At 35.8% G+C, this 144,179-nt stretch overlaps 4 protein-coding genes across 7 annotated transcripts in view; all 4 read right to left on the bottom strand.

Moving 5' to 3' along the window:
• The window catches only part of LOC130012473 (multiple epidermal growth factor-like domains protein 10), a gene marked incomplete at its 5' end in the record, with an annotated part of 12,242 nt that extends 10,166 nt beyond the window's left edge, over positions 1-2,076 (bottom strand). Inside the window, 2 exons of the mRNA XM_056100498.1 lie at positions 418-642; positions 1,842-2,076. Of these exons, the coding sequence (XP_055956473.1) occupies positions 418-642; positions 1,842-2,076 (460 nt within the window). The remainder of the gene's footprint in view (positions 1-417; positions 643-1,841) is intronic.
• Positions 2,077-37,388: 35,312 nt separating this feature from the next.
• Positions 37,389-47,718, bottom strand: LOC126819615 (receptor-type tyrosine-protein phosphatase kappa). Its single transcript, XM_056100497.1, has 16 exons — positions 46,968-47,718; positions 46,380-46,529; positions 46,091-46,181; positions 45,506-45,609; positions 44,683-44,873; positions 43,831-43,918; positions 43,096-43,172; positions 42,600-42,639; positions 41,641-41,738; positions 40,883-41,005; positions 40,512-40,663; positions 39,986-40,121; positions 39,051-39,200; positions 38,822-38,921; positions 37,987-38,054; positions 37,389-37,484 (listed from the first exon to the last, which is right to left on the bottom strand). The coding sequence occupies exons 1-16, from the start codon at positions 47,491-47,493 to the stop codon at positions 37,389-37,391; spliced, it is 2,190 nt and encodes a 729-aa protein (XP_055956472.1). The 5' UTR covers positions 47,494-47,718.
• A 22,211-nt stretch (positions 47,719-69,929) lies between these two features.
• On the bottom strand, positions 69,930-135,688 carry LOC126819618 (multiple epidermal growth factor-like domains protein 10). 3 transcript variants are annotated; one of them, XM_056100428.1, is made up of 8 exons: positions 90,576-90,641; positions 78,914-78,988; positions 78,293-78,409; positions 77,139-77,354; positions 75,786-76,013; positions 72,335-73,369; positions 71,411-71,525; positions 69,930-71,013 (listed from the first exon to the last, which is right to left on the bottom strand). In XM_056100428.1, exons 2-8 carry the CDS (start codon positions 78,972-78,974, stop codon positions 70,740-70,742), a joined length of 2,046 nt encoding a protein of 681 aa, XP_055956403.1. In that variant the 5' UTR covers positions 78,975-78,988; positions 90,576-90,641; the 3' UTR covers positions 69,930-70,739. The 3 variants fall into 3 exon arrangements, with proteins under 3 accessions (XP_055956403.1, XP_055956405.1, XP_055956404.1); XM_056100430.1 differs by having other exon boundaries at positions 72,995-73,369; XM_056100429.1 differs by lacking the exons at positions 77,139-77,354; positions 78,293-78,409; positions 78,914-78,988; positions 90,576-90,641 and adding exons at positions 134,777-135,010; positions 135,576-135,688.
• On the bottom strand, positions 102,673-117,593 carry LOC126819613 (receptor-type tyrosine-protein phosphatase mu). Of its 2 annotated transcripts, XM_056100426.1 has the most exons (20): positions 116,454-117,593; positions 115,891-116,040; positions 115,485-115,575; positions 114,900-115,003; positions 114,096-114,286; positions 113,191-113,278; positions 112,456-112,532; positions 111,941-111,980; positions 110,910-111,007; positions 110,145-110,267; positions 109,798-109,949; positions 109,264-109,399; positions 108,351-108,500; positions 108,122-108,221; positions 107,289-107,356; positions 106,390-106,521; positions 105,490-105,621; positions 104,939-105,093; positions 104,308-104,443; positions 102,673-103,390 (listed from the first exon to the last, which is right to left on the bottom strand). In XM_056100426.1, exons 1-20 carry the CDS (start codon positions 117,319-117,321, stop codon positions 103,316-103,318), a joined length of 3,066 nt encoding a protein of 1,021 aa, XP_055956401.1. In that variant the 5' UTR covers positions 117,322-117,593; the 3' UTR covers positions 102,673-103,315. The 2 variants fall into 2 exon arrangements, with proteins under 2 accessions (XP_055956401.1, XP_055956402.1); XM_056100427.1 differs by lacking the exon at positions 116,454-117,593 and having other exon boundaries at positions 102,682-103,390; positions 115,891-116,163.
• Positions 135,689-144,179: the final 8,491 nt, after the last annotated feature.

Genomic DNA, 144,179 nt, shown 5'->3' with positions numbered 1-144,179 from the left:
GCACGTAACCTTTCATTTTGGGTAAGCCGACGCATATCAAAATTTGTTTTCTGGTCACTAAAACAATTAAACTGATGTTTCCACCCTGGAATTCAATGCCACAATGACTGTAACATTCAAAGTCAGAGTCGTGCAAATATTGGGTTGGACCCCCATGATGATCCCAAGCATCACCTGCATTCCATGCGGTAGCTATTGGTGCGTTTGGGCGTCACATGTAACTGGAAATGTTTCTTCTGTTAGGTTCTATAGTGACTTTTTTCGTAGTCATTTGCATATTTTAGTATTATGCCCCCAAAATCAAATATCCCCTACTTGTTTTGAATAGTATATGTTATATTGTATATTTTACCAGTAAATATTGTTGATGATGTTATATGTTGTATTTTATCAGTGATGTTATATATCATATCTTACCAGAAAATATTTGAACTTCGCACAGCGTAACCACCTCATTATTAACACTGATAAAAACAGTTCTAGCTGATATAGATTGTTGTTGATCACAGCTTTCTATATTATATATAGACTGGGCTGTTGGTGATGTATCATTATGACATGATGTAGCTGAATTAAATCCTGACTCATTGCACTGATCACCAGAACTTATCTTTATCTCAAATCCACTCAATCTTTCTTGAACTGTAAAATATAAAATATTCTTTATAACCTCTGTTACCCTCTTCAAACCTATACCAAATCAAAACCATTGCTAAAACAATTATATAGGATGTTGTATAACAATTTACATTATTGCAATATCTTGTACATGTTAAACAACATAACAAATTGATCGTAGGGCCTATATTTGAGCGTCAATGAAACAAGCATACTTCTCGCAGCGTTCCATTTCAATAGATCTAATCCCATCCAACCACTGCCGCAATGAAAGCCAATTTCTGTTCCAAATTATGACTGGTCAATAGTCCGATTAACAACCAATGACTAACTGCGTAACAATGTCATTCGGGTTTAAACAGAGCTTCACACTTTTTACATAACGTTACGTCATGACTTAAGAAATTTTTACACATAATTAACCAGTGCATATCAGAATATTGCAAAAAAAAACCTAATTGCGTGAAAAACGAGACTATCAACGGTTACATTGTAAACAATACTACTATCACCGTTTTTAATACCTTAAATCACTGTCCGAAGTTTTAGGGAAGACCTCAGAATAAACGAAGGGTTGTCATGCTGCTGTATTGAAATATCATATATCATATAACTCAAATATCATAAGTCAATCCAGCAATGGAACAAACAGTTTTGAATTTTTTTTTAAAATCATTTTATGACTGTGGAGGACTAGTTTAAATTATCGTTTCAGTAAGAGAGCGGGTTTGGACACTTATCCTTCTTCGCGTTATTCCAGCATGAACTGATAAAAACTAAAATTGTCACGTCTTTATTAATGGGGCATTCCAGAAGACACTAATGCAGTAATCCGTTATGTTTGTTTCCAATTCATAAGGTAAATATTAACTGTATGAAATAATGATACAACGTTATTCAATAATTCCTAATAAAACTGACGATACAAGAACAAAGTAATGTGGTACAAAGAAGGACTCGCAAGCCAAATCCCCACTCAATCACCAGGATTCCACTCTCCACAGACACGACAAAGACGTTGCCCCATTACAGGGATCCTTTTAGTCGCCTCTTACGGCACGCAGGAAATACGAAGGATATATTCATATCATCCATTCCATCCCAGAGGGGTAATATTGTTTCACGGAAACAAGTTCTGAAAAATGCCCTTTTGTTAAAAGTTAATATTGCATAACAATCATGGGCTGTAGTTAGGTTGTTTCAGGATGTTTCTCTACACTTACATCTATCTCTGTTAAATAATTTGATGCTGTCAATATTATAAATCTGTTGTAGATCAACACACCACCAGTCACTACCAGTGTTATCGGCTGTATGTGTACAGTGTTCACCCTCCCAATGATTATCAGTATTACCATCTACAGCATGAGATGGTAAAGATCTAGTGTCCCCGCTAAATCCAACATAGGTTGAACTTTGGTTGGTTGGTTTATTATAAGCCACGTTAGTAACTGTAAATATATCATATTTATTATAATGAATATCTACGTGTCTTATTTTGAATAAAGCAATATATATTTACCAGTCAAATCAAAAGTGCAGCCAGTATTCTTCTTACAGTTTTATTATTATCAAACCTCCGTCTCCAAGCCACACAGTTAGTAAAACGCACAAATCCTATCTTAACTGGCTAGCCTATTTATATGCAAAATAGTTTCATACGGGTTTCGGTAATGCCGTGGGAATAGGGGGGGGGGGGCGCCAATAGCCCAAAATCAGACCAATGTGATACTTTTATCGCTGGAATCACAATTATATTACATAACGATCACCTGGACCCCCTAGTTTAAACAATACTTATAAGGTCGCTATTTAATTAATTAACTTTACTCTTAGAAGCCGAAATGTTGCAAAACCGGCGTTGACGTTGTAGTGCATTACCCGAAATGTCGGTTTTGTGGCCGTTTAGCGTTTGCCCCGGGTCTGTTGTAAATAACGACTTCCTTCTACTTCTTTACATTTCAATTTTGTCAAATATTTTGACGAATTGTGTGTTTTAGATGACTAGATGCAATGGATGCATTAGATCTTATGGCGAAGATATTTATGGGTCGAATTACGGCAATGGAAGCGATTTTGAAAGTGAATATGCCTTAGATTCAGACGAAAATAACAAAGAAAATTACGGGGATGATAACACTCGTACTTGCAATCAATCTGTAAAAATGTTGATCCACATGGTCGGTGATAAAAATATTGGAATAGGGCATGGTCGCGATATTAGCAGAGTTCAAAACTGTTGGTGTGATTGGCACTCCTACGTTATGGATCGAAGATAAACTAAATTAAATTTTCTGATTAAATATCTTTATTCCATCATTTCACACAATTATAATTAATTTATATAATATTAAATTCACACCTAACATTTCAATTAAAATGACGTCATTTTTGCAAAATATTGCTGTAAAGTCAGGGTAGGGTATGTGTCATCCAAAATATTTTCAGGGTTCAAAGGGTTAAAAATGGAGAAGCGAGGCTAAGTCTCGAATAACAAGTACCGTTGTTACGCTAATAAACAATCAATACACAAATCTTGCCAAAACTTCAAACGGCTATTATGTCGCTCTAAAGTAATTTTCATATTTTTAAATTATTATTATACAGAGAACTGCCAGCTCGTTATCTAAATCTTACATAAAGTATCTTTAAAGAAAACAAAAAATAATACCTGAACAAACACCACATGACCTCATACAGGTCTGTCTATTTGCATCATCTATAGGATAATTGGTGGTATCACATGATTGACAGTTGCTGTTGATTGCATCTCTACACACATCTAATGCTGTTAACAAAAGTGTGAATAAATTATGTAATTTTTTAGGGATGTATTAATATCTCTAGAATTTGTATTCAGCAGCCACCCAAGCGAATTTTGACTGCTTAATATGAGTCTCAGTGTTTGTCAGTGCTGATATCAAGGAAACTTTTACGCATCGATGTATCCTCAGCAAACATTTATGCAACGGTGGGGTAATTAATTGTTAATCACAGGATTCGCGAATGGGAAACTATGGGGTGATGTCAACAATGACCGATGAACAGGCGGTGCCTCGTTATATTATGACTAAAATGGTGACCGCTGCGCGAGTTAAAGGGGTTATCGTTTATGAAAGAGGTTAAACCAAAGAATTTCTTCTAGGAGAATTTATCGTGACCGCTTACAAGGAGATGTAGCGTTGAGTAGGAGTGGCTGCTCGTACAGATTCTACTGTATCTATCTAATGATGTAAACACTGTAATCAATGATAAATAAATGGTTGTTATTAACTTGGATTTTGATAAGACTTATATCAAACTATTATAGAGCCTATCTTTCAATACATATACTTACCTAATATAGTGATGCTATACATATACTTACCTAATACAATGATTCTATACATATACTTACCTAATATCGTGATGCTACATACTTACCTAATATAGTGTTGCAATACATATACTTACCTAATTTAGTGATGCTATACATATACTTACCTAATAATACGGTGATGCTATACATATACTTACCTAATATAGTGATGCTATACATATACTTACCTAATATAGTGATGCTATATATATATATACTTACCTAATATAGTGATGCTATACACATACTTACCTAATATAGTGATACTATACATATACTTACCTAATATAGTGTGTATTACAGTCGTTAAAATTATAACTTTGGACAAATGAGAGAAAATCATATTGCATCTTCAACCTAAAAAAAATTATAAATACGTTCAAATTGTGACGTCGATGCGCAGTTGTCCAAGGAACAAGCATGACAATGAAATGAAATGAAATGAAATGGAGTTTAACGTCCTACTGTTCTGCTCCTAACCTGGGCTAATGAAGACGAGCATGACAAGTTTTATGTCGATCGTACATGAATTGGTGGAGATACAGGGAAGCAATGGGCTACAACTGGACTGTATGATTAGAAATTGTGATGAATAGTACGATAATTCATTTATGACCAATCCACCCCAACAGACGAGATTTTCTAATAATTCTACATTTTATTACATATAAGATAATTTATCGTTCATTAATTGAGTATTTAGAAATAAAACATGGGAGAGAGAGAGAGAGGGGGGATTTACCGTCAACTCGACACAAACTATATCATTTTTGGACTAACAGATGGTTCAATTTTATTTCAATAATTCGCTGCCGCGTATGGGTCTTTATCAGTGGAAGGAAACTGGAGTACCCTGGGAAAATCAACAAGGCTGCACAGGCGATCCTACAAGCTGGGAATCGAAAACACGGCACTTGATTCAATGAAAGACCTTATGATAAAATGCGCACGCGTTAAACCTATCGACCAAATCCCCGAAACATACACTAACATCAACGTGAATACAGTTTTAATATACAGATCAAGCAAATGTTTTGTAGCCTTTTTTTAAACTGATTTTCATCATAAAGGTACTGTGGTTGCTACGCTGATTTAAAGAATGTCAACATATGAGGTAGTGGTTACAACATAGACAAACATCAGGGCCTTATTTTCTCCTCAGTCATATCGGCCGTTGTTATAGCGCGATCCATCAGCCCTTTATCTAAATCTTACATAATGCATCTTTAATTATTCGGATCTAGATATTCCCTTTGGGCTATTACAGCTTCTAGGATACTACATATACAGAGATTTTTTTCTTATGAAAAATTATTATACATCGTCTTCCTAATCACAAGGGGAAGGGTGGGGTGGGACCTATCATTAAGCCAACTGGTGTGGTTTCGATTCCCTGGTTGTACGTGACAAGGAGTAGGGTCGCCTGTCCAACCTCGTGGGTTTCCTCCGGGTCCTCCAACTGCTAAAGACCCATACGCGCAAGCGTATTACTGAAATAAAATTGATGCATATCTTAGTCCCGAATTCAAATGAATGAGTAGGGTCGCTTGTCTAACCTCGTGGGTTTTCTCCGGGTCCTCCGGTTTCATCCCACTACTATACTAAAGACCCCTACGCTCAAGCGAATTATTGAAATAAAATTGAACCATAAGTTAGTTTGTGTCGAGTGGACGTTAAACCCTATTTCTCGCTCTCTCTCTCTCTCTCTCTCTCTCTCCCCCCTAATCACAAGATGGCTTCAAATGAATTATTAAGAACGTTGAACGTATTGACATGAGTAAACGACACAATTTGATAATAACAGTAATTTAACCCACTGTTACATAATATAAAAAATTACTTAACCAAATAGAAGCCTTCATAATACAAAATATAAAGTAACTTTTAACGTGACTTGCATATTTCACTACTTAATATACACGCGCCAGTGATCTTAAACGTGCCGCTTTGATTTCAATAAGTGAACAAGAATATAGACTCAAATACTATACCTGTCTTCTCTAATATTATAAATTATACATGTTGACTAAATAGGATATCAAAGAAATTACTGAGCATTGTGTAAGGCTGTGAGAAACTCCCACAATTGATCTAAATTTTAAATCTGTAGGGTTTTCTATATATATAAATTAGAGCTGATCTGTTATTCTTTATTTCATTCTGTATTTGTAAAAAATATGCCGTTCTTGGCTCAAAGTTATTCAGATAATCTTGTTCGTTTTCGCTGAGACATGTACTTTGACTTTCGATAAATTTAGACATCAATTTCTTTATATTGCCTAAATAGGATTTCTTAGTAATTTTCAATAACTGGTAAGAGGCCCTTGAACCTGGGGAAGAAAATCGGAAACAAATGATTTTGGGTTTTTTTTGTGAGGTGGTATTTACATAGCATTCCAGGGAAAAGATCCACCGCAATCCACCTTGGCCAATTTTTTTTTAGCGCCGATTGAGTTTTGGTATCGGACCGCAATATGAATGGTGCTTGTAAAATGCATATTTAAGTTATTCTTAAATGCATTATCAAATTGTAAGAAACACCAAACTGAACACCATCATTTTTAATATATTTACTATATAGAAATGAAATAAAATGAAATTGGGTTTAACGTCCTACTGTTTTGCTCCAAACTGGGCATATGAAGACGGGCATACGCCATACAGTGTGCTATGAGGGAAGTTTTGCCCGGACAGCGGCATTACGGTCAAGGGATCTTTTACGTGCACGCCAATGTGTAAACGGGACCTCGTTTTTTCGTCTCATCCGAATGACTAGACTGCTGTACTGGCCAGGCCCTCCGTCCTGCATCACTGACAAGGGGAAACCAATAAACATTCCAGGAGCAACTGTAATTTTTGATCATACAATATGGGCATGACGTCAATCAATGAGTCCACAATAAAAATGATTCTTATTAACAAAAACAAATATTTTGAGTTCGACTACTCGGTGTCACCGTATAAGGACAAAAAGACACCTCTATTGCTACAAGATAGTCCTTCGCATCCACTACACGCCATACTCCTCGCAGTGTTTTGTTTTGATTAGACCTAATCACACTTAAAACTGCTGTAATGGAAGCAAATTTCTGTTCCATATTATGACTGGTGAATAGTCCGATTGCTAATAGCTAACTGCGTAACAATATCAATACGCTTTAAACAGAGTTCCAAATTTACCAAATAATATGTTTAAAAAACGTTACGCTCAATTAACCAGTGCATAGCAGAATATTGCAGAAAACCTAATTGTGTGACCAACGAGGCTATCAACACAGACACAATGTAAACAATATTCAATCTTAGAGGCAATCGGTACCATCACTTGGTATTTGTTATAGCGAAGACTCACGTAGGCCTAAGCTCATTAAACAAAAGTGGGCCTAAGCCTATAAAGAAAAAAGAAAAAAGAGAAAGAAAAAAGAAAAGAGAAAGAAAGGAGAGGGGGGGGGGAGGATAGTGCTCTTAGGTCATTCTGTTATCTAATTGTATCAGGAAATCCAAAATTTGCCTTCTTATGCTTTGGTCTGATATGCTTGGAACATGGGTTGGGGTTGTTAATTTTCACAATCCCCCCACCCCACCCCAGACGCTCGTGCGTCCTTGGACGCGCTCGTGACTCGCCTTCGGCGCGTACTTGTGTGGGCCCTGGTAACTATTGTAACACCTCACTGGTTTGCACGAATAAAATGAATAATCAGACCTTTTATGCTACTTAACGCCGTCACATGTGTAGAAATGAAATAGATATTTGAGTAACGTCCTTGTTAAAGTATGTCAGTATACATGTATAATATAAAGAAGACGATGTGTGAAATTGAATACGTATGTATAACATCAACGATAAATATCACGTGACTTTTAAATGTTTTGATGACCAAAAGCCTTTTTATGAAGGGTGTTTCACGTATCACGTGTCCTCTTACCAACATATCTAGACATATCAGATAAATTTATATATAAAATAGTCCCATGATGCACAGGCGTATGAGCTCGATAAATATATGAATATTTATCTGCCGCAAACGCATTTTCCTGCTATTCCAGCCCGTGAATACAGCAATTTCAGTGTAGTACAATGACCAATATGAACCCCAAACAACCAATCAATTTTCGCGAGGTATGGGGGAATCGCGCTCCCCGAGAGAATTTGGATAATTTAAGCGCCGCAAATCCTTTTTTCTGCTATTTTAGCCCGTGAATTAAGCAACTTCAAAGTTTCTAATCGGTTTGCAACCGAAAACCCACTCTATGCCAACCTGAATTCCAACCGTCGAACCAGACTGTTGCAGTTGCATTCACAAATAATAATCGATGCCCGAAAATGTTGCACAAAGTAGAGTGACTCCAGACAAAATGTTTTAATCCATAGTCAATTCAGAATAAATTCGTGGTATTCAATTAAAAGTACAGTAAAATTAGCGGTTTATTAGATTCCGGGCACTTTATTTTGCCATCTAGATAAAATAATACTTTTTGTTTTCACTTTACCCGTCTGGACGAAAAGTCAGATTGCCCGAAAGGTAGGTGACAGCCCCGCCCCCATTATGGCCCGTATGCCTATAATTATGATTTAGACTCATCAAAATTTTGTCTGGTTTTCCGCCATACAACATACTGAACAAATGTATTCCAGCAGCGCCAGCTTCGCCTTGAGTGGATTTATCTAATAATATAACATCTGCCAGTTTTTTTAATTTCATCGCACTTTGTCAAATATTTTAGAACAAATAACTAGCTCAGAGCAATGAGGGGGTGGGAAGTGTTCTCAGGGATGCTATAAAATCGCAATTTTTACCACATCGTTGTCTGCGTCCAAGTCACTATTGTGAACTGTATGCCCAAAAGATCACAACTGTGTTGAAAGAAAACCAATCAATTTTTGCTTGTTTGGAAGATTCCATAAAACAGAGTTCCTGTCTCTGTATAGTTCTTTATCGTGATCGATACTTATATTGGGTGCCATTTTGACACTTCTGCGCGTATGTTCGTGGTTTTTGTTTTTACAGAATTAACAGCGTGGTCATCTTAAACAAGCATTACCATATTTCGGATACATGAATTTGTTGTAACTCTCAACGAGATCTTGGTAGGATTCGCTTTTCCACCGCACTTGATGAAGGAGCCAGTCACCATCTACAACAAATATGCAGTTTTTTTCTGAATAGTTAAATATGTTTCCAAGTTTCTTTTCATGTATTGAGCTAAATCGGACTTCACAGACTTGCGCATAAAACCGCCCTAGAACAAACTGATCGGAACGGGTTTCATTTCATGGGCGAAGAATGGAAAAGCATCCACATTGTGTCGTTCGGCAAGGATTGTACAGCCAGGAAGCCATCTTTCTCCCGATCCTCGATCTTTCTCCCGGCGGGCTTTTCCCATTTCGGCATGTTGTAGGCTTGTGGAATAGTTGCCATCGCATCACGTATTGTCGCAAGTACATGCATGGCATACAACCATTTCAGTCAATCCTCTGCCATGGGTCAGTCCGGACCGGGTTTTTAGAGACCGCATCATAACTTGTTCAATCACAAGATCGGTTGAGAGACCTGTCCACAAACGGTGGCTACATCTGACTGCGTGCAAACTATTTACAAACTGTTCGTATAACCATGGGTGACTTCCTGGTAATTCACGCATCTGTTGGAAGTACAAGCGTGCAGTCTATGCATAATGGGTATGATTTACCGCTGCAAAGAGATTCAAAAGTTTACCCAATGCGTCATATGACCCTCCCAATCCGATTATCTTTTTCGCTGTTACAAAGATATTTATATATCCAACGTACTGTAAATATTGTATCCAATGTTTCGATGTTCTCGATTGGCGTGCGAGCGAGGTTTTGAGATGCCGACTGTTTCATTTCACCAATTTCTTCACCATTTAAACCCCCATTCGTAATTTCACGGGTAAAATTTCCGACCAGTTTAGTTAACAAACGGGATATCAATGCAGCTTCACTCAGAGTGATCGCCCGGTACCAAAAGATGTGAAGAAAAGTGTGAAGAGTGGATTTTAGAAGTCAAACTGGTACCAAAACTAGAACGTTTGTAACTGCTTTTGCCTTAGGCCGATTTTGGTGATATTTTTCCTGAAGTTGTTTGCAAGTATACCTTTCATAAAAAACAAGAATCATTTGTTTCGGAGTTTTTCCCCAGTTCACGTATTTTTTGATGTTCTTCTGCGAGCCTGATATGTAAGGGGTGACTTTCCTTGAAGTTTCTGTTCGAATGAAATTATCAAAGACAGTGAAGTTGACGGATGTCGAAGATTTTATGAATAATAGGAATAGAAGTTGTGACCACAAGCACGATTTTCCGATTGTGATCAATTAACCTCCAAAAACGAAATCTTAATATTTTATTACATTGAATCCGTTAATGTAATAATATCTAAAATTGCAACATAAACTTATAAGTATTTGTGTAAAAATTTAATGCAACTGAAATAGTTAATATATTTATTTTTTAAATGATTTTTCAAGTGATTTTTTTTAATTTCGGAAAGTATTGACATCAAACAAACTTAAAGATACATTAGTTACGAGTTTAATAAAGAGTTGTTCATTCTTGCTATAATAATTAAAAATAGATAATAAAAAAAGAAAATATTGAAAATTTCATTCAAATTACTTCATTCTCAGCCAAGTTATCATTGTTTTTTAGTTTTGACCAGATGTGTGCACAGTAGTAACCAGGGCACTGGTATAATCGGGACTTAGCCTCGCTTTCCCATTTTTAAATTAAATTTTTAAATTTTTAATCTAGTTACAATCTCGAGTATCCGATGCCATCGAGATTTGATTATGGTCTTGTTTTGTTAATAAATGTCTAATTAATAATCTATATAACATTTAAGACCTATAGAAAGACCTGCAATAAGCAGATTTAGCTCTTGCATAATGTATGTTTAAATTACATGCTGTGTTTGTAACATGTCCACCGACTATCTGGTTACTTAGATATAGCCTATTTAGAGAAGTGAATAGTTGATACGCAAACACCTGCGTCTTAGTTTTCTACTCAGTCATTTCAGCCATTGCTATATATGTTAGAATATGTCACCATCCGTTAATAATAGTGAATATCTTTTGACTAAAGTCACAATAACTCAATTAGACGAGCAATGAAATATAATATCCAATTAAAACTCCAAGCTTACAGTAGATAAAAACCTTTATCCTTGTGTTATATTACGTCGTCTTTTTGATTAATAACAAGGATCCTAGATGCATTCAACTGAATACTTGACAATGATATTATGTAGCTAGATTTATCTTCAGATCAATGAATAAAAGCGATAAACACTCGTTATCTAGTTAATAAGTAAATAAATCACACGATTTGGTATAGAATTTTAATTAAACTTTACAAAGTCAAAAATGAAACAAGATGGCTTGAACTTGTTTGGAATATCAATGAGACTAGTCAGAATATTCATACTCTGATCACAGTAGCTCGGCAAGGCAGGGTCGATACTCTCTTTAAGGTTTAGAAGGCATAAGGAAAAACAAATTCTTGGAATATCAATGGGACTAGTCAGAAGATTCATACTCTGGTCACAGTATCTCGACAAACCTTTGCCTACCTCAATCAGCTGCTGTATGTTAAACAATAAGATTATACATCAGAAAATAAAATACTATAATAGGTTGATATTGATTTCTTGAACGCATAATGAAATATACCAAAAACTAAGTCAAAGGTGTAGTAAATATTCAAGAATCATTCAACTTAGGCTTTTGTTTCCATGGAAACACAAAAATAATTAAATCGGCGAAATTTTTTTTATTAGCAAAGGGCACAACTTATATTATCACAGGTTGATGTTTGTAGAAAATGTCATAAAGGTATCATGAATGGTTTATGAGATATGCTTCGGAAACAAAATTGTACACCAAATATTAATTCAAATCTGTTTCCATGGAAACACAAACATTCTTAAATCCGAGAAATTCCAAATTAGCAAAGGCACAACTAATAAGGGCGTATAATAGGTTAATGTTTGTACAAAGTTTCAAAAAGATATCTTGAACGGTTTATGAGATCTGTTTGGGAAACAAAATTGTACACCAAAAACGAAGTCAAATTTGTTTCCTTGGAAACACAAGAAATATAAATCTAAGAAATTCCCAAATAGCAAAAGGCACAACTACGGTCATAGGTAGATGTGTGTGCAAAATTTCAAAAAGATATTTTGAAATGTTTATGAGATATGCTCTGGAAACCAAATATTGACGCACGGGCAGACGGACGCACGGACTGAGACCATTTAAATATCCCTCCCTAACTCTGTTCGGCGCCGTGTAATAACGTTGAATGTGACTTGCATAGTTCACGCCTTAACAGTTTTCCTTTATTACACGCGCCAGTGATCTCAATAATCGAACAATATTTATTTCATCAAGGGAAAGTGTATTCATAAACACTGTTATGGGGTTTAACGTCCACTCGACACAAACTAGGTCATTTCGGGACTAACATATGTTTTTTAAATTTTATTTTAAGAATTCGCTTGCGCGTAGGGGTCTTTAGCAGTGGGAGGAAACCGGAGGACCCGGAGAAAACCCACGAGATTGGACAGGCGAACCATCTCCTTGTCAAGTACAACCGGTTATTCGAAACCACGCCAGTTGACTCAATGACAGGCTTTATGATACAGCGCGCACGTGCTAACCATTCGACCATCCAACCCCCAATAATATTATAAATAAAACACCTTACAGGTATTACCTGTCTGTCTTTATATATCCTTGTTGACTTTACAGGATCTCTTCCTTCGTCATTGTATTAAACGAATATATCATTTCAAGGTACAAAAGACGACCGATTTAAGTTATAGTCTGCACGCAGTTAAAATCAGTATTTTTTATATTTTTTTATTTATTTTTTTTTTAAAATCTATTCGGGATTCAAATGTAAAGCGTTATATCAAATGAATATCTCATTTTCGGGGGGAAAAGGCTTTCAAGAGACTTTTGTACTTGAGACAATTGTGGGTTCTTTGCAAAATTGTTTCTTCACTCTGTCTATAGAGTCAAGTCTTACGTACTTAATGAACGAGAATATATAGTTATACACAAAAAAACAGTGATATTTTGGTTAAATCATAATCATTGTCAAAATATCCATTAAATTCTGGCTGTTTATTGACCTATGGTTGGTAGACCAAAATAGGTAATGTCTCCTCCTCTAGTCGTGTGAAATAAAAAGGTTTATTCCATATATAGGATGGAAATTAACGACAAGGTTATCGAAGACCTGCAGAAATTAGGTGGTATAAATTAGGTGGTATAAATTAGGGGGTACAAATTAGGGTGTAGTTGGATCAGAGCTCACCCAGAAATTTCTAGCAGCCATTATTATTGAGAACGAGGAACCTGCAAAGCCATTACAGCTTAGAAATAAAGTTGTAAAACTATTTTATGCTGTAGTCTTGTTAAGGAAATAAACACAAGAAGAAAGAAGTCCTATAATTGACTCAGACGAGCAGATAAAACCATATTTTTTTTATTTGTTTAAGGATTCAAATGTAAAGCAAACGTGAGTTAGCCATTTCCAGCCCGAAATTTGTGATATGAAAAAGTCCTCAAATTTGATGAAACAAAATCATCCACAGGTCATCGTAAACGGCAGCCAAGTTCATGTATAAGTTGTCCATGAACATGTACAGGAACAATTGGTGATCATTACATGCGTGATTTAAAGTTGATGACATACTGCACTTTATGGAACATTACAGATTCAACAAGAGGTCGTTAAATAATCCTTATAAGACATATAGAAATAGATTTCACTAAAAATAAACACAGTTATATGGATATATTACTTCTGAATTTTATGAACAACTTTCATCTTGTTAATTAATTTGTTGTTATTGTTTTATCTGCTAAATGGCTTCCAAAGTGTTCATTTATATATTGCACCACATGTTTGTTAACTATTTGCTTGATAACGATACCTGTATGTGCATTGAAACGTAGCATGTTAATAAAATTCAGAAGTAGTATATCCATATAAGTGTGTTTATTCACAAGTCGAAATCTTGTTGAAACGTCGCAGTGAAATAAACCACAGTAATTGTTATCCATAAATAGTGTGTTATTATGTTCCAATTACTAAATGCCATTTAAAGAATATTTATGAAACATCGCTGATGATTGTTCACAAACACTTACATTGAGTTGGACATTCATCCCAATACATCATTACATATCAAAAATGAATTCAAATTGCTTTTTAATTAATATGTTTATAAGGTAAGGGGGAGAAATGAGGTTTAACATCCACTGGACACAAACTAGGTCATTTCGGAACTAATGCATGGTTCAATTTTGTTTGATCATAAGGTCTGTCACTGAGTCAATTGGCGGGGTTTCGATTCCCCGGTTGTACTTGACAAGGAGTAGAGTCGCCTCGTGTGTTTTCTCCGGTTCCTCCGGTTTCCTCCCACTGCTAAAGGGGAATTAATAAAATAACCATGTTAGTCCCGAAATGACCTAGTCTCTCTCTCTCTCTCTCTCTCTCTCTCTCACCCCCCCCCCCCTTAAACAGGGCATCAACCAAGAAGTATAAATCTCTCGCATAGTTGGATGAAATCACATGTTTTATAACATTACTAATACAACATCACTTATAACATTCTCCTGTGGTCGATATTCGGTTAGGTGGTTTGGGTGCGTGGTCATGTTTTACATCCGAAAAGTGTTTCAAAAATCGGTGTCTCATTGGTGATTTTTATTGCATATCTGGACCAGAATTTAACATTCAATTTTATCCACCACTACATCACCACAAACCAACGAAACGAAAAGAGCAAATTTACAGACGTCATCGACACACCCGTCTTCATTAGCCCAGTCAGAGCAGAACAGTAGAACGTTAAACTGTCTTGTACTGTGTTTAAAAGCTAACAGTCTATGAAATGAAATGAAATGAAATGGGGTTTAACGTCCTACTGTTTTGCTCCGAACTGGGGTTTCCCCGGGTCCTCCGGTTCCTCCTACTGCTAAAGACACCTACGCGCAGGCGAATTATTCAAATAAAATTGAACCATGTGTTGGTCCCGAGGTGACCTAGTTTGTGTTGAGTGGACGTTAAACCCCATTTCTCTCTCTCCCTCATATGGGAAGCGCTGTAGCTGGATCCACCATAGGGATTCGTATTTTAATATTAATTTTATGAGATAGTAAACAATTACAGCAAGTTAACAACTCGTACCTCCTTGTCAAACACGATATATTATATAAACTTTGGCCCATACGTGCAGAGAGCCCCATATGGGAAGTGCTGTAGCTGGATTCGTCATAGGGATTATTTATGAGTTAGTAAACAATTACAGCAAGTTAACAACTTGTTCCTCCCTGTCAAACACGATATATTACTCTGGCCCATACGTGCGGAGAGTCCAAGGTGGGGTAAACGTCAATAGGCTTTACGGGTATCGGTGGCTGAATAATTGTTTTGCTAAATCTTGACGCTCGTCGTGATTTCGATTTATCGTTATATTAACTTATATGTCGATTTATTTTCGATATTCTCGCCATCTGTTAATTTCTTTATACCCCTTTATGAAATACTATAATATAATTTTACGACTTACCTGAGGTTTCAATTATCTATGTAACTATGCATCAAAATAATGGCCGTTAAATTAGACACATCCATGCGGGATCAGATTTTTACTAATAATAGAGAAAGCCTGTGATTTCATCTAATTATAATCTTAAAAGAGGAAGTATATTAAACTATATTGTAGAACGGCCTGGCTACAGATCATAAATAACTTATTACTCTAGGTATTGTTATCCGTATAGCCTGTCAAACACAAAAATAAAGTATTGTTGCCATGGTTTTGTTGATGCAACTCTGGATGTCGATATGGTTCATGTTCATGTTAATGATTCTTTGATGTTTTAAACAGTAAAATGACTGTAGAATTATTACAATAAACCGAAATACGGAAGAAGATAGAAAACTAAAAACATCTACAGGTTTGTCCACGGATTTATTTCAAACAAATGTTACTAATATTATTCAAAATACCAATATCAATTATCGAAGCCCTGGTTTTCAGAAGCAATTTCAGTTCAATATTTGAAGCCCTGGCTTTCAGAGTTTGAACTACATACACCAACAATTTGATTCAATATATGTATGGGGTTTAACGTCCACTGTAAACAAACTAGGTCATTTCTTCGAGACTAACACATAATGCAATTTTATTTCAATAAGGTTTCTTTAGCAGTGGGAGGAAACCGGAGGACCAAGAGAAAACCCACGAGGTTGGACAGTCGACCCTACTCTTTGTCACGTACAACCGGGGTTTAACCTCCACTCTAAACAAACCAAGTCATTTCGAGACTAACACGTGCAATTTTATTTCAGTAAAGGTTCTTTAGCAGTGTGGGGGGGGGGGCTTAGAAAAAACCCACGAGGTTGGACAGGCGACCCTACAATTTGTCACGTACAACCTGAGAATGGAAACCACACCAGTTGACTCAATGAGAGACCTTATGATGCAACGCGCATTCCACCCCCTCCCCCATACAATTTTTTAAAGATACATTATGTAAGATTCAGATAAAAAGCTGGTCGTTCTTCCATAATAGTTTAAATGCACACCGCCGGATTTTTTGTGTTATTAATTAAATCAGGGTATAGTACATACCAACCTTGAGATTTAACAATATGATTAGTTTCAAAATTATTGATTCTTGTTCTCTGCATTTTACCCAGGCTTTTGTGTCAGTGGAATATGTCCATATTAACCGAGGTAATATATGGGACTGGACGATAACAGTACCAGCTAGCTCCTCTTAAACCCACTGCAATGACGTTTAAAGCCAATGCGATGACGTTTTAAGCCAGTCCGATGTTTTAAGCTCTCATCTTAGAGCTGTCAGTGGTGTTTTACCCACATTATATGTGACTGACAGACAGACGAACGACGGGACACCAAATACAAGAAATGTATGCAATATAAAGAAATTTATTTTAAAACGTATACAATATGAAATGAAATGAGGTTTAACGTCCTGTTTTACCCACATTATGCGTAATTGACAGGCCGACGAACGACGGGACACAAAATACAAGAAATGTATGCAATATGAAATGAAATGAGGTTTAACGTCCTGCTGTTCTGCGATACAGTGTGCTATGGGGAAAATTTTGCCTGGACAGCCATACAATGGCCTACTCTTATATCGAATTCCAACTGCCAAGGAATCTTTTACGTGCACGGCAATGTATACATTTGACCTCGTTTTTTCGTCCCACCAGAAGGACTAGATAGCTGCCCTTGCAACGGTATACAATATGAATCAAGGGAAGGTATGCTACAGTTTTAATTAAGTAATGACACAGATACTGTGCAGTTAGTCAGATGTTTAAAGAATAGCCAACAGATAGTATTTCTGCCTATCAGTGACGAACATATTTCGACAGTTTATACAGTGTCCGGTATGATCAGGTTCATAGAGTGAAGTTAAGAGTGATATATAACAGTAGTTGTATTTTAAATAAACCAATAAAGTAAAAACTATAGAAAGGTATCTCAAATAGAAACGACTCAGATCGCCCGCTCTTCTCCTATTTTGATAAGCCAACAATGAGGTTGATGTCCCCCGACGCCATCCCAAAATAAAATATTAATTAAAGGGTCATTGGGTAAAATTAGATAAAGAACTGACAGTTCTCGCTATAATAGTTACAAAAATAGATTATGAAAACAGAATATGCTGAAAATTTCAAATTGCTTCACTCTGAGCCTCGATCGTTAGAATCAAAGTCATCTTGTCCCAAAGCATAGACAAAATGAAATTGCTTAGCTCTGCTTAACTTTACCGGAAAATGTTAATCATTGAACTCATGTCAGGACATATAACTAATGAACAAGTTTCAACATTCTACCGCAATTAGACTAAGCAGAAAATGCTCATCATCGACCTTAGTCAAGGTATTGATGTAATGACGAAGTTTGATCACTGTTACAAAATGGTTCATGAAAACAAAAAATTCTGGAAAATTTCAGTCAACTTGCTTTACTCTTAACAGCGATATCAGCGATTCAATTTTAGACCAGCCTCCATCGCCATTACTAACGTTGGTACGATAATAAACAAAGTTCGATTATCCAATTTTACTTCAAATTATGCAGCACAAAATGTATTCAAATGCATTAAATATCACAGGCTAACGATGGCACCGAGTGTGGTCTGGATAAATTAATTAATGTCTAATCTAATACTTTTTGAAAAGTATCGAGCCATCAAACTAAACTGATTAGCTATACTTATTCTAAGCAAAACAATTTCACGATCGAACTTCGTCAAGGTAAGTGAAACTCTACAGTCTGATCATACTCTATAAGTTATCTTGTTCCAAAACACCGATAAATATAATCTCAGCTTATCTCTGCTTAGCCTAAGCAAACAACGCCTATCATCGAACTTTGTCAAGGTATTGATGTAATCAATAATGAAATCATACACGAAGTTTCACCACTGTCACAGTTATCGAACTCAATAGTCGCGATCAATCAAGTTGCATATCACTCTGCTTACCCGGAGCAGAAAATGCTCATTATCGAACTTAGTCAAGGTATTGATGAAATGAAACAATAAACCATGTTTTAAAACTTAATTAGAACCAAAGTATTCACCTAATAAAAACCTACACCACTTAGTCACGGGAAATGTTAGTACTGGACAGTTTTACTATAACAAAGTGTCTAATGTATTGAAGCAGACAAAAACACTCCCTCGCTGTCCATGTGGAGAGAAAAGATTGTGTAATCTACTAAAAATTAAAGTTGAAGGGTTCAGTGAATTATCCTTTAATTCCAGGTTTAAAGTTATGGTAAAAACTAAACAAAATAGGAGACTAAACCAGCAAACCAGGAAAGTATATAACAGAAGACGTATGACACTATGGGGACAGGTGTGACTATCTAATCAGGAACTCCCTGATACTAGGATGACACTTATCTAATCAGGACTTTCACGCTGTGTATAAAACTATTTTCACTGATCAATTGACACCGAAACACTTTGTTGGTTAAATATATTTTGATATCTTAATAACTGAAGCACCATGGGTCGTCTGTCAGACGTGGAGAGCGGACAACCATACAAACCAGTCGCCACATCCGGCGTATAACCCATGCATCGTTTCTCACTACATATTCTGGAACAGTCCGTGATCGTCTAGTATTATCTCTGTCCGCATGTGTTTCTTATTTTCTTCTTGTGGGACTCCACTTTAAATATTGTGTATTTATTCTGCCATTCAGTTTATGGTAACAACAATACCACATTTCGTTTCTACATTTTATATTAAGCACTGCTACATATGGGTTACATCGTTACAAGTATTATAATAAAATCATTCTCTCTAACCCGCTCTCATGCAGACTCAGCAAGTCTGCTGATGGAAATTCCTACATCTTCCCCTCCCTAGTGCACATATTCTATAAATTATATACGCTCAGATTCACACCCATTAATTATTCTATTGGCTAATTATGATGTAATTAATCATGTGATTGGCCACTCATGCCAAATATGAAATGGTAACTTTCCAATCACGTCCTTTTAGACATATTCTATCCTTGAACATAGACTCCCTTCCCTGTTATTCTCACAATATTTCATAAACAATTTAATTTACGTTTTAAATAAATTCATACCATAACTAATATACTGACAATGGAGAATAGAAATATGACACAATTATTTATCAAATTATAACTCATGTCCTCTCGTGCACTTATATTATTCGTTTAATACAATTTCGCATAAATTATCAAATAGTATTACATACCACCCAAACTACAACGGCTATATACATTAATATTATTATACAACAAAAAGCGCACATTATTGTTATAATAATATAGTCTAATTCATAAGAAAATGAAATGAAAGATACACCAGATAAAAGCGCTATTAAATATATTTAACTTGCATACGCTTTTAAAAATCAGATTTTTTGTGCAGTGTAATTTAAATAAAAGGTGTCTAGCGTGACAAGTGTTTCGGGCATATGTTTCATAAGTGACATGTGATACGAGATATAGCTCTCCGAAACTTGCAATTTGTTTGGGGTAAGACGTTATCACTTTCCGCCCATGTGTAAACGCAATAATATTAATCTAATATATAAACCGCACAAATTTAACAGATACAAATAATGTACATGTTATTCCACAGGTAGACAGACATTGAAGGGGTCCGACTCCTTCGGGTATTTGCGCCCAATGAAATAATCATGTTGTTCTGATGCTCAACTAGTATCAAATATATATCGTGCCTGGGGTTTGTTACAAATCGTCTCGAGCATGTTCCACACATATCCAACTTAGATATATAATATCTACATTCAAGTTAAACGAACTGCATCTATTCATTTTAAGTCTTGCGTCGAGCTGAATAAAGTATATGATTTATTGCCATTAAAACATCTATGGGTGGTTAACAGTGTGTAACTAAAAACTATAATTGGATTTTTATTGCCAACATTTCAATGTAGCTAAAATTCTCTAGACCAAGTCTATTACATGTAGATGTTTAAAGCGCGTTAACAATATATTCATATTAGAACAACTATGTCATTTCGGGATTAACAAGCCAACAGTGAGGCTGATGTCCCCAACCGAAATCCTCAAATAAATAGATGACACATATTAATTAATAGTACATCTATTTTTTTTTCAAAAGTATTAAGCAATCAAACTGATTATCAACTATACACTAAGTTTCATCACTCTCTATCAGATAGAATCAAAGTTATCTTTCCCAAAGCATCGACCAAGGAAATTGCTTATCTCTGCTTAGCTTTAGCTCGATATGTTAATCATATCTTAGCCTGCTTAGCCTAAGCAGACAATGCTCATTATCGAACTTAGTCAAGGTAATGATGTAATGAAACTATACACCAAGTTTCATCACTCTCACTTAATTAGAACTAAAGTTATCCTGTCCAAAACCATCAACCAATCAAATTGCTTATCTCTGCTTACCCTAAGCAGAAAATGCTCATCTTCGAACTCCATCATGGCATTGACCTAATATACACCTACACCAAGTTTGAACATTCTAGGTCAATTAATAGTCCCCGGCGGGAGACAATATACTACATATTACAAGTCATACCCAACTGAAAGAAATGACGATTGATTAAAATTCCACCATTTTGGATTTCATTTTCCCGGCCAATTTGAATTTCTACCATCAAGAATTCTCGAAATTAAATTTTTGAGATTACCGCTGCCCTTTTATTACCAAATTAATGTTGTTTTTTTTCTTTTTTTCCCCATTTATTGATAGGTCTTTCAAACATTTTTCTAGGAGTCTGATGAAAAGTTAAACATAAAAGACAGGTTTTCGCGTTTCTAAGTTGTTACTACATGATGATCTAGGTCCAGATTTTGAGATTCTTCAGCATCAATAACTTGATACACACGAGTCGTGTATTCTATGGTTCGGGTGCCTTGTGTAATGAACAAGGAAATACATATCCGGCACGACAATGGTGAAGTCATAAGTAATGACTCATTCACAAACGACAAAATAAGGACTGATTCACAAATGACAAAATAATAACGTGGAGACTCAAGAAAGCGAAAACGACTCTCGTTCAATTTGGACTGTTCATGTATTTTACCGAACATAAATAATTAGAAATTGCAATATATTTTTGAAAAAAAATCTAAATGTAAATCACTTTGATATGTTCATATTGCAGTAATATTGGCTTTGAGACCTATTTCGTATATTTTAAGGTTTCGATGAATAGAGCCACACGCCCTTTAAGTTGTGAGGGCATGAGAGATATTACAAGAAAAGATCTCCCTTTCACTCCATTTTATAATGAATCATAATGTAGGTGACGATGTAATATAGAATTAGTTGTACACTTTCTACATATAAGTTATAGAAACGAACCCTTTCACGTGCTAGATATTTCATATAACCCGACAACCCTTCATATCATTTATTCTCTATTCCACACCATACAAACAGACTATATGACTGACAATAAAGAAAACTCTCTATACATTCCATGGGCTGCTTATATAATAGAACAATAACACAGCGATAGTAGGTCATTTCGGGACAAACATATGGTTCAATTTTATTTCAATATTTCGCTTGTGTGTAGGTGTCTTTAGTAGTGGGAGGAGGAAACCGGACGACCCGGAGAAAACCCACGGGGTTGGATGGCCACCTTAGTCCTTGTCACGTACAACTAGGGAATCGAAACCACACCAGTTGACAAATGACAGACCTTGTGATACAACGCGCACGTGCTTACCATTCGGCCATCCACCCCCCCCCCCCCTTCTGTGGACTGGTGAAATATGTAGCGGCCTTCACGAAACTGTATTCACAAGAAAAGTAGTAGAAGTTGAGGTGGTAGAGGGAGACAATTTGCCAACAGATACGGATTGTACGTTTGAAAATACCAGTATTAGGTCCATACTCCTCGCAGTGTTTCGTTTGATTAGAGCTAATCCCACTACTCACTACTGTAAAGAAGGCAAATTCTTGTTCTAAATTATGACCGGTCAATAGTCCGATTAACAACCAATAGCTAACTGCGTAACAATACCAAACAGAGCTCCTAACTGGACCAAATATGTTTACATAACGTTACGTCACGACTCACGATTTTATTATGCCCAGTTAACCAGTGCATAGCAGATTACTGCAGAAAAAATAATTGTGTGACAAACGAGGCTATCAGCACGGATATAATATAAACAATAATGCTTTGAGTCGAACAACACTTTCACCGTTTTTAATACCTCAAATCAATGTCCAAAGTTTTAGGGAAGGCCCCTGATTAAAAGGACTGTCATGTTGCTGTGCTTGGGGATAGATTTGATTAACAGGACGAATAGACACACTCCCTCAAAAGCGCAAGTATCAGAAGCTAATCAAGCAATGGCCAGAGAGGGATTTCTCGGGCCATTGCTTCGGGAATATGTATTAGGTCCAACTCTACGAAGGTAGGTGCAAGCAAAGAGAGCACAAATAATTCAACCTGCGATTAAACAGCATCTGGCGAGTGTGAGATTTACAATCTCGTTCGAGAATTCGATCAGTTGAAACGTCAACGCCAAATAGCCGAGTTTAAAAGACAGCTTGACACGGAATAAAGTCGTATTGACGAGTATAACGCCGCTTGCCCACAGGCCCTCGAAGCTAAAGTTTCATGTGCCCTTGGTTTGTCATTTCAAACTCCTGGTTCAAGCTTCGTACTGAGAAGAGAAACCCCCGTACATCCAGGGGCGTACATTACGATTTTGTTTGGGTGGGTGTTTAGCCAAAATGCGACCGACTGATGCCCATACCCCTAGTACGAGAGCCGAGCACCACAGGTGCGAGTTTTGTAGGGGCCATGTGCAGTAGCGGAAATAGATAGGGGTGGGGGGTCCAAATCTAGGGCGCCACCCCAGCCACAATCCCACCCCACAATGAATGTCAACAAAATACTGGCTATAACATTTAGCCTCCCGGTAGACCATAGATGGTATTGTATAATTATATAGTTGTTTGCCGATCGTTGTCTCGCTGGAAAGCAGTTTTATTTAAGTTAACATAAAGTTATGTCATATATGATTGTGCCTATAACACTGAGAAAATTTTGAAAAATTTAGTCAATATCTTGGCATTTGAGGTCATTGCTGGGAGTAATTCTTGTGGACGAGAGGAACAGAAATGTGAGTCAATTATACAAAATCTCGAGATCCGCCCCTGTCAATTCCGCCTGTTTTGCAAGAGTTGACAGAACTTTTGTATAGTCTGACGCCAGTGGTACTACTAACATAACTAGGCAGTTCAGTATAACCGTGAATATGATAGTGCTGAGACAGTATAAGACAACAGAGGAGTGGAAGAATGATGTTATAATTGAATGGAGCGCCGCAGACGCGAAAAAATTTCAGATGTGTAACCGAGCTTTTAATTTTTGGGACTGGGCCTGACAATTTTAGTCAATGTCATAGCAAATGGATCCAAATTCTCGTTAACGAGAGGATAAGAAATGGGACAGAATCTTCAGGCCTATCTGTCAATGTCGCCTGTTTTGTGAGAGTAGAACTAACAATTCTACAGTCTTTTGACCCACGACTCACTCACTAGTGGTACTACTAACTGGGCGATTCACTGTAACTATGAATATGATAGTGATGAGATAGTATAAGACAGAGAAGGAGTTGAAGAATGATGGCATAATGGAATTGAGCGCCGATATGTAACTGAGCTGAGGGCACTTTACCTCAATGGGGCGCTTACTTGGTCTCTGAAATGCCCTGGACTTTGGGGAGAGATTTTGCAGAATTCTGATGGTCAGAAAACACCCCATTAATTCATTTAGTCTGAGACCGACTGCGGTGAGCACTTTTTTTGAGACCGACTATTATTTTGCCATGGGGTGAAAAACATTTTTTTCAAACATGATAAGTCGACAAGCTTATTTTATACTAAAGTTTTGCGTGAGTAGAGTGACGTGTGCAGTGAGCACTTATTTTGATACCGACTGCTCATATCCTACGACCGACTGCACTGATTTTGCGACCGACTAGTATTTGGGATCTATTCTGGCATTTTTTGTTTACCTGATTAATTCATAATTTTGAGACCGACTGCAGTGACTGCACTTATTTTGAGACCGACTATTTTTCTCCCTGGAGGAAATTTTGTTCTTAGACCTACATACTCACAACAGAATAAGAGTGAAACACATCATTTTTCCAAACATGATAAGTTGACAAGGTTATTTTATACTAAAGTTTTGCGTGAGTAGCGTGACGTCTGCAGTTAGCACTTATTTTGATACCGACTGCTCTTATTTTGCGACCGACTGCACTGATTTTGCGACCGACTTTTTTTTCCTGGGTGGACCCCCCCCCCCCCAGATTTACGGAGGGTCTGAAACCTTGTTCATAATTGACGAAAAGTTCCAATGGCCATGCGTAACCGGTCGTTTAGATTTTTTGTGCGGTTGATTAACCAGTATCTTTAGCCAAGTCAAGTAAGAGTTGCGCCCCTTCCCGTAATAAATCTCATAATTCTTGCATTAATATAAACAAATATGAATTGTGACGACGAATTAGGATTAATTTATAAAAAACAAAGATATGGCCCATGAAGAGAGAAATTTTACAATAAAAAAAATTAAGATTGTTGGATATTGAACTGGCAATGCAATCTAATGGATTTTCTGAAATGACATGGGGAGAGGCTGGTCGAAAACCATGTTTTGGCCATAACTTTTTTAAAAATAAAGATAATCTAATGAAATTTGGAGGGATTATCAGGGCTGTTGCTAGAAGTATACACACCAAATTTCATTGAGATTGGTTAATAATATTATGAAAAATTTTGTTGAGAAAAAATTATGGGATGGTACCCCGCTTATAAAAAATCGTTTGAAGCCAATTTTAATTTTTTTTTGCCAAATTGATTTTTTTCTTGTTTGTTTATAACTAAGCTAGTGGAATAAGGAGTTTCTGTAAGAAAAATCGAACGAAAGGTTATTTTTTTGTTAAAAAACTAAAGATGACATTTTTCCCTTGACGGGGTCCTAATTCCAAAATCTCATGAACATTTTTTTATTATAGTACATCTAAAATACTTCTTATTCCACTAGATAAATACATATGGAACATTCCCTCTAAATTTCAAGCTTGTAGTTCTAATAGATTTAGAGAACGATTGTTTTTTCGTGCGACTGATCGGCGAAAAAATGACTTCTGAGAAAATTGATGATAAAGTTTGACTTCTCCTAACTTTTTTAAAAATAAAGATAATCTTATGAAATTTGGAGGGATTATTAGGGCTAATGAAAGAAGTATACACAGCAAATTCCCTATAAATTGCAGGTCTTTATCATGAACAGTTTTAGAGAACCATTTTCTGGAATATCACTAAGCGTAAGAAAAAATGGCAATAATCACGAAAATCAGATTTTGAATATTCATATGTTGTTTTGTTGGTTTACAATTGCCCAGAAGAATGTTTGATAATTGCATGTATTGTATAGCTGACATCTTCAGGAAAAATCCCTGCAAATTTCAGGTCATTATCATGAATAGTTTTAGAGAACCATTTTTTATAATGATGTGTATAAAAAGCAGTAAGAAAAAGTGTGAAGCTTATTAGATCAATATTATATGTACACATGTATAGCTTACACCTTCCAAAAATGATTCCTACAAATTTTAGGTTTTCATCATGATATTGAAATTGAAGGTAAAATAAATAAGCAAAATTGAGAATTGTTTTTAGGGTGGGGGGGGGCTATAAATCAGCCAGTTCTCAGTTATGTTTGAATTATTTGAGAACCAAAGCTCTTTTTTTGGTGGGGGGGGAAGTTGAAAAAGAAATTGGTGATCAAAATTGTCCGAAAGATTATGGACAATATTGAATATGGTACCGTAGCCGATGTACCTTCAATAATACCTATAATAAATCTGGATGTTTTATTACAAATCGTTTTAGAGAAGCATAATTTTCAATATGATTGACCTAATCCCATCCCCCCTCATTTCTTTTACCGAAAAATTCCATAATTGCCGTGAAGAATACGTAAATAACCTATTTTTAGTACGGAGCTATGAAAATAACGGTAAATTGTCTTTGAAGCATGTGAGTAGTCGGGATTATCGCAACATCATTCATAATAGTCAATTTTGGGACCTGACAACCGAAACTACTTAGTTACGTTCGGGTTGCTAGACGGCGGGCTTCGCGGAGTCAAAATTTGACATGCGCATGCGCCGTTGGAGTTCATTAGTTCACGACCCTACTCGACCCTCCCAATAAGGAAATTTCCGTAAAAAGTACCACTCGCTTTCAGCCGAAGGATGCCGATTTCTAACTGGAAGAATAACAATGAATTTATTTTAGTCTCGAAGTTGAGTGCATGCGCTTTCGAGCGATATGTACAAAATGGCCGTCACTTGAATGGTTCGGACGTTATTACGAGTAGAAAAAATGTATTTTTTCCGAATTTTCTGTCAAATATAACAGAAAAACAGCACCCCCACGACAAGTAATGATCTTATTCACAATAAAAATAAGTTATTTGACAAAAAATATATATTTCCTCGGATAAAGGACACAATAAAGAAGCCAAAAAAACATAATTCTCAAAATCGATTTTTTTTACATTTTTTAATCACTTCGACCCGGGTCTCCCCTTAATATAATTTCATGGGCTAATTTCTTGTTTTAGGACTAGTTACCTCCCTTAGACCTTGTTTATGATAATGTAAAAGACCGGATAATTTAGCCCATGACCTATTATTCTCAAATGTTTATAACGCATCCAGACTAATATTCGTAGAATATTTGTATGGATGATAGAGACTATGGCCCATGCGAAGCCTGGTATCCTGCCAGTTAGTTGATATAATTGAAAAAGAGTGATAAAGTTTCACTACGCCATATCGCGACTAAGGTCATAGTCATTTTCAGATGCAATTAATATGTGTCATCTACTTATTGTGGGACGGAGCGAGGGGGGGGGGGCATTAGTCTCACTGTTGGCTTGTTTGTTCAGCAACTCTAACTGTAGAACGTTATGATGGAAGAGTAGTATAGTGTCCATTTGATCCCATTTCGTTCTAAAACATACAATCATTCATGAGTCGAGATAAACTGGGCTCAATAAAACTTAATCGGAATGCCCGTATCACAACGGTTTCACAATGATTGACAAAAAAGCGTTGCTCGATTGTCAGTCCGGAACGTTCCGAATTGACGGAATTGCAATCGAGTGACACCGAATTCAGTTTTTTCAGAGTTCTGCCAGTCCCGACAACGGAGGTGGTGTGAGTAGAATCGTGACGTAATTAAACCTAATGAATATGTTTAGGCTATCTTGTTTGGGGAAGATATTTTCTCATGCAGTCAGCACAAGCGTTCCAGTCCCAAATCCCATTTTTCCTCGATTGTCACTATTCTTGGGATTGACAGAATTCAATTCCGGAATGTTCAATCGAGCACCCCCTTACATCATACCCAGACTATAATATAAGTATTGAATGGCCTTAGATATTCGGACGATGGCGTGTAGCATCACTTTACTTGAGAACACAAACATCTTAGTGTGCATAGGTGGCATTGATGGTTGTGAAGACCTTATTGTCATATTGATTTTTTAAGCCTGTTCGTTCATATTTTGTGTGGGGACAATATTTATCCGATTTTCACGAAAGGTTTATATCCCAAAGACTTGGGTGCCTTTTCATATTGGCATATCAGTCCGTAACGTCATGGATTATGGCCCCTGATTGTACGAAAATCTTGTCTTTAGCTTGTGGACTATCTGGAGGTCACAATGTGTATCCGATTTTGAACACCGTTCTAATATATCACCGTTACACCCTAATGACGATAGTGTTCGATTTTCGTAAAAATCGTACAGGAACTCCCACATAAAATGGCCGCTCTTAGTGTAACCGTATGTAATACCAAGATTAATTGTGGACTCTTTACAGTGTACAATTCTTAGCCGATGAAAATATATGTTTATATCAAAAAGATCTCTGTTCCTTTCGCTATTCGGGGGGGTTGGATGGCTGAATGGTTAGCATGCGCGCGCTGTATCATAAAGTCTGTCATTGAGTCGTCTGGCGTGGTTTCAAATCCCCGGTTGTACGTGGCAAGGAGTAGGGTCGCCTGTCCAGCCTCGTGGGTTTTCTCCGGGTCCTCCGGTTTCCTCCCACTGCTAAAGACCCCTATGCGCAAGCGAATTATTGAAATAAAATTTAAAAAACATATGTTAGTCCCGAAATGACCTAGTTTGTGTCGAGTGGACGTTAAACCCCATTTATCTCTCTCTCTCTCACTCTCCCTTTCGCTATTCATGCATATCGAACCCTCAGTTCATGGACTATGACCCCTGATTGTATGAAAAACCACGTATTTAGCTTGTGGACCCTGTGGAGATCACAATTATTATCCGATATCAACTGCCGTTCAAATATATATCACCGTTACACTATAAGGACGATTGAGATTGAATTTCGTGAAAATCGGAGCGAAGATAGCCGCTCCCTTTTACGACAATATCCGCCCCTGTACGCACATAGTGCAAAAGTATGTAATACTAAGTTTGTGGACTCGCTATAGGTCACAATTTGTATTCCAAAGACCCCGGTTCCTTTCTTTATTCGCGCATTTCAGATCGTAACTTCACGGCTGATTGTACGAAGAATCAGGTTGTGAGCTACTGAAGGCGCTTGATGTCAAAATTTTAATTTAATTTCATAAAACTTTCATATATCACCGTTACACCGAAATTACAGTTGAGTTCGAATTTCGTGAAAACCAGACCTACACGTCCCGTTAAAATGGCGGCTCCCGTTTACGCAAATAGTGTAAGTTCATAGCTGTGTTTTTCTTTATTTAGTTTGAGTCATTCTATGTGTCTATGACTAGTCTGTGTCTACTGTCTACTGTCAAATATATTTAACCAGGTGTGCCGCTATCGTTTTATGTGCTCCAAGGTGTGCCGTTCGCAAACAAGGTTGAGAACCATGGCTGTAGAGGTTACAAATTTTATCCAATTTTCATGAAACTTAAGATGTATGTTTATATCCTAAAGATCTCGGTTTCTCTTGATATTGACACATGTCGGACCGTCACATCCTGGATTATGGCCCCTTATTTAGCATAATCTCTGTCCATCTCTTGCAAAATGTGGGCGTGTCTTGCATGGCAACCACTTGTTAAACTTTTGAACACAATGCAGGTTAGAGCCGTTGATGGACAGGGCGCTCCATTTGGTGGACACAGGGATGGGCATTTCAGTTACAAAATATGTTATTTTCTTCATGTTAATGATATTTGAACATTATAACAGGACTATTCCTTTCTGTATTAAAAATCTTTATTTACAAAAGCGTAATATTTAAATTAAAAATAAAGCATCACATGTTGGCTGTTATTGGACGTAGTTGCGGTGCTAGGTAACACAATAGTCACACTACCTTTCAATAAATTTTAAATGAGCGCTCTTCATTCACTTAAATAGTTCTTTTACATTTATATTTCCCTACTATGTTTATATTTATATTTCCCTATTCTGATGTTTATATTTATATTTCCCTATTCTGATGTTTACATTTATATTTCCCTATTCTGATATTTACATTTATTTGTCCGCTTTCGGATGTTTACATTTATATTTCCCTGTTCTAATTCATATATTTCTATATTAGCATATTTACATTTATAATTCTGCAAATCAAATATAACCATAACTATAATTCTACCGGTTTGACTGTATGTGTGAATATGACATTATTAAAAGATTTTAAATTTATAGTAAGAATACATTAAGAATGATAATAATGAAATTTATAGTAAGAATACATTAAGAATGATAATAATAAAATTTATAATAAGAATACATTAAGAATGATAATAATGAAATGTGGATATATTTTTAATTTAATAGATACTATTTGATTATATTTTATATATATTTAGTTCTATTTTACTACAAGTTACCGTTCAGATTTATACAAAAGGTCATTACAAACAAATATAGCATCGTGTGTGAAACAGTCCATAGAAAAACTGTGAAGGAAGTGTTTTGGCAAATTTGATAATGTACTTAATTTCCGGTTCTCGTTTTTTGTTTTAAAATATAGATGTCACATACTGATATTTCCCCATTTTTTTCTAATTTTAATTACTTTGTTATAACAATATTTCATTTTATTTTACTCTTTTGGAATAATAAGCATTTTTACGAATAAATATTCAGTAAAAACGGTGGTTGTAACAATGTTTCATACTACCGAGAGAAGGGAGCAAGTGGCAAATGTTTAGTAATCACAAAATAAAATATAACTGCTTGTGAGTATCATATTCTGGCCACGGTATCTAAGCACATATAAGTGTTTCTATATCTGATTTGTTGATATTAGTTTGTACACTATATATATTTTACTTTGTATACTCAAAGATTAAAATGTGGATTATAAAATGGATTATTAAACATAAATTTAACTTGTTACATATTTATATTAACGTTTATTATTATACTGTCACTATATACTATTTATATTAACGTGTATTATTATACTGTCACTATATACTATTTATATTAACGTTTATTATTATAGTGTCACTATATACTATTTATATTAACGTGTATTATTATACTGTCACTATATACTATTTATATTAACGTGTATTATTATACTGTCACTATATACTATTTATATTAACGTGTATTATTATAGTGTCACTTTATACTATTTATGTCACTATATACTATTTATATTAACGTTTATTATACTATTTATATTAACGTTTATTATTATAGTGTCACTGTATACTATTTATATTAATAACATATATTATTATACTGTGACTATATAACATTTATATTAACGTGTCACTAGATACTATTTATATTAACGTTTATGATTATACTGTCACTATATACTATTTATATTAACGTGTATTATTATGGTGTCACTATATACTATTTATATTAACGTGTATTATTATACTGTCACTATATACTATTTATATTAACGTTTATTATTATACTGTCACTATATAGTATTTATATTAACGTTTATTATTATACTGTCACTATATACTATTTATATTAACGTGTATTATTATGGTGTCACTATATACTATTTATTTGCTATTGTGAAATATATTTGAGGTTAAAGTAGTTATTTTTAAAATATATGATATATTGTCACATTCATTGATACAATTATTTGTCTTTTGTTTGCTCGAATATAATGAAAATCTGTTACATACTCAAAAATATATATTGGAAGTTTGACATTTCGTATGAAAATAAAAAAAAACAAATTATGTTAGAATCCTATCTTTTTAACCACATATTTGATACATTGCGTACGTCTTCACAAAATTGTCTTCGTTGGACTAGTGATGTCGAAGCAGATTATCAAAAACAAAAATTAAACGCAAGAGAGATTGATAAGACGAATTAAGCAAAAAATGACCATGTACTAAATTTCCGACATTTTTTTCAAATAATTTTTAAATTGATAAATAACTTGAAAGATATTTTCATCACTAGATTATGAAAGACTTTTGTTTTAAGGGCAATACAATGGTTTCAAGTTAGCTCATTCACCTGTCCTTATCTGACACACTACTGGTTATGTAGGTATGTTAAGAATTGAAGTAGAGGAGAGCTTCTTGACCATCACTAGTAAGATATTTTGTATTAAGTAATAAATATAATTTGATGTAGAACAGAGCTTCCCGACCATCACTAGTAAGATATTTTGTATTAAGTAATAAATATAATTTGTCATGTATTATGTATTTATATTTGATATAAAATTAATACATCATTTAGCAAGAATTTGCATAAACAGAGAACTCGTCCAGATATTCACCAACAGCATCGAAACAAAATCTTAACTGCTCCTGAAATTAGAAAGATTAATATATAGATCAGTCGAATACACCCATTACTAACAACCACCATGGGAGTCACGGCAGCTAAGTGGGTAAGGCGCTGGCTCAAAGGCCTGGAGGTCAGGTGTTCGATTACCGCATTGTCCGTGAAAGTTCATCCAGATTTTCCGACGTGGTTTCGCCTTGTCAGTGGTGCAGGACGGAGGGCCTGGCAAGGAGAGCTGTCTAGTCGTTCGGATGGGACGAAAACGAGGTCCCGTGTATACATTGGTATGCAAAATTTTCCTCATAGCACACTGTATGGCGTATGCTCGTCTTCATTAGTCCAGTCGACGTTCAACCCCATTTCATTTCATTTTCACCAACCTCCATTGTAATTTACTACCCATTGAGTGCTTTTTAGATTAATGGTACAGATTAATGACAATCTGCTTAAAATGCAGATCTATATTTCGTTTCGTTGTTTGTACTTTCGATGGCCTACACTACATGAAAATCTGACCAGTTGTAGTGTAATGTTGCGTTAGGGGTCGTACGAGCGACCATTGGCCCTATGACGTCAGACATTGATTAATCTATCAGTCTTGACGTTTCTAGTGGTTTACCCACAGTTCCGTGCACGGTATACGTCAAGAAGTCGCCGCCGTGACAGATGGTTTTATTGGCTAATCCCTTACGCCATCCAGAACGTCTGTTATATAATAACTCTTCCAGATCCTAGTATAATAAAGCAAATAAAACGTAATTTTGAACTATAAAGATAGGTTGCCAGGCAACACGAAACATACGCCCCCACCAGCTAAATCGTCCGGGCAGTCAACAAGAGTTGTTGCATATTTTTACTTTTTTCGGTAATGAAACATTTATAATACACTAAAATCTGATTAAGAGCAGCAACTCATGAAGTAATTATCAAAAAACCATTACTAAGTATTTGTTTTTTTTTATAAAGTTCTGCCCCATGCTAACGTTTTGTATACAAAACTTTTAATATCATGGATTTAGCTGTTCAAGACATAAAAATTCATTGAAAATCAATATACTTGTTCGTCTCAAGGTCTTATGTCTGAAGTCAATCGGATGATAACTTTAGCCTTTAGAGCGTCACAAAGTGATCAAGGGCCAGAACTTTGGCAGTAATTATCAGAAATCATTGAAAATCCATAGGATTCTTTTTCTCATGACCTTAAACACTGTGTATAAATTTAAAGTCAATCGGATATTAACTTTGGCCTTTAGAGCGTCCAAAAGATTTTTTGTAGTGATCAAGGGAAATAACTCTGGCAGTAATTATCGGAAATTGTTGAAAATCAATAGGATTCTTCGTCTCATGACCTTAAACACTGTGCATAAATTTAAAGTCAATCGGATATTAACTTTGGCCTTTAGAGCGTCCACAAGATTTTTTGAAGTGATCAAGGGAAATAACTCTGCCAGTAATTATCGGAAATCGTTGAAAATCAATAGGATTTTTTGTCTCATGAACTTAAACACTGTGTAGCCATAACTCTGGCAGTAATTATCGGAAATTGCTGAAAATCAATAGTCTTCTTCGTCTCAAGACCTTAAACACTGTGTATAAATTTAAAGTCAATTGGATATTACCCTTGGCCTTTAGAGCGTCCACAAGATTTTTTGAAGTGATCAAGGGAAATAACTCTGGCAGTAATTATCGGAAATCGTTGAAAATCTATGTGATTTTTTGTCTCATGACCTTAAACACTGTGCATAAATTTAAAGTCAATCGGATATTAACTTTGGCCTTTAGAGCGTCCACAAGATTTTTTGAAGTGATCAAGGGAAATAACTCTGCCAGTAATTATCGGAAATCGTTGAAAATCAATAGGATTTTTTGTCTCATGAACTTAAACACTGTGTAGCCATAACTCTGGCAGTAATTATCGGAAATTGTTGAAAATCAATAGTCTTCTTCGTCTCAAGACCTTAAACACTGTGTATAAATTTAAAGTCAATTGGATATTACCCTTGGCCTTTAGAGCGTCCACAAGATTTTTTGAAGTGATCAAGGGAAATAACTCTGGCAGTAATTATCGGAAATCGTTGAAAATCTATGGGATTTTTTGTCTCGAGAACATAAACACTGTGTATAAATTTTAGGTCAATCGGATATTAAATTTGGCCTCTAGAGCGTCCACAAGATTTTTCAAAGTGACATAACTCTGGCAATAATTATCGGAAATTGCTGAAAATCAATCGTCATCTTCGTCCCAAGATCTAAAACACTGTGTATAAATTTAAAGTCAATCAGATATTAACTTTGGCCTCTAGAGCGTCCACAAGCAATTGTGGACGCCGGACCGACGGACCGACGGACAGACGGACGGACGGACGTGGGCGACGACAATATACGACCACATTTCAATGTGGGCGTATACAAAACGAAATGCAATAGAATCTCTGTTTTAATCAGATTGAGATTAATGTCGAAACTTTATTTATATAAGTGGTCTGTTGAATTAATTAATAATGGCAAGTATATTATGGGTTTTACTGACTTATATTATACTCACAAAAGACGTGATAATCTGAGGTCTAGAAACTCTTAGTTGAACTAAAGTCTGTAAAATACTGACATCTTGTTCTATAGTTAATCTTTCTAATATAGCTGCTAGAACACAGAATACACCCGATTTCTCTACACCATTCCTAGAATAATTATTAAAAATCTGAAAATAAGTCTAATTTTGCCAGATATTATCCTAAATATTCTAAAGAACAGTGTTTTAGACAAGTTGTCCACACAAATTTAAAACTATGGGTTTCGAAGAGAAAAAAATGTCCGAGTACAAGAAACAGATGGTTATGAATTATGTTTACTTTCTATTTTAAAAAAAGGAGGGTGGGGTGTGAATGGGTAGCGCGTGGACGCTGTATTCCAAGGTATATATCATTGAGTCAACTGGCGTGGTTGCGATTCCCGGTTGTACGTGACAAGGAGTAGGGTCGCATTTTCCACCTAATTGGTTGTCTCCGGGTCCTCCGGTTTTCACCCACCACCTGCTATAGATCCCTATGCGCAAGCGAATTATTGAAAGCAAATTGAACAATGTGTTAGTCGTGAAATGACCTAGTTTGTGTCGAGTGGACGTTAAACCCTTTTCTCTCTCTCTCCCCTCTCTCTTTCTCCCCTCTCTCTCCCTCTCTCTCTCTCTCTCTCTCTCTCTCTTTTAAAAAAATCAAATCAACTTACAGACAGTGAACAACTATGGGTCCATCTTCATCTTGGTCAGACCATGACTTTGTATCTTCTAAGATAGTAAATATTGGACCAGCAGATTTTGGCACCCCTTTCTTTGGATTCCAGAAATTACACTGATATATTCTGATACTTCTGTGTAAGCTTTCCTATTTCAAAAATAAATTTTATGTAGCAGATAAACATTCAAATATGGACGTAATTTTAGATTTGCATTTTGTTTTTCGATTGTTTTTCTCCCTGATATCGCATTTTCAACAAAAAGACAATATAGTTATGAGAAGTTTTGATCTTGTTAGCATATCGGTACATTAATTGGCTATTTTCTTTCATTTTGTTTGTTTGTGTTTTTTTCGTCCGGATATCTGATTTTTTAACGACACGAAAATTGCTACCGGGAGTTTTGATCATGCTGGTATACTCTATTTGGTTTTAACTTGAATTCCAGAAGCCGAAGCACAACGAAAATGACGAAGATTCTAAGTTTTCATAGTTCCATTATTCGAAGGTTTCGAAATTAAACGCTACTTCCTTTCCCAGTTCTCCTTTATCAGCAATACTTGAGAAGTGTGAAGCATTAAATTTATGTCTTCAGACATTGAATAAACAATACTTACATCAAGTTCACTGTTAATTAAACAGGTAACAACTGTATAAATACCATTCTCATGTTTTGTTTCATCTGTTTTGCTGATATTAAATGGTCCACAGTTCAGATCATCATCAGTTGGTACATATTGTCCAATATCCTTTGTAAAATTCAAATATTTGAATCAATATTGTTCATTAAAGTAAATACATGATCACAATACAACTAATACAGATTTATAAGACTTAAGGATCAACCCACTTTCACATGGAGTATAATAGTGCAGATTGGGCACAACCTAGCTATAGCAATCAGACTTAACTAGTGATTCTCAACCAGTATGCACATTAAAAAAATGCGAAAAACCAATTGAGTATTCACTGGTGTCTACTGATAAATTCATAGCTGTGTTTTTCTTTATTTTATTTGAGTCATTCTATGTGTCTATGACTAGTCTCTGTCTACGGATGTATACCCTCTAACTTAACATGTTTTTATTTTGCAAAATTCAAATATTTTTCATATATATTTAGCCAGGTGTGCCGCTACTTGTTCATGTTTCCAAGGTGTGCCGTTGGCAAAAAACGGTTGAGAACCATTGGACTATACAACGGAAAACTGTCTGCTATTGGTGCATAATTTTAAATCTCTTGCCTAGAATTAAAATAACACATCTCTAACATAACCGTTTCAACTAAACTAAACAGCAGCAAACTGAAATAACAGCTCAACACCGCCAAAAAATCTTCTAAAAAGAATGTAAAAGCCAAAATTGTGTCTGCTATCATGTATATACACACAGAAATTCTAGAATGCATAAACATAGTTTGAAATCATAAGCAAATATAAATTGAATTTAACCTGTGCTGTTTCTGTGATATCCATATTAATTATTGTGGTAACATCTTGTTCAACAACCATCGTCCAGAAATCTATCACTGTATTTGGTAAGGGTGTCTGGGTCAATATGTAGGCACGTTTCTTTCTGTAGCTCTGTAAAACCAAAATCTTATAAAAAACGCAACTATTCAGCAGCTTACGGAAATATGTCTAAATGATAGCTTACTGGGTAAACATTTACCTTAAAACGAATTCGTACTGCATAATACTGAATGTTATAACATTCAAATGTAATATACCGAATTTTATAAGATACTGAAAGTTAAACTACTAAATTGTAGATCTGTAAAAACAAATCTATCACTGTATTTGGTAAGGGTGTCTGGGTCAATATGTAGGCACGTTTCTTTCTGTAGCTCTGTAAAACAAAAATCTTATAAAAAACGCAAATATTCAGCAGCTTACGGAAATATGTCTAAATGATAGCTTACTGGGTAAAACATTTACCTTAAAACGAATTCGTACTGCATAATACTGAATTTTATAACATTCAAATGTAATATGCCGAATTTTATAACATACTGAAAGTTAAACTACTAAATTGTAGATCTGTAAAAACAATGACATCGATTCTTAAACAAGATGTATTTGGTTTAGCGGTAGTCATTCATTGCAGCACAATATACATGGGAAAACAAAATATCGTAAATAATTAACAGTTTCATCTGATGGAAACAGATCTCCTAAGTTTTTATGGTTTGCACCGTAATAGACCATAGCTCAAAGCATTTAAACAGATTTCCAAAGTTTTTATGGTATGTACCGTAATAGACCATAGCTCGAAGTATTTAAACAGATTTTCCAAGTTTTTATGGAATGCACCGTAATACACCATAGCTAGAAGTATTTTTACTGCTTACCGATAAAAACAGAGCATTAATATAATCTGTCATCTGTGGCTTAGATAAACACAGCCTCGTTTTATCAGCTGAAATATATAATTTTTAATATTTATATAATTTCATCATTTATTAGCTTCATATATTATCTACCCAATCCCTACCCAGAGAGAACAGATATTTTAACAGGTATACTTTAACATAATAACAGATGTTATGAATACGTCATCGTGCCATCTTGACACATGAAAGTGGAATTGAATAAAATATCTTTATCTCGGCTATTGACACTCATGGTTGTCCAGATGACATTCATTAGTCATTACCATAATATAAACTTGTAGCTGGCCTGTGTTATGTAATGTCATTTGTCTTGTAAAACAGTCCTTACTGAACGTCAAATCTGGTATATGATGCAATATAGCAAGCTGCACAATCTCTTCCGTCATCCTTTGTATAGAAAAGGATTATAAGCAGAAGTCTAATTGATAGAAAGTTAGTTAAGACCGGAGAGAGGACATGTAAGTTAATTGGGAGTTGGCACCCGACCACAATCCTATACGCCAAACTGGAGGAGAGTCCCTTGAAAATATATAGCCTCTTTTGCGCTAACAAGACTTTTTCAGTGGTGGAGGGGGGGGGGGGGTTGGGACTGAATATCAGAGAACGTTAAATATTTCATAAAACCCAATGTTTCCCGGCAAATGTGTATAGAATCATCTGTCACATTGCATATGATAACCTCTGCCAATTGGTGACTGTTCACAAACCAATTCTTGACGGGCGGACGGATGGGTTTGGTGAAACAATACACCAAGCTGACATGTGGGTCAATCAAAAGTTACATAAAACTAACATGCTAAAATGGATAGATCTCTATTCTTCTCTTTGTTTTCTTCTGATAAAGCTACCAAACAATCAGCTGTACTTTGTGACGGACATATACTATCAAGCATCTGTATAAGAAAACAAATAACAAATCACGAATAATCAAAACAAAATATGGTTGCATATTAAGGTGTTTAAATTTTTATTTTGCTTGAAATTAGCCTAAATAGACTAACATTATCGTTTATAAATATTACCTCAAATCTTTCTTGAAGCTGTGATTTACCAGATGAACTATTGACCTTCAGTAACGTCTGATAGTCCTTTTGATAAGACGTGACAGGAAATGTAATATCTCCAGCTATATACCATTCGGCTAAAGCATCATGTAGAAATACATATTGTTCCTGAAATAGTTCAATCCATTACATTTAAACATACATTATGCAAGAGTTAAATCTGCCTAATGCAGGTCTTTCTTTAGGCCTGAAATGTTATCTCAATTATTAATTAGACATTAATTAACTTATCCAGACTATAATCAACTCTAGAAGGCATCGCTAGCCAGGGGGGTTGGATGGCCGAATGGTTAGCACGCGCGCGCTGTATCACAAGGCCTGTCATTGAGTCAACTGGCGTGGTTTCGAATCCCCGGTGGTACGTGACAAGGAGTAGGGTTGCCTGTCCAATCTCGTGGGTTTTCTCCGGGTCCTCCGGCTTCCTCCCACTGCTAAAGACCCCTACGCGCAAGAGAATTATTGAAATAAAATTAAAACCATATGTTAGTCCCGAAATGACCTAGTCTGTGTCGAGTAGACGTTAAACCCCATTTCTCTCTCTCTCTCTCTCTCGCATCACTAGCCTGCTAGCCTGCGATCTTTAGTTGATTATGAGCCGATTTACTGCATAACTTTCCTTCACGATTTAACGATTAATTGGATAATCGAGACTAATGATGATCGAGGCTAGGTGAAAATTTCAATCGCTTAGTTCTGGGTTCATAGTGGATCAATTTGAATGAAATTGTCAGCAAATTGCCTTTAGATTATCTAGTTTTTAACAATTATGGTGAGAACTGCCAACTCGTTATCGATTCTCCCATAATGTATCTTTAAGACATAGTTCACAAATATCTATTGGTCACAAGTAAAATTATTGTGGATCGACCAATTATAATAATAAACATACATACCGAAGTCTGAACCATGTTAACTCGTTCATATCGCAGCTGTTTAACACACTCATAAATATCTACAGCACCTTCTGCTCTAGCTTTATCTATTGAATAATCTAAAGCTATGAAAGTCCCCGTTCTTCCAATACCAGCACTGAAACGCAAGATACAGGACAATTTAAGTGTAAGTAAACGTAATCTGAATATAGTCTGGGACAATGTATTTTTTACACTATAAGGGTGTTGGGTGGCCGGATGGTTATCGCGGGCTATTTGTATCATATGGTCTGTCATTGAGTCACCGGGCGTAGTTTCAATTCCTCGGTTGTACGTGACAAGGAGAAGGGTCACCTGCCCAACCTCGTGGGTTTTCTCCGCATCCACCGGTTTCCTCCCACTACTAAAGATCCCTACACACAAGCGAAGTATTTAATTGTTAGTATCGAAATGACCTACTTTGTGTGGAAGTACCTCCTCTCTCTCTCTCTCTCTCTCTCTCTCTCCACAATAGCACAATAGCTACGTCAAACGTATATTTATATACCTGCAGTGTACCACCATTGGTCCTGGTTGTGGAGAGGTGGCTTTTATTACCTTGTTTCTGAATTCTACCAGTGACGCAGTATCAATAGGTACACCTTTATCAGGCCATGATGTATAATGATACTGCTTGATGGTCCTGGATCCACATTCGTCCTGGAACATAAAAATCGACATTTTATTACTGCTGTATTTGGCACAGAAATTATTATTTATTTAAAATAAAACTTAACATTTCTAAAATGATCAATCTTATTAAGCAAATAAAATATCCAGCTTAAAACTTACTTTATCTCACAGAAAGTATTATTTTTTTAAAACAAAACTTAATGATTAATTTTATCAAGCAAATAAGGTATCCAGCTTAAAACTTACTTTTGTGATTTTGAAAGTCCTGACAGTAAAGTGAGAAAATATATCCTCATTTATCAATGTCATGGAGATTTGACCAAACTTCATTTGCTTGCCACTGTTTGGCCAATACTTGAAACATTTTTTCTGAAATAAATATTATAACATAAGACTCTTAACAAATAAACTATAAGATATAATTAAATATTTTCAAACAAATGTACATCAAGATATCAAATACAAATATCAATAATTTCATGACAAAGGATAAACTTTTAATCAAAAAATACTAATAAAAATGATTGCGAGCTTTGTGCATCACCAAATACTTTAAAGCTGCAATTTCATATTTTTAAAATTTATTAAAATAAAGCCTTAAAATAGATGGTCTCTATAAACAGTCCTTCCTTGTTAACGAATAATCCTATTAATCCTATAATTCACTATTGCCAGTTGAGAAATTGGCAAAAATATCATTTTCAACTTTAAATTCAAACATCTGAAGATAGCTTTTCCACGGGGGGGAAATAGAAAGACAAGGGAGGTAATTGTGTTATTATTTTCGGGGTCAAAGGATTTTTAAGAGGGAGAATAATACCTATAATCGTATAATAGTGAGTTGAAAACCTATTGAGCAAAAGACATAGAAATAATTATGTTTTGACTTTTTTAGAAAATATGAAATTATCGCTTTAAAAGGTGTGTCTGGTGTTTCAGCACAATGATCAGTCTATTTCCGTTTAAACGATGCGTCGACAGATTAAATACAAAGATCAACATACGTTTCCCATCTCTACCAAGTTAGTTAACATTACTATCTTTCCTGTCTCCGAAACCCATAGTAACCGTAAGAAGTCCTTAACAATAACATCAACGGGGCCTGTCAAATTAAATTACACTATTAGAAAGTTCTGGTATAAATAAGTGATATGCAACGAAAAGAAATGAAATGGGGTTTAATGTTCTGCGTCTATACTGGGCTAATGAAGATGGGCATACGGCATACAGTGTGCTTTTCCCGGGCAGCGGCACTTTCGAATTCCAACTGTCACGGGATCTTTTACGTGCATGCCAATGTATACACGGGGCCTCGGGGTTTTCGTCCCATCCGAATGACTAGACAGCTGTCCTTGTCAGGCCCTCCGTCGTGCACCACTGAGAAGTGGGAACCACGACGGAAAATCCGGATGAACTTTATTGGCCAAAGCAGGGGTCAAACACACAACCTCCAGAGCGAACTTCGGTTGCAGGGATTCCCGAACCCTAGTCGGAACTATCTTCATGCGAATGACATTTAGTTCAAAATCTGGCCGTGACCAGCCGTACCATGCGATAGAGCACGGTCGGGATAGTTAGAATAGCTGAAAAGGCTGATGCGTGTGCAGATTTGTCTGAAAAATATAAAATTGCAAGATGATAGGATAAACTATTAATGTTCCGACGAACTAAAAAGAAAATGTTTGATAAATATTTCATTGTACACTTTTCCAAACGCCCACAGAACTTGCCATGTTTAAGTCTCGACCACAGTTTACATCCGTAGGTCGCCCAGGCGAGCCAGCGTCTTACCCACTTGCCCGCGGTATGAATAAGACTAAATAAGTGAAATAACAGTATATTTGGAAACTTGTAGTAATAAAAGATCCTGGAATTCGTCGCTACTTTTATTTTTCTTTTGTAATGTGATCTCAGTTAAAAACACCTTAATTAGTTTAATTAAAATAATCACGAAAAAACTTACCCTGTGAAGCGATATATTTGTTTGCTATGTCGCCATATCCCTAGATAAAAAAAACGATATATGATAAATATCGGGCCACTTAAGGAACAAGAACCCCGCCCACCATCAACTGATCTTATTAGCAGAATTCCGCTGCACAATTGTTGATAGAAAAATGAAATTTCCTATATTCTGCTGTGACTCGGCTAATGAAGACAGGCATACGGCACACAATTAGCTATGAGGGACATTTTGCGGCACTAAGAACTCCTCTTATATCCAATTTCAACTGCCAAGGCGTTTTTTACGTGCACACCAATGTATGCACGGGACCTCGCTTTTTTTTCGTTCAATCCGAAAAACTTGACAGCCGCTCCTGCACCACTGACAAGGGGAGAATCACAATATTGATAAAAGTTATTTAATAGCTGGTAAAATCGTGTTCTTGATGAATATTTGAGGAGGTAAACCTAAAGCATGTTCTATAAAACTGTTCAGTAAATAAATAATAACTTACAGTTATATAGCAAGCATTGATGTAATCAGAATTAGGGTCATCGTTTTCTACGTCCAGTTTAACTCGTGAATGATCAACTATAACAAACCATATCAACATATAACGTAACATTTGTATGGAAATAAAATACAGTTAGGAGATGTACACTTTCTTTCTGTTTTCGAATTTAAAGTGGTGTCATTATGAACTCATTACATGCATTAGAACCAATGACCAGTTTCACGAGGTGAACATATCGCTACGAATGGCGACGACCGTGGTTTCATTTCGCTTTTCAGGAACGACCAGTTACACTGCCTTTGAATAATTAAAGATACATTATGGAAGATTAGGTAAAGAGTTAGCAGTTCTAACTATAATAGTTAAAGACTAGATAATGTAAAGGGAATATGCAGAAAATTTCAGTCAAATTGAACCTTATTTTAAAATCGCTTTAGCCTCAATTGTCATTGTTACTGCTGTCACGATAATTAACAATGTCTCGATCATCCATTTTTGCGGTTAATCATCAATGGGCGTTCAACAGCAGATCGGATTCAAATCCAATGAAAATCGGACACATAAGATGGCATCGAGAGTTGATTATGGCGTTTCCATGTTAATAAATGTCTAATTAATAGTTTAGATAACATTTCAGACCTAAAGGAAGACCTACAAAATGGCGGATTGCCCTCTTGTATAATGCATGTTTAAGTCAAACTTAGTTGCAACGAATCTTTGCTGAAAATTACTTACAAGCACATATGTTCTTGTATCTGTTCTTCGGCTTATTAACAACATTCATACAATAATCATATGCTGCACATAGTCCACTTGGAAGGGTCTGTAAAACGAAAGAATACTATTTTTATCCACCCGATTAGATTTTATTACATACTTCGAGAAGGTATTTGTTGAGTAATAAAACCTTCTAGTAGTTTATCGAGGGTTGGCCGTCATACCAAAATGGCCGCTTTATACAACTGAGTATTTAGGGGAATACTAACCCGAACCCTAACCCTAACCCTTTTAAGAGAAGTAAAAACTAAATTAGACCCAAGTTCAGTCTTTTAAAAAGGGTTAGGGTTAAGGTTCGGGTTAGTTATCTCCAAAATTCTCATTTATATAAAGCGGCCATTTTGGACTCCGGAAACACCCGAACCTCGATAAACTACTAGAAGGTTTTATTACTCAACAAATACCTTCTCGAAGTATGTAATAAAATCTAATCGGGTGTTTTATCTGATCTATTATCAATTTGTAATAATTATAGAAGTTACTTTTTTATACGGAGGCGGGATTGGATGGCAGAATGGCGCGCTGCCAGTGAGTCAAGTGGCGTGCTTTTGATACCTCGCTTGTACGTGACAAGGAGTGGGCTCGCCTGTCCAATCTCGTGGGTTTTCTCCGGTTACCTCCCACTGCTAAAGACCCCTACGCGCAAGCGAATTATTGAAATAAAATTAAACCACTTGCGATATGACCTAGTTTCTGTCGATTGAATGTTAAATCCTCTCTCTCTCTCTCTCTCTCTCTCTCTCTCTCTCTCTCTCTCTCTCTCTACATACGGAAAACAGAGAATACTAAAATACGTAAAATAACACGCACCTCAAATTCAGCTTTCAGCGATTCTTCCTCAGCCTTTCGTTGTTTGATATATTGAAGCAGATTTTGTAGCTGAATACGTGTAGAAGCAGCAGTGGGTTCATCATCATTGACATAAACTTGTGCTGCCTCATTGTCCTCTTCTGCTAGCAGATTGGCATATGTATTAACTTCGATTTTAGGTTTTTGGCCTACTGTTGATATAAATATTTGTATAAAATGAAATGAAATGAAATAGACTTTAACGTCCTACTGTACTGTTCTGCTCCGAACTGGGTTTATGAAGATAGGCATATGCCATACAGTGTGCTCAATGGGAAATTTTGCCCGGACACCGGCACTACTCTTATATCGAATTCCAACTGTCAAGGGATCTCTTACGTGCACGCCAATGTGTACACGGGACCTCGTTTTTTCGTCCCATCCGAACGACGCCGGAAAATATGGATGAACTAGGCCAATGCAGGGATCGAACACCCGACCTCCAGTCTGGCCAGCTAGCGTCTTACCTACTTAGCCACCATGACCCCCCCCCCTTGTTTGTATAAACAATTCGAGAAAAATTGTTCACTTTAGCGCCCCAGCAGACAATGAGTTATTGTTTACATTAATTATAAGTAAACGTAAATATATCAGAGTATTATCTTTAATTATAATTAGTTTTATTATGGCAAATAAACTTTGGAGCCTTAATATTGGTTCACTTATCTTAGTATATTAATCTTTCCCGAAATCTTTTCAGTGCTTTCTGTGTGTTGAAGCCTCAAGCGAATTCACATTACGGACAACCATAATTACTGTTATAGTTATAAACAAGATAACCAACCTTTAGAGACTGTTCTCTTAGAAAACGAATCGCTTTTGGTTAGACTTGAATCTATAGGCAAATGGTTGACTTCAAGTTGGTTAGATTCCACATATTTCTGTCGTCTGAAAATACATTAGCAAATATTAATGCCTTCGATAATTCTCTTTAGTAAAACATGTAGCTTAGGAAACAGAAAACAATGTACGTGTGTTCGATTAAATGTTAGTATATAAAATCTATAAAATGAAATGAAATGAAATGTGGTTTAACGTCCTACTGTTCTGCTCCAACTGAGCTCACGAAGACTGGCATACGCCAAACAATGTGCTATGAGAGAAATTCTGCACGGGAAGCGGCACTATGGCCTACTCTTATATCGAATTTCAACTGCAAAGGGATCTTTTACGTGCACGCCAATGTATACACGGGAACTCGGTTTTTCGTCACATCCGAATGACTAGACAATTGTCCTGGTCAGGCTCTCCGTCCTGCACTACTGACGAGGGGAAACCACGTCGGAAAATCCCGATGAACTTTCTTGGCCTAAAATAAATAAGAGCAATAACATATTTGTTGGGGTGCTAATTGATATGTAGAACCTACCTTCTGTGTCTTACAACCAAAATAATAACAACACCAATAATCGCGATAACAACCAACGCAGCAACAACAGATACTATTATAGTAGCTTGTACTGCAATTAGAGAATAAAGAGGACATATATCCTGTTAGGGAAAGAAACCTACTCCCACTAGCATTCATCCCTATTACTATTTAATATTTACAAATTGCTGCTGTACATGCAGTAGAGACCTTAGCTAAATCCTGTAGGGGCAATCAGTGAGGAATAAGCACTAAAAACACATTCCTTAACTGCTGTAAACATTACTACCTGCTTCCTCTTTTGTATGGCAAGTTGGTCCTTGAAAGCCATCTGCACAGCCACCTTTACATTTACCATCCGATATATCACATGGTATATTCTGGGCACAGTTACCACATTCCTTTGTACAATTGTCACCATACATCCCCGGTTCACAATCTGTAAATACACGATCAACATTGTCGAATTATTGTAGAAATATTGCTATAAATGGTCCACGGTGTAACCAAGTGTTCAAAGTCATTTATACAAAAATACAGATTAATTCAGTTATTTAAAAAAAATCGTCCAATTAAAAATATTTAAAATCCTTATATTTGTCATGTCTATTCAAAATAAAAATAAAAGCCTGACCAACCATAATTATATGTTGTAATGCACATCGAAGAGACGGAATGTTTTAAAAATATGATATAAAATATTGTTTAGCAGGATTTGTATTTTGAATAACGACGGAAGAGTAAACAAATAACTGTAACTGAAGAATATTTGCCAATAAATTTCTGTATCGAGAAGAAATTTTCAGGTTCCTAGGACTAATCGACAAATATATTCATTGATATAAAATCGGGCGATGTAGTATATACATTAATTTACCTGTTGAACAATTAGATCCTATTTTACCAGGTACACATCCATTTATACAATCTGCTGTGATCCGATCACATAAACCATCTTTACAGTTAGGCCGACAATCTTTATTACAATCTATACCATAAAATCTTGTTTTACAACCTTCAGTACATGATCCACTTGTTATATTACATTTCCCAACAGTTTTACCAACTACTGGTTTACAGTTAGTATTACATAGTTTATTACATGATGATCCCCATCTTCCATCTTTACATTCAGTACAAGAGTTGGTATCATCCTGATTACAAACAGTACAATTATCATTACAGTCAGTGTTACACATGTCTCCAGTTTTACCTTTAATACAAGACGTACATTTACCATCAGTTCTACCACATCCACCATCACATCCTGTACTACAGTTTTTATCGCATATACCTCCATATTTTCCTACAATACAGTCAGTACATGTACCAGTATCCCTATCACATCCACCAGCACACCGTGTACTACAACTCACATTACATCCATTACCATATCTTCCCATAATACAGTTAGTACATCTACCATTTCTATCACATGTTGTGAGGTTTGTTGTTGGTTGACACCCTGTACCACAAGTAATGTTACAGTATGGACCAGCTGTATCAGGTTTACAGTCATTACATCTACCATCGAGGTTACCACACCCTCCGACACAATTATCAGGACATTGAGATTTACAGCTTGTACCATACCAGCCTTGATTACATTCTTTACATGATGGCCCGTCTTGTTGGCATTATCTACAGTTAGCAGGACATGATGATTGACAGTAGGAACCTGTAGAACCATCAACACAACCATCTGTACATCGTTGTTGTGAAGGTGAAGAAGGAATATAACATCTACTGTTTGTACATTTATTACTACAAGGTGATTCACATTTATCACCATAATATGTAACTTTACATACACATGTCCCGTCCGGTTTATTACACATTTTGCTTACACATCCATCACTACAGATTTTTTGACAGTTTGTATCATACCAGCCTTGATTACATTCATTACATGATGACCCGTCTTGTTGGCATGATCTGCAGTTAGCAGGACATGATGACTGACAGTAGGGACCTGTATTACCACCTACACAACCATCTGTACATCGTGGTTGTAAAGATGAAGAAGTGATAGAACATCTACTGTTATTACAGTAATTACTACATTCCGATTCACATTTACCACCATAATGTGTAGCTTTACATCCATCAGTACAAATACCAGTAGTGGCATCACATTTGTCATGAAGGCACGTATTACAAGGTTGACATGTAGAACTTGATGTACTGTAGTATCCAGTATTACATTGTGTACATTTAGCACCAGAATACGGATCTTTACATCCTTCATTACAAACACCAGTATCAGGATTACAATTATTATTATAACACGTATTACAAGGCTGGCACGTAGAACGTGATGTATTGTAGTATCCATCATTACATTGTGCTGTAAGTAAATGATATGTGTAATTATTATATGTATTAACAAAGTCGACATCTAATATTTAAAACACAATGAATATTTTATAATCAGTACACGCCTCGTGTATTCTATGGTTTCAGACGTCATTTGTTATGAACAAAGAAAACATATGCGGAAGTAATTAGTAGTGACTGATACACAAACAACAAAACAATACTAATAAAACGTGTAGAATGGACTATGGTGGCGCAAACGACTATCGTTTTATGTGGACTCGTCGCGTAGGTCACCAAATATCACCAAATATAATTGATTAGAAATTACAATAAAGGTTTTAAAACTCGAAAGCCAATTTTCGTCTATTTTAAGGTTCCAAAGAATAGAGACACACGCCATTAAAAGCAACAAAATTCGTACACTTTTATAAGTATGAAATTGGGTGTGAAGATACTATGAAATAAGTATGAAATTGGGTGTGGAGATACTATGAAATAAGTATGAAATTGGGTGTGAAGATACTATGAAATATGTTATAAGTATGAAATTGGGTGTGCAGAAAAGACACCCGTGTAGAATGGACGAAGAAAACACCAACGAATATCGTTAAATTAGGTCTGGCTTTTCGCGTAATTTTAAACTTTTTATGTGTTTAACAGGAGCCTTATTTAAATTTCATTGGCACGCTTTCTTGAATCGAGACATTTGACTTTGGTGCTAATATTACATTAATGTTAATCAGCATTAAAGTATAACACCAATAAAACAAGGCAATAACATAAACTTAATTTAATCTTAAAACTGGATTAAAAAGAGACGTCGACAGAAGATTAATGAGAAGATGGCGGCGTGAAATCAGCAGCAAGAATTATGAACTTTGGATGAGAATAATATTGTTTTTGTTATGTATATATTTTATTTACATAAGAATACTGTTTTTTTGTGTATAACCTGAAGGTTTTTATTTGCCTTTTATTCTGTAATGTTGGGTCCGTAGAAGGTAAAAATCTAGCATAGCACTGTGCTGATACTAACATTATAGTCTGTTAGCAGGACGTGATTTACAAATTCACGTGTTTACAAATCTATAAATGCTATTTAGTTATTAATCAGTCTCCGAGAAGTAAAATACACCAACCGTGAGCGTATGTCTTTCTGGTTTTGATGTCGAGATGCTGTCACAACTCACTTCATCAAAACTTGTGCGTATTAAAATCTGAGCATCGATGTTCCACATAATTCAGCTCTTTTACAGTCTTTTGTATGGTTAACCCATATAACGGCTTTTTATCAATACACGGTGTTATAAGATAGATAATGATGATGTTATATGTTGTATTTAGCCAGTAAATATTGTAGATGATGTTATATGTTGTATTGTATCAGTGATGTTATATATCATATCTTACCAGTAAATATTTGAACTTCACACAGCGTAACCACCTCATTATTAACACTGACAAAAACAGTTCTAGCTGATATAGATTGTTGTTGATTACAGCTTTCTATATTATATACAGACTGGGTTGTTGGTGGTGTATTTTTATAACATGACGTAGATGAATTAAATCCTGACTCATCACACTGACCATCAGAACTTATCTTTATCTCAAATCCACTCAATCTTTCTTCAACTATAAAATATAAAATATTCTCTATAACATCCTTTGTTCTTTTTCAAACCAAAACCATTGTTAAAGATGTTATATAGGATGTTGTATAACAATATACAATATTGCAATATCTTTTACATGTTAGACAACATAACGATTTGGGCGTCAATGGAACAAGAAATTTGGAAAAAAAAATTGGAATCATTTTTATGACAATGGAGGACTGGTTTAAATTATCGTTTCAGTAAGAGAGGGGATTTGGACACTTATCCTTCTTCGTGTTATTCCAGCATGAGTTTTAACATAATAATATGTAACTGGGAATGATAAAAACTAGGTAGATTAAAACAAAACTAAAAGTGTCACTAATCCTCATTTTAGAAAAACAATATTGTTTCATGGAACAAGATCTGGAACATGCCTTTTGTTAAAAGTAAATATTGTATAACAATCATGGTCTGTAGTGTCGTTCTTACTAAGTGATATTTGACATCAGATATGTAATCTTTTGACTTGACTTGATGTACATGTACACTTACACCCTCCTCTATTAAATAGTTTGATGCTGTCAATATTATAAAATTGTTGTAGATCAACACACCACCAGTCAATACCATTGTTATTGTTTGTATGTGTACAGTGATCATTCTTCCAGGCATTATCAGTATTACCATCTACAGCATTACTTGAAGATGATGATCCATAAACAAATGTTGAACTCTGCCCCGTTGGTTTGCCAATAGCAATATTTGTATTTGTAAAATACACCATATAATAAATAAATACAACATGTAAATACAACACACCACCAGTCACCACCAGTATTGTTTGTAAGTGTACAGTTACCATTCTCCCAGAGATCTACAGCATGATATGCTAAAGATCTAGTGTCCCCGCTAAATCCAACATAGGTTGAACTTCAACCAGTATTCTCTTTACAGTTTTATTAGTTCTTTTTAGCAAACCTCCGTCTTCAAGTCACATAGTGACTAAAACGCACAAGTCCTTGGGTATCTACTATCTTAACTGGCTTAGGCTATTCATTGTCCACAGTCAGCGCGGAAATACTCTTCACAGAGAGTGTGTCCTATCTAATTTGAGACTTTCATCGCTGGAATCACAGTTATATTATATAATGATAACCCGAGCCTCCTAGATGTGATTTAAAAACAATACTTATATTCTTATAAGTAAAATTAAAATACATGAATGGATGGGGGTTTAACGTTCTATTACACCAATTGGGCTAATGAAGAGGGGGGTAGGGATTTTGCTATGGGGGTAAATTTTTCCCAGATACCGACGTTTCCATGTACACGGCATTTTATTTTTTCGTTCCTTGTCAGGCTCTCCCGTCTTGTATCGTGCTAAACAGAACTGTAGTGGTGATTGATCCATTGCTTAATTTGGCTTCAAAAGTTATATCAACTATTATATAAACATGCATTCACATGCCAAGCCTATAATCAACTCTCTAGAGCATCGGATGGTGGGGATTTAAATGGATTAAAACCAGGTCGCCATTTAATGAAATATGACTTGAAAATGGCGACGCGAGCCTAAGTCTCGAATAACAAGTCTCGTTGTTATGATAATAAACAATATATGCCACATCTTGTCTAAAATTCAAACGGTGATAATGTCGCTCGAAATAAAGTGATTTTCTATTTTTGAACAATTATTATAGACTAAATCTTACATAGAGAATCTTTAAAGAAAGAGGGGGGTTGGATGGCCGAATGGTTAGCACGTGCGTGCTGTATCATAAGGCCTGCCATTGAGTCAACTGGCGTGGTTTCGAATTTATTGAAATAAAATTAAAACCATATGTTAGTCACGAAATGACCTAGTTTGTGTCGAGTGGACGTTAAACCCCATTTCTCTCTCTGTATTTTTAAGAAAAAAAATAATACCTGTACAAACACCACATGTTTTCATACAGTTATGTCTATTTACGTCATCTATAGGATATTTGGTGGTACCACATGATTGACAGCTGCTGTTGATATCTTTACAGATATCTAATGCTGTTAAACAAAAGTGTGAATAAATTATGTCATTGTTTAGGTATGGTTGACAGTATTGATATCTTTAGATATAACTCTAGATTTATTTTCAATCATTAACATGTACTTTGATAAGATTTGCATCACACTTATATAAATTCTGGTTTTTAACTTGGATTTTGATAAGATTTATATCAAACTATTATAAAGTCTATCTTAATGAATAAGTTCAATATGATGCTATATACCTAATATAGTGATGCTATACATATACTTACCTATATTGTGTTGCTATATATATATATACTTACCTTATATAGTGATGCTATATACATATACTTATCTAATATAGTGATGCTATATACTTACCTAATATAGTAATGCTATACATATACTTACCTAATATAGTGTGTAGTACCGTTGATAGAATTATAACTTTGGACAAATGAGGGAAAATCATATTGCATCTTCAACCTAAGAAAAATAATAAATACGTTGAAATTGTGACGTCATATCAAAATCGAAACTGCAATCAATGCGCAATTGATCAAGGAACAAGCATGCCAAGTTTCATGTCGATCGTTCTTGAATTGGCCGAGTTACAGGGAAGCGATGGGTGACAATTGGACTCAGTCTATGATTAGTGATGAATAGTAAGATAATCCATTTATGACGAGATTTTCTTATAATTCAACATTTTATTACATATCATGATAATTTATCGTTCATTAATTAAGTCTGTTAGTGTATTTAGAAATGAAAGAGAGAGAGAGACTATGTCATTTTGAGACTGTTGTACAATCTATCTGAAAATAAAATCAAACGACTTCAGAAACTTCAAAATAAAGCAGCCCAGAGCATAACCAAGACTAAACCAAATGAACATATGACACCAATTCTGAAAGATCTCCGTTGGCTTCCAATCCGTCAACGTATCAATTTTAAAATACTGTCTATTACGTATTCTGCTCTAAATGACGATACTCAATACCTTAGAGACCCTCTCAACACCAATAAACCTTGCAGAACCCTTCGATCACGACCAGACAACCTCTTAATTAAACTGTTTTTCAAAACCCAACTCCGGTGATAGATCTTTCGCAGTCGGTGCTCCGAAGTCATGGAATTCAATATCAAACGAAACCAAAAGCGTAAATTCTATTAAAGGTTTTAAAAAGTATCTCAAAACCGAACTTTTTAATCAAATATACAACTGATTGAATACGGTTCTAGCTGTGTTTGTGTCAGACTTTTACCATGTGTTCTAAATAATGTTCTCCGTTTTTTGTTTATGTCTTATTTATGGATTAATGTGTTGTGATTTTATATAAGTTGTACTTATGTAAAGGGCCCGAGAGCAACTCGCTAAGTTGAATTGTTGGCGCTATATAAATCAATTATTATTACCACAATTATTATTGTACGTGACAAAAAGTAGGGTCGACTGTCAAACCTCGTGGGTTTTCTCCGGGCCCTACGCGCAACGAATTATTGAAATAAAGTTGAACCATTTAATCCCGAAATGACCTAGTTTGTGTCGACTGGACGTTAAACCACATCTCTCTAATTTAACCCACTGTTACAGAATAAAAACTTTAATTAAACATACATTTTGTAAGATTTAGGTTAAGAGCTAGCCATTCTTGCTATATAAGTTCGAAAATATATAACGCAAAATGAATAATTTGAAAATTGAGAGTTTATTATGGCCTGGATAAGATAATTAATGTCTAATTAATAAATTAGAAAACATTTAAGGCCTAAAGAAAGACTTGCAGTAGGAAGATTTAGCTCTATTATAATGTATGTTTAACCAAATAGAAGCCTTTAAGACACAAATATAAAATAACTTTGAATGTGACTTGCATACTTCACAACTTAGATGCACGCCGCTCCAGTGATCTTAAACGTGCCGCTTTGATTTCAATAGGTGAACAAGAATATAGAATCAAATACTATACCTGTCTTCTCTAATATTATAAATTATACATGTTGACTAAATAGGATATCAAAGAAATTACTGAGGCATTGTGTAAGGCTGTGAGAAACTCCCACAATTGATCTTAATTTTAAATCTGTAGGGTTTTCTATATATATAAATTAGAGCTGATCTGTTATTCTTTATTTCATTCTGCATTTGTGTGCGTTTGTGTACTTTAGGTAACCCATAAACAATATACCGTTCTTGGCTCAAAGTTATTCAAATAATCTTGTTCTTTTTCGCTGATACATTTACTTTGACTTTCGATAAATTTAGATATCATTTCTTTAATTGACTAAATAGGATTTCTTAGTAATTTTCAATAACTGGTAGGAGACCCTCGAACCTGGGGAAAAAAATCCGAAACAAATAATTTTTGGGGGTTTTTTTGGGTTTTTTTTTTGGGGGGGGGGGGTTGTGAGGAGGTATGTATAGGAAAACAAATCCAACGCAATCTCTCTTGGGCAATTGTTTTTACGACCGACTGAGTTTTGATATCGGATCTCAATATGAATGATGCTTGTAACAATGCATATTTAAGTTATTCTCAACTTTACGCAACCAAACTGAACACCATAAATTTTAATATATCTATTATATAATTTTGAGTTTGGCTACTCGGTGCCACCGTTTAAAGACCAAAAGACTTCTCTAGTCTATTGTTACAAGATAGTCCTTCGTATCAACTACACGCAGGAACACATTTTAATCCGTTTGTTACGACCCGGCGTTACTACTACAACTAAGTTTACAGTTACATCTTATGAACTTTAGAATGTTATAATTTGCCACAGCGATGTTGGTCATAACTGGACTGAAAAACTTTCCCTTAATTGGACATCCCCAATGTAGAGAATCTAGATACTAATTGTCAAGTTTATCCCATAAAATAATTTGAAAGTGGACACGTAACGAATGATAGTATGCAGCCCTCTCAGTCGGTGGAGATCCTTTAGGTTCAATCTTTTTGGCAATTGGTACCATCACGTGGTATTTGTTATAGCTAAGACTCACATATTAGTGGGGGCGGGGGGGGGGCAGAGCCTGAAATGCAGACGATGGTGCGGGTCGTCTGACAGAGGCGAAGGCGCGGAGCTTACTGTACAGGCCCCCGCCCCCTTCGAGATAAATAGGAGAAAATTTGGAAAGTTTGACGGCTGCAAACGCGTTCGTGATAGTGGGAACCTACCCTATTTCTATGTAACTATTGTAACACTTCACTGGCAGGGGCGTAAATGTGGGGGGTGTGGGGGTGGTACACCCCCCCAGGAAAAAAAATAGTCGGTCGCAAAATCAGTGCAGTCGGTCGCAAAATCAGTGCAGTCGGTCGCAAAATAAGAGCAGTCGCAAAATCAGTGCAGTCGGTCGCAAAATGAAACAGTCGGTGTCAAAATAAGTGCTGACTGCACACGTCACGCTACTCACGCAAAACTTTAGTATAAAATAACCTTGTCAACTTAATGTGTTTCACTCTTATTCTGTTGTGAGTATGTAGGTCTAAGAACAAATTTTCCCCCAGGGAGAAAAATAGTCGGTCTCAAAATAAGTGCAGTAACTGCAGTCGGTCTCAAAATTATGCATCGCCGTCTTAATGAATTAATGAGGTAAACAAATAATGCCAGAATAGATCTCAAAGTCGGTCGCAAAATCAGTGCAGTCGGTCGTAAGATATGAGCAGTCGGTATCAAAATAAATGCTCACTGCACACGTCACTCTACTCACGCAAGACGTTAGTATAAAATAACCTTGTCGACTTATCATGTTTGAAAAAAATGTTTTTCAACCCATGGCAAAAAAATAGTCGGTCTCAAAAAAAAAGTGCTCACCGCAGTCGGTCTCCGACTAAATGAATTAATGGGGTGTTTTCTGACCATCAGAATTCTGCAAAATCTCTCCACAAAGTCCAGGGCATTTCAGAGACCAAGTAAGCGCCCCAGGCCCAGTCCCCAAAAATTAAAAGCCCAGTTACATATCGGCGCTCAATTCCATTATGCCATCATTCTTCAACTCCTTCTCTGACTTTTACTATCTCATCACTATCATATTCACAGTTACAGTGAATCGTCCGGTTAGTAGTACCACTAGTGAGTGAGTCGTGGGTCAAAAGACTGTAGAATTGTTAGTTCTACTCTCACAAAACAGGCGACATTGACAGATAGGCCTCAAGATTCTGTCCCATTTCTTATCCTCTCGTTAACGAGAATTTGGATCCATTTGCCATGACATTGACTAAAATTGTCAGGCCCAGTCCCAAAAATTAAAAGCTCGGTTACACATCTCAAATTTTTTCGCGCCTGCGGCGCTCGATTCCATTATAACATCATTCTTCCACTCCTCTGTTGTCTTATACTGTCTCAGCACTATCATATTCACGGTTATACTGAACTGCCTATAGTTATGTTAGTAGTACCACTGGCACTGGTGTGTGGGTCGTGGGGCGTCAGACTATACAAAAGTTCTGTCAACTCTTGCAAAACAGGCGGAATTGACAGGGGCAATCTCGAGATTTTGTCTAATTGAGTCACATTTCTGGCCCCCTCGTCCACAAGAATTTCTCCCAGCAATGACCTCAAATGCCAAGATATTGACTCAATTTTTCAAAATTTTCTCAAGTTGCTCAGTGTTATAGGCACAATCATCATATGACATAAACTTTATGTCAACTTAAATAAAACTGCTTTCCAGCGAGACAACGATCGGCAAACAACTATATAATTATACAATACCATCTATGTTCTACCGGGACCCTTAATGTTATAGCCAGTATTTTGTTGACATTCATTGTGGGGTGGGATTGTGGCTGAGGTGGCGCCCTAGATTTGGACCCCCACCCACCCACCCCTATCTAGATCCGCTACTTCACATGGCCCCTACCAAACTCACACCTGTGGTGCTCGGTTCCTGATTGCGTCACTCGTACTAGGGGTATGGGCATCAGTCGGTCGCATTTTCGCTAAACACCCCCCCAAACAAAATCGTTATGTACGCCCCTGCTCACTGGTTTGCACGAATAAAATAAATAGACAGACCTATTATACTCCTTAACGCCGTCACATGTGTAAATATAAAATAGATATTTGATTAACGTCCTTGTTGAATAAGTATGTCAATATACATGTATAATATAATGAAGACGATGTGTGAAATTGAATACGTATGTATAACATCAACGATAAATAAATTCATTTTTTATACATTTGGATTATGACGTGAGTTATAAATGTTTTGATAACCAAAAGCCTTTTTATGAAGCGTGTTTCACGTATCACCACTGTCCTCTTACCAACATATTTAGAAATATCAGATAAATTTATACATAAAATAGTCCCGTGATGCAAAGGCGTACGAGCTCGATAAATGTTTGAAAATTTATCTGCCGCAAATGCGTTTTCCTGCTATTCCAGTCCGTGAATACAGCAACTTAAATGTATTCCAATGACTTACAGGAATCCCAAACAACCAGTCAATCGTCGGGAGTATGGGGGACTCGCACTCCCCGAGAAAATTTAACTTCCACAAATCCGTTTTTCTGCTATTCTAACCCGTGAAATAAGCAACTCCATAGTTTTGCAACCGAAACCTCACTCTATGCCGGTTGTACGTGACAAGGAGTAGGGTTGCCTGTCCAACCTCATGGGTTTTCTCCACGTATCCCGGTTTCTTCCCACTCAACTGCTAAAGATCCCTACGCGCAAGCGAATTGTTGAAATAAAATTGAACCATATTTTAGTCCCAAAGTGACCTAGTTTATGTGGACGTTAAACTATAGTTCTTTATTATGATCGATACTTATACTGGGTGCCATTTTGTCACTTCTGCGCTTATATTCGTGGGTTTTTTTTACAGAATTTACAGCGTGGTCATCAGAAACAAGCATTACCATATTTCGGACACATGAATTTGTTGTAACTCTCAACGAGATCTTGGTAGGATTCGCTTTTCCACCGCACTTGATGAATAAGCCAGTCATCATCTACAACTATTGGGAACTGGTGTCATTTCATGGGCGAAGAATGGAACAGTATCCAAACTGTATCGTTCGGCAAGGGTTGTACAGCGTAAGAACAGGACAGTTGGATTAACATGGACTGTCTGTTGATCCAGTTTCACTCCAGGTTGAAGACCCTTCATTGTGCGAATCGTGTCGCCAATTTTGTTATCTTTGCTTCAAATTAATACTTTTCCACCCTTCTTCAGCTGCATCACAATTTATTTTGTCTCTTTCTGTCGCCACTATGCCGGATGATATACAACAAGATTCAACTGTCCCAACGTGAAACGGGTCATTGAACTCCATCTAGGAAGCCATTTTTCACTCGATCTTTGATATTTCTCCCGGCGGACTTTTCCAATTCCGGCATGTTGTAGGCTTGTGGAATAGTAGCGACCAGTTATAGTTGTCAACGCATCATGTATTGTCGCATCACTGTTAAAGACCCTAACGCGCAAGCGAATTATTGAAATAAAATTGAACCATATGTTAGTTCCGAAATAACCTAGTTTGTGTCGAGTGGATGTTAAACCTTATCCCCCCTCTCTCTCTCTCTCTCTCTCTCTCTCCCATTCAAATGATCCTAACCCAGATCACAATTTCATAGTCCTGCTTCATCACAATGCATTGTTGCTTTCTGCTTTTTCGTCAGTTCTATTCGCTTGTCATTAATATGTAGTCATTTCTACAGGTTGCATCAGCTGAAATGAGATGTATCATCACTTTACGTGTCCAGTTTGTCCGGGGGATTAGCGACAAATTGTTGTTACCTCTTTCTTCACTCCATTCAATTAATTTTTTCAGACCTTTAGTACGAATGTTGACAATACATTGTTACAACAGGTGACAAACTGATTTTCTGTGAACTGTATATCCTCGTTTGCGTTTGGCCCATTTGTCGTGGTATAAATTGGTATAAAATTTTTTATTAAACTTTACTAAGCCCCAAAAAGATGGTTATGTATCACCACCCTGTGCCCTTGCACTTGTTTGGAATATCAATGGGACTAGTCAGAAGATTCATACTCTGATCACAGTAGCTCGGCAAATCTTTGCCTACCTCAATCAGCTGCTGTATGTTAAACAATAAGATTATACACCAGAAAATAAAATACTATAATAGGTTGATGTTGATTTCTTGAACGGATAATAAAATATGCCCCGGCGACGAAATCGGAGACAAAGAACGGTCATCAGAAAATAAAATAATAGTTTGATGAATTTAAAAGTGTTATAAAGTTATCTTGAACGGTTTCTGAGATATGGTCTAGAATAATAATAATACACCAAAAACTTAAATGTGTAGTAAATATCCAAGAATCATTCAACTGAGGCTTTTGTTTCCATTAAATTGCGAAATTTCTAATTAGCAAAGGGCGCAACTTATACTATCACAGGTTGATGTTTATACAAAATTCCATGAAGATATATTGAATGGTTTATGTGATATGCAACGGAAACAAAATTATACACCAAAAATTAATTCAAATTTGTTTCCATGGAAACACAAAAATTATTAACTGCGAGAAATTCCAAATTAGCAAATGCACAACATATATATATATATATATATATATATATAATAGGTTAATGTTTGTACAAAGTTTCATGGAGATATCTTGAATAGTTGATAAGACCTGTTCCGGAAACAAAATTCTACAACAAAAACTAATTCAAATTAAATTTTGTTTCCTTGGAAACACAAAAAATATAAATCTAAGAAATAGTAAAAGGCAAAACTCCTGTAATAGGTTGATGTGTGTACAAAATGTAACAAAGATATCTCTGGAAACAAAACCGTGACGAACGGACGCACGGACTGGGCCTATTTAAATATCCCTCCCTAACTTCGTTCGATGCGGGATAATAACGTTGAATGTGACTTGCATACTTCACACCTTCACAGTTTTCCTTGTACATTATTAGACGCGCCAGTGTACTCAATAAACGAACAATATTTATTTCATAAAGGGAAAGTGTATTCATAAACATTATACACCTTACAGGTATTACCTGTCTGTCTTTATATATCCTTGTTAACTAAACAGGATCTCTTCGTCATTGTATTAAACGAATATATCATAGTAGTTGATAAAAAAAATTCAAGTTATAAAAGACGCAGATAAAATCAGTATTGGTTTTTTTTTTTTTTTTTTGTTTGTTTTTTTTTAATGTATTCGGGATTCAAATGTAAAGCATTATATCAAATGGATATCTGATTTTCTGGGCTTGCAAGAGAGAGAGAGAGAGAGAGAGCGAGAGAGAGAGAGGGGAGAGGGGGAGGGGAGGGGAGAGAGAGAGGGGAAGAGGGAGAGAGAGGGGGAGAGAGAGAGGGAGAGAGAGAGAGAGGGAGAGAGAGGGGGGGGAGGGGGAGTTAGGGGAGGGAGAGAGAGGGGGAGGGAGGGAGAGAGAAGGAGAGCGAGGGAGAGGGAGAGGGAGAGAGAGAGAGGCAGGGAGAGAGAGAGGGAGGGAGAGAGAGGGAGGGGAGAGTTAGGGGGAGGGAGAGGGAGGGAGAGAGAGGGAGGGAGAGAGAGGGGGAGGGAGAGAGAGGGAGAGGGAGAGAGAGGGGGAGGGAGGGAGGGAGAGGGAGGGAGAGAGAGGGAGGGAGAGAGAGGGGGAGGGAGGGAGAGGGAGGGAGGGGAGACATATAAGACATATAGAAATAGATTTCACTAAAAATAAACACACCTATATGGATATACTAATTCTGAATTTTATTAACAACTTTCATCTTGTTAATTAATTTGTTGTTATTGTTTTATCTGCTAAATGGCTTCCAAAGTGTTCATCTACATATTGCACCCCATTTTTGTTAACTAATCATTATTTGCTTGATAACGATACCTGTATGTGTATTGAAACGTAGCATGTTAATAAAATTCAGAAGTGTGTTTATTTTTAGAGGTCGTTTAAGTTTATGAAACATCGCTGATAAAGGTTCACAAACAATTGCACTGTGATGGACAATCATCTCAATACATCATTACATATCAAAATTGAATTCAAATTGCATTTTAATTAATATGTTTATAAGAGAGAGAAAGAAATGGGGTTTAACGTCCACTCGATACAAACTAGGTCATTTCGGGACTAACACATGGTTCAATTTTGTTTCAATAATTCGATTGCGCGCAGGGGTCTTTAGCAGTGGGAGGAAACCGGAGGACCCGGAGAAAACCCGCGAGGTTGGACAGGTGACCCTACTCCTTGTCACGTGCAACGGGGGAATCGAAACCCTAGTGTTTGAAAAATCGATGTGTCATTGGTGATTTTTAGTGCATATCTGGACCAGAATTTAACATTCAGTTTCATCCACTACATCACCACACACCAAAGAAACGAAAAGGGCAAATGTACAGGCGTCATCGACACATCCGTCTTCATTAGCCCAGTCAGAGCAGAACAGTAAGACGTTAAACCCCATTTCATTTCATAGCCACAGAATAATTAATACTGTCATATGGGAAGTGCTGTAGCTGGATCCGCCATAGGGATTCGTATCTTAATATTTATGAGCTAGTAAACAATTACAGCAAGTTAACCATTCGTACCTCCCTGTCAAACACGATATATTTTATAGACTTTGGCTCATACGTGCAGAGAGCCCAAGGTGGGGTAAACGTCAATAGGCTTTATTGGTATTGGCGGCCGAATAATTGTTTTGCTTAATCTTGACGTTCGTCATGATTTTGATTTATCGTTATATTATATGGCGATTTATTTGCGATATTCCCTCCATTTGCTATTTTTTATATATCCCTTTATGAAATACTATAATATAATTGTACGACTTACCTATGTAACTATGCATCAAAAAAATGGCCGTTTAATTAGACACATCCATGCGGGATTAAATCTTTACTAATACATAGAAAGCCTGTGATTTCAGCTAAATATAATCTTAAAGAAGGAAGTATATTACAATATATTGTAGGATATTGGGTCTTCTTTAACGTTCTATTACAAGTAATGACATTCAGTTTGGTTTACGCTACAGTGAACATGACAATCATAAAACATATTTCTATAACACGGTTTAGTTACAGGTCACAAATAGCTTATTACTCTATGTATTGTTATCCGTATAGCCTGTCAAACACAAAAATAAAGTATTGTTGCCATGGTTTTGTTGATGCAACTCTGGATGTCGATATGGTTCATGTTGATGATTCTTTGGTGTTTTAAACAGTAACACCTGACTGTAGAGTCTTTGATGTTTTAACAGTAACACCTGACTGTAGAACTATTACAATAAAATCCTTGAATGGCATTTAGTGATTGAGCACATTAAAAACACAACACAATTTATATGGGAAACAATCACTGGTTTATACACATATAGCACAACGTTTCGACAAGTATTCTCTTATCGTTTTCAAGTACAAATGATAAGTGAATACTTATCGAAACCTTGAGATTTAACAATATGATTAGTTGCAAAATTATTGATTCTTGCTCTCTGCATTTTTCTCAGGCCTTTGTGTCAGTGGAATACGTCCATTTTCAGCGAGGTAATATTTTCTTCTGATTTTATAATTCAAAATTTCGTTTTACTTGTCTTCACAACATGTAGCACCATGGGCCGTCTGTCAGACGTGAAGAGCGGAAGACGCTAAACCGGTCGCCACATCCGACGTATCACCCGTGCATCGTTTCTTACAACATATGTTGGAACGGCCCTTGATCGTCTAGAATTGTATATGTAATACCTTAAATAGTTAGGACGTATCTTTAAATGTCATTCTGAAATCCCACATTAATAACACCTTCACTTTGTGATTGAAATGAAATGAAATGAAATGGGGTTTAACGTCGTTACTGTTTTGCTTCGAACTAGGGTTAGGGGCTGAATGATATCATCAGCAGGAACAACAAATACCACACTTCGCTTCTACCTTTTAGATAAAGCACTGCTACATATAGGTTACATAGTTACAATCATTATAATAAAGTCATTCTCTCTAACTCGCTCCCATGCAGACTCAGGGAGTCTGCTGATGACAATTCCTACATCTTTTCCCTACAAGAACTAAATGGCTGTCTCCCCTGGTATGAACATTCTATTAATTATAACTCTTCAGATAAAGTAGGGGATATTCAGAAACAATACAAAACTGTTGAAATGCACTGCTGTTTTATTAGAGGTAATCAGTGTATATGTTAATGACAGGCCAATTGCCTATACACATGAACATAAACAGTTCATATGGGCGGCTTATCTGACGGCCCAATTTCACTCGCAAAGAGATACACTGTCTAAAGTGAAAATGGGCGTTTTTGATTTCTGTCTTAATAATGAGTAATTGCCCCACCAATCCTCAGACATTTAGCAATTCGTCGTGGCATGCTCCTAATCAACCGTCCAATCACGATGTGGGGCAATCTGACCCATTATAATACTCTTGCAGTGCTATGGCCAATTCTTGCAATGCTGTCGGTTGACGTTGACATCGACGAACACGTCTCCCGATCATGTCCCAGACATGCTCTATAGGGAAGAGGTCAGGACTCATGGCTGGCCAAGATGGACAATATGGCGACGCGGGAGGTAGTTATTCACGACGCGAGGGCGGTGGGCACGGGAATTATCATCTTGAAAGATGAAACGTCGACCTGCACGTTAAGAAAACGGCAGAACTATCGGTGCCAGGATGTGATCACGGTAATAGACACCAGTACCCCTTCTTAGAAGAATATGCAAGTCCGTTCTGCCAGTCATGGTGATTCCTCCCCAAACCATAACAGACCGGCGCCCGAATCGGTCATGCTGTCTGACGTTAACGTATGACGCTCATTTACACGCTTCCAAACGCGAGCACGCCTATCGGTGAAATCCAGAGTAAATTTGGACTCATCTGAGAACATTACACGCGCCCATCGACGATTACCCCAATTTCTACACTGCCTACATCATTGACGGGTGTTTTCCATGTTCTGGCGAGTTAATGGAGGCAAAACCCGCGTTCGTGGCTGCATGTAGCCGATTTCTAATCGTTTGGGCTGTAACTCGAATTCTAGTAACTGGGTACAAGTTTACAGAAAGCTGATTGGCCGTTTTTCCTCGATCCTGGAATTGGGTAGTGGCTCTAAGACGACCTGAACGAGGTCTATCATCAACATTGTGTGTTTTTTGGTGCCAGTTCCACAGTCTGCTGATCACAGACTGTGAAACATTAAGTATGTTGGCTACTGCTCGCTGGGTAGAACCCATTTGAACAATGCCAATAGCACGTAGACGTTCATCATGTTGATACGCTAAACATTAAATATTATGCAAGAACCGATAGGAAAGCAAACATGGATAGGATAAACCAGCACGCGGCAGTTTTCATCAACCCTTCCTTGAAGTTCCAAATTTGACAATGAACCCCTCCCACGTGTATTGCGCTACGTGTATGAACATACTCTCAAAAGTGTGTCGAGTGTCCATGACTATTTATCATTTAACACCCTGCATAGATATTTGCATTTCAATATCCACTACTGTTTTTTTGATGAGTATATTCTCAGATTAATTAATCTGTTAGCTAATTGTGATGTAATTAATCATATAATTGGTCACTCATGCCAAATATGAAATGGTAACTTTCCGATCACGTGCTTTTAGACATAGAATCTATCCTTGAACTTAGACCCCTTGTCCTGTTATTCTCACAATATTTTATACACAATTTAATTTGCGTTTAAAAAAAACCCCATACCATAGTTAATATAATGACAATGGAGAATAATCAATCAAGGTCATAAAATTATTATACATATGTGTTTTTTAGCACAAATCCTCGATCCATTTTACTACAAACACTAGGATCTGGAAGAGTTGTTATATAACAGGCGTTCTAGTTGATGTGATGAATTAGCCAATGCAATTGTAGGTAAACACCTAGAAACGTCACCGCTGATTGATTAAACAATGTCTGAAGTCGATCCAAAGGTCAAAAGTCGCTCGCATGACCCCTGAGGCGACCTCCCAGATCTTCATATAGTATTAAAAAAAAACGAAACGAAATATAAATCGGTATTTTAATCAGATTGTTAAATTTGGGACAAGACGATAACAGTACCTTCTCTTTAAGCCACTGCAATGACGTTTTAAGCCACTGCAATGACGCTTTAAGCCACTGCAATGACGTTTTAAGCTCTCATCGTAGAGCTGCCAGTGGTGTTTTACCCACATTATATGTGACTGACAGGCAGACGAACGACGGGACACAAAATACAAGAAATGTATGCAAAATGAAGAAATTAATATTAAAACGTATGCACTATGAAATGAAATGAGGTTTAACGTCCTGCTGTTCTGCGAATTAGTGTGCTATGGGGGACATTTTGCCCAGGCAGCCGCACTATGGCCTACTCTTATATCGAATTCCAACAGCCATGGAAACTTTTACTTGCATGCCATTGTATACACGGAACCTCCGTTTTTCGTCCCATCCGAACGACTATACAGCTTTCCTTGTCAGGGTATACAATATGAATTAAGAGAAGACATGTTACAGGTTTAACCAAGTAATGTCACAGATACTGTGCAGTTACTGAGATGCTTAAAGGACAATATTGGTGTCAGTTATTATTACATAGAACTGCTTAAATACATTCCAAATATAATTTTAAAACAGAGATCATTGCTACGGGAGATGTGTAAAAAAACACTTGATTAAACGGGAAGTGACGACAAACATGACAAACACGGGTTGTCCTTCTATATAACTGACTGAAGCAACGAGCGATTATAGACACACAGGCGAATTTCATTTCACTGATTATTCCGTTGAAGATGGAAAGTTGTTATACGAAACGATAAGAGGATTTCTCACAATTCAAAAATAGAAAACTGTCACCAATATTGTCCTTTAAAGGGTAATATAAGAGATAATAGTCGACAGACAGTATTTCTTCCCATCAGTGACGAACATATTTCGACAGTTTATACAGTGCCCGATATGATCAGTTTTTCATATAGTGATATTTACCAGTGGTTGTATTTTAAATAAACCAATAATGAGACAGAATAAAAGACTCCGATCGCCCGCTCTTCTCCTATTTTAATAAGTCAACAATGAGGCTGATGTCCCCCGACGCCATCCCAAAATAACATAGATGGTACATATTAATTAAAGAGGCATTAGGTAAGATTAGATAAAGAACTGACAGTTCTCGCTATAATAGTTACAAAAAGGATCATGAAAACAAAATATGCTGGAAAATTTCAGTCAAATTGCTTTAATCTGAACAGAGATATCAACGATTTAATTTTAGGTCAGCCTCCATCGCCATTACTAACGTTGGTACGATAATAACAAAGTCTCGATTATCCAATTTTACTTTAAGTTATCCATCACAAAATGTGTTCAAATGCACTAAATATCGCAGGATAACGATGGCATCGACGGTTGATTATGGTCTGGATAAATTAATTAATGTCTAATTCATAATTTAGATAACAATAGGCAGATTTGGCTCTTGTATAATACATGTTGAATTGAACATGTATCTTTTAGAAAAGATTATCAAAACTGATTATCTATACTTATACTGATCGAACTCAGTCAAGGTTTTGAAGTGCAGACATTATCATCTTTGAACTCCACCAAGGCATTCGTCTAATAAACACCTACACCAAAGTCTCAGCCAATCAAATTGCTTATCGTTCTGCTTACACTGAGCACAAAATGCTAATTATCGAACTTAGTCAAGGTAATGGTGTAATAAAACTATACACCATGTTTCATCATTCTCGCTTAATTGGAACTAAAGTTATCGTGTCCCAAAGCATCAACCAATCAAATTGCTTATCTCTGATTAGGCTAAGCAGAAAATGCTCATCGTCGCACTCCGTCAAGGCATTCACCTAATAAACACCTACACCAACTTTGAACATTCTAGCTCGATTAGAGAGAGGGTTATTGTGTCCCAAAACGTGTGAGGGTTGGCTGGCCGATAGGGTCGCCTATCCAACCTCGTGGGTTTTCTCCGGGTCTTCCCCCCCCCCCCACTGCTAACGACCACTACGCGCAAGCGAATTATTGAAATACAATTGAACCATACGGCCATGACGTTAGTCCCGAAATGACCTAGTTTGTGACAAATGGACGTTAATCCTCTCTCTCTCTCTCTCGGGGGACAGCACCACTATTTAAAACACATTTACAGATTTGTAAATATCCACAATCATGGTGTAAGACTGTCATTGTTCCATTATATAAGCAACCCATAGAAACTATCGATTGATTTCTTTATTGTGTATTTTTATTGTGTGTAAACTGCTATTAAATGATACGAAGGGTTATCAGGTTATATGAAATATCTAACACGTGAAAGGGTTCCTTTCTATAAATTATGATAAAATCGTACAATTAATCCTGTATTACATTGTGACTAATAGAATGGAGTGAAAGGGAGATCTTTTCTTATAATGTTTCTCATGCCCTCACAACTTAAAGGGCGTGTGGCTTTATTCATCGAAACCTTAAACTCAAAGCAAATATTAATGTAATATGTACATATCAAAGTGATTTACATTTAGATTTTTTTTAAATATATATATTGCAATTTCTAATTAGTTATACATGAACAGTCCAAACTGAACGACAGTCGTTTTGTAATACAATATCATTTGGGATCTAAATTTTAATATTATATTCCGAATTCATATTTTATTTGTAACTCATTTTGGACATATATTAAGTGACGGATTAATTGTAATTCTAATCAAAAAGAGTTATGTATTGTATCACAGTTTTCGCTTTCTTGAGTCTACATGTTATTATTTTATCGTTTGTGAATCAGTCATTACTAATGACTTTAGGATTGTCTTGTCGGATATGTATTTCTTTGTTCATTACAAATGGCGCCCGAAGCATTAGAATACACGACTCGTGTATCCTTTATCAAATGTTCATTATGTCTAAAATATCGGATATTAGGACTCCGTTTTTTCATGCAAGATAAGAGCATCAATGTTGATTGAAATACTGAATTTGTGTTTTTAATTTCAGATATAATGCCAAAACCTTAGAGTCAAGGGGTAATTCTGATACGTTATTGTTGTCTGATTATATTATTGTTCACCTTATATTGTAAATGGGCTAGTCCTATAAAGTTCATCAGGATTTTCCGGCATGGTGCAGGACGGGGGGCCTGACAAGGGTAGCTGTCGATTCGTTCGGATGGGACGGAAAACCGAGGTCCCGTGCATAACATTAGCATAATGATTCCTTGGCAGTTGGAAATCGATAAAATAGTAGGCCATAGTGCCGCTGCCCGGGCAAAATTTCCCTCGTAGCAAATTGTATGGCGTATTCCCGTCTTCAATTGGATTCTTTCCAAATGTGAAGCACTGTGGACATGAGACGACGAACCCTCTTTTTATTCAGCGTTCCATGAACTTCCGAACAATAAATGTGATGGCAATAGACTAGGCTACAGTTTTGAACAGATTTATTCAAGCTTGTGAACACGAAAGAGATCAGATTCCTTGAAGGCTTAATGGGTCCTTATCAAAATCGAAGTTTTCCTATTGAATAAGCTGCTGTCGTGACATATTTCCGTATTTCCATACTTTGTGTGGTTATCTATCTTTGTATATACCAAGGGTCATAGTCTGTTGTACACATGGAGGGGACAGATTGTGTAATCTACTAAAATTTAAAGTTGAAGGGTCCAGTGAACTATCCTTTATTTCCAGGTTTAAAGTTATGGAAAAAACGAAATAAAATAGGAGACTAAACCAGCAAACCAGGAAAGTATATGGGGACAGATGTGACTATCAAATCAGGAACTCCCAGAAAACGACCCGTGATACTAGGATGGCACTTATCTAATCAGGACTTTCACACTGTGTATAAAACTATTTTCACTGATCAATTGGCACCGAAACACTTTGTTGGTTAACTATGTTTTTATATCTCTGTAACACCCAAAATACAACGGTTATATACAGGAAACTACACACACAGCTATGATATTAAATATATGCTAAACAGAAGTTTTCTACCCCTAGCTTGTGTTTTGCGCTGATGTTTCTCAGCCTCTCAGTCGAGGAGGCTGTGCGAGCGTCCTTCTGAAACTACGAAATGATGCCTAAAGAAACTTAAATCCCGCACGTTCTTTATAAATAGGATAGGTGCCAAAGTCATGTACTGACCCCCGGCAAAGAGGCCCGGTACACCGTTATCTGATTGGTCAGCTGCACAGAAGCTACCCTGAATTTCAACAGTGTGTACTTATATGGGCACCGAGGAGGGCGGGTGTCCACGTGTCTAATCCATTGATTAACAGCCTATGATGTCATTGCCCGACATATCCTTGTTAGCTAATTCTCGTTGTAACTGGTACTAGCTAAAGACTTCAATACATTAATCAGAGTATCTCCCAGAGAACTTAAAATAACCTCTACAGTATATAGGACCTATGGTACTACAGAAGAAAGAGGACCCAGATCATCATTTAGTAACAACTTAGAACTTGGAATCGTGTCTTTTAAGTATTAATCTTCATCAGACTCAAAAATTGTGGAGTTTTCTCCAAGAGATTAAATGTTTTATTAATACATATATATCAATTTGAATTAAGAGCAATTGAAACCCAGGTACCTTATCGCATTTGAAATAACAAATACACTCAATTTACAAAATAAAAAAACATGATTAGTTGAAGTTGATAAGAATATCTAAAGAGTATAATCATTTACAATATAAACTAATATAGTTATAATTATTGACAATGTATATAAAATTAGGTGTAATTAATATGATTATTACACGTTTTAATTAAGTATAATTATTGACAATGTATATAAAATTAGGTGTAATTAATATAATTATTATACGTTTCCTTTAGCTATAATATGTATATAAAATTAGATGTAACTAATATAATTACTACACGTTTTACTTATTTACAATGTATATAAAATTAGGTGTAATTAATATAATTATTATACGTTTCCTTTAGCTATAATATGTACATAAAATTAGATGTAACTAATATAATTACTACACGTTTTAATTAAGTATAATTATTTACAATGTATATAAAATTAGATGTAACTAATATAATTATTATACGTTTTAATTAGGTGAAATTAATATAATTATTATTCGTTTTGATTAGGTACATCTATAAATATGTGTTACAAATTAAACAGTTCTATTTAGTCATTCGGATATACATATATCCAAGGACGAATATTGGCGCCATGGTTTTCACATTCAAATATAGAAAATTTCATATATTTTTAAAGAAAAATAATAACCTGATATCGGCCATAACATATGGCAGGACATCTTCTTAATATCCATTTAGAGACAAAGCAACATTTTATGCATCTAATTATGAATCCATGGTATATATATAAATGATGGATTTCTGTAGATTTCTATACCGCTATACGACAAAATTTTAAAGGCAATTACTGGAAGTTTGAACATAAATAAGAGGTTTTTTTTATTTGTATCCGCTAAGCTCGAGTCTAAAGATTATTTGGCCTACTTGTTTGTTCTAATCTTCTAAGAAAAACAGATTAGCTGCTCAATTTTGTTTAATTTAAATAATGGACATTTGATTTGGTTGTCTGTCATGTTGTCTAATTCAACAACCTTCCTTAAATTTAAATATCTCTAATATCGTCATCATGTCCTAGGATCCGTTGTCCGGTGGTATCATTATGAAAACTGATTTAGTATAGCATCAACAGAGTGGTCCTGTAGACAAAGAATGCACTTATATCAGGAGTTAGTGTTTTGCCTTATGGACTTTGTTAGAACCTAAAGTTGTGTATGTATGCTGTGTGTTATCTGGTGTGAGATCTAATGTATCATACATATTTCTTGTATTGTCTTCTGTATTAAACGACTGGTTGACATAGTCTACATTACGTGTATTAGTTGGAATATTCTGATATCCAGTGGTTAACGTATCATCTGTTGTAGAAGTAGTCGGGTTTAAATCTGTATTACTGTAAACATAATCGGGATCATTTTCTGCTTTCGGCTGACTTGATTGACGTCTGAAATATATGTTAATGACACATTAGAGTGTAATAAAATGAAACCGGAAATAAACACCTGTGGTTATAATTGTTCTTCTGGTACAATAATAAATCATAATCACGTTTGAATAATTATATGTTATTAATATTAGGATGGACTAATTTGAAAATATGGATATGATTGTTCATATTGTACATAATAATGACATTAAGTAAATAAATTTTGATTAATCATATTATGTTATTAGGGTCAAGTAACATGGTTAAGGAACATATAATATACTATTAACTAATTATATATTATTAGGATCGCGTAACATTGTTAAGGAACATATAATATACGATTAACTGCTATTTACCAGTTAATTAAAATAATGACATCACAATAATATATGTGATAATTAGCTGAAATTACCTTTTCTTGTAGAAATGATATGATACACCAACAGCTACCGTGCCTACTATACCACACAGAACACCAATGATTCCACTTACAATAGGACTTATACTGGTACCTTCCACTATCTTTTCTGTTGATAGATAAAGTTATATTATCATTTATAAATGAATATGGTTTGGACATAATTTGAGCTGCGAGCACTTAGCTAATGACGGTTTTGATTGACAGCATCAGTCTGGTTTTAAAGTCAAACTGCATGGACGCGGGGACCCGTTAGATAAGAATGATCAAGAACAGAAAAGAAGGAACATATTATGATACCAGTCGGTGCAGCAAAGTAGGGCTATAAAATCCATTACATGTCATTTCTCATGAGTCTGCAATCCGTGCTTAACATCAGCAATGTAAATACCCGGATTGAAGTCACGTGTTTATAGATGTCCGTTTATATAGAATAGTAAAATTCAATATGAATTTCCTTCATAATACATAGTAATATAATAAAACACCCCCCCCCCCTCTTCTCCATACCTTCACATAAACATTATAGTATTCATTCCATTACCAAACAATGGTGTCACTGAATATTCAACAACTAAAATACATGTATTCATTTGGATCTGGCTTATCCAGTAATATTAGCCCAATTTCAAATCAAAGGACATCTTGTATTGTGGTGAAACATCATAAAGTGCAATCCGACACTGTATTATATGGCTGGACTATATGACGTCATTCAATTAAAGAGTTTTTTTATATCATTAAACAAAAATGAAATTGCATGTAGATTTATAATGTGTATTACGAAATTGTAGAAAAACATTAAACGTAACACAAAACCATGTTCACCAAATTTATCGTGTAATTATTTTATAGATTTTACTTATACCAATAAAGTCGGTATATTAAGTGAAACTAAAATGTGTTGTAAACAGTTACCTGCTGAACAATTACATCCTGTTTTATCAGGTAAACTTCCATCTATACAATCTCCTGACTTCTGGTCACATAAACCATCTTTACAGTTAGACGGACAATCTTTATTACAGTCTATACTATATAATCCTGTTTTACATCCATCAGTACATAATCCACTTGTTATATCACATTTACCAACAGTTTTACCAACAACTGGTTTACAGTTAGTATTACATAGTTTACTACATGGCGATCCCCATCTTCCATCTTTACATTCAGTACAAGAGTTGGCATTATCCTGATTACAAACTGTACAATTATTATTACAGTTGACATCACATCTGTCTCCAGTTTTCCCTTTAATACAAGATGTACATTTACCACCATCTCTATTACATCCACCATCACATCCTGTACTACAGTTTATATCACATCCATTACCATATCTTCCTATAATACAAGTAGTGCATCTACCAGTTCTATCACATCCACCATCACACCCTGTACTACAGTTCTTATCACATCTATCGCCATGTCTTCCTACAATACAGTTAGTACATCTACCATTTCTATCACATGTGGTGAGGTTTGTTGTTGGTTGACACCCTGTACCACAAGTAATGTTACAGTATGAACCAGCTGTATCAGGTTTACAGTCAGTACATCTACCATCCATCTTACCACACCCTCCGACACAATTATCAGGACACTGAGATTCACAGTTTGTACCATACCAGCCTTGGTTACATTCAATACATGATGAACCGTCTTGTTGGCATGATCTACAGTTACCTGGACATGATGTTTGACAGTAAGAACCTTTATAACCACCAACACAACCATCTGTACATTGTGGTTGTGAAAATGAAGGATTGGTATAACATCTACTGTTTGTACATTTATCACTACACGGTGATGTACATTTATCATCATAATAACCATCTTTACATCCATCAGTACAAACACCAGTAGTGGCATCACATGTATTATTAAGACATTTATCACAAGGTTGGCATGTAGAACTTGATGTACTGTAGTAACCAGTATTACATTGTACTGTAATAATAATAATTATTATTATTATTATTATTATTATTATTATAATATGCATTACAAGGCTGACATGTATAACGGGATGTACTGTAGTATTCATCATTATATTGTACTGTAATTAGATGATAACTTGCAATTATCTTATCATTATTTATCGGTCTATTTATACTACTCCTGGCCAACTTGTTTTCTATTTAGTTAAATATGGTGCGGTTCTCCTATCGATTCTATTAGTAACAATCCCGTGGATATGTGTTAAAAGGGCTAAACATCTAACTCATAAAATGCCATAATATTCAAAGTCACAAAAATGAATTAGAATTCAATACTGATACATTTCAATCAATATTGACACCAACTATAATTGATTAGAAATTACAATAAATGTTTTAAAAATTGTAACTCATATTTGAAATTGACTCTAAACGACAAACCAATACAGTAAATTGGCAATTGGTAAATAATAATAAAAACACAAATGAGCTATCAATCAAAGACATGTATTAAATTTACTCAATTGGTATTTCAATATTATTGAAGTGTAATTTGGTTCGAATATATACATGTTAAAACAAGCATGCTAATATATATATATCAAAAATGAAAATGCAAAGAACGATTGTAAATTAAAGGTGTTCTGAATATATACGAAAATGTGAGTGTATATAAAATTATTTAAACCCTTTTTTAAACATTGTTATTGTAATGTATAATTAATTACGCCCGATTAGTCCATTCTACACGGGATTCTTTTATTTATTATTTTGTCGTCCGTGAATCAGCCATTTGTAATTATTACTGTGTTGTCTTTTGGGTTGTTTTCCTTTTTTCATTACAAATTGCACACGAAAAATTATATCCGTATAATACACGACTCGTGTACTGAGTTTAAAATGTTCACTGTGTCCTAATAGTTGATAAGTTAAAAGCATCAATATTCATTTAAATGGACTGAAATTGAATTTTAATACGTGTTTTCAATTTCGAATATTATGGATACTATTGAGGTTTAGCTCTTTTAATTAATCACGGAATCATATTTACATTTGCGAAAATATTCAAGGAACCTCAAGTAATGTTGCTTTTGAAGTAGTTTTAATCTTTTATGTGTTTCCACAGGAGCCTTTTTTAAATTTCATTGGCACTTTTCTTTGAATTGAGACACTTGACCTTGGTGCTAATATTACAGTAACGTTAACCAGCATTAAAATATAAAACACTGCCATAAACTTGGTTTAGTCTGAGCACTGGATTTAAAAAAAACCAGCATGTCGACACGACTATGGCAGTGATTTGGAACATCAATAGTCAGTATCTTTACTTACATTGAACAAAACTAATGAATGAAAGAGTTCTATGTACAGTAGTCTGGACGATTAACATAGATAACAATGATCGAGACATCGACCGAAGATAAATGAGAAAATGACGGTGTGAAATCAATAGAAGGAATGTATGAACTTTGGATGAGAAGAATAATGACGGTGTCAAATCAATGAAAGGCATGTATGAAGTTTGGATGGAAATAATAATGTTTTTGTTTATGAATAACTGGGAGGGGTAGGGGTAGATAAGACTACTGCTTATTGTGTATGATGGCCTAAAGGTCTTTAATTACTGTAATGTTGGGTCCTTACAAGGTGAAATCTATCGGGAGGCCCTGGCAATGCGCTGAGACTAACCTTATAGTGTGTTAGTAGGACGTGATTTACAAATTCACGTGTTCACAAATCTCTAAGTGTTATTAGTTATTGATAAAGGATCCCAGGATTTAAAATACCACATCGATGTTCCACACAATTTAGCTCTTTTACAGTCTTTTGTATGGTTAACCCATTCTTTTATATTAATATGTTACTAGCAGGCTACCCGGCTTCGCTCGGGGGTCATAACTCCGAAACCGGAAGTGGTAGACTAACGCCACCTGGCCTATGTTACTCCCAGGTCCGAGCTACCCCTATACCCCAAATTTCAGACTTGGGGCAGACCTACTGTAGCCGCCAACCCCGAACAGACCGGCTTCGCTCGGGGGTCATAACTCCGAAACCGGAAGTGGTAGACTAACGCCACCTGGCCTATGTTACTCCCCGGTCCGAGCTACCCCTATACCCCAAATTTCAGACTCGGGGCAGACCTAGTGTAGCCGCCAACCCCGAACAGACAGACAGACAGACAGACAGACAAACGACAGTCTCAAATATATATATAGATATGTTGTATTATACTAGTAAATATAGTAGATGATGTTACATGTTGTATTTAACCAGTAAATATTGTTGATGATGTTATATGTTGTATTATGCCAGTAAATATTGTAGATGATGTTATATATCATATCTTGCAAGAAAATATTGTAGATGATGTTATAAGTTGTATTTTACCAGTACATGACGTTATATGTTGTATTATCATATCTTACCAGTAAATATTTGAACTTCACACAGCGAAACCACCTCATCATTATTAACCCTGACAAAAACAGTTCTAGCTGATAAAGATTGTTGTTGATTACATCTATCTATTGTATATATATCTTGTGTTGTTGGTGGTGTATCTTTATAACATGATGTAGCTGATATAAATCCTGACTCATTACACTGACCAACAGAACTTATCTTTAACTCAAACCCACTCAATCTTCCTTGAACTGTAAAATATAAAATATTCGCTATAACCTCTGTTACCCTCTTTCAAACCATAACCATTGTTAAATATGTTAAATAGTATGTTATATAACAATTTATATTATTGCAATACCTTGTACATGTTAGACAACATAACGAATTGATCGTATATTTGAGCGTCAAAGGAACATGAAGTTTGGAAATTTTTTAGAATCATTTTATGGCTGTGGAGGACTAGTTTATATGATCGTTTCAGTAAGAGAGCGGGTTTGGACACTTATCCTGCTTCGTGTTATTCCAGCATGAACTTTAAAAAAATATGTAACTGGGAATGATAAAAACTAGGTTGTTTAAAACAAAACTATAATTGTCATTTCTTTACTAATGGGGACTTCCAGAAGAGACTAATGCAGTAATCCGTTATGTTTGTTTCCAATTCATATGGTACATATAAATTGTATAATATAATGATACAAAGTTATTCAATAATTCCTAATAAAACTGACTGGATACAAGAACAAAGTAATGTGTTACAGAGAAAGGGAGAGAGAGAGAGAGAGAGAAATGGGGTTTAACGTCCACTCGACACAAACTAGGTCATTTCGGGACTAACCTATGGTTTAATTTTATTTACATAATTCGCTTGCGCGTAGGGGTTTTTAGCCATAGGAGGAAACCGGAGGCCCCAGAGAAAACCCACGAGGTTGGACAGGCGACCCTACCCTTTGCCATGTACAACCGGGGATTCGAAACCACGCCAGTCGACTCAATGACAGACTTCATGATACAGCGCGCGCACGCAAACCATTCAGCCATCCAACCCCCCTTACAGAGAAAGGACTCGCAAGCCAAATCCTCACTCAATCACCAGAATTCCACTCTGCACCGACACGACAAACACGTTGCACCATTACAGGGATCATTTTAGTGACCTTTTACGACACGCAGGAAATACGAAGGATATATTCATATCACCCATTACATCCCAGGGAACACAATATTGTTTCACGGAACAAGATCTGCAACATGCCTTTTGTTAAAAGTAAATATTGTATAACAATCATGGACTGTAGTTACGTTCTTTCTAAGTGATATTTGACATCAGATATGTAATCTTGTGACTTGATTTGATGTACATGTACACTTACATTGATCTCTATTAAATAGTTTGATTCTGTCAATATTATAAATCTGTTGTAAATCAACACACCACCAGTCAATACCATTGTTATTGTTTGTATGTGTACAGTGACCATTCCCCCAGTCATTATCAGTATTACCATCTACAGCATTACTTGAAAATGATGATCCATAAAGAAATGTTGAACTCTGTCCTGTTGGTTTGTCAAGGGCAATGTTTGTGTCTGTAAAATACACCATATAATAAATAAATACAACATGCAAATACAACACACCACCAGTCACCACCAGCATTGTTTGTAAGTGTACTTATTATCAATATTACCATCTACAGCAGAGTGTGTCCTATCTAATTTGATTCATCGCTGGAATCACAATTATATTATATAATGATAACCTGAGCCTCCTAGATGTGATTTAAAAACAATACTTATATTCTTATAAGTAAAATTAAAATACATGAATGGGGGTTTAACGTTCTACTACACCAACTGGGCTAATGAAGAGGGGGGGGGGGGGGTAGGGATTTTGCTATGGGGGTAAATTTTTCCAGATACCGACGTTTCTATGTACACGGCATTTTATTTTTTCGTTCCTTGTCAGGCTCTCCCGTCCTGTATCGTGCTAAACAGAACTGTAGTGGTGATTGATTCATTGCTTAATTTGGCTTCAAAAGTTATATCAACTATTATATAAACATGAATTCACATGCCAAGCCTATAATCAACTCTCTAGTGCATCGGGTGGTGGAGATTTAGATGGATTAAAACCAGGTCGCCATTTAATGAAATATGACTTCAAAATGGCGACGCGAGCCTAAGTCTCGAATAACAAGTCTCGTTGTTATGATAATAAACAATATATGCCACAATATAAAATTCAAACGGTGATAATGTCGCTCGAAATAAAGTGATTTTCTATTTTTGAACTATTATTATGGACTAAATCTTACATAGAGAATCTTTAAAGAAAGAGGGGGGTTGAATGGCCGAATGGTTAGCACGTGCGTGCTGTAACATAAAGCCTGCCATTGAGTCAACTGGCATGGTTTCGAATTTATTGAAATAAAATTAAAACCATATGTTAGTCCCGAAATGACCTAGTTTGTGTCGAGTGGACGTTAAACCCCATTAAACTGTATTTTTAAGAAAAAAAATAATACCTGTACAAACACCACATGACCTCATACAGTTCTGTCTATTTACGTCATCTATAGGATATACAGTATTATCACATGATTGACAGTTGCTGTTGATTGTATCTCTACACACATCTAATGCTGTTAAACAAAAGTGTGAATAAATTATGTCATTGTTTAGGTATGGTTGACAGTATTGATATCTTTAGATATAACTCTAGATTTATTTTCAATTATTAACTTGTACTTTGATAAGATTTACATCAAACTTATATAAATTATGGTTATTAACTTGGACTTTGATAAGATTTATATCAAACTATTATAAAGTATATCTTAATGAATAAGTTCAATATGATGCTATACATATACTTACCTAATATAGTGATGTTATACATATACTTACCTAATATAGTGATACTATACATATACTTACCTAATATACTGATGTTATACATATACTTACCTAATATAGTGATACTATACATATACTTACCTAATATAGTGATGCTATACATATACTTACCTATATTGTGTTGCTATATACATATACTTACCTTATATAGTGATGCTATATACATATACTTATCTAATATAGTGATGCTATATACTTACCTAATATAGTAATGCTATACATATACTTACCTGATATAGTGTGTAGTACCGTTGATAGAATTATAACTTTGGACAAATGAGGGAAAATCATATTGCATCTTCAACCTAAGAAAAATAATAAATACGTTGAAATTGTGACGTCATATCAAAATCGAAACTGCAATCGATGCGCAATTGATCAAGGAACAAGCATGCCAAGTTTCATGTCGATCGTTCTTGATTTGGTTGAGTTACAGGGAAGCGATGGGTGACAATTGGACTCAGTCTATGATTAGTGATGAATAGTAAGATAATCCATTTATGACCAATCAACCCCGTCAGACGAGATTTTCTTATAATTCTACATTTTATTACATATCATGATAATTTATCGTTCATTAATTAAATCTGTTAGTTTATTTAGAAATGAAAGAAAGAGAGAGACTATGTCATTTTGGGACTGTTGTACAATCTATCTGAAAATAAAAACAAATGACTCCAGAAACTTCAAAATAAAGCAGCCCAGAGCATAACCAAGACTAAACCAAATGAACAGATGACACCAATACTGTCTAATACGTATTCTGCTCTAAATGACGATACTCAATACCTTAGAGACCCTCTCAACACCAATAAACCTTGCAGAACCCTTCGATCACGACCAGACAACCTCTTAATTAAACTGTTTTTCAAAACCCAACTCCGGTGATAGATCTTTCGCAGTCAATATCAAACGAAACCAAAAGCGTAAATTCTATTAAAGGTTTTAAAAAGTATCCCAAAACCGAACTTTTTAATCAAATATACAACTGATTGAATACGGTTCTAGCTGTGTTTGTGTCAGACTTTTACCATGTGTACTAAATAATGTTCTCCGTTTTTTGTTTATGCCTTTTTTATGGATTAATGTGATGTGATTGTTGTAATTTTATATAGGTTGTACTTATGTAAAGCGCCCGAGAGCAACTCGCTAAGTTGAATTGTTGGCGCTATATAAATCAAATATTATTACCACAATTATTGTTGTACGTGACAAAAAGTAGGGTCGACAGTCCAACCTCGGGGGTTTTCTCCGGGTCCTCCGTTTTCCTCCCACTGCTAAAGAACCCCTACGCGCAACGAATTATTGAAATAAAGTTGAACCATTTAATCCCGAAATGACCACATCTCTCTAATTTAACCCACTGTTACAGAATAAAAACTTTACTTAAATATACATTTTCTAAGATTTAGGTTAAGAGCTAGCCATTCTTGCTATATAAGTTCGAAAATAGATAACGCAAAATGAATAATTTGAAAATTTCATTCAAATTACTCTATTGCGAGCGAAGATATTAGCCTTTGAAGGTTTGACAAGAGGTGTACAATAATTTTAACCACCGTACTGGTTGTTCGAAGCTAAGTCTCGCTCCTTCATGTTTAGCTTAAATCAAGCTAATATATTTAATATCTGAGAAATTCAATGCCATTGAGAGTTTATTATGGCCTGGATAAGTTAATTAATGTCTAATTAATAATTTAGAAAACATTTCAGGCCTAAAGAAAGACTTTCAGTAGGAAGATTTAGCTCTTGCATAATGTATGTTTAACCAAATAGAAGCCTTTAAGACACAAATATAAAATAACTTTGAATGTGACTTGCATACTTCACAACTTAGATGCACGCCGCTCCAGTGATCTTAAACATGCCGCTTTGATTTCAATAGGTGAACAAGAATATAGACTCAAATACTATACCTGTCTTCTCTAATATTATAAATTATACATGTTCGGACACATAAAACTAAATAGGATATCAAGGAAATTACTGAGCATTGTGTAAGTCTGTGAGAAACTCCCACAATTGATCTAAATTTTAAATCTGTAGGGTTTTCTATATATATAAATTAGAGCTGATCTGTTATTCTTTATTTCAATCTATATTTGTGTGCCTTTATGTACTTTGGTAACCCATAAAAAATATACCGTTCTTGGCTCATAGTTATTCAAATAATATTGTTCTTTTTCGCTAAGACATGTACTTTGACTTTCGATAAATTTAGATATCAATTTCTTTAATTGACTAAATAGGATTTCTTAGTAATTTTAAATAACTGGTAGGTGACCCTCGAACCTGGGGGAAAAATTCGAAACAAATATTTTTTTTGTTTTTTTTTTGTTTTTTGTAGGAGGTATGAATAGGAAAACAAATCCACCGCAATCTACCTTGGGCAATTGTTTTTTTTACGACCGATTGAGTTTTGATATCGGATCTCAATATGAATGATGCTTGTAACAATGCATATTTAAGTTATTCTCAACTTTACGCAACCAAACTGAACAACATAATTTTTAATATATTTATTATATAATTTTGAGTTCGGCTACTCGGTGCCACCGTTTAAAGACCAAAAGACGTCTCGAGTCTATTGTTACAAGATAGTCCTTCGTATCCACTACACGCAGAAACACATTTTAATCCGTTTTTTACGACCCGGCGTTACTACTACAACTAAGTCTACAGGTACATCTTATGAACTTTAGAATGTTATCATTTGCCACAGCGATGTTGGTCATAACTGGACTGAAAAACTTTCCCTTAATTGGACATCCCAATGTTGAGAATCTAGATATGAATGGTCAAGTTTATCCCATAAAATAATTTGAAAGTGGACACGTAACGAATGATAGTATGCTGCCCTCTCAGTCGGTGGTAATCCTTCAGGTTCAATCTTTTGGGAATCGGTACCATCACTTGGTATTTGTTATAGCGAAGACTTACACAGGCGTACGGACTCGATGGAAGTTGGGTAGGGGGTGGCAGAACCTGAAATGCAGACGACGGTGCCGTGTAGGACCCCCCACCCCGAAATAAAAAGAAGAAAATTTGGAAAGATTGACGGCCGCAAACGCGTTTTCCTGGTGCGAATCGTGATAGCGGGAGACTATCCTTTTTCTATATAACTATTGTAATACCTCACTGATTTGCACGAATAAAATGAATAGACAGACCTTTTATGTTCCTTAACGCCGTCACATGTGTAAAAATGAAATAGATATTTAAGTAACGTCCTTGTTGAATAAGTATGCCAATAACAATATATAATATAAAGAAGACGATGTGTGAAATTGTATACGTATGTATAATATCAACGATAAATAAATTCATTTTTTATACATTTGGATTATGACGTGACTTTTAAATGTTTTGATGGCCAAAAGCCTTTTTATGAAGGGTGTTTCACGTATCACCAGTGTCCTCTTACCAAGATTTCTAGAAATATCAGATAAATTTATGTATAAAATAGTCCCGTGATGCAAAGGCGTACGAGCTCGATAAATATTTGAATACCTGCAGCAAACGCGTTTTCATGCTATTCCAGTCCGTGAATACAACAACTTCAATGTAGTCCAAAGACTAATTTGAATCCCAAACAACCAGACAATCGTTGGGGTGTATGGTGAACTCGCGCTCCCCAAGAATATTTTGAAAATTTAACCTCCGCAAATGCGTTCTTCTGCAACTCTAGCCCGTGAATTAAGCAACTTCAAAGTTTCTAATCGGTTTGCAAACGAAACCCCACTCTATGCCGACCTGAATTCCAACCATCTAATCAGACTGTTGCAGCTGCATTCACAAATAATAATCGATGCCCGAAAAATGTCGCACAATGTGGAGTGGCTCCAGACGAAATGCTTTAATCCATAGTCAATTCAGTATAAATTCGTGGTATTCAATTAAAAGAAAAGTAAAATTAGCGTTTTATTAGATTCCTGACACTATATTTTGCCATCTAGATGAAATAATACTTTTTGTTTTCACTTTACCCGTCTGCCCGAAGTCAGATTGTCCGAAAGTTAGAGAAGCAGCCTAAGCTCATTAAATAAAAGTGGGCCTAAGCCTATAAAGAAAAAAGAAAAAAGAAAAAGAAAAAAGAAAAGAGAAAGATAGGAGAGGGGGAGGAAAGAAAAGAAAGAAGGAAGGAGAGGACAGGACAGGACACAGGACAGGAGAAAGAAAAGATAGGAAACATGACTGACAAACAACACAAAAAAAGAAGTGTACTACAGGGAAAGAACTTTATGAGTTTGACCTCATTATACCGAGAACCATGTAATTCATCTTTTAACCCCTATTTAGTTCAGGAAATCCAAACTTTTCCTTCTTCTGAAATGCTTGGAAAATGGGTTTGCAGTTGTCAATTTTCAAAATTTTCAGGCGGGGGGGGGGGGAACCCCCCAGACCCCCTCGGACGCTCGCACGCCTTCGGCGCGCTCGTGACACGCCTTCGGCGCATACTAGAGTGGGCCTTGGTCAATGACTTGACAGGTGGTCCTTCGGCCAACCAATCCGGCACTGGTAAATAGTACAAAATAGTCCTGGCTCCCCGATGTTCCTTCTGGACGTAAATTTCAGCTATATGAGGATCCCAGTGATAAAACAGAACAACGGGTATATCAGTGTCCTCTGCTACCACACACACCTTCATTTCTTCACTTAATCGTAACAGTTCACCGGTTGTACGTGACACGGAGTAGGGTTGCCTGTAAAAACCTCGTGGGTTTTTTCCAGGTCCTCCGATTTCCTCTTTGTTATGATAGATATTTATACTGGGTGCCATTTTGTCACTTCTGCGCTTATGTTTGTGTTTTTTTTTACAGAATTAACAGCGTGGTCATCAAAAACAAGCATTACCATATTTCGGATACATGAATTTGTTGTAACTCTCAACGAGATCTTGGTAGGAATCGTTTTTCCACCGCATTTGATGAAGGAGCCAGACACCATCTACAACAAATATGCAGTTTTTTCTGAATAGTTTATCGTTAAATATGTTTTCGAGGTCTTTTTCCATGTATTTAGCTAAATCGGACTTCACAGACTTGCGCATAAAACCGCCCTAGAAGAAACTGGTCGGAATGGGATTCATTTCATGGGCGAAGAATCGAAAAGCATCCACATTGTGTCGTTCGGCAAGGATTGTACAGCGTAAGAACATAACAGTTGGATTAACATGGACTGACTGTCATCTTCAAATGAATACTTTTCCACACTTCTTCAGCTGCATCACAATTTATTTTGTCTCTTTCTGTCGCCACTATGCCGGGTGATATACAACGCAATTCAACTGTCCCAGCGTGAAACAGGTCATTGAATTCCATCCAGGAAGCAATTTTTCTCCCGATCGTTGATCTTTCTCCCGGCGGGCATTTCCCATTTCGGCATGTCGCATCACGTATTGTCGCAAGTACATGCATGGTATACTACCATTTCAGCCAATCCTCTGCCATCAGTGGCGGCGCATTTGTCCCCCCCCCCCCCCGTTAATCTGGTCTGCCCTCTATTTGCCCCGCCCCCCCCCCAATAATTTTAGAAAATAAAAAAAAGTATTTGTGATACGTTTCGGTAATAAATACCTTCTACGGTGAATAAATCCCACATCCCCACTCAGTCATAAACTTGCATGTTGTAGAGCATTTCCGACAGTCTATTTTTCAAAATTTTCTTGGCGAGGTCCCCAATAGACTCGCTACTTTGGCGCTCACAAGGGGAATTCGTTGAGGTTCGCAAGTCCGTTCTCTAGTCGGATAAACTAGTGATCAGGCGACGAAAGGTATCTGGGCAGATCTATTTATCTCGACGATCGGTGCCTGACAGAATACTGTAAGACAGCATTTCCGGCAGTCTATTTTTCAAAATTTTCTGGGGGAGGACTCCCTACTTTGACGCTCGTGAGTGGGCTTCGTCGTGATTCGCAAGTCCGTTCGTTTGACACTTTATCTCATCGATGACCCTCCCAATCAATCCGATTATCTTTTTGCTGTGACAAAGATATTTATATATCCAACGTACTGTAAATATTGTATCCAATGTTTCGATGTTCTCGATTGGCGTGCGAGCGAGGTTTTGAGATACCGACTGTTTCATTTCACCAATCTCTTCACCATTTAAACTCCCATTAGTAATTTCACGGGTAACATTTCCGACCAGTTTAGTTAACAAACGGGATATCAATGCAGCTTCACTCAGAGTTATCGCCCGCTACCAAAAGATGTGAAGAAAAGTGTGAAGAGTGGATTTTAGAAGTCGAACTGGTACCAAAACTAGAACGTGTGTAACTGTGTTTGCCTTAGGCCGATTTTTGTGATATTTTTTTTCTGAAGTTGTTTGCATGTATACCTTTCATAAAAAACAAGAATCATTTGTTTCGGAGTTTTTCCCAAGTTCAGGTATTTTTTGAAGTTCTTCTACCAGCCTGGCATGTAAGGGTTGACATCCGCGAAGTCTCTGTTCGAATGAAATTATCAAAGACAGTGAAGTTGGGGAATTTCGAAGATTTTATGAATAATAGGAATAGAAGTTGTGACCACAAGCACGATTTTCCGATTGTGATCAATTAACCTCCAAAAACGAAATCTTAATATTTTATAACATTGAGTCCGTTAATGTAATAATATTTAAAATTGCAACATAAACTTATAAGTATTTGTGTAAAAATTTAATGCAACTGAAATAGTTAATATATTTATTTTTTAAATGATTTTTCAAGTGATTTTTTTTTTAATTTCGGAAAGTATTGACATCAAACATACTTAAAGATACATTAGTTACGAATTTAATAAAGAGTTGGCCATTCTTGCTATAATAATTAAAAATACATGATAAAAAAAGAAAATATTGAAAATTTCATTCAAATTACTTCATTCTTAGCCAACTTATCATTGTTTTTAGTTTTGACCAGATGTGTGCACAGTAATAACCAGGGCACTGGTACAATCGGGTCTTAGCCTCGATTTCCCATTTTTAAATTTCATTTTTAAATGGCGAACCGTTTTAATCTAGTTAAAATCTCGAATATCCGATGCCACCGAGAGTCGATTATGGTCGTGTTTTGTTAATACATGTCTAATTAATAGTTTATCGGTTCTGACTTTTATGGTAATGGCAATTACCAGGTTTGACTTGGTACCCAGTTTGATTTTGCTCCTTTTATTAGACTTATTTGAGGCATATGGAAATATTTTGGATTGTAGTGCTGAATACCACTCTGTGTCTCGATCTAAAGAATTATTGGTATTCCTTGTGTTCAGTCAACATAAATATAGGACAATGATAGAAGACAGGAACGTTAAATCTTTCCACATCTGTCATGCATCGATTTTATACAAATATGTCGTCTTGTATTGTCATATACTGAAAATCACAGTTTCAAATTGCTAGAAATCTATGCTTTTATCCTATTCTTTTTTTAATACAAATTTCTGGACATGTTAAAAGAAGTATTTGTTAGGCGCAAATATCGATGTAAAATGTTTCCAGTCGAGTCTGGCCAAATGCTGCCATCGTCACCATTCTGTTACCTTAAGAAAGACCGGCAATAGGCAGATTTATCTCTTGCATATTGTATATTTAAATTGCATGCTGTGTTTGTGAAATGTCCACCCACTATCTGGTTACTTAGATATAGCCTGTTTAGAGAAGTGAATAGTTGATACGCAAACACCTGCGTCTTAGTTTTCTACTCAGTCATTTCAGCCATTGCTATATATGCTAGAATATGTCACCATCCGTTAATAATAGTGAATACCTTTTGACTAAACTCACAATAACTCAATTAGACGAGCAATGAAATATAATATCCAATTAAAACTCCAAGCTTACAGCAGATAAAAACCTTTATCCTTGTGTAATATAATATATTACGTCGTCTTTTTGATTGATAACAAAGGTCCTAGATGCATTCAAATGAATACTTGACAATGACAAAATATTCATAGCTAGATTTATCTTCAGATTAATGAATAAAAACGATAAAACACACGTTACCTACTTAATAAGTAAGCAAATCACACGATTTGGTATATAATTTTAATTAAACTTTACTAAGCCAAAAAAAATAACAAGATGGCTTGCACTTGTTTGGAATATCAATGGGACTAGTCAGAAGATTCAAACGTTGATCACAGTAGCTCGACAAGGCAGGATCGCTACTCCCTGTAAGGTTTAGACGGCATAAGGAAAAACAACCTCTTGGAATATCAATGGGACTAGTCAGGAGATTCATACTCTGATCACAGTAGCTCGGCAAACCTTTGTCTACCTCAATCAACTGCTGTATGTTAAACAATAAGATTATATACAAGAAAATAAAATACTATAATAGGTTGATGTTGATTTTTTGAACGGATAATGACATATTCTCCGGAGACGAAATCGGGACGGAAGAAAGGTCATCAGAAAATAAAATAATAGTTTTATGAATTTAAAAGTGTTATAAGGGTATCTTGAACAGTTTCTGAGAAAAGGTCTAGAATAATAATTATATACCAAAAACTAAGTCAAATGTGTAGTAAATATTCAAGAATCATTCAACTGAGGCTTTTGTTTCCATGGTCTAGAATAATAATTATATACCAAAAACTAAGTCAAATGTGTAGTAAATATTCAAGAATCATTCAACTGAGGCTTTTGTTTCCATGGAAACACAAAACTAATTAAATCCGCGAAATTTCTAAGTAGCAAAGGGCACAACTTATATTATCCCAGGTTGATGTTTGTACAAAATTTCATGAAGATATCTTGAATGGTTTATGAGATATGCCCCGGAACCACAATTGCACACCAAAAATTAACTCAAATTTGTTTCCATGGAAACACCGAAATTATTAAATGTGAGAAATTCCAAATTAGTAAAGGCACATCTAATTTAATAGGTTAATGTTTGTACAAAGTTTCATGAAGATATCTTGAATGGTTTATGAAATCTCCTCCGGAAACAAAATTGTACACCAAAAACTAAGTCAAATTAAATTTTGTTTCCTTGGAAACACAAAAAATATAAATCTAAGAAATAGTAAAAGGCAAAACTACTGTAATAGGTTGATGTGTGTGCAAAGTTTCAAAAAAGATATCTTCAAAATTTTATGAGATATGCACTGGAAACAAAATCGTGACGAACGGGCGGACGGACGCACGCACGGACTAGAACCATTTAAATATCCCTCCCTAAGTTCGTTCGACGCGGGATAATAACGTTGAATGTGACTTGCATACTTCACACCTTCACAGTTTTCCTTGTACATTATTACACGCGCCAGTGATCTCAATAAACGAACAATATTTATTTTATAAAGGGAAAGTGTATTCATAAACAGTGTTATGGTGTCTTGTTTCTGTAATAATGTAAGAGAGAGAGACAGAGACAGAGACAGACAGACAAACATGGGGATTAACGTCCACTCGACACAAACTAGGTCATTTCGGGACTAACATATGGTTTTTAATTTTATTTTAATAATTCGCTTGCGCGTAGGGTTCTTTAGCAGTGGGAGGAAACCGGAGGACCCGGAGAAGACCCACGAGGTTGGACAGGCGATTCGAAACCGCGCCAGTTGACTCAATGACAGACTTTCTGATACGGCGTGCACGTGCTAACCATTCGGCCCTCCAACCCCCAATAATATTATAAATAAAACACCTTACAGGTATTACCTGTCTGTCTTTATATATCCTTTTTGACTAAACAGGATCTCTTCGTCATTGTATTAAACGAATACATCATTTTAGTTATTAAGTTACAAAAGGCGCAGATAAAATCAGTATCGTTTTTTTTTCTTTAATGTATTCGGGATTGAAATGTAAAGCGTTATGTCAAATGAATATCTCAGGGACCCGGAGAAAACCCACAAGGTTGGACAGGCGGCCCTACTCCTTGTCACGTACAACCGGGGAATCGAAACCACTCCAGTTGACTCAGAAGAGCAGATGAAATCAGATTTTTTAAAATTTGTTTAAGGATTCAAATGTAAAGCAAAAGTGAGTTAGCTATGTCCAGACCGAAATTTGTGAAATGAAAAAGTCCTCAATGTTCATGAATAAAAATCATCCACAGGTCATCGTAAAAGGCAGCAAAGTCCATGAACAATTTGTCCATGCACATGTACAGGAACAATTGGTGATCATTACATGCGTGATTTAAAGCTGATGACATACTGTACTTTGTGGAACATTACAGATTCAACCAGAGGTCGTTAAATATGGATATACTACTTCTGAACAACATTGAATTCAAATTGCATTTTAATTAATATATTTATAAGAAGATGAAAATAGAAGTATGTGATTAGTGTAACCGTAATTAGTCTTAATGCCTGTAAAACCCACAATCGTTGCTTCATAAGGCCTGCCATTCAGTCAACTGGCGTGGTTTCGATTCGCTCGGTTGAACGTAAAAAGGACTAAGGTGGCCTTCCAACCTCGTGGGTTTTCTCCGGGTCCTCCGGTTTCCTCCCACTGCTAAAGGCAAAGACATCTACGCGCAAGCGAATTAATGAAATGAAATTTAACCATATGTTAGTCCCGAAATGACCTACTATCTCTGGGTCCTCCGGTTTCCTCCCACTGCTAAAGCGAATTAATGAAATAAAATTGAACCATATGTTAGTCCCGAAATGACATACTCTCTCTCTCTCCCTCGCTGTCTCTCTCTCCAGGTAAACAGGGCATCAACCAAGAAGTATAAATCTCTCGCATAGTTGGATAAAATCACATGTTCTATAACGTTATTAATACAAAATCCCTTATAACATTCTCCTGTGGTCGATATTATGTAAGGTGGTTTGGGTGAGGGGTCATGTCTCACATCCGAAAAAGTGTTTCAAAAATAAGTGTGTCATTGGTGATTTTTATTGCATATCTGGACCAGAATTTAACATTCAATTTCATCCACTACTACATCACCACAAACCAACGAAACGAAAAGAGCAAATGTACAGGTGTCATCGACACATCCGTCTTCATTAGCCCAATCAGAGCAGAACAGTAGAACGTTAAACTGTACTGTGTTTAAAAGCTAAATGTCTATAAAGTGAAATGGGGTTTAACGCTAATAAAGACGGGCATACGCCATACAGTGTGCTCTGAGGGAAATTTTGCCCAGACAGTGGCACTACGGCTTATTCTTATATCGAATTCCAACTGTCAAGGGATCTTTAACGCGCACGCCAATGTGTACACGGGATCTCGGTTTTCCGTCCCATCCGAACGACTTTTCAGGCCCTCCGTTCTGCATGACTGACAAGGGAGAACCACGCCGGAAAATCTGGATGAACTTTCTCGGCCAATGCAGGGATCGAACACCTGACCTCCAGGCTAGTGAGCCAGCGTCTTACCCACTTAGCCACCGTGACTTACAGCTATATGAATAAAAACTTGAAACTAACCCCATTTCATTTCCTAGACACAGACTAATTAATATTGTCATATGGGAAGTGCAGTAGCTGGATCCGCTATAGGAATTCGTATTTTAATATTAATTTTATGAGATAGTAAGCAATTACAGCAAGTTAACAACTCGTACCTCCCTGTCAAACACGATATTACTCTGGTTCATACGTGCCGAGAGCCCCATATGGGAAGTGCTGTAGCTGGATTCGTCATAGGGATTATTTATGAGATAGTAAAGAATTACAGCAAGTTAACATCTTCTTCCTCCCTGCCAAACACGATATATTACTCTGGCCCATACGTGCAGAGAGTCCAAGGTGGGGTAAACGTCAATAGGCTTTACGGGTATCGGTGGCTGAATAATTGTTTTGCTAAATCTTGACGCTCGTCATGATTTCGATTTATCGTTATATTAACTTATATGTCGATTTATTTTCGATATTCTCGACATTTGTTAATTTCTTTATACCCCTTTATGAAATGCTATAATATAATTGTACGACTTACCTATGTAACTATGCATCAAAATAATGGCCGTTAAATTAGACACATCCACGCGGGATCAAATCTTTACTAATAATAGAGAAAGCCTGTGATTTCATCTAAATATAATCTTAAAGAAGGAAGTATATTAAACTATATTGTAGAATATATGGGGTCTTCTTTAACGTTCTAATACATGTAATGACATTCAGTTTGATTTACGCTACAGTTCACATGACAATCATAAAACATATTTCTATAACACGGCCTAGCTACAGATCACAAATAACTTATTACTCTATGTATTGTTATCCGTATAGCCTGTCAAACACAAAAATAAAGTATTGTTGCCATGGTTTTGTTGATGCAACTCTGGATGTCGATATGGTTCATGTTGATGATTTTTTGATGTTTTAAACAGTAAAATGACTGTAGAATTATTACAATAAACCTAATTACGGAAGAAGATAGAAAACTACAGGTTTGTCCACGGATTTATTTCAAACAAATGTTACTAATATTATTCAAAATACCAAGATCAATTATCGAAGCTCTGGTTTTCATAAGCAATTTCAGTTCAATATTTGAGGCCCTGGCTTTCAGAGTTTGAACTACATACACCAACAATTTGATTCAATATATGTATGGGGTTTAACGTCCACTGTAAACAAACTAGGTCATTTCTTCGAGACTAACACATAATGCAATTTTATTTCAATAAGGTTTCTTTAGCAGTGGGAGGAAACCGGAGGACCAAGAGAAAACCCACGAGGTTGGACAGTCGACCCTACTCTTTGTCACGTACAACCGGGGTTTAACCTCCACTCTAAACAAACCAAGTCATTCCGAGACTAACACGTGCAATTCTATTTCAGTAAGGGTTCTTTAACAGTGTGGGGGGGGGGGGCTTAGAGAAAACCCACGAGGTTGGACAGGCGACCCTACAATTTGTCACGTACAACCTGAGAATGGAAACCACACCAGTTGACTCAATGAGAGACCTTATGATGCAACGCGCATTCCACCCCCTCCTCCATACAATTTTTTAAAGATACATTATGTAAGATTCAGATAAAAAGCTGGTCGTCCTTCCATAATAGTTTAAATGCACACCGCCAGATTTTTTGTGTTATTAATTAAATCAGGGTATAGTACATACCAACCTTGAGATTTAACAATATGATTAGTTTCAAAATTATTGATTCTTGTTCTCTGCATTTTACCCAGGCTTTTGTGTCAGTGGAATATGTCCATGTTAACCGAGGTAATATTTGGGACTGGACGATAACAGTACCAGCTAGCTCCTCTTAAACCCACTGCAATGACGTTTTAAGCCAATGCGATGACGTTTTAAGCCAGTCCGATGTTTTAAGCTCTCATCTTAGAGCTGTCAGTGGTGTTTTACCCACATTATATGTGACTGACAGACAGACGAACGACGGGACACCAAATACAAGAAATGTATGCAATATAAAGAAATTTATTTTAAAACGTATACAATATGAAATGAAATGAGGTTTAACGTCCTGTTTTACCCACATTATACGTAATTGACAGGCCGACGAACGACGGGACACAAAATACAAGAAATGTATGCAATATGAAACGAAATGAGGTTTAACGTCCTGCTGTTCTGCGATACAGTGTGCTATGGGGGAAATTTTGCCTGGACAGCCATACAATGGCCTACTCTTATATCGAATTCCAACTGCCAAGGAATCTTTTACGTGCACGGCAATGTATACATTTGACCTCGTTTTTTCGTCCCACCAGAAGGACTAGATAGCTGCCCTTGCAACGGTATACAATATGAATCAAGGGAAGGTATGCTACAGTTTTAATTAAGTAATGACACAGATACTGTGCAGTTAGTCAGATGTTTAAAGAATAGCCAACAGATAGTATTTCTGCCCATCAGTGACGAACATATTTCGACAGTTTATACAGTGTCCGGTATGATCAGGTTTCATAGAGTGAAGTTAAGAGTGATATATAACAGTAGTTGTATTTTAAATAAACCAATAAAGTAAAAACTATAGAAAGGTATCTCAAATAGAAACGACTCAGATCGCCCACTCTTCTCCTATTTTGATAAGCCAACAATGAGGTTGATGCCCCCCTACGCCATCCCAAAATAAAATATTAATTAAAGGGTCATTGGGTAAAATTAGATAAAGAACTGACAGTTCTCGCTATAATAGTTACAAAAATAGATTATGAAAACAGAATATGCTGAAAATTTCAAATTGCTTCACTCTGAGCCTCGATCGTTAGAATCAAAGTCATCTTGTCCCAAAGCATAGACAAAATGAAATTGCTTAGCTCTGCTTAACTTTACCGGAAAATGTTAATCATTGAACTCATGTCAGGACATATAACTAATGAACAAGTTTCAACATTCTACCGCAATTAGACTAAGCAGAAAATGCTCATCATCGACCTTAGTCAAGGTATTGATGTAATGACGAAGTTTGATCACTGTTACAAAATGGTTCATGAAAACAAAAAATGCTGGAAAATTTCAGTCAAATTGCTTTACTCTTAACAGCGATATCAGCGATTCAATTTTAGACCAGCCCCCATCGCCATTACTAACGTTGGTACGATAATAAACAAAGTTCGATTATCCAATTTTACTTCAAATTATGCAGCACAAAATGTATTCAAATGCATTAAATATCACAGGCTAACGATGGCACCGAGTGTGGTCTGGATAAATTAATTAATGTCTAATCTAATACTTTTTGAAAAGTATCGAGCCATCAAACTAAACTGATTAGCTATACTTATTCTAAGCAAAAAACTTTCACGATCGAACTTCGTCAAGGTAAGTGAAACTCTACAGTCTGATCATACTCTATAAGTTATCTTGTTCCAAAACACCGATAAATATAATCTCTGCTTATCTCTGCTTAGACTAAGCAAACAACGCCTATCATCGAACTTTGTCAAGGTATTGATGTAATCAATAATGAAATTATACACGAAGTTTCACCACTGTCACAGTTATCGAACTCAATAGCCGCGATCAATCAAGTTGCATATCACTCTGCTTACCCGGAGCAGAAAATGCTCATTATCGAACTTAGTCACGGGAAATGTTAGTACTGGACAGTTTTACTATAACAAAGTGTCTAATGTATTGAAGCAGACAAAAACACTCCCTCGCTGTCCATGTGGAGGGAAAAGATTGTGTAATCTACTGAAAATTAAAGTTGAAGGGTTCAGTGAATTATATTTTAATTCCAGGTTTAAAGTTATGGTAAAAACTAAACAAAATAGGAGACTAAACCAGCAAACCAGGAAAGTATATAACAGAAGACGTGTGACAATACGGGGACAGATGTGACTATCTAATCAGGAACTCCCTGATACTAGGATGACACTTATCTAATCAGGACTTTCACGCTGTGTATAAAACTATTTTCACTGATCAATTGACACCGAAACACTTTGTTGGTTAAATATATTTTGATATCTTAATAACTGAAGCACCATGGGTCGTCTGTCAGACGTGGAGAGCGGACAACCATACAAACCAGTCGCCACATCCGGCGTATAACCCATGCATCGTTTCTCACTACATATTCTGGAACAGTCTGTGATCGTCTAGTATTGTCTCTGTCCGCATGTGTTTCTTATTTTCTTCTTGTGGGACTCCACTTTAAATATTGTGTATTTATTCTGCCATTCAGTTTATGGTAACAACAATACCACATTTCGTTTCTACATTTTATATTAAGCACTGCTACATATGGGTTACATAGTTACAAGTATTATAATAAAATCATTCTCTCTAACCCGCTCTCATGCAGACTCAGCAAGTCTGCTGATGGAAATTCCTACATCTTCCCCTCCCTAGTGCACATATTCTATAAATTATATACGCTCAGATTCACACCCATTAATTATTCTATTGGCTAATTATGATGTAATTAATCATGTGATTGGCCACTCATGCCAAATATGAAATGGTAACTTTCCAATCACGTGCTTTTAGACATATTCTATCCTTGAACATAGACTCCCTTCCCTGTTATTCTCACAATATTTCATAAACAATTTAATTTACGTTTTAAATAAATTCATACCATAACTAATATACTGACAATGGAGAATAGAAATATGACACAATTATTTATCAAATTATAACTCATGTCCTCTCGTGCACTTATATTATTCGTTTAATACAATTTCGCATAAATTATCAAATAGTATTACATACCACCCAAACTACAACGGCTATATACATTAATATTATTATACAACAAAAAGCGCACATTATTGTTATAATAATATAGTCTAATTCATAAGAAAATGAAATGAAAGATACACCAGATAAAAGCGCTATTAAATATATTTAACTTGCATACGCTTTTAAAAATCAGATTTTTTGTGCAGTGTAATTTAAATAAAAGGTGTCTAGCGTGACATGTGTTTCGGGCATATGTTTCATAAGTGACATGTGATACGAGATATAGCTCTCCGAAACTTGCAATTTGTTTGGGGTAAGACGTTATCACTTTCCGCCCATGTGTAAACGCAATAATATTAATCTAATATATAAACCGCACAAATTTAACAGATACAAATAATGTACATGTTATTCCACAGGTAGACAGACATTGAAGGGGTCCGACTCCTTCGGGTATTTGCGCCCAATGAAATAATCATGTTGTTCTGATGCTCAACTAGTATCAAATATATATCGTGCCTGGGGTTTGTTACAAATCGTCTCGAGCATGTTCCACACATATCCAACTTAGATATATAATATCTACATTCAAGTTAAACGAACTGCATCTATTCATTTTAAGTCTTGCGTCGAGCTGAATAAAGTATATGATTTATTGCCATTAAAACATCTATGGGTGGTTAACAGTGTGTAACTAAAAACTATAATTGGATTTTTATTGCCAACATTTCAATGTAGCTAAAATTCTCTAGACCAAGTCTATTACATGTAGATGTTTAAAGCGCGTTAACAATATATTCATATTAGAACAACTATGTCATTTCGGGATTAACAAGCCAACAGTGAGGCTGATGTCCCTCACCGAAATCCTCAAATAAATAGATGACACATATTAATTAATAGTACATCTATTTTTTTTTCAAAAGTATTAAGCAATCGAACTGATTATCAACTATACACTAAGTTTCATCACTCTCTATCAGATAGAATCAAAGTTATCTTTCCCAAAGCATCGACCAAGGAAATTGCTTATCTCTGCTTAGCTTTAGCTCGATATGTTAATCATATCTTAGCCTGCTTAGCCTAAGCAGACAATGCTCATTATCGAACTTAGTCAAGGTAATGATGTAATGAAACTATACACCAAGTTTCATCACTCTCACTTAATTAGAACTAAAGTTATCCTGTCCAAAACCATCAACCAATCAAATTGCTTATCTCTGTTTACCCTAAGCAGAAAATGCTCATCTTCGAACTCCATCATGGCATTGACCTAATAAACACCTACACCAAGTTTGAACATTCTAGGTCAATTAATAGTCCCCTGCTTTCTTCGAAAGGCGGGAGACAATATACTACATATTACAAGTCATACCCAACTGAAAGAAATGACGATTGATTAAAATTCCACCATTTTGGATTTCATTTTCCCGGCCAATTTGAATTTCTACCATCAAGAATTCTCGAAATTAAATTTTTGAGATTACCGCTGCCCTTTTATTACCAAATTAATGTTGTTTTTTTTCTTTTTTTCCCCATTTATTGATAGGTCTTTCAAGCATTTTTCTAGGAGTCTGATGAAAAGTTAAACATAAAAGACAGGTTTTCGCGTTTCTAAGTTGTTACTACATGATGATCTAGGTCCAGATTTTGAGATTCTTCAGCATCAATAACTTGATACACACGAGTCGTGTATTCTAAAGTTCGGGTGCCTTGTGTAATGAACAAGGAAATACATATCCGGCAAGACAATGGTGAAGTCATAAGTAATGACTCATTCACAAACGACAAAATAAGGACTGATTCACAAATGACAAAATAATAACGTGGAGACTCAAGAAAGCGAAAACGACTCTCGTTCAATTTGGACTGTTCATGTATTTTACCGAACATAAATAATTAGAAATTGCAATATATTTTTGAAAAAAAATCTAAATGTAAATCACTTCGATATGTTCATATTGCAGTAATATTGGCTTTGAGACCTATTTCGTATATTTTAAGGTTTCGATGAATAGAGCCACACGCCCTTTAAGTTGTGAGGGCATGAGAGATATTACAAGAAAAGATCTCCCTTTCACTCCATTTTATAATGAATCATAATGTAGGTGACGATGTAATATAGAATTAGTTGTACACTTTCTACATATAAGTTATAGAAGCGAACCCTTTCACGTGCTAGATATTTCATATAACCCGACAACCCTTCATATCATTTATTCTCTATTCCACACCATACAAACAGACTATATGACTGACAATAAAGAAAACTCTCTATACATTCCATGGGCTGCTTATATAATAGAACAATAACACAGAGATAGTAGGTCATTTCGGGACTAACATATGGTTCAATTTTATTTCAATATTTCGCTTGTGTGTAGGTGTCTTAAGTAGTGGGAGGAAACCGAACGACCCGTAGAAAATCCAAGAGGTTGGATGGCCACCTTAGTTCTTGTCACGTACAACTAGGGATTCGAAACCACACCAGTTGACACAATGACAGACCTTGTGATACAACGCGCTCGCGCTTACCATTCGGCCATCCACCCCGCCCCCCTTCTGTGGACTGGTGAAATATGTAGCGGCCTTCACGAAACTGTATTCACAAGAAAAGTAGTAGAAGTTGAGGTGGTAGAGGGAGACAATTTGCCAACAGATACGGATTGTACGTTTGAAAATACCAGTATTAGGTCCATACTCCTCGCAGTGTTTGGTTTGATTAGAGCTAATCCCACTACTCACTGCTGTAAAGAAGGCAAATTCGTGTTCTAAATTATGACCGGTCAATAGTCCGATTAACAACCAATAGTTAACTGCGTAACAATACCAAACAGAGCTCCTAATTGGACCAAATACGTTTACATAACGTTACGTCACAACTCACGATTTTATTATGCCCAGTTAACCAGTGCATAGCAGATTACTGCAGAAAAACTAATTGTGTGACAAACGAGGCTATCAGCACGGATATAATATAAACAATAATGCTTTGAGTCGAACAACACTTTCACCGTTTTTAATACCTTAAATCAATGTCCAACGTTTTAGGGAAGGCCCTTGATTAAAAGAAGGGCTGTCATGTTGCTGTGATTAACAGGACGAATAGACACACTCCCTCAAAAGCGCAAGTATCAGAAGCTAATCCAGCAATGGCCAGAGAGGGATTTCTCGGGCCATTGCTTCAGGAATATGTATTAGGTCCAACTCTAAGAAGGTATGGGCAAGCAAAGAGAGCACAAATAATCCAACCTGCGATTAAACAGCATCCGAAGAGCGTGAGATTTACAATCTCGTTCGAGATTTCGATCAGTTGAAACGTCAACGCCAAATAGTAGAGTTTAAAAAACAGCTTAACACGGAATAAAGTCGTATTGACGAGTATAACGCCGCTTGCCCACAGGCCCTCGAAGCTAAAGTTTCATGTGCCCTTGGTTTGTCATTTCAAACTCCTGGTTCAAGCTTCGTACTGAGAAGAGAAACCCCCGTACAAGACGTCAACACATCAACTGTTAACTCAGCATATAGAGAGCCCATATATAAAGAGCGGTATCACTAATCACATAAATCTGTTTGGAAAATGGATTCAGTTACCCCGAAAACGTATATTTTGACACCAAACTAGATTATATATGATGATTTCGTTGGAAATTGGAATTTGGACCCCTGGTCTCGGTCACCCAGAGCCTCCTAGTCTTCAACGTATGGAGGGTCTGAGACCTTGTTCATATATTGACGAAAAGTTCCAATGCCCATGCGTAACCGGTCGTTTAGATTTTTTGTGCGGTTGATCTTTGGCCAAGTCAAGTAAGAGTTGCGCCCCTTCCCGCAATAAATCTCATAATTCTTGCATTAATATAAACAAATGTGAATTGTGACGACGAATTAGGATTAATTTTTTAAAAAATGATATGGCCCATGAAGAGAGGAATTTTACAGTAATAATAATTAAGAGTGTTGGATATTGAACTGGTAATCCAATCAAATGGATTTTCTGAAATGGCATTGTTAATATAATTTCATGGGCTAATTTCTTCTTTTAGGGCTAGTTACCTCCCTTAGACCTTGTTTATGATAATGTAAAAGACCGGATTATTTAGCCCATGGACTATTATTCTCAAATGTTGATAACGCATCCAAACTAATATCCGTAAAATATTTGTCTGGATTATAGAGACAAGGGCCCGTGAGAAGCCGGGTATCCTGCCATTTAGTTGATATAATTGAAAAAGAATGATAAAGTTTCACTACACCAAATTCTCGACTAAGGTCATGGTCATTTTCAGATGCAATTAATATGTGTCATCTATTTATTGTGGGACTGAGCGAAGGGGACATTAGTCTCAATGTTGGCTTGTTTGTTCAAATGTTCAGCAGCTCTAACTGTAGAACGCTATGATGGGAGAGTAGTATAGTGTCCATTTGATTCGATTTCGTTCTAAAACATACAATTATTCATGAGTCGAGATAATTCGGACTCAATAACACTTAATCGGAATGTCCGTATCACAACGGTTCCGTAATGATTGACAAAAAGGCGGTGCTCGATTGTCAGCACGGAACGTTCCGAATTGACGGAATTGCAATCGAGTGACACCGAATTCAGTCTTGTCAGACTTCTGTCAGTCCCGACAACAGAGGTGGTGTGAGTAGAATCGGGACGTAATTAAACCTAATTAATATTTTTAGGCTATCTTGTTTGGGTAAGATATTTTCTCATGCAGTCAGCACATGCGTTCCAGTCCCAAATCCCATTTTTACTCGATTGTCACTATCCTTGGGATTTTCAGAATTCAATTCCGGAATGTTCAATCGAGCACCCCCTTACTATAATATAAGTATTGAATGGCCTTAGATATTCGGACGATGGCGTGTAGCATCAATTGACTTGAGAACACTAACATCCTAGTGTGAATAGGTGGGATTGATGGTTGTGAAGACCTTATTGTCATATTGATTTTTTTACGCCCGTTCGTTCACATTTTGTGTGTGGACAATATTTATCCGATTTTGACGAAAGGTTTAAATCCCAAAGATTTTGGTTCCTATCGATATTGGCATATCAGTCGGTAACGTCATGGATTATGGCCCCTGATTGTACGAAAAATCATGTCTTTAGCTTGTGGATACTCTATAGGTCACAATGTGTATCTGACCGAAACTGCCCGATAAATGGCCGCTCTTAGTGTAACCGTATGTAATACCAAGATTGTGGACCCTTTACAGGGTGGAGGTCACAATTTTTAACCGATGTCAAAAGCCGTTCAATTATATATCACAGTTACACCATGAGGGCGATTGAGATTGAATTTCGTGAAAATCGGAGCGAAAATAGCCGCTCCCTGTACGCAAATAGTGACAAAAGGTTGTAATACTTAAGTTTGTGGACTCTCTAGAGGTCACGATTTTGATATCTTTAACTTAAAAGTATCCTTATATTCCAAAGACCCCGGTTCCTTTCGGTATTCGAGCATGTCAGGTCGTAACTTCACGGAATACAGACACTGGTTGTACGAAGAATCACGTTTTTAGCTAATGAACCCTCTTGATGTCAAAATTTTAATTTGATTTTATAAAACTTTAATATATATCACCGTTACACCGAAATTACAGTTGAGTTCGAATTTCGTGAAAATCGGACCGACACTTCCCGTCAAAATGGCAGCTCCCCTTTATGCAAATAGTGTTAAAGCATGTAATACCAATGTGTTTACTCTCTAGTCTGGAGGTCACAAATTTTATCCAATTTTGATGAAACTTTAGATGTATGTTTATATCCCAAAGACCTCGGTTTCTTTTGATATTGACACATGTCGGACCGTCACATCCTGGATTATGCCCCTTCTGGTACGGAAATCGCTTTTTTAGCCTATTCTCTGGCCATCTTGCATGTATGTGAACACATTGTAGGATGAAGTCGTTGATGGACTGCTCCATTTGGTGGGCATAGAGATGGGCATTTCAGTTACAAAATATGCCATTTCTTGATGCCAATACTATCTGAACAATATAAATATAACAGAACTATTTCATTCTGTATTAAAAATCTTTATTTATAAAAGCGTAATATTTAGATTAAAAATGGGCGCTCTTCAGTCACTTAATACAAATTAGAAAGTATATTTACATATATTTACATTTCCCTATTCTGATATTTTCATTTATATTTCCCTATTCTGATGTTTACATTCATTTATATTTCCCTACTATGTTTACATTTATATTTTCCTATTCTGATGTTTACATTTATATTTCCCTATTCTGATACTTACTTTTATATTTCCCTATTAAGTTTACATTTATATTTCGCTATTCTGATGTTCACATTTATATTTCCGTTTTTTCTAATTTTAATTACTTTGTTATACCAATATTTCATTTTATTTTAATCGTTTGACATAATCAACATTTTTACGAAAGAATATTCAGTAAAAACGGTGATTGTAACAATGTTTCATACTACCGAGAGAAGGAAGCAAGTGGCAAATGTTTAGTGATCACAAAATAAAATATAACTGCTTGCGAGTATCATACTCTGGCAACGGTATCTAAGCACATATAAGTGTTTCTATATCTGATTTGTTGATATTACTTTGTACACTATATATATTTTACTTTGTATACTCAAAGATCAAAATGTGGATTATAAAATGGATTATTAAACATAAATTTAACTTGTTACATATTTATATTAACGTTTATTATTAAACTACCACTATATACTATTTATATTAACGTTTATTAGTGTCACTAGATACTATTTATATTAACTTTTATTATTGTACTGTCACTATATATTATTTATATTAACGTTTATTATTATACTGTCACCATATACTATTTATATTAACGTTTATTATTATACTGTCACTATATACTATTTATATTAACGTTTATTATTATACTGTCACTATATACTATTTATATTAACGTGTATTATTATACTGTCACTATATACTATTTATATTAACGTGTATTATACTATTTATATTAACGTTTATTATTATACTGCCACTATATACTATTTATATTAACGTGTATTATTATAGTGTCACTGTATACTATTTATATTAACGTTTATTATTATACTGTCACTATATACTATTTATATTAACGTGTATTATTATACTGTCACTAGATACTATTTATATTAACGTGTATTATTATAGTGTCACTTTATACTATTTATATCACTATATACTATTTATATTAACGTTTATTAGTGTCACTATATACTATTTATATTAACGTTTATTATACTATTTATATTAACGTTTATTATTATAGTGTCACTGTATACTATTTATATTAATAACATATATTATTATACTGTGACTATATAACATTTATATTAACGTGTCACTAGATACTATTTATATTAACGTTTATTATTATAGTGTCACTATATACTATTTATATGAACGTTTATTATTATAGTGTCACTATATACTATTTATATTAACGTGTATTATTATAGTGTCACTATATACTATTTATATTAACGTTTATTATTATACTGTCACTATATACTATTTATATTAACGTTTAATATAATACTGTCACTATATACTATTTATATTAACGTGTATTATTATACTGTCACTATATACTATTTATATTAACGTTTATTGTTATACTGTCACTATATACTATTTATATTAACGTTTATTATTATACTGTCACTATATACTATTTATATTAACGTTTATTGTTATACTGTCACTACAGTATATACTATTTATATTAACGTTTATTATTATAGTGTCACTATACTATTCATTATTATACTGTCACTATATACTATTTATATTAACGTTTAATATAATACTGTCACTATATACTATTTATATTAACGTTTATTATTATAGTGTCACTATATACTATTTATATTATTTATATAATTATACTCTCACTATATACTATTTATTTGCTATTGTGAAATATAATTATTTGAGGTTAAAGTAGTTATTTTTAAAATATATAATATATTACATTCATTGATACAATTACTTGTCTTTTGTTTGCTCGAATATTATGGAATCTGTTACATACTCACAAATATATATTGGTAGTTTGACATTTCGTAATGAAAAATAAAAATAAACAAATTATACAAATTATGTTAGAATCCTATCTTTTCAACCACATATTTGACACAATGTGTACATTTTCACAAAATTGTCTTCGTTAGGCTAGTAATGTCGAAGCAGATTATCAAAAACGAAAAGATTGACAAGACGAATTAAGCAAAATATGATCATGTACTTAATTTCCGGCAATTTTTCAAATAAGGTTAAAAATGATAATTAATTTGAAAGATGTTTTCTATGAAAGACTTTTGTTTTAAGGGCAATACAATGGTTTGAAGTTAGCTCATTCACCTGTCCTTATCTGACACACTACTCGTTATGTAGGTATGTTAAGAATTGAAGTAGAACAGAGCCTCTCCACCATCACCAGTAAGATATTTGTATTAAGTAATAAATATAATTTGCCATGTATTATGCATATATTTGACATAAAATTAATACATTCTTATGATCAATATTTACATCTGAGATATCATCATTTAGCAAGAATTTGCATAAACAGAGAACTCGTCCAGATATTCACCAACAGCATCGAAACAAAATCTTAACTGCTCCTGAAATTCGAAAGATTAACATATAGATCAGTCTATACACTCATTACTAACAACCTTCATGCGAGCCTCGTCGACTAAGTTGGTAAGGCGCTGGCTCGACAGCCTGGAGGTCAGGTGTTCCATCCCTGCATTGTCCGAGAAAGGTCATCGGGATTTTCCGACGTGGTTTCCCCTTGTCAGTGGTGCAGGACGGAGGGAGGGCCTGACAATGACAGCTGTCTAGTCGTTCGGGTGGGATGAAAAACGAGGTCCCGTGTATACATTGGTATGCACGTAAAAGATCCCTTGGCAGTTGGAATTCGATATAACATTGGGCCATGGTGCCGCTGTCCGGGCAAAATTTCCCTCATAGCACACGTATGGCGTATGCCCGTCTTCATTAGCCCAGTCGGAGCAGAACAGTCGGAGACGTTAAACCCCATTTCATTTCATTTTCACCAACCTCCATTGTAATTAACTACCCATTGAGTGCTTTTTAGATTAATGACAATCTGCTAAAAATGCAGATCTATATTTCGTTTTGTTTTTTTTTAAATTTCGATGGCCTACACTACATGAAGATCTGACCAATTGTACCGGAAGGTCCCGTCAGGGGTCGTACGAGCGGCATTTGACTCTATGACGTAAGACATTGATTAATCCGTCAGTGATGACGTTTCCATGCACGGCACGCCAAGAAGTCGCCGTAACAGATCGTTTCATTGGCTATTCCCTTACGCCATCCAGAACGCCTGTTATATAACAACTCTTCCAGATCCTAGTGTGGTACAAACAAATAAAACGACATTTTGAACTATTAAAAACGAAACGAAATAAGTTTGAGATTAATGTCGAAACTTTATTTATATAAGTGGTTTGTTGAATTAATTAATAATGGCAAGTATATTATGGGTTTTACTGACTTATATTATACTCACAAAAGACGTGATAATCTGAGGTCTAGAAACTCTTAGTTGAACTAAAGTCTGTAAAATACTGACATCTTGTTCTATAGTTAATCTTTCTAATATAGCTGCTAGAACACAGAATACACCCGATTTCTCTACACCATTCCTAGAATAATTATTAAAAATCTGAAAATCAGTCTCATTGTGCCAGATATTATCCTATCTATCCACATACATATTCTATAAGAACAGTGCTTTCGACTGGTTGTCCACATCAAACTAAAACTACGGGTTTCGAAGAGAAAAAAATGTCCGAGTACAAGAAACAGATGGTTATGAATTGTGTTTACTTTCTATTTTAAAAAAGGAGGGGGGAATGGTTAGCGCGTGCGCGCTGTATCATAAGGTATGTCATTGAGTCAACTGGCGTGGTTGCCATTCCCTGGTTGTACGTGACAAGGAGTAGGGTCGCATGTCCCACCTAGTGGGTTGTCTCCGGGTCCTCCGTTTCCCCCCCCACCCCCTGCTATAGACCCCTACCCACAAGCGAATTATTGAAATTAAATTGAACCATGTGTTAGTGGCGAAATGGCGTTAAACTCTCTCTCTCTCTCTCCCTCCCTCTCTCTCTCCTATCTTTTAGTAAATCAAATCAACTTACAGACAGTGAACAACGATGGGTCCATCTTCATCTTGATCAGACCATGATTTTTTATCTTCTAGGATAGTAAAGATTGGACCAGCAGATTTTGGCACCCCTTTCGTCGAATTCCAGAAATTACACTGATATATTCTGATACTTCTCTGTAAGCTTTCCTATTTCAAAAATTAATTGTATTTAGCATATAAACATTCATATATGTACGTAATTTTAGATTCGATTTTTTTTCTCCTTATTTTGGTAAGAAGTTTTGATCTTGTTAGCATACCTTAATTGGCTATTTTCTTTCATTTTGTTTTTTTTTGTGTTTTATTTGTCAGGATACCTGATTCTGTCAACGAAAACGGGAGTTTTTATCGTGCTGGCATACCCTGTCTGGTTTTAACTTGAATTCCAGAAGCCGAAGCACAACGAAAATGACGAAGATTCTAAGTTTCCAGAGTTCCATTATTCGAAGGTTTCAAAATTAAACGCTACTTCCTTTCCCAGTTCTCCTTTATCAGCAATACTTGAGAAGTGTGAAGCATTATAATTGAATAAACAATACTTACATCTAATTCACTGTTAATTAAACAGGTAACAACTGTATAGATACCATTCTCATGTTTTGTTTCATCTGTTTTGCTTATATTAAATGGTCCACAGTTCAGATCATCATCAGTTGGTACATATTGTCCAATATCCTATGTAAAGTTCAAATATTTGATTCAATATTGTTCATTAAAGTAAATACATGATGACAATACAACTAATACAGATTTATAAAACTTAAGGATCAACCCACTTTCACATAGAGTATAATAGTGTCAAAGTGTGTCGAATTTGCTGGAGGCAGAAAGCGTATGCAGATTGGGCACAACCTAGCTATAGCAATAAGACTTTACTAGTGATTCTCAACCAGTATGCACATTAAAAAAATGCGAAAAACCAATTGAGTATTCACTGGTGTCTACTGATAAATTCATAGCTGTGTTTTTCTTTATTTTATTTGAGTCATTCTATGTGTCTATGACTAGTCTCTGTCTACGGATGTATACCCTCTAACTTAACATGTTTTTATTTTGCAAAATTCAAATATTTTTCATATATATTTAGCCAGGTGTGCCGCTACTTGTTCATGTTTCCAAGGTGTGCCGTTGGCAAAAAACGGTTGAGAACCATTGAACTATACAATGTAAAGAGCTGCGAGTAACATGTTTTCTTTAACGGAAAACTGTCTGCTATTGGAGCATAATTTTAAATCTCTTGCCTAGAATTAAAATAACACATCTCTAACATAACCGTTTCAACTAAACAGCAGCAAACTGAAATAACTGCTCAACACCGCCAAAAAATCTTCTAAAAAGAATGTAAAAGCCAAAAATGTGTCTGCTATCATGTATATACACACAGAAATTCTAGAATGCATAAACATAGTTTGAAATCATAAGCAAATATAAATTGAATTTAACCTGTGCTGTTTCTGTGATATCCATATTAATTATTGTGGTAACATCTTGTTCAACAACCATCGTCCAGAAATCTATCACTGTATTTGGTAAGGGTGTCTGGGTCAATATGTAGGCACGTTTCTTTCTGTAGCTCTGTAAAACCAAAATCTTATAAAAAACGCAAATATTCAGCAGCTTACGGAAATATGTCTAAATGATAGCTTACTGGGTAAACATTTACCTTAAAACGAATTCGTACTGCATAATACTGAATTTTATAACATTCAAATGTAATATACCGAATTTTATAACATACTGAAAGTTAAACTACTAAATTGTAGATCTGTAAAAACAAATCTATCACTATAATTGGTAAGGGTGTCTGGGTCAATATGTAGGCACATTTCTTTCTGTAGCTCTGTAAAACCAAAATCTTATAAAAAACGCAAATATTCGGCAGCTTACGGAAATATGTCTAAATGATAGCTTACTGGGTAAAACATTTACCTTAAAACGAATTCGTACTGCATAATACTGAATTTTATAACATTCAAATGTAATATACCGAATTTTATAACATACTGAAAGTTAAACTACTAAATTGTAGATCTGTAAAAACAATGACATCGATTCTTAAACAAGATGTATTTGGTTGAGCGGTAGTCATTCATTGCAGCACAATATACATGGGAAAACAAAATATCGTAAATAATTAACAGTTTCATCTGATGGAAACAGATCTCCTAAGTTTTTATGGTTTGCACCGTAATAGACCATAGCTCAAAGCATTTAAACAGATTTCCAAAGTTTTTATGGTATGTACCGTAATAGACCATAGCTCGAAGTATTTAAACAGATTTTCCAAGTTTTTATGGAATGCACCGTAATACACCATAGTTAGAAGTATTTTTACTGCTTACCGATAAAAACAGAGCATTAATATAATCTGTCATCTGTGGCTTAGATAAACACAGCCTCGTTTTATCAGCTGAAATATATAATTTTTAATATTTATATAATTTCATCATTTATTAGGTTCATATATTATCTACCCAATCCCTACCCAGAGAGAACAGATATTTTAACAGGTATACTTTAACATAATAACAGATGTTATGAATACGTCATCGTGCCATCTTGACACATGAAAGTGGAATTGAATAAAATAACCTTATCTCGGCTATTGACACTCATGGTTGTCCAGATGACATTCATTAGCCATTACCATAATATAAACTTGTAGCTGGCCTGTGTTATGTAATGTCATTTGTCATGTAAAACAGTCCTTACTGAACGTCAAATCTGGTATATGATGCAATATAGCCAGCTGCACAATCTCTTCCGTCATCCTTTGTATAGAAAGGGATTATAAGCAGAAGTCTAATTGATAGAAAGTTAGTTAAGACCGGCGAGAGGACATGTAAGTTAATTGGGAGTTGGCACCCGACCACAATGCTATACGCCAAACTGGAGGAGAGTCCGTTGAAAATATATAGCCTCTTTTGCGCTAACAAGACTTTTTCAGTGGTGGAGGGGGGGATGGTTGGAACTGAATATCAGAGAACGTTAAATATTTCATAAAACCCAATGTTTCCCGGCAAATGTGTATAGAATCATCTGTCACATTGCATATGATAACCTCTGCCAATTGGTGACTGTTCACAAACCAATTCTTGACGGGCGGACGGATGGGTTTGGTGAAACAATACACCAAGCTGACATGTGGGTCAATCAAAAGTTACATAAAACTAACATGCTAAAATGGATAGATCTCTATTCTTCTCTTTGTTTTCTTCTGATAAAGCTACCAAACAATCAGCTTTTCTTTGTGACGGACATATACTATCAAGCATCTGTATAAGAAAACAAAAAACAAATCACGAATAATCAAAACAAAATATGGTTGCATATTAAGGTGTTTAAATTTTTATTTTGCTTGAAATTAGCCTCATTAGACTAACATTATCGTTTATAAATATTACCTCAAATCTTTCTTGAAGCTGTGATTTACCAGATGAACTATTGACCTTCAGTAACGTCTGATAGTCCTTTTGATAAGACGTGACAGGAAATGTAATATCTCCAGCTATATACCATTCGGCTAAAGCATCATGTAGAAATACATATTGTTCCTGAAATAGTTCAATCCATTACATTTAAACATACATTATGCAAGAGTTAAATCTGCCTACTGCAGGTCTTTCTTTAGGCCTGAAATGTTATCTCAATTATTAATTAGACATTAATTAACTTATCCAGACTATAATCAACTCTAGAAGGCATCGCTAGCCAGGGGGGGGGGGTGGATGGCCGAATGGTTAGCACGCGCGCGCTGTATCACAAGGCCTGTCATTGAGTCAACTAGCGTGGTTTCGAATCCCCGGTTGTACGTGACAAGGAGTAGGGTTGCCTGTCCAATCTCGTGGGTTTTCTCCGGGTCCTCCGGTTTCCTCCCACTGCTAAAGACCCCTACGCGCAAGCGAATTATTGAAATAAAATTAAAACCATATGTTAGTCCCGAAATGACCTAGTCTGTGTCGAGTGGACGTTAAACCCCATTTCTCTCTCTCGCTCTCTCGCATCGCTAGCCTGCGATCTTTAGTTGATTATGAGCCGATTTACTGCATAACTTTCCTTCACGATTTAACGAATAATTGGATAATCGAGACTAATGATGATCGAGGCTAGGTGAAAATTTCAATTTCTTAGTTCTGGGTTCATAGTGGATCAATTTGAATGAAATTATCAGCAAATTGCCTTTAGATGATCTAGTTTTTAACAATTATGGTGAGAACTGCCAACTCGTTATCGATTCTCCCATATAGTTCACAAATATCTATTGGTCACAAGTAAAATTATTGTGGATCGACCAATTATAATAATAAACATACATACCGAAGTCTGAACCATGTTAACTCGTTCATATCGCAGCTGTTTAACACACTCATAAATATCTACAGAACCTTCTGCTCTAGCTTTATCTATTGAATAATCTAAAGCTATGAAAGTTCCCGTTCTTCCAATACCAGCACTGAAACGCAAGATACAGGACAATTTAAGTAAACGTAATCTGAATATAGTCTGGGACAATGTATTTTTTACACTATAAGGGTGTTGGGTGGCCGGATGGTTATCGCGTGCTATTTGTATCATATGGTCTGTCATTGAGTCAACTGGCGTGGTTTCAATTCCCCGGTTGTACGTGACAAGGAGAAGGGTCACCTGCCCAACCTCGTGGGTTTTCTCCGCATCCTCCGGTTTCCTCCCACTACTAAAGATCCCTACACACAAGCGAATTATTTAATTGTTAGTATCGAAATGACCTACTTTGTGTGGAAGTACCTCCTCTCTCTCTCTCTCTCTATCTCTCTCTCTCTCTTTCTCTCTCCACAATAGCACAATAGCTACGTCAAACGTATATTTATATACCTGCAGTGTACCACCATTGGTCCTGGTTGTGGAGAGGTGGCTTTTATTACCTTGTTTCTGAATTCTACCAGTGACGCAGTATCAATAGGTACACCTTTATCAGGCCATGATGTATAATGATACTGCTTGATGGTCCTGGATCCACATTCGTCCTGGAACATAAAAATCGCACAGAAATTATTATTTATTTAAAATAAAACTTAACATTTCTAAAATGATCAATTTTATTAAGCAAATAAAGTATCCAGCTTAAAACTTACTTTATCTCACAGAAAGTATTATTTTTTTAAAACAAAACTTAATGATTAATTTTATCAAGCAAATAAGGTATCCAGCTTAAAACTTACTTTTGTGATTTTGAAAGTCCTGACAGTAAAGTGAGAAAATATATCCTCATTGATCAATGTCATGGAGATTTGACCAAACTTCATTTGCTTGCCACTGTTTGGCCAATACTTGAAACATTTTTTCTGAAATAAATATTATAACATAAGACTCTTAACAAATAAACTATAAGATATAATTAAATATTTTCAAACAAATGTACATCAAGATATCAAATACAAATATCAATAATTTCATGACAAAAGAATAAACTTTTAATCAAAAAATACTAATAAAAATGATTGCGAGCTTTGTGCATCACCAAATACTTTAAAGCTGCAATTTCATATTTTTAAAATTTATTAAAATAAAGCCTTAAAATAGATGGTCTCTATAAACAGTCCTTCCTTGTTAACGAATAATCCTATTAATCCTATAATTCACTATTGCCAGTTGAGAAATTGGCAAAAATATCATTTTCAACTTTAAATTCAAACATCTGAAGATAGCTTTTCCACGGGGGGGGGGGGGGAATAGAAAGACAAGGGAGGTAATTGTGTTATTATTTTCGGGGTCAAAGGATTTTTAAGAGGGAGAATAATACCTATAATCGTATAATAGTTAGTTGAAAACCTATTGAGCAAAAGACATAGAAATAATTATGTTTTGACTTTCTTAGAAAATATGAAATTATCGCTTTAAAAGGTGTGTCTGGTGTTTCAGCACAATGATCAGTCTATTTCCGTTTAAACGATGCTTCGACAGATTAAATATAAAGATCAACATACGTTTCCCATCTCTACCAAGTTAGTTAACATTACTATCTTTCCTGTCTCCGAAACCCATAGTAACCGTAAGAAGTCCTTAACAATAACATCAACGGGGCCTGTCAAATTAAATTACACTATTAGAAAGTTCTGGTATGAATAAGTGATATGCAACGAAAAGAAATGAAATGCGGTTTAATGTTCTGCTTCTATATATGTACATGTCTTAAATTAAATAATAGTATATAAAATGAAATGAGCTGAGGTTTTACGTCCTACGGTTCTGCTCTGGCTGGGCTAATGAAGACGGGCATGCGCCATACAGTGTGCTTTGCCAGGGCAGCGGCACTATCAAATTACAACTGTCATGGGATCTTTTATGCGTTTGCCAATGTATACACGGGGCCTCGGGGTTTTCGTACCATCCGAATGACTAGAAAGCTGTTCTTGTCAGGCCCTCCGTCTTGCATCACTGACAAGGAGGAAACCACGTCGGAAAATCCAGATGAACTTTCTCGGCCAATGCAGGGGTCGAACACGCCACCTCCAGAGCGAACTTCGGTTGCAGGGATTCCCGAACTCTAGTCGGAACTATCTTCATGCGAATGACATTTAGTTCAACCTCTGGCCGTGACCAGCCGTACCATGCGATAGAGCACGGTCGGGATAGTTAGAATAGCTGAAAAGGCTGATGCGTGTGCAGATTTGTCTGAAAAATATAAAATTGCAAGATGATAGGATAAACTATTAATGTTCCGACGAAATAAAAAGAAAATGTTTCATAAATATTTCATTGTACACTTTTCCAAACGCCCACAGAACTTGCCATGTTTAAGTCTCGACCACAGTTTACATCTGTAGGTCGCCCAGGCGAGCCAGCGTCTTACCCACTTGCCCGCGGTATGAATAAGACTAAATAAGTGAAATAACAGTATATTTGGAAACTTGTAGTAACAAAAGATCCTGGAATTCGTCGCTACTTTTATTTTTCTTTTGATCTCAGTTAAAAACACCTTAATTAGTTTAATTAAAATAATCACGAAAAAACTTACCCTGTGAAGCGATATATTTGTTTGCTATGTCGCCATATCCCTAGATAAAAAAAACGATATATGATAAATATCGGGCCACTTAAGTAACAATAACCCCGCCCACCATCAACTGATCTTATTAGCAGAATTCCGCTGCACAATTGTTGATAGAAAAGTGAAATTTCCTATATTCTGCTGTGACTCGGCTAATGAAGACAGGCATACGGCACACAATTAGCTATGAGGGACATTTTGCGGCACTAAGAACTCCTCTTATATCCAATTTCAACTGCCAAGGCGTTTTTTACGTGCACACCAATGTATGCACGGGACCTCGCTTTTTTTTTTCGTTCAATCCGAAAAACTTGACAGCCGCTCCTGTAAGGCCCCCCGTCCTGCACCACTGACAAGGGGAGAATCACAATATTGATAAAAGTTATTTAATAGCTGGTAAAATCGTGTTCTTGATGAATATTTGAGGAGGTAAACCTAAAGCATGTTCTATAAAACTGTTCAGTAAATAAATAATAACTTACAGTTATATAGCAAGCATTGATGTAATCAGAATTAGGGTCATCGTTTTCTACGTCCAGTTTAACTCGTGAATGATCAACTATAACAAACCATATCAACATATAACGTAACATTTGTATGGAAATAAAAAACAGTTAGGAGATGTACACTTTCTTTCTGTTTTCGAATTTAAAGTGGTGTCATTATGAACTCATTACATGCATTAGAACCAATGACCAGTTTCACGAGGTGAACATATCGCTACGAATGGCGACGATCGTGGTTTCATTTGGCTTTTCAGGAACGACCAGTTACACTGCCTTTGAATAATTAAAGATACATTATGGAAGATTAGGTAAAGAGTTAGCAGTTCTAACTATAATAGTTAAAGACTAGATAATGTAAAGGGAATATGCTCAAAATTACAGTCAAATTGAACCTTATTTTAAAATCGCTTTAGCCTCAATTGTCATTGTTACTGCTGTCACGATAATTAACAATGTCTCGATCATCCATTTTTGCGGTTAATCATCAATGGGCGTTCAACAGCAGATCGGATTCAAATCCAATGAAAATCGGACACATAAGATGGCATCGAGAGTTGATTATGGCGTTTCCATGTTAATAAATGTCTAATTAATAGTTTAGATAACATTTCAGACCTAAAGGAAGATCTGCAAAATGGCGGATTGCCCTCTTGTATAATGCATGTTTAAGTCAAACTTAGTTGCAACGAATCTTTGCTGAAAATTACTTACAAGCACATATGTTCTTGTATCTGTTCTTCGGCTTATTAACAACATTCATACAATAATCATATGCTGCACATAGTCCACTTGGAAGGGTCTGTAAAACGAAAGAATACTATTTTTATCCACCCGATTAGATTTTATTACATACTTCGAGAAGGTATTTGTTGAGTAATAAAACCTTCTAGTAGTTTATCGAGGGTTGGCCGTCCTTACCGCACGGTACAAATACTAGAAGCAACAAATTCCAGAACAAGCCAGAACTCATACCAAAATGGCCGCTTTATACAACTGAGTATTTAGGGGAATACTAACCCGAACCCTAACCCTAACCCTTTTAAGAGAAGTAAAAACTAAATTAGACCCAAGTTCAGTCTTTTAAAAAGGGTTAGGGTTAAGGTTCGGGTTAGTTATCTCCAAAATTCTCATTTATATAAAGCCGCCATTTTGGACTGCGGAAACACCCGAACCTCGATAAACTACTAGAAGGTTTTATTACTCAACAAATACCTTCTCGAAGTATGTAATAAAATCTAATCGGGTGTTTTATCTGATCTATTATCAATTTGTAATAATTATAGAAGTTACTTTTTTATACGGAGGCGGGATTGGATGGCAGAATGGCGCGCTGCCAGTGAGTCAAGTGGCGTGCTTTTGATACCTCGCTTGTACGTGACAAGGAGTGGGCTCGCCTGTCCAATCTCGTGGGTTTTCTCCGGTTACCTCCCACTGCTAAAGACCCCTACGCGCAAGCGAATTATTGAAATAGAATTAAACCACTCCCGATATGACCTAGTTTCTGTCGATTGAATGTTAAATCCTCTCTCTCTCTCTCTCTCTCTCCCCCTCTCTCTCTCTCTCTCTCTATACATACGGAAAACAGAGAATACTAAAATACGTAAAATAACACGCACCTCAAATTCAGCTTTCAGCGATTCTTCCTCAGCCTTTCGTTGTTTGATATATTGAAGCAGATTTTGTAGCTGAATACGTGTAGAAGCAGCAGTGGGTTCATCATCATTGACATAAACTTGTGCTGCCTCATTGTCCTCTTCTGCTAGTAGATTGGCATATGTATTAACTTCGATTTTAGGTTTTTGGCCTACTGTTGATATAAATGTTTGTATAAAATGAAATGAAATGAAATAGACTTTAACGTCCTACTGTTCTGCTCCGAACTGAGCTAATGAAGATAGGCATATGCCATACAGTGTGCTCAATGGGAAATTTTGCCCGGACACCGGCACTACTCTTATATCAAATTCCAACTGTCAAGGGATCTTTTACGTGCACGCCAATGTGTACACGGGACCTCGTTTTTTCGTCCCATCCGAACGACGCCGGAAAATATGGATGAATTAGGCCAATGCAGGGATCGAACACCCGACCTCCAGTCTGGCCAGCTAGCGTCTTACCTACTTAGCCACCATGACCCCCCCCCCTTGTTTATATAAACAATTCGAGAAAAATGGTTGACTTTTGCCCCAGCAGAAAATGAGTTATTGTTTACATTAATTATAAGTAAACGTAAATATATCAGAGTATTATCTTTAATTATAATTAGTTTTATTATGGCAACTAAACTTTGGAGCCTTAATATTGGTTCACTTATCTTAGTATATTAATCTTTTCAGTGCTTTCTGTGTTTTGAAGCCTCAAGTGAATTCACATTACGGACAACCATAATTGCTGTTATAGTTATAAACAAGATAACCAACCTTTAGAGACTGTTCTCTTAGAAAACGAATCGCTTTTGGTTAGACTTGAATCTATAGGCAAATGGTTGTCTTCAAGTTGGTTAGATTCCACATATTTCTGTCGTCTGAAAATACATTAGCAAATATTAATGCCTTCGATAATTCGCTTTAGTAAAACATGTAGCTTAGGAAACAGAAAACAATGTACGTGTGTTCGATTAAATGTTAGTATATAAAATCTATAAAATGAAATGAAATGAAATGTGGTTTAACGTCCTACTGTTCTGCTCCTACTGGGCCCACGAAGACTGGCATACGCCAAACAGTGTGCTATGAGAGAAATTCTGCCCGGGAAGCGGCACTATGGCCTACTCTTAAATCGAATTCCAACTGCAAAGGGATCTTTTACGTGCACGCCAATGTATACACGGGAACTTGGTTTTTCGTAACATCCGAATGACTAAAGAATTGTCCTTGTCAGGCTCTCCGTCCTGCACTACTGACAAGGGGAAACCACGTCGGAAAATCCCGATGAACTTTCTTGGCCTTAAATAAATAAGAACAAAAACAAATTTGTTGGGGTGCTGATTGACATGTAGAACCTACCTTCTGTGTCTTACAACCAAAATAATAACAACACCAATAATCGCGATAACAACCAACGCAGCAACAACAGATACTATTATAGTAGCTTGTACTGCAATTATAGAATAAACAACACCAATAATCGCGATAACAACCAACGCAGCAACAACAGATACTATTATAGTAGCTTGTACTGCAATTATAGAATAAAGATGACATATATATCCTGTTAGGAAAAGAAACCTACTCCCACTAGCATTCATCCCTATTACTATTTAATATTTACAAATTGCTGCTGTACATGCAGTAGAGACCTTAGCTAAATCCTGTAGGGGCAATCAGTGAGGAATAAGCACCAAAAACACATCTTATCAAATAAAACTCTAACACTATGTCTACGTTCCTTAACTGCTGTAAACATTACTACCTGCTTCCTCTTTCTCATGGCAAGTTGGTCCTTGAAAGCCATCTGCACAGCCACCTTTACATTTACCATCCGATATATCACATGGTATATTCTGGGCACAGTTACCACATTCCTTTGTACAATTGTCACCATACATCCCCGGTTCACATTCTGTAAATACACGATCAACATTGTCGAATTATTGTAGAAATATTGCTATAAATGGTCCACGGTGTTACCAAGTGTTCAAAGTCATTTATACAAAAATACAGATTAATTCAGTTAGTTAAAAAAAATCGTCCAATTAAAAATATTTAAAATCATTATATTTGTCACGTCTATTCTGACCAACCATAATTATATGTTGTAATGCACATCGAAGAGACGAAATGTTTAAACAATATGATATAAAATATTGTTAAGCAGGATTTGTATTTTGAATAACGACGGAAGAGTAAACAAATAACTGTAACTGAAGAATATTTGCCAATAAATTTCTGTATCGAGAAGAAATTTTCAGGTTCCTAGGACTAATCGACAAATATATTCATTTATAGAAAATCGGGTGATGTGCATTAATTTACCTGTTGTACAGTTAGGTCCTATTGTACCAGGTAAACATCCATTGATACAATCTCCTGTGGTCCGACCACATAAACCATCTTTACAGTTAGACGGACAATCTGTATTACAATCTATACCATGTAATCCTGTTTTACATCCATCAGTACACAATCCACTTGTTATATTACATTTACCAACAGTTTTACCAACAACTGGTTTACAGTTAGTATTGCATAGTTTACTACATGATGATCCCCATCTTCCATCTTTACATTCAGTACAAGAATTGATATCATCCTGATTACAAACAGTACAATTATTATTACAGTCAATGTTACACATGTCTCCAGTTTTACCTTCAATACAAGATGTGCATTTACCATCAGTTCTACCACATCCACCATCACATCCTATACTACAGTTCATATCACACCCATTACCATATCTTCCTACAATACAAGATGTACATTTACCATCATCTCTATCACATCCACCATCACACCCTGTACTACAGTTCTTATCACAACCACCACCATGTTTTCCAACAATACAGTCAGTACAATTACCATTTCTATCACATGTGGTGAGGTTTGTTGTTGGTTGACACCCTGTACCACACGTAATATTACAGTATGGACCAGCTATATCAGGTTTACAGTCATTACATCTACCATCGAGCTTACCACACCCTCCGACACAATTATCAAGACATCGAGATCCACAATTTGTACCATACCTGTCTTGGTAACATTCAATACATGATGATCCGTTTTGTTGGCATGATCTACAGTTAGCCGGACATGATGATTGACAGTAGGGACCTGTATTACCAACAACACAACCATCTGTACATTGTGGTTGTGAAGGAGAAGGAATATAACATCTCATGTTTGTACATTTATTACTACACGGTGATGTACATTTATCACCATAATATGTAGCTTTACATCCACATTTCCCGTCCGGTTTATTACATATATTGGTTACACAACCATCACTACACTTAGATTCACATTTTGTTCCATACCAGCCTTGTTTACATTCAATACATGATGACCCGTATTGTTGGCATGATCTACAGTTACCAGGACATGATGATTGACAGTAGGGACCTGTATTACCACCAACACAACCAGTTGTACATTGTGGTTGTGAAGATGGAGGAGTGATAGAACATATACTGTTTGTACAGTTAATACTACACGATGATGTACATTTATCACCATAATATGTAGCTTTACATCCACATTTCCCGTCCGGTTTATTACATATATTGGTTACACAACCATCACTACACTTAGATTCACATTTTGTACCATACCAGCCGCCTTGGTTACATTCATTACATGATGACCCGTCTTGTTTGCATGATCTACAGTTACCAGGACATGATGATTGACAGTAGGGACCTGTATTACCACCAACACAACCAGTTGTACATTGTGGTTGTGAAGATGGAGGAGTGATAGAACATATACTGTTTGTACAGTTAATACTACACGATGATGTACATTTATCACCATAATAACCGTCTTTACATCCATCAGTACAATTACCAGTATCGGGATTACATTTGTAATTAAGGCACGTATTACAAGGTTGGCATGTAGAGATTGATGTACTGAAGTATCCTGTATTACATCGTATTGGATCTGTAATATAGATTATACATGTATTATTATAATATGTATTATATGGTTGACACGTAGACCTTGATGTACTGTAGTATCCATCATTACATTGTACTGTAATTAGATGATAACTTGCAGTTATCTTATCATTAATTATCGGTCTATTATCTTATCATTATTTATCGGTCTATTTATAATACTCTATTTAGTTAAATATGGTGCGGTTCTCCTACAGATTCTATTAGTAACAGTCCTATGGATATGTGTTAAAGGGGCTAAACATCTAACTCATAATATTTTAAGTCATAAACGAGAATTAGAATTCAATACTGATTCATTTCAATCAATATTGATATTGCTATCTTACCGTAAAAATATGGGATCCTAACATCTAATATTTAAATCACAATGAATGAATATTTCATAATCAGTACGCGAGTCGTGCATTCTATGGTTTCGGGCGTCATTTGTAATAAACAAAGAAAACATATGCGGAAGTGTTTTAAAATGGCTGATTCACAAACGATTGATTAGAAATTACAATAAATGTTTTAAAAATTATAACAAATATTTTCAATACATTAGTAGTATCTGTGGCAGTTCAGCCAAATTTTTACCAAAGAGAGTTGACGCCTTTGTTCTATTCAATAGATTGAATAGGGTGTTGTTATCAGAACAATGGGGATATGAATATAGATGAATAGGTATTGTTATAATGAACTCTTGTTTATCCTTTGACCTCGTTTGACTTCTGTAACGAGGTTAGATGCGGGGTCACGAATTGTTTATTGTGGGAGAGTGGGGTGGGGTTGCCCCTTTATAGACAGCCGCGTCGGGGTTCGTGTTGAGGTCAGGTTGTGCGTGGTCTAGCGTTAAGGGCTAATGTTAAGATTGACCATTGATTGGATTGCGATTGTTTATCCGGGGTTGGTTACTTATACCCCCCTCCCCCTTCCACTCAGTTACCAGCCCCCCCCCCCCACACACACACACCTGAGATAATTTTACTTGCGAGGAACCATCCCCCTGGATGTGATAGGCTTCGGAAAGGAGGGTTTGTACGCCAATATATACACGGGCCTCAGTTTTTCGTCGTAGCCGGACGAGGGCGAGGCCAGACAATCACGACGAAGTTATTCGGCCAATGCAGGGATTAAACGTGCGACCTGCAGGCTAGCGAACCGGCGACTTAACCACATAGAGGCTCCTTGATAAAGGACCGCGTAGCAGACGATATGGCACGCGTGACTGACCCCTTGTGAATGGTTGTAACGGCAAAGTGAACATACACTTCTCAATGAATGCAATCAATCATGAATTTACACAGATAATTGTATTATCTGTATATTATAAATGTTTTCTGGCAATATCAACCAAACTTTAACGTTAAATTTAACATATACATATATCTCAATTTTTATGTATAAAAAGACCGAATCAGATTAAAAGCAAAGACCATTTACTCAACACAAGTTAAATCTAAATATACTAAACCATTATCAATAAATAAATGGAGAAATAGAGAGATGAAACGGAAAACTGCCGCATACTCAATTTGAGCAATAAAATAAGCGGTAACCCTAGATAACCGAGAATTCATTGCACATACAAGACGATGTTGTCTTTAATCACTGATTATTTATCATAAATATCGAAGCCAAATAAATTCTCGAATTTTACATTCCCAAGTCTTTTTCCGTGGGTTTTTATCTTAGAATCTTTATCAACTTGATAAAGGTACGCGCCAAACGCTCACTAACGCTGGGAGATTTAGACAATCACAGCGTGCTACCTTTCACGTTACTCGAGCAGCCAACACTAATCGTCGCAGTTGCCAATTAGAGAAACCTTACATTTTTGATTTTTGTCTTAATAACGAGTAATTGCTCCACCAATCCTCAGACATTCAGCAATTCGTCGTGGCATGCTCCTAATGAACCGTCCAATCACGATTTGGGGAAATCTGATCCACTCATCTTGCAGTGCCACGGCCAATTCTTGCAGTGTTGTTGGTTGACGTTGACGCCGACGAACACGTCTCCCGATCAAATTAAACGTAGTACACTAAAGTAAAGATACCATAAACAGGAAATCTTATGCAAGAATCGATAGGAAAGCAAACATGGATAGGATAAACCAGCAGGCGAGAGTTTTCATCAACCCATCCTTGAAGTGTCAAATTTGACAATGAACCCCTCCCCCCGTGGTTCTGTTGGGGTGATAAGTTCTTCATCTGTGAACATACTATTAGAGCATGTCCATGACTATTTATCATATCACAACTGCATAGGTATTTTCATTGCAATATCCCCTACTTTTTTGAAGAGTATAACGGTTTTTCATTCAAAATTTTGAAGAGTATAACGGCTTTTCATTCAAAATCAAAATAAAAGAATCTTCACTGGGTAGTTTTTGTTCTTCGAATATTGAAATCTCTTGAACGCATCTTTACATACTGCAATTACATTACACACCCCCCCCCCCCCCCCGCCAAAAAAAAAAATCAAAAAGTTGAAAAATCAACTTTAATCCACACAAAACAAGGACTATTACCTTCTCAAGAAAATTAAACCGCACTCTTAACACTCTTTGCTGTGCTGGAGCTGGGTTAACTGATAGCAAAGAAGTTAAGAATTAGTATTTGTAATGGGGCTGTTCATACTAATTATTCCGTTATAAAAGGACAGATTTGTGTCAGAAGTTTAAAATATCTAGAATCAATATACTGGGCTTTAAATGTCGCCTATTATTCGACTACGTGGACGTACTCCGAAATGAGTGTACTACAAAAACCAAGGTCCTGTACCTTGAAAACGTAAATCTTGATGTCCTTAGAACAATCACTGGATTAGTGAGAGCTACATCTTATAACCTATCGTAAATTGCATCAGGGTTCACTTCGATTAAAATGAGACGGTTGCCCCATAAACTAACCCTGTTTTACGAAATGGCGAATTTAGAAATTCTCGTTTGCAATTGTCGAAATCATTTATTTATTTGGACATTTATTGTTTTAAAGAAAGAATTCATACTTTATTTTTTTTTATTTTGGGGAATATTTTATACTTCTTGCCAAAATATTTTTAGACAAAACAAATTTTCAAATTGTGGAACCTTTGAAAACTAGTAGATGTCATTTAAATTTGACCCCCCCCCCCCCCCGGTCCCGCCCCTCACATGCGCACACACCCACAAACACCCAACACCCCATCACAGACTTTAACATAAACACGAATAATATCTTTTCATGTTGTTTTATTATAAAATGTATATATTCCCCCCTACGGTCGTTTTTTTTAAATTATGCATACCTATCTTACTCACCTTTATCTCAAAAATGATGATTAGAACGCTCCAGTACACATGTAATGGTGAAAAGACAGACAACCAGCACGAATAATACCTTTTCATGTTGTTTATTACAAAATGTATATATTTCTTCCACGGTAGTTTATTTTTAAAAATATGCATACCAACCTTACTCTTTTTTCTCCTCAAAAATTGGTGATTAGAACGCTCCGTTACTCATGTCATTGTTTTTTTGTCTTTATGTATTTTCATTATCTATTTGAACTCCCTTTTCAGCCTGAAACACGTAACTTATTATATTCTTGAAATATCACAAGTAAATGATATAGCCGCGTGTGCAACTATTATATCGTTTAGTTTCGAGTAATAGCCGCGTGTGCAACTATTATATCGTTTAGTTTCGAGTAATATTCATTTTGAGCTTTTTAAAGCATCCCCGTGGGAAAATATTATCTAAAATACTTAATCATTCAATATTCCATTATTTTGAAAATAAAAACCACACAAAAAAATGTTTAGGAAGCAAATTTCTGATCGTTAATATCCCCGTGAATAATATTATCTAAAATACTAAATCATTCGAGTTACCGTATATCCCCAAAACCTGTAAGAAATAAATTAATTGTTAATTATCATCCTAGTTTATACATGCAATGTGTTCATTTTATAGTATTTCATACTTGGTCATTTTTGAGAGTAAATAGCAGTTTTATCAATAATTTTCTCAAATTGCATCAATCACACACCAAACGTCAATTGTGATTAGCTTATCAAACGGGGGAAATTTGTTGCAATAAGAAATACCTATATTCGGACATTGATTTACTATAACATTAATACATCAGCAGTAACTATTAAAAACGTTAAGGGAGCTAAATCGCTAATATTTATGGGACCTAGAAATTGACAGAAATGGGTCGCAACGAATATAATAATGTAATATGAATGTATATAAACTGATTTACATTCAATCGTTTCTGTTTTTACCGTAATTTCTAATCAGTTATGTTCGGCGAAATGCGCCAAAGTCTCAATTGAATGACGATCTTTAGCGTCTGGTTATTCCAGTCTAAACCGATGGTATTTATTGCGCATGCTCTCCATATAAGAATATAGCATTGACATGACTTGTGGAATATGTCTAGCCTCGATCTTCGAGCCCCTTGTGCCAAATGGCACTGAAACGCATTATGGTACACGATTCGTGTACCAGTGGTAAAATGTTTCTTTTGTCTTGAATATTGGATATCAGAAGCTCATCTATTCCTTGTAAGATCACAAGACCAATGCTGATTTGAATTGACAAATAATTCGTGTTTTCAATGTCGAAGATTTTGATGATATTGAGTTAGAGACTTAGCTACTTTAACAATAATTTTTGTAGATATGGAAAAAAAGATATTGATCACATAGAAATACCAAATTTTTTTTAAAGATATGGAAAAAAGATGTTGATCACATAGAAATACCAAATTTATATTCCATAAATGGTAGATGTAGACATTAAACATACATTATGCAAGGACTATATCTCCCTATTGCAGGACTTCCTTTAGGCCTGAAATGTTTTCTAAATTATTAATTAGACATTAATTAACTGATCCAAGGCCATAATTAACTGATCCAAGGCCATAATCAACTCTCGATTGCTTCGGATTTCTCAGATATTAAATAGATTAGAACGGTTCAGCCATATTTAAATGGCTGCAATTATTGCAACGTCTTGTCAAACCTTCAAAAGCTAATATCTTCTCTCGCAATAGAGTAATTGGAATGAAAATTTCAAATTATTCACTTTACATTATCTATTGTCGAACTATTATAGCAAGAATGGCTAGCTCTTTATCGAAATCTTACATACTGTATCTTTAAGTTAAAGATAAAAGTTACAAGTTTGTTTTTTATATGAAATTTTACAATTTTATAATAATCTACCGGAAATATACATAACAGGGATAAAGCATAACGATTCCAAGATATAATAACCATGAATGTAAGTGAATAAACAACAAACAACACTTCAAAATTCATACGTTCATGGAAAAATCTTACCAATCGGTGCATAGATACGATAAGCATTCATTAAAAATCACAGAGAATATAAAATATGTGACTTGGACAAACATTTTACTTTATGATATATATGTCCAGACTGAAAAATCTCTGTTCAGACTGATATAATAAAATATCTGCAGTTTATAGGGAACTCTGTAAGATGCACCTAAATATATACCACTGTTTTATTTCGAACAAGTATAAAAACATTTCATTGGAGAGATTAAACATTATTGACATAGATTTATAATGATGTTTAGTTATTTTCGAAAGATATTTACTCGTGAAGTAAGGTTTGTTAAATAATCTCTTCAGTGTTTAATCAATTGTAACGGTGATTTTCCGAGTTGTTTGACTTGAACCGTGAATTTTAAATATGTTTTGAAACGGGTTAAACATTATTTGGAAATTTCCACTTCACCGACATTCATTGACAAATCTTTCCCTGTCTAATACCTTATACAATTACTTCCATTCCCCATAACGCGATACAGCTGATTTCCGGCTTTAAATTGAGGTTTCTAGATGGTTTATTATGAAGACTTAAAAAATAGGCATGCATCATTTTCCTCGCCGCATTCACGACATATGGAATATGCACCCCGAACATTTGAACTTTAATAAAAGTGCAATTATCGAAATGTATATATATGCCGTTACATTGTCTAGTACAAAACATATTTAAAATTCACGGTTCAAGTCAAACAACTCGGAAAATCACCGTTACAATTGATTAAACACTGAAGAGATTATTTAACAAACCTTTCTTCACGAGTAAATATCTTTCGAAAATAACTAAACATCATTATAAATCTTTGTCAATAATGTTTAATCTCTCCAATGAAATGTTTTTATACTTGTTCGAAATAAAACAGTGGTATATATTTAGGTGCATCTTACAGAGTTCCCTATAAACTGCAGATATTTTATTATATCAGTCTGAACAGAGATTTTTCAGTCTGGACATATATATCATAAAGTAATATTTTTGTCCAAGTCACATATTTTATATTCTCTGTGATTTTTAATGAATGCTTATCGTATCTATGCACCGATTGGTAAGATGAATAATTTGAAATTTTCATTCCAATTACTCTATTGCGAGAGAAGATATTAGCTTTTGAAGGTTTGACAAGACGTTGCAATAATTGCAGCCATTAAAATATAGCTGAACCGTTCTAATCTATTTAATATCTGAGAAATCCGAAGCAATCGAGAGTTGATTATGGCCTTGGATCAGTTAATTATGGCCTTGGATCAGTTAATTAATGTCTAATTAATAATTTAGAAAACATTTCAGGCCTAAAGGAAGTCCTGCAATATGGAGATATAGTCCTTGCATAATGTATGTTTAATGTCTACATCTACCATTTATGGAATATAAATTTGGTATTTCTATGTGATCAACATCTTTTTCCATATCTTTAAAAAAAGTTGGTATTTCTATGTGATCAATATCTTTTTTCCATATCTACAAAAATTATTGTTAAAGTAGCTAAGTTTCTAACTCAATATCATCAAAATCTTCGACATTGAAAACACGAATTATTTGTCAATTCAAATCAGCATTGGTCTTGTGATCTTACAAGGAATAGATGAGCTTCTGATATCCAATATTCAAGACAAAAGAAACATTTTACCACTGGTACACGAATCGTGTACCATAATGCGTTTCAGTGCCATTTGGCACAAGGGTCTCGAAGATCGAGGCTAGACATATTCCACAAGTCATGTCAATGCTATATTCTTATATGGAGAGCATGCGCAATAAATACCATCGGTTTAGACTGGAATAACCAGACGCTAAAGATCGTCATTCAATTGAGACTTTGGCGCATTTCGCCGAACATAACTGATTAGAAATTACGGTAAAAACAGAAACGATTGAATGTAAATCAGTTTATATACATTCATATTACATTATTATATTCGTTGCGACCCATTTCTGTCAATTTCTAGGTCCCATAAATATTAGCGATTTAGCTCCTTTAACGTTTTTTATAGTTACTGCTGATGTATTAATGTTATAGTAAATCAATGTCCGAATAAAGGTATTTCTTAATGCAACAAATTTCCCCGGTTTGATAAGCTAATCACAATTGATTTTTGGTGTGTGATTGATGCAATTTGAGAAAATTATTGATAAAACTGCTATTTACTCTCAAAAATGACCAAGTATGAAATACAATAAAATGAACACATTGCATGTATAAACTAGGATGATAATTAACAATTAATTTATTTCTTACAGGTTTTGGGGATATACGGTAACTCGAATGATTTAGTATTTTAGATAATATTATTCACGGGGATATTAACGCTCAGAAATTTGCTTCCTAAACATTTTTTTGTGTGGTTTTTATTTTCAAAATAATGGAATATTGAATGATTAAGTATTTTAGATAATATTTTCCCACGGGGATGCTTTAAAAAGCTCAAAATGAATATTACTCGAAACTAAACGATATAATAGTTGCACACGCGGCTATATCATTTACTTGTGATATTTCAAGAATATAATAAGTTACGTGTTTCAGGCTGAAAAGGGAGTTCAAATAGATAATGAAAATACATAAAGACAAAAAAACAATGACATGAGTAACGGAGCGTTCTAATCACCAATTTTTGAGGAGAAAAAAGAGTAAGGTTGGTATGCATATTTTTAAAAATAAACTACCGTGGAAGAAATATATACATTTTGTAATAAACAACATGAAAAGGTATTATTCGTGCTGGCCCCAAGTTCACAAAGCATTCTCAGACTTAAGTTGAAAATTTACTCAACTTTCGATCACTGTTTATTAGAAATATCTTTGATCCAGAAACACAAAACTTTGCACATAGTTCCTTATTGATGTATTTGATACATTAAAACAACAACAGTTTTATAATGGGCTATATTTTGGTTACAATAAGCTGAGCAATTTTGAGTAAATTCTTGACTTAAGTCTGAGAATGCTTTGTGAACTCGGGGCCAGGTTGTCTGTCTTTTCACCATTACATGTGTACTGTAGCGTTCTAATCATCATTTTTGAGATAAAGGTGAGTAAGATTGGTATGCATAACTTAAAAAAAAACGACCGTAGGGGGGAATATATACATTTTATAATAAAACAACATGAAAAGATATTATTCGTGTTGATGTTAAAGTCTGTGATGGGGTGTTGGGTGTTTGTGGGTGTGTGCGCATGTGAGGGGCGGGACCGGGGCGGGGGGTCAAATTTAAATGACATCTACTAGTTTTCAAAGGTTCCACAATTTGAAAATTTGTTTTGTCTAAAAATATTTTGGCAAGAAAAATAAAGTATGAATTCTTTCTTTAAAACAATAAATGTCCAAATAAATAAATGATTTCGACAATTGCAAACGAGAATTTCTAAATTTGCCATTTCGTAAAACAGGGTTAGTTTATGGGGCCACCGTCTCATTTTAATCGAAGTGAACCCTGATGCAATTTACGATAGGTTATAAGATGTAGCTCTCACTAATCCAGTGATTGTTCTAAGGACATCAAGATTTACGTTTTCAAGGTACAGGACCTTGGTTTTTGTAGTACACTCATTTCGGAGTACGTCCACGTAGTCGAATAATAGGCGACATTTAAAGCCCAGTATATTGATTCTAGATATTTTAAACTTCTGACCCAAATCAGTCCTTTTATAACGGAATAATTAGTATGAACAGCCCCATTACAAATACTAATTCTTAAGTTCTTTGCTATCAGTTGACCCAGCTCCAGCACAGCAAAGAGTGTTAAGAGTGCGGTTTAATTTTCTTGAGAAGGTAATAGTCCTTGTTTTGTGTGGATTAAAGTTGATTTTTCAACTTTTTGATTTATTTTTTTTTGGCGGGGGGGGGGGGGGGGTTAATGTAATTGCAGTATGTAAAGATGCGTTCAAGAGATTTCAATATTCGAAGAACAAAAACTACCCAGTGAAGATTCTTTTATTTTGATTTTGAATGAAAAACCGTTATACTCTTCAAAAAAGTAGGGGATATTGCAATGAAAATACCTATGTAGGTTGTGATATGATAAATAGTCATGGACATGCTCTAAGAGTATGTTCACAGATGAAGAACTTATCACCCCAACAGAACCACGGGGGAGGGGTTCATTGTCAAATTTGACACTTCAAGGATGGGTTGATGAAAACTCTCGCCTGCTGGTTTATCCTATCCATGTTTGCTTTCCTATCGATTCTTGCATAAGATTTCCTGTTTATGGTATCTTTACTTTAGTGTACTACGTTTAATTTGATCGGGAGACGTGTTCGTCGGCGTCAACGTCAACCAACAACACTGCAAGAATTGGCCGTGGCACTGCAAGATGAGTGGATCAGATTTCCCCAAATCGTGATTGGACGGTTCATTAGGAGCATGCCACGACGAATTGCTGAATGTCTGAGGATTGGTGGAGCAATTACTCGTTATTAAGACAAAAATCAAAAATGTAAGGTTTCTCTAATTGGCAACTGCGACGATTAGTGTTGGCTGCTCGAGTAACGTGAAAGGTAGCACGCTGTGATTGTCTAAATCTCCCAGCGTTAGTGAGCGTTTGGCGCGTACCTTTATCAAGTTGATAAAGATTCTAAGATAAAAACCCACGGAAAAAGACTTGGGAATGTAAAATTCGAGAATTTATTGGGCTTCGATATTTATGATAAATAATCAGTGATTAAAGACAACATCGTCTTGTATGTGCAATGAATTCTCGGTTATCTAGGGTTACCGCTTATTTTATTGCTCAAATTGAATATGCGGCAGTTTTCCGTTTCATCTCTCTATTTCTCCATTTATTTATTGATAATGGTTTAGTATATTTAGATTTAACTTGTGTTGAGTAAATGGTCTTTGCTTTTAATCTGATTCGGTCTTTTTATACATAAAAATTGAGATATATGTATATGTTAAATTTAACGTTAAATTTTGGTTGATATTGCCAGAAAACATTTATAATATACAGATAATACTATTATCTGTGTAAATTCATGGTTGATTGCATCCATTGAGAAGTGTATGTTCACTTTGCCGTTACAACCATTCACAAGGGGTCAGTCACGCGTGCCATATCGTCTGCTACGCGGTCCTTTATCAAGGAGCCTCTATGTGGTTAAGTCGCCGGTTCGCTAGCCTGCAGATCGCACGTTTAATCCCTGCATTGGCCGAATAACTTCGTCGCGATTGTCTGGCCTCGCGCTCGTCCGGCTACGACGAAAAACTGAGGCCCGTGTATATATTGGCGTACAAACCCTCCTTTCCGAAGCCTATCACACCCAGGGGGGTGGTTCCTCGCAAGTAAAATTATCTCAGGTGTGTGTGTGTGTGGGGGGGGGGGGGCTGGTAACTGAGTGGAAGGGGGAGGGGGGTATAAGTAACCAACCCCGGATAAACAATCGCAATCCAATCAATGGTCAATCTTAACATTAGCCCTTAACGCTAGACCACGCACAACCTGACCTCAACACGAACCCCGACGCGGCTGTCTATAAAGGGGCAACCCAACCCCACTCTCCCACAATAAACAATTCGTGACCCCGCATCTAACCTCGTTACAGAAGTCAAACGAGGTCAAAGGATAAACAAGAGTTCATTATAACAAGTAAGAGTTAGAACCCATATAGAAAATTCTTCATGGTTTAGAAAGGGCGTAGCCCTTTCTAAACCATGAAGAATTGCCCTTTCTAAACCATGAAGAATTTTCTATATGGGTTCTAACTCACTTAGAACATGATCTCTACTTTCAAAACTTATACAAAATATAGTATGATATTTGTATTATTTATATTTCATAAAATATTTGGGGAAAACTAATTGAAATATGAAATTTGTTAAAGTTGAATAATTTGTAGGTGTGGTCATAGAGTGATTGACAATTGGGTGGAGTCATTCAATGTCACCTGTATAAGTCATGGGTTCTAACTCACTTAGAACATGATCTCTACTTTCAAAACTTATACAAAATATAGTATGATATTTGTATTATTTATATTTCATAAAATATTTGGGGAAAACTAATTGAAATATGAAATTTGTTAAAGTTGAATAATTTGTAGGTGTGGTCATAGAGTGATTGACAATTGGGTGGAGTCATTCAATGTCACCTGTATAAGTCATGAGATTAAGAGATTAAAGGTGATTACAAGTGATTACAAGTAACTTTTGATCGTTAATGAGTACAACTTTAATCTTATTATGTTCCTTCATTCATTCAGTAGTAATTTTATAGTCACTATAGTAAATGTACTTCAATATGGATGTGCCAGATTTTGCTGTCGACTGGGCATCGTTTCCATCAGATGATGAACTAATTAGCCTATCGCAAGTGATGGATATTCCAACGCAACAACTAGTGGATATGCCATGTGTGACTCGTGATAATAAAGGACGTTTTTCTAGTCCTGTGAAGCAGGCAGATTTAGAAAATATACAAAAATGTTCAGTTCCAATCAAGACCAGAAACAACAACAAATGGGCGTTAAATTTATGGAAGGACTGGGTTGATAATAGGAACTCTAAGCCAGAGACATATTTTGAGAAAGGAAAATTAATTCCTACGGACATTAATACATTAAATGATGAAGAATTACAATTTTGGCTGCAAAGATTTATTGTTGAGATAAGGCGTAAAGATGCGACAAATTATCCACCAAACACTCTTGTTCAAATTGTTTCGGGATTACAAAGGTATATCAAAAATGATTGTAACAGAAATAATGTGCATATTTTGAGAGATGATGATGAGAAATTTAGTACATTCCGCAAAATATTGGATTCCGAAATGAAACGACTGACATCTCTTGGATTTGGAACAAAAGTAAAATCATGTGAACCAGTGCTTCCAGAAGAGGAAAAAGTAATGTGGGATAAGGGTGTTTTTTCTATGAACACAGCAGAAGGACTGAGTAACGCGATATTTTTCTATAATGGAAAAGCCTTTGCATTTAGAGGTATGGAGCAACATAAGTGTATTGAAGCTGAACAATTTGAAATTTTGACTGATCAAAAAAACAAGAGAAAATTTATAAGATTCACTCCTAGGATACAAAAAAACTCGCAAGGTGGATTAAAACGAAAAAATGTGACAATTACACCAATTGAACACTATGAACACACAGATAATGAGCGTTGTTTGGTGAAAATGTATGATTATTATCTATCGCTTATTCCCCGTAAAGGATTTCTATATAAAAAACCACTGACCACAACCGTAACTGATGAAAGTCAACATCCCAGGTTTAGTGCTGCCAATATAACTTTTAATAAACTTTCTCAAATGTTTAAAAAATTTTATCAACAAGCTGGACTTAGTATTGAGGGTCGAACAATATCAAACCACTCTGGTCGGGTAACTTGTTGCACAACTTTGTACAATGATGGTTTTTCGGATAAGGCTGTGACGTCAAGGAGTGCCCATAGAAGCAACGCTGTCCAGAAATACCAAAGAGAGTTATTTTCTATTAAAGATAGTGTTAGCAAGTCTTTGGGGCCGCCTGAAATAAATGACATTAAAACTACCGGTACACAAGAAGATAATGACGAAATTCAGGAAATTAAGAAGTTGAAAACTTGCGTAAACCAAGATGTGCCTTCAAGTGCTAATAACACTCTCGAAATAATAATTCCAGATTGTGTAAATAAAGTAGTTTTGCGAAAAAAAGATAAAACTGTAACGGTTGAAATATAATGCATGTAAATTATATTGTAAATATTAAGATATAACCACAATTAAATTATATTAAATGTTGTTGTCTTTATCCTTTATTTAGCTCACCCTAAATCAGCAGACCGTGTAGTTAGCTTACTGTGTTAATCCCAATTAGCGATCACATACCATGACCTGAGCTGTGGGTGGGGTTTTCTACAGCCAATGGCAAGTACTTAAGATAACTTCATTCTTCATGAAATAGAACAGTGTCACATGGTCATTTTAAAGGTATCTGATTGGAAGAAAAATGAGGTTATGTTCTAATACCTATTCATCTATATTCATATCCCCATTGTTCGGATAACAATACCCTATTCAATCTATTGAATAGAACAAAGGCGTCAACTCTCCTTGGTAAAAATTTGGCTGAACTGCTACAGATACTACTTACATTAATATGTCCTTTTAGGTCCAATCGCGTCTATGTAAGGCTACAAAGGATAGGGCGATACACATTTAAAAACTCCATTCACTTTATGATACTATGAAATATTCTGACAGTCTTAAGATTTGGAGCTACTTCAAAATTACATCTGTTTACTTAACAATCAGGAAATCAATGCCAAATCCTTTGAACGTCATTGAGGAATCCCTTGCAATCAACAGTTTTGTAAAAGTTGTATCTCTAAAAAGTAATATCAAATCAAAAAAGGCTCAGTTCCGTTCAGTATCTTAAATAAAGATATGTTGAATTGAAAATGACCAGCATTTGAAATTGACACTAAACGACAAACCAATACAGAAAATTGCCAAATGGTAAATAATATTAAAAAACATAATTGCCTATTTTAAGCTGTATTCCTTTCATATCAAACAAAGACATGTATTAAATTTACTAAATTGATATTTCAATATTATGAACGTCGGCCGAAGATAAATGAGAAAATGGCGGCGTGAAATCAATAGAAATAATATATGAACTTTGGATGGGAATAATAATGGCGCATGGAATCAATGGAAGGCATGTATGAATATTGGATGGAAATAATAATGTTTTTGTTTATGAATAAAGTTTTTTTTTTAGATAAGACGTTTGCTTCTTGTGTATAACCTAAAGGTCTATATTTGCCGTTTATTATGTAATGTTGGGTCCTTACAAGTTGAAATCTTTCGAGATTATAGTCGCTATGACACATCTACCATAGCAATGTGCTGAGACCAACCTATAGTGTGTTAGTAGGACGTGATTTACAAATTCTCGTGTTAACAAATCTCTAAATGTTATTACTTATTGAAAAAGGACCCCAAGAAATAATATATCCCAAGATTGAGATTTAATGGGGTTTTTTCTGGTTTAGCCGTTGAGATGCTGTCACAACTCATTTCATCAACACTTGTGCGTATTAAAATCTGCGCATCGATGTTCCAAACAATTCAGCTCTTTTACAATCTTTTGTATGATAAACCCATTGTTTGTATAACGGCTTTTTATCAATGATATCATATGTTTTATTTTATTCTATAACTACCTGCAAATACAAGCAAATATCATTGACTACGACCATGGGATACAGCCATTGAATAACCTATAGTTGTATTCAATGGCTTGAAAACGTACTACTTTTGTCCAGAATGACGTCACTTACAGAACTACGTCAAACAGTAATGACGTCACAACTAGGCAACCACAAATTTTGTAAAAAAGAAAGAAAAAAGGACGGAACCTATGTATGATGAATTTTAACGTTATTGGTGATTTTGAGATTTACATGTAGTTATTATAGAATAAAAACAGAACCCAATGACCACTGAATACCGCTCGGGTTATTCAATGGTTCACTCGAGTGTATCCCTGCCGCATTGCGCAGGGATACACTCTCTTGAACCATTGAAAAACCCGAGCGGTATTCAATGGTCATTGAATTCTATCTATGTATTTAATCAGTAGGTGATGTTGTATTTTACCAGTGATGTTTTATATATCATATCTTACCAGAAAATATTTGAACTTCACACAGCGTAACGATCTTATTACTAACAAAAACAGTTCTAGCTGATAAAGATTGGTTTTGATCACAGCTCTCTATAGTATATATAGACTGGTTTGTTGGTGTTGTGTCATTATGACATGATGTAGCTGAATTAAATCCTGACTCATCACACCGGTCACCAGAACTTATCTTTATCTCAAATCCTCTCAATCTTCCCTGAACTGTAAAAATAAGATAGTCTCTATAACCACTTTTTTTTCTTTTTAAAACCGACACCAAACCAAAATTTGTTAAAGATGTTAAATAGTACGTTGTATAACAATTTATAATACAGGCTTTTTGGTAAGCATAAATTCCTTGTCCGTATCGCGTATCCGTATCCATTTTGCGCTTGTTGTCATCAATGTGTGTGTATTGCTCATACGTGATACGGCACACGGATACAGCAACACGTATCTAACAGCTTTCATACGGAAAAGGTCTGTATAACACCTTCGTCTTTTTACCGTTTATGTTTGCTACTTTTAAACGCTGAAATGTTGTGCCATAGCGTTTTTATGAATCTATGTGTATCCTAAAACACGACGGTATATATTTGATGTGATTTTAACCATGATAAAGGTCTGTATAACACCTTCGTCTTTTTACCGTTTATGTTTGCTACTTTTAGACGCTGAAATGCTGTGCCATACCGTTTTTATGAATCTATGTGTATCCTAAAAAACGACGGTATATATTTGATCATATTTTTCCTGTTTGTCTGCGTGCTGGTTGATCTACGTGCTAAATTTAGGGAGGTGGGACCTTGCAAATCTGTAAATGATGTGATTCTATGGTAAAGGGGGAATAACCTTTCTGAAATGATACATTAGTGAAACCAAAAATTGCTGTGAGTTTAAAATTTTTATTAAGATTCTACATAAATATATATTTTTTAATAGCTCAGCGACTGTCGAACGACCAAAAGTCTCTGTTATTGCAATATCTTGTACATAACTTATATTGGTCATTATGTGAGACAATACAACGTATATTGATCGTATATTTTGGCGTCAGTGGAACAAAAAGTTTGGACATGTTTTTAGATTCATTTTTATGAGAATGGAGGATTGGTTTGAATTATCTTTTCAGTACGGTAGCAATAGTAAGAGCACAGATTTGGACACTTATCCTTCTTCGTGCTATTTCAGCATGACCTTTAACATATTATGTAACTGGAAATGATAAAACTAAATAGATTAAATCAAAACTGAGATTGTCACTAATCCGTCTTTACTAATGGGGTTTTCCATTATGTTGGTTTTCAATTCATAATGATGCTTATCCGCCCACGGTAAATATAAATTGTAAGTTATTCAATAATTCCTAATAAAACTGGCTAGATACAAGTAATATGTTACAGAGAAAGGGATTCATAGGCCAAATCCTCACCAGGATTCCACTCTGTACCGACACAGGTCGCATCGCACGGCCAACACGTTGTCCCGTGCTAGGGATCATTTTAGTCACCTACGAAGGGTCTTATCACCCATTACATCCCGGGGGGGGGGGGGTAAGGTACATGGTCTCAATTTGGAAACACAATATTGTTCCACGGAACAAGTTCTGAAACATGCCCTTTGTTAAAAGTTAATATTGCAGAATGTTTCTAAGTGATAGTTGACATCAGATATGTAATCTTGTGACTTGACTTGATCTACATGTACACTTACGTATATCTCTATTAAATAGTTTGAAGCTGTCAATATTATAAACCTGTTGTAGATCAACACACCACCAGCTCGGAGATCCATGGAGTGTATGGGTACATGATGACGTGGTGCTACCCCATACCTGACCTAAGTTACTATCTACAGCACGAGATGGTGCAGATATAGCTTCTCCGTGATCTGAATCAGTATAGGTTGAACTTTGGTTGGTTGGTTTATTATAAGCCACGTTAGTAACTGTAAATATATAATATTTATTATAATGAATGTCTATGCGTCTTGTTTTGAATAAAGTAATATATATTTAACAGTCGAAGCAACACTGCAACCAGTATTCTTCTAATAGTTTTATTAGTTATTATTATCAAACCTTCGTCTACAAGCCAGACAGTGAATAAAACGCACAAATCCTTTGGGTATCTACTATACTCTTTTAGGCTATTCATATGCAAAATGGTTTCATATGTGTTTCTGTAAAGTCAGCGTGGGCGTAATTAGGCCAAAATCAGCATGGAAGTACTCACATGAACCTCCTAGATGTAATTTAAAACAATACTTATAAGGTCGTCATTTCGTGATTTAACTTACAAATTTCAAAGCGGGTCTAGGTCTCGAATACCAAGTACCGTTGTTCCGATAATAAACAATCTATGTCACATCTTGTCAAAACTTCAAGCGGTGATAACGTCTCTCTCAGCTTGAAGTAATTTTCTATTTTTGAACTATTTTAATAGAAAGAACGATCAGCTTGTAGTCTAAATCTTACATAATGTATCTTTATAGAAAACAAAACAAATAATACCTGTACAAACACCACATGACCTCATACAATTCTCTCTATAAAACTCATCTTTAGGATATACAGTATTACCACATGATTGACAGTTGGTGTTGATTGTATCTCTGCACACATCTAATGCTGTTAAACAAAAGTGTGAATAAATTATGTACATATATCTCTAGATATAACTATAGATTTATTCTCAATGATAAATAAATGCTTGTTATTAACTTGGACGGGGATAAGACTTATATTATAAAGTCTATCTTAATGAATAAGTTCAATATGATGCTATACATATACTTACCTAATATAGTGATGCTATACATATACTTACCTAATATAGTGATACTATACATATACTTACCTAGTATAGTGTTGCTATATATATACTTACCTAATATAGTGGTACTATACATATACTTACCTAATATAGTGATGCTATACTTATACTTACCTAATAGAGTGTGTAGTACAGTTGTTAGAATTATAACTTTGGACACATAAGGGAAAATCATATTGCATCTTCAACCTAAAAAATATAATAAATACGTTCAAATTGTGATGTCATATAAAAGTCGAAACCGCCAGTTGACGCACAACTGTCAAAGGAAAAAGCATGTCCAGTTCCATGACGATAGTACATGATTTGGTGGAAAAACAGGGAAACAATGGGTGATGAATAGAACGATAACCCATTTATGACCAATTAACCCCAACAGACGAGATTTTCTAATAATTCTACATTTTATTACATATAATGATAATTTATCGTTCATAAATTGATTTAATGTATTTAGAAATGAAACATACGAGAGAGAGAGAGAGAGAGAGAGAGAGAGAGAGGGTCATTTTGGGACTGCCATATGGTTCAATTTTATTTGACTAATACACTTGCGCCTAGGGGTCTATAGCAGTGGGAGGAAACCGGAGTATTTGAAGAAAATCCAGGCGACAGACTTTATGATCAAACGCGCACGTGTTAAACCAATCGGCCATCTACCTCCCCGAAACATACACTAACATCAATTTGAATACAGTTTTAATGCAGATCAAGCATTGTAAGCATTTTTAAACTGATTTTCATCATAAGGGTACTGTGGTTGCTACGCCGATTTGAAGAATGTTAACAAATGAGGTAGTGGTTACAACATAGACAATCATCAAGGCCTTCTTTTCTCCTCAGTCATATTGGCCGTTGTTATAGCGAGAACCGTCGGCCCTTTATCTAAATCTTACATAATGCATCTTTAATTATTCAGATATATTCCCTTTGGGGTATTACAGCTTCTAGGTTACTACATATACAGAGCTTTTTTCTGATGAAAAGTTATTATACATATTAGGGAAGGGTGAGGTGGGGTCTATCATTCCCCGATTGTACGTGACACGGAGTAAGGACGTCTGTCCATCTTCTTGGGTTTTCTCCGGGTCCTCCGGTTTCATCCCACTAAAGACCCCTACGCTCAAGCGAATTATTGAATTAAAATTAAACCATATGTTAGTCCTGAAGTCAACTGGCGTGGTTTCGGTTCCCCGGTTGTACGTGACAATGAGAAGGGTTGCCTGTCCAACCTCGTGGGTTTTCTCCGGTTCCTCCGGTTTCATTCCACTACGCTCAAGCGAATTATTGAAATAAAATTGAACCATAAGTTAGGTTGTGTTGACTGGACGTTAAACACTATTTCTCTCTCTCTCTCTCCCCTAATCACAAGATGCCTTTAACTGAATTATTAGGAACGTTGAACGTATAGACACGAGTAAACGACGCAATTTGATAATAATAGTAATTTAACCCACTGTTACAGAATAAAAACTTTACTTAACCAAATAGAAGCCTTTATGATACAAAATATAAAGTAACTTTCAATGTGACTTGCATATTTCACTACTTAATATACACGCTCCAGTGATCTTAAACGTAATCTTGTTCTTTTTCCCTGATACATGTACTTTGACTTTCGATAAATTTAGATATCATTTCTTTAATTGACTAAATAGGATTTCTTAGTAATTTTCAATAACTGGTAGGAGACCCTCGAACCTGGGGAAAAAAATCCAAAACAAATAATTTTTGGGTTTTTTTTTTGGGGGGGGGGGTGAGGAGGTATGTATAGGAAAACAAATCCACCGCAATCTACTTATTAAGTTAGTAACGTGTATTTAATCGCTTTTATTCATTGATCTGAAGATAAATCTAGCTACATTATAAATATTTTGTCATTGTCAACTATTCAGTTGAATGCATCTAGGACCTTTGTTATCAATCAAAAAGACGACGTAATATAATAATATTATATTACACAAGGATAAAGGTTTTTATCCGCTGTAAGCTTGGAGTTTTAATGGGATATTATATTTCATTGCTTGTCTAATTGAGTTATTGTGAGTTTAGTCAAAAGATATTCACTATTATTAACGGATGGTGACATATTCTAGCATATATAGCAATGGCTGAAATGACTGAGTAGAAAACTAAGACACAGGGCTCTTATTCACGAAAACTTAAACTATGATAAAGTCGAAATTTTAAGAAATACTGCAACTTCATTGGATATATGCAATTGATTTAACTGGTCAGCCAATCGAATTGCAGTATTTCTTAAAATTTCGATTTTATCTTAGTTTAAGTTTTCGTGAATAAGGGACCAGGTGTTTGCGTATCAACTATTCACTTCTCTAAACAGGCTATATCTAAGTAACCAAATAGTGGGTAGACATTTCATAAACACAGCATGCAATTAAATAATTTGATGTCACTACTATCCGAAATTAAAAATTCATTTGAAAAATCATTTAATTTTTTTTTACACAAATACTTATAAGTTTATGTTGCAATTTTAAATATTATTACATTAACGGACTCAATGTAATAAAATATTAATCTTGTATGGAATAAAATATTGCGATTTCGTTTTTTGAGGTTAATTGGTAATAATCGGAAAATCGTGCTTGTGATTACAACTTCTATTCCTATTATTCACAAAATCCATCAACTCCACTGTCTTTGATAATTTCATTCGAACAGGTACTTCGTGGAAGTCAACCCTTACAAATCAGGCTGGTAAGAGAAATTCAAAAATACGCGAACTAGGAAAAAATCCGAAACAAATGATTCTTGTTTTTTTTATGAAAGGTACACCTGCATACAACTTCAGGAAAATAATCCACCAAAATCGGCGTTGGGCACAAAAAGTTACGTTGCAGTTTTGTTACGAACCTTCACACTTTTCTTTACATTTGTCGGTACGCTGACAATATATTTGTGTATCACAAATGCCTTTCCACTCTATTTGACCATCAACAATACGATTATCGTCAGATTTGAGTAAAAGTTTTATTATTTTGGCCCATTGTTTCACGACAAATTGCCCACAAATCAGTTAAGAAGGGGCGCAAACGCAAAAGCGGAGGATATACAGTTCACAGAAGATCAATGTGTCATCTGTTGTAACAATGAATTTTCAACATTCGTACTAAAACTTAATTCAATGGAGTGAAGAAAGAGGTAACAACAATTTGTCGCTAATCCCCCGGACAAAATGGACACGTAAAGTGATGAATGCATCATATTTCAGCTGACGCAACCTGTAGAAATGACTACACATTAATGACAAGCGAATAGAACTGACGAAAAAGCAGAAAGCAACAATGCATTGTGATGAAGCAGGACCTAGTCCTATGAAATTGTGATCTGGGTAAGGATCATTTGAATGGGAGAGAGAAAGAGTGAGAGAGAAGAGAGAGAGAGAGAGAGAGAGAGAGAGATAAGGTTTAACGTCCACTCGACACAAACTAGGTTATTTCGGAACTAACATATGGTTCAATTTTATTTCAATAATTCGCTTGCGCGTTAGGGTCTTTAACAGTGATGCGACAATACATGATGCAATGACAACTATTACTGGTCGCTACTATTTCACAAGCCTACAACATGCCGAAATTGGAAAAGTCCGCCGGATGAAAGATCAAAGATCGCGTGAAAAATGGCTTCCTAGATGGAGTTCAATGACCCGTTTCACGTTGGGACAGGCGAATCTTGTATATCATCCGGCATAGTGGCGACAGAAAGAGACAAAATAAATTGTGAAGTGTGGAAAAGTATTCATTTGAAGCTAGTCAGTCCATGTCAATCCAACCGTTCTGTTCTTACATTGTACAATCCTTGCCGAACGACACAATGTGGATGCTTTTCCATTCTTCGCCCATGAAATGAAACCAGTTCCGACCAGTTTGATCTAGGGAGGTGAGTGAGAGAGAGAGAGAGAGAGAGTTTAACGTCCACTCGACACAAACTAGGTCATTTCGGGACTAACATATGGTTCAATTTTATTTCAACAATTCGCTTGCGCGTAGGGATCTTTAGCAGTGGAGTGGGAAGAAACCGGGATACGTGGAGAAAACCCATGAGGTTGGACAGGCAACCCTACTCCTTGTCACGTACAACCGGCATAGAGTGAGGTTTCGGTTGCAAAACTATGGGGTTGCTTATTTCACGGGCTAGAATAGCAGAAAAACGGATTTGTGGAGGTTAAATTTTCTCGGTTAGCGCGAGTCCCCCATATTCGCGACGATTGACTGGTTGTTTGGGATTCCTGTAAGTCATTGGAATACATTTAAGTTGCTGTATTCACGGGCTGGAATAGCAGGAGAACGCATTTGCGGCAGATAAATTTTCAAACATTTATTGAGCTCGTACGCCTTTGCATCACGGGACTATTTTACATATAAATTTATCTGATATTTCTAGATATGTTGGTAAGAGGACACTGGTGATACGTGAAACACCCTTCATAAAAAGGCTTTTGGTCATCAAAACATTTATAACTCACGTCATAATCCAAATGTATAAAAAATGAATTTATTTATCGTTGATGTTATACATACGTATTCAATTTCACACATCGTCTTCTTTATATTATACATGTATATTGACATACTTTAACAAGGACGTTACTCAAATATCTATTTTATTTTTACACATGTGACTGCGTTAAGGAGCATAAAATGTCTGTCTATTCATTTTATTCGTGCAAACCAGTGAGGTGTTACAATAGTTGCATAGCAATAGGATAGGTTCCCACTATCACGAACGCGTTTGCGGCCGTCAAACTTTCCAAATTTTCTCCTTTTTACTTCGAAAAGGGGCGGGGGTCCTGTACGATAAGCTCCGCGCCTTCGTCTCTGTTAGACGACCCGCACCGTCGTCTGCATTGTAGGTTCTGCCCTCTAACATTCATCGAGCCCGTACGCCTATGTGAGTCTTTGCTATAAGAAATACCAAGTGATGGTACCGATTGCCAAAACGATTGAACCTGAAGGATGACCACCGACTGAGAGGGCAGCATACTATCATTCGTTACGTGTCCACTTTCAAATTATTTTATGGGATAAACTTGACAATTCATATCTAGATTCTCTACATTGGGGATGTCCAATTAAGGGGCAGTTTTTCAGTCTAGTTATGACCAACATCGCTGTGGCAAATGATAACATTCTAAAGTTCATAAGATGTACCTGTAAACTTAGTTGTAGCAGTAACGTCTGGTCGTAGAAAACGGATTAAAATGTGTTCCTGCGTGTAGTGAATACGAAGGACTATCTTGTAACAATAGACTAGAGAAGTCTTTTGGTCTTTAAACCGTGGCACCGAGTAGCTGAACTCAAATTTATATAATAGATATTTTAAAAATTATGGTGTTCAGTTTGGTTGCGTAAAGTTGAGAATAACTTAAATATGCATTGTTACAAGCATCATTCATATTGAGATCCGATATCAAAACTCAATCGGTCGTAAAAACAATTTGGTATAGAATTTTAATTAAACTTTACTAAGCCAAATAATGAAACAAGATGGCTTGCATTTGTTTGGAATATCAATGGGACTAGACAGAATATTCATACTCTGATCACGGTAGCTCGGCAAGTCAGGGTCGATACTCTCTTTAAGGTTTAGAAGGCATAAGGAAAAACAACTTCTTGGAATATCAATGAGACTAGCCAGAAGATTCATACTCTGACCACAGTAGCTCGGCAAACCTTTGCCTACCTCAATCAGCTGCTGTATGTTAAACAATGAGATTATACATCAGAAAATAAAATACTATAATAGGTTGATGTTGATTTCTTAAACGGATAATGAAATATACCAAAAACTAAGTCAAAGGTGTAGTAAATATTCAAGAATCATTCAACTGAGGCTTTTGTTTCCATGGAAACACAAAAATAATTAAATCCGCGAAATTTTTAATTAGCAAAGGGCACAACTTATATTATCACAGGTTGATGTTTGTAGAAAATTTCATAAAGGTATCATGAATGGTTTATGAGATATGCTTCGGAAACAAAATTGTACACCAAATATTAATTCAAATTCGTTTCCATGGAAACACAACAATTCTTAAATCCGAAAAATTCCAAATTAGCAAAGGCACAACTAATAAGGGCGTATAATAGGTTAATGTTTGTACAAAGTTTCAAAAAGATATCTTGAACGGTTTATGAGATCTGTTTGGGAAAAAAAATTGTACACCAAAAACTAAGTCAAATTTGTTTCCTTGGAAACACAAAAAATATAAATCTAAGAAATTCCCAAATAGCAAAAGGCACAACTACGGTAATAGGTAGATGTGAGTGCAACATTTCAAAAAGATATTTTGAAAAGTTTATGAGATATGCTCTGGAAACCAAATATTGACGCACGGGCAGACAGACGCACGGATTGAGACCATTTAAATATCACTCCCTAACTTTGTTCGGCGCCGTGTAATAACGTTGAATGTGACTTGCATACTTCACAACTTCACAGTTTTCCTTGTACATTATTACACGCGCCAGTGATCTCAATAATCGAACAATATTTATCTCATCAAGGGAAAGTGTATTCATAAACACTGTTATGAGGTTTAACGTCCACTCGACACAAACTAGGCCATTCATGACTAACATGTTTTTTAAATTTTATTTTAAGAATTCGCTTGCGCGTAGGGGTCTTTAGCACTGGGAGGAAACCGGAGAACCCAGAGAAAACCCACGAGGTTGGACAGGCGACCCTTCTCCTTGTCAAGTACAACCGGTTATTCGAAACCACGCCAGTTGACTCAATGACAGGCTTTATGATACAGCGCGCACGTGCTAACCATTCGACCATCCAACCCCCAATAATATTATAAATAATACACCCAGTGGCGGCGCCAAGGGGGGCAAGGGGGGCATTTGCCCCCCCCCCCATTAATCTGGTCTGCCCTCTGTTTGCCCCCCCCCCCCCGAATAATTTTAGAAAAATAAAAAAAAGTATTTGTGATACGTTTCGGTAATCAATACCCTACGGTGATTAAATCCCACATGTTGTAAAGCCTGCTGAGTGATTTCTTACAAGCCCATCCTGCTGTAAACCTACTATAATCAATAAAATGTGAATCACTTGAAAAGTGCTTTTTACCCTCCTCAAAGTTTTTGGGTATAGGTTCAACGCGGCGAGAATATGCATTCACTTGAAACACCCACTCCGTTCGTTTGACACCTCCCTCTCTGTTTGGATAAGCTGGTGATTTGGCGACGAACAGTATCTGGTCAGCTCTATTTATCTCGACGACCAGTATCTAAAATACTGCCAGACTGCCAGACTGCATTTCCGGCAGTCTATTTTTCAAAATTTTCTGGTCAGATCTATTTATCTCGACGATCGGTGACTTACTGAATACTGTCACAGAGTATTTCCGGCAGTCTATTTTCCAAAATTTTCTGGTCAGATCTATTTATCTCGACGATCGGTGACTTACTGAATACTGTCAGACAGCATTTCCGGCAGTCTATTTTTCAAAATTTTCTGGTCAGATCTATTTATCTCGACGATCGGTGACTTACTGAATACTGTCAGACAGCATTTCCGGCAGTCTATTTTTCATAATTTTCTGGGGGAGGTCCTCCGTAAAGACTCCCTACTTTGTCGCTGGTGAGTGGATTTCGTCGAGGTTCGCAAGTCCGTTCGTTTGACACTTTTTCTCAACGATCAGTGCCTGAAATACTGCCAGGCTGCATTTACGACAGCCTGTTTTTCAAACATTTCTGGGGGAGGCCCGCTACCCCTAGTGCCTTTGCCCCCTTAACCTTTAACTTTGCCCCAGCTTTGCCCCTCCAACTACCGGCGGCTGGCGCCGCCACTAAATACACCTTACAGGTATTACCTGTCTGTCTTTATATATCCTTGTTGACTAAACAGGATCTCTTCGTCATTGTATAAAACGAATATATCATTTTAGTTGAAAAATAAAACTTTTCAAGTTACAAAAGACGACCGATTTAAGCGATAAAATCAGGGCTTTCAAGAGAGAGAGCGAGAGAGAGAGAGAGATAGTTACCGGAGAAAACCCACGAGGTTGGACAGGCGACCCTACTCCTTGTCACGTACAACCGGGGAATCGGAACCGCGCCAGTTGATGTAACACTTTGGTACTTGAGACAATTTTGGGTTCTTTGCAAAATTGTTTCTTCACTCTGTCTATAGAGTCAAGTCTTACGTACTTAAACATGCATTATGCAAGAGCTAAATCTGATTATTGCAAGTCTTGATTTAGGCTTCAGATGTTATAGAAATTATAAATTAGATCTTTATTTAAACAACAA

The sequence above is a fragment of the Patella vulgata genome, chromosome 4 (assembly GCF_932274485.2).
Source record: "Patella vulgata chromosome 4, xgPatVulg1.2, whole genome shotgun sequence".
Taxonomy (NCBI): domain Eukaryota; kingdom Metazoa; phylum Mollusca; class Gastropoda; family Patellidae; genus Patella; species Patella vulgata.
The sequence above is the reverse complement of the archived record's forward strand: the minus strand, read 5'-3'. Positions and strand labels throughout refer to the sequence as shown.

Excerpts from the sequence above, each read along its gene's own strand:
- LOC126819615 (XM_056100497.1), bottom strand. The coding sequence starts at position 47,493 with ATGGGAAGATATGGTAATGGATGTAATGTGAGTTGTAGTACACGGTGT. Across the intron at positions 40,664-40,882 it reads GGACTTTCAAAATCACAAAA|GACGAATGTGGATCCAGGAC; the intron begins GTAAGTTTTAAG and ends TTTATGTTCCAG. Across the intron at positions 38,922-39,050 it reads AGCTTCAAGAAAGATTTGAG|ATGCTTGATAGTATATGTCC; the intron begins GTAATATTTATA and ends TTTCTTATACAG.
- LOC126819618 (XM_056100428.1), bottom strand. The coding sequence starts at position 78,974 with ATGATTTTCCCTCATTTGTCCAAAGTTATAATTCTATCAACGGTACTA. Across the intron at positions 78,410-78,913 it reads GGTACTACACACTATATCAG|CATTAGATGTGTGTAGAGAT; the intron begins GTAAGTATATGT and ends TTTGTTTAACAG. Across the intron at positions 73,370-75,785 it reads TGAAGTTCAAATATTTACTG|TACAATGTAATACTGGTTAC; the intron begins GTAAGATATGAT and ends TTATTATTACAG.
- LOC126819613 (XM_056100426.1), bottom strand. The coding sequence starts at position 117,321 with ATGAGATGTTATATTCCTTCTCCTTCACAACCACAATGTACAGATGGT. Across the intron at positions 116,041-116,453 it reads AGGACCTAACTGTACAACAG|AATGTGAACCGGGGATGTAT; the intron begins GTAAATTAATGC and ends GTGTATTTACAG. Across the intron at positions 105,622-106,389 it reads ATATCACAGAAACAGCACAG|GATATTGGACAATATGTACC; the intron begins GTTAAATTCAAT and ends AACTTTACATAG.